This window comes from Polyodon spathula, chromosome 20 (assembly GCF_017654505.1).
Source record: "Polyodon spathula isolate WHYD16114869_AA chromosome 20, ASM1765450v1, whole genome shotgun sequence".
In the NCBI taxonomy this organism is placed as follows: Eukaryota; Metazoa; Chordata; class Actinopteri; order Acipenseriformes; family Polyodontidae; genus Polyodon; species Polyodon spathula.
Window position 1 is genome coordinate 20798129 of NC_054553.1, and position 127416 is coordinate 20925544.

The 127416-nt window shown below is 40.0% G+C and overlaps 4 protein-coding genes across 12 annotated transcripts in view; 3 read left to right on the top strand and 1 right to left on the bottom strand.

Moving 5' to 3' along the window:
• Positions 1-4347, top strand: part of LOC121295558 (uncharacterized protein C16orf96) — a 46737-nt gene extending 42390 nt beyond the window's left edge. For both annotated transcript variants that reach the window (XM_041220338.1, XM_041220339.1), the window contains one exon: positions 1418-4347. In XM_041220338.1, the coding sequence (XP_041076272.1) occupies positions 1418-1620 (203 nt within the window). In that variant the 3' untranslated portion in view covers positions 1621-4347. The remainder of the gene's footprint in view (positions 1-1417) is intronic.
• A 16075-nt stretch (positions 4348-20422) lies between these two features.
• Positions 20423-39774, bottom strand: ubald2 (UBA-like domain containing 2). Of its 2 annotated transcripts, XM_041220066.1 has the most exons (4): positions 39714-39774; positions 39461-39633; positions 31554-31610; positions 20423-22886 (listed from the first exon to the last, which is right to left on the bottom strand). In XM_041220066.1, the coding sequence occupies exons 2-4, from the start codon at positions 39578-39580 to the stop codon at positions 22563-22565; spliced, it is 501 nt and encodes a 166-aa protein (XP_041076000.1). In that variant the 5' UTR covers positions 39581-39633; positions 39714-39774; the 3' UTR covers positions 20423-22562. The 2 variants fall into 2 exon arrangements, with proteins under 2 accessions (XP_041076000.1, XP_041075999.1); XM_041220065.1 differs by having other exon boundaries at positions 39461-39738.
• Positions 39775-43049: 3275 nt separating this feature from the next.
• Positions 43050-89934, top strand: LOC121295570 (E3 ubiquitin ligase RNF157-like). Of its 7 annotated transcripts, XR_005946945.1 has the most exons (20): positions 43050-43599; positions 51842-51960; positions 61446-61534; positions 63800-63946; positions 64328-64445; positions 64871-64937; positions 66226-66269; positions 66887-66934; positions 68434-68505; positions 69564-69723; positions 70478-70590; positions 73294-73508; positions 74604-74715; positions 76101-76212; positions 77570-77754; positions 78021-78086; positions 78596-78644; positions 81819-81958; positions 85191-85231; positions 86166-86211. XR_005946945.1 is itself a non-coding variant. In XM_041220357.1 (19 exons), the coding sequence occupies exons 1-18, from the start codon at positions 43512-43514 to the stop codon at positions 85229-85231; spliced, it is 1845 nt and encodes a 614-aa protein (XP_041076291.1). In that variant the 5' UTR covers positions 43050-43511; the 3' UTR covers positions 86166-86251. The 7 variants fall into 7 exon arrangements, 4 of the variants coding, with proteins under 4 accessions (XP_041076291.1, XP_041076289.1, XP_041076290.1 ...); XR_005946944.1 differs by lacking the exon at positions 85191-85231 and having other exon boundaries at positions 86166-86254; XR_005946946.1 differs by lacking the exons at positions 85191-85231; positions 86166-86211 and adding an exon at positions 82773-82812.
• An 11133-nt stretch (positions 89935-101067) lies between these two features.
• Positions 101068-108588, top strand: foxj1a (forkhead box J1a). Its single transcript, XM_041219644.1, has 3 exons — positions 101068-101185; positions 102764-103369; positions 105247-108588. The coding sequence occupies exons 2-3, from the start codon at positions 102809-102811 to the stop codon at positions 106048-106050; spliced, it is 1365 nt and encodes a 454-aa protein (XP_041075578.1). The 5' UTR covers positions 101068-101185; positions 102764-102808; the 3' UTR covers positions 106051-108588.
• Positions 108589-127416: the final 18828 nt, after the last annotated feature.

Below are 127416 nucleotides of genomic sequence, written 5' to 3' on the forward strand. Positions count from 1 at the left end.
ATCATCTGTCAGCACATTTCTGTAGGAGACTAAGCTGTTTTGTCTTTGTTAGGCTTCATTAAAGGCTCCATCGTGGTGTTGAGGCAGTGCATCACCCTTGCAAACTAAATGTTTAGTCTCAGTGAGTCAACTCCTATATAAAGAATTGAATTAAATAAATGAAGGCAAATTTATTTTGGCAGCCACCTTCCTTTTCCCTGCTCTCTGCTCGGGGTTAGCTAACTGTAGAGAAATGTGCTGATTCTGTGCAATGCTTTTTACCCTCCTTTCTCCAGACAGACAGACTACATAGATAAGCAAGCTTTTCACATGGCTTGTTATTACCATACTGGGATCTTTTGAAATGAAGAGCCATGCAAATAAATGCATCTCCCTTTACCCCTCATTTATTGCACTCCAGCTGAGAATGACACTATTGCTCTTGTCCACATTGATAATGACAGTAGTTACTCCAGCATAGTTAGTATGGAGGAAAACTACTAGGTTATTGCCTCAAATAGCCCATTTTTTTTGCCCATTCAAATTTTTTTTTCTGGACAACTCTAAACTCTGACATCACATACAACTCATGGATATACGAGGAGAGACTGACAGTGAAAAAATGCACAAACCCTTGTTACTGCTGTTCTCTTCTACCTGTTTGAACTATAGCACTGTAGTCACAATTGGGGCTGCTAGTTCTTACTGAAATTAAAGTGGGGGTCCAAGTTTGCCCCAGTGTCTTTAATAGGCATTTAAGGTTTGAACACAAACTGTCTTGTCTTTGAAATGTCTGGAAATTGTGAAATGCAAACAAAGAGCCGAAAAGGTCTAATAAGAGGTAAAAACAGTGGCTTATAAAAATTGTTTAGCACTTGATTGTAGCTAAGAAAATAATCCCATGAATCTTACCCGTTGTGCTCTTCAACTTGTTTCTAGCTCTGAAATATGCGGTTTTGAAAGAAACACATGTTATAGTAAACATGTATTTTTATTTTAAAACAAGATGTATAGTTCTACAGAAATCTCTGTTTATCAGCCGTGCTTTCAGTTAATGATGCACTTGCTTGGTCATTTCATTCACTTGGTGTCATTAATTACTAGCTGCTTCCTCTTATGACTGACATTTTTTCAGCCAGTAGCATGACCCAGAAGACACTGCTGAGGTGAAACAACATAGGAAGTGTAACTGACATCTAAGAATAAGGCATAGAAACTGAGAACTACCTTTAACTTAAAATAGTACCAGATATCATGTTTTAAAATGAAAAATGTGTTTCTTTCAACACTGTACACTTGAGACCTATGTGGCTAGCAGAACTACAAAACCAGTAAGATGTATAGAGTGATGTTGCTATCTACCATCATTTGAGTGTTAACAGCTGGCTCTTAGACAGCCCTCATCATGTTAGTCTGTCTGCTCTCTCCTGTGTCCTAGCCTCAGTTCGCTTATTGAGGGAGCGCCCCGTGTCATCGCTGGGCTGGATGCCTGATGGCCCCCCCCAGGCCACGCCCCCCACGCCCACGCCGCCAACGTCCCCGATGGCGGGTGTCGACGAGCATCCTCGAGGTCTGGAGACCCTGCAGCTTAGGATAGACATGAATCAGTCAGGACAGGAGGAGCCGGTGACAACACTGTGATACTGCACTCCCCACAGCTCACTGTGCACAATCAACACACACTGCAGCACACACACAATTCCAAGTTATAATAAACTCACGCTGCCATGGTAGAAACCTACACTCATTCCTTCATTTCTGAACTCTAGAATGCAGGGATATTGAGAAGGTGAGCCATTGGCCCCCTGTGTTAATACAACAGTTCAGCTTGAAGACCAGCAACATACTGCTTCAGAACAGTAGTGAACTGAAACTTTAAACTCAGACAGGCAAAATGTCTCCATTCCAATCATGTCCTAAATGAGTTATCTGACTCTTGGCGGGACGTGTTTGGAGAAAAGACCTGGACTGGAATGGGTTTCAAGGGCCAGTGTTGTGCACTGCTGTCATATGACATGGTTTCAAGCCAAACAGAGAGCAAAATTGTATAAGCTTATTAGCTGATGAATCTATAGCGGCCATGTCTTATCCAATCTGAAGCCCCTTCTTAATGAATGTACAGGTAGAGTGGGTATCCATAGCAACAAGCACTCACAAATATCTCCCCAAGCAAAAAAGAAATTGGATGTGGGTGCACATGATTTCTCTATTATTATTATTATTATTATTATTATTATTATTATTATTATTAGTTAGTAAGTTCCAGCACAAGAGAAATTTAGGTTGTCTAGTACTTAGAGTGAATGTTAATTTGCTCAATAGTTTCTTAATTTGCCCCACATCTTTACAGGCCTGTATATTTTTAGCCCTTTTCCTTTTAACAGGGCTTGATAAAACACTCAGGAAAGCATTGATGAATGGGAGGTACAGACCTCTACCAGGACGGATGTGAAAGCAGTGTATAGTGAGGGGGTGCGGGAGCTTTTGGAGTCTATGAGGACATGTTGACCGCATTTACTGAAAGCAGTCTGAAATCAGAACAAAATCTCACCCCGGTCCTAACTGACGACGTCAGGATTTAGTCTATTCTGGGAATAATAAACCTGTAATATCTGTATAAGTTCCAGTTGCTGTCCAAAGTCAGTCAGCTTTGTACCTCAGGAGGGGAGTCAGGAGAGTATTAGATCAGGTGCTATTGTACATGTACATTTTCTGGATCTGCAGGACCGCATCACTTTGTGAATTTCATTTCTAGATCATACACAGTAGGGCTTTTGAGAGGACTGAAATGATTGGTCTTACCTCTTATTAACACAAATTCAATCAAATAATACAGCAATGCTTTACGCTTTATTCCCTGCTGCATCTGCCTGGATACAGAAGGACACTCCCTCACACAGCACCGCAATAGCAACAGAGTCAAAACTGTCATTTAAAACATAGAACAATGCTGCCAGAGAAGGGAGAGAAAACGAGTCTATCATGAAAAAAACCAACACAAGGAGGCCCAATGCTAAATGCTGATAAGTGGAAAGACATGCTTTTTAAAACTAAGTAGTACTGCTTTCAAGGGTGGCTGGCAGGTTGCTTATGTTAATAAGAGAGAAGGTAAATTGATTTTAAAGCCTTTTTAGCATTGCTTTTTACATTCACTGGTGTCACTGAAGCTGATTGTTATGATGCTGAAAGTAAGCAAATATATTGCTGTGTGAGGAGGAATTCAGGGGCTCTGTTGACCCACTGGCTCAGAATACACACCCTGTTACAAAGTGAAAGAGGCTGTATTTAGATCTTTAACTGTTTAAAATAAACCCCTAAACTTCCTCTGCATGCTAACTGTGTGGAGCTCTTTTAACACTTAAAATAATTTTCAAACATTAATACTTTGTGTTATGCTTACATTTTCTTTTAAATATCCAAACAGCCCCCTTCGAGTTTCCAAAGTTTATACTGTAACACAATGGCAGCGTGGAGACTCCCCCCGGGTGAGAGCAGTGGGAGACTTTGCTCCACTAATTAAAGGTTTAGGGGGTAGAGCAATTAACATTTTCACAAAACAGACTTCCTTCCTGGGTTAGTCAGTTTGTCTTTGGGCATTTGTACATTCACTCAAAGGAGTGCTAACCATAGTTTTAAGATCAGTTTTGCTAATCTCTTATAGGGCTTGTAATTATTATCACTGCTGTCCCTTTTCTGCTGAATTTTCTGTTGAATTTAGTATTTACAATTTAGTATTTCATACTTCATACTTCAGTTTGCTATATCATGCTGCTGCATGAAATATGAAAACAAGCAGCCGACCAAAAGATCTTAAACACAAGAAAACAGGGATCCTTGATACTGCTGTTGAGAGGTACGAAAAATATATTTAAACACACAGCACTCCTTTAATCTGCAAAGGGGAAGATGGGTAACCTTAAGACCGCAAACTCTTCACACTTCCTTCACATTTATACACTAGCAGCTAGCAGTGAATTTGATACAAAATACAGCAATTACAATTTTATACCATTCTTAGTAAAGCTTGCTTTTTAATGGATCACCATCTGGCTTTCATTGTGAGTAACATACTTTATGAGGATGAAGCCAGGGCTGGTCCACACTTTAGGCTTTGTTTTAAACTGTTCTCTTCACCCCCAGGTACTTTAAACAATTTGAAGGGACAGCGCTGTACACATGATATTGTAAAGTTTCTCCTAATCAGCCATGTCGGTGTGGGTTGTTGTGATATGTGTGTATTACACCCTCTGTCTTGAACACTTGAAACCCTGCCTTAGCATCAGCGAGGGGTGGTGAATTAAAAAAACATTCAAACTCGTGGGAGTAAAACAACAAACATGCTGTAGTTTAGTTTTGTTTGGATTGCACTTTGCTTTCTGACAAAAAAAAAAAAAAGATTTTGCTGCACTTTTATTTAATTGAATTTATTTATTTGCTTAATAAATATTTTACCCAATTATGTCACGTGTGTGTTTTCCTTTAATGTAGAGTCCTGCATACTTTTCAACTCACATTATAAAGCTGTGTGCCAGCTTTCTCTTTTGTTTATACCAGGAGAGGCGCAAGGGTTTCATTTGACTTATTATACCATCATCACCGTGTATCATCACAGCATAATTTCTATACTAACACCTTGCAGTGCAGCTCTGCTGTTTCAAACCCACATTTCAAAATGTCATTTTTGAATGTAAAGCTATGGGAACTCTAAATACACTGAATGTGATAGTTCTACAGAAAAGTCAAGCAGACTGGACAAAGGAGGTGACTCACATGAGACAACCTTCAAACAGTGGTAGTGAGCAATGGTATTCAAGCCAGGCACATTTATACCCACCTCTCTTTGCTGTCTGCACCATGCTATTTATTTACCCCCTCCTCCCCAACCTGCACCTCATTATCAGCCTCGCCCGGGGGGTTGCAATCAGACTGCCTCCCTGCCTGTCTCTCTCAGTGCCAATCAGAATTTAAGACAGCACCGCATGTCTTGAAAAGCATTTACAAGTTCATCCCACAGACCTGCACATTTGTGAAAGTAAAAAGAGTACTTCAGGACAAACAGTTTAAAAAGTGTTGATGGGAGAGAGTGCTGAAGCAGGAAGAATAAACTCCAAGCCACGATGAAAGTTTAATAAATAACAAAACTGAATGAGCGTCCCTCTAATACACCACAGTGTGTGCCAATTCAATGCCATTACACCTGACCGCCACCATTAATATTTATTAAAACAAACTTATTATCCCCAGAGGCACCCTCACAGATATGTTTACATTGCATACAGTAACTGAGCTGCTTGGAGCAACACTCCCTGATACTGACAGCTCTAACTGAGTATTTCAGCCATGGTGGCAGATGTAAATCTGTACTGACAGCTGCAGAGAGGACATGTGGTCACTTTTCAAACCAGCTCACTGTCCTATCGGTAGCTGAAAGAGGAATTAGTAAACAATGGCCTAAGCAAAAGAGAGAATGATAGAAAACACAGTATTAGGATAACAAACAACTAATATATTGCAGCGCTGTGAAGCTGTAAAAGAGTCATGCCTTGAATAAAATGGCTTCTTAAAACACGTAGGCACACTTAGTCTGTCCCAGACTGAGCTGAGTTTTCTAATCTAACAGGGTAGAAGACGTTGCTTTGTATATATGTGCGAGGAGGTTCTGTGGTTGTGTTATTAGAAATATGCTAATCTGGTGTTGAAAAGGCTAGTGTCCCACTGCTATCGCTTCAGTTTAGCCACAGTTTCCTCTTCTACCAAAAACGAAATGTTCTTGTGAGTACCGCAAGCACACATTGTACGAGAAGCTCTGTTATTGCTCCATTTGCTACCGTATTCTTTTTACAATACTAAATACACTTCTCATTCCACAAAAACTGCATATGTAAGCAACCCTGAGAAGTACTACATGCGCAGTGCTTAGAAATGACCAGTCACATCACAAAGCAACTCAATAGTTATTTATGAATCATTCTGTGCATACATTTCTGTAAAAAAAAAAAAAAAAAAACAGGGATAGCAGATGGAAACACACACAGCGTTGATGAATGCGTGGACTTGGTTTTCCGGTGTGCAAGTCAAGGCCAATGCAGAGACCGTCCGTCTAAAGACTTCCAGACAAGCCAAAGATGTTACACCACAGTTGGGTTACCAGATTTCCAGAATGCAAAACTCACTTTTTTTTTGTTCTTCAATTCACTGGCAACCCTGAAGCTGAAAATCCCAGTATAGAATAACACATTCATAATTTAAAAATGAAGCACTGGGTGTATTTTTTACAGATCATCGTTTTGGTTTTATTCTCATCTAAACATGTTAAATGTACAAAAAGCCAGACTAGAAAACATAGATCAGCTATCACTATTTAAACATGCGATATGCACATAATTGTTTTATTAAACAAATAATCTATAAGATTGTTCATTTTATTTTTGAATGGTGCTAATTAATAAATTTGCTGTTAACTTGCTGACCACACTGATACAGTTTTGTTTTGCATACAATAACAAAGCCGAGACGATCTCACGCTTTTACTAAGGGTGAAAGCTGCGACGATCCCAGTTTTCCTGGGATGTCTGGTAACCTTACACCACAGCAAAGTTTCGTGCAGCTGCCAAGTTTGTGAATCATTGTTGATGTGACCATACTGTACTTTCATTAAAACATGTTTAGGACCATTAATCTTTTTTTTTAAAAGACAGAAATACCCTAATTAAAAAAATAACATTTATAGTACCCTGACCCCCAGAGTAAGATAGGAGTTGGTAACACTTTACATTAAGTGTCTAATTACTGTGCATTTACCCCCATAATTACAATGTTATTATGCAGATTAACCCTAACCCTATCCATATCCCTGTTTCTTTTCTGATACAATTGTGTACTTACATATACACGTTAGTATATTGTAACTATGCATAATAACATTACAGTTATGTGTAACTGCACATGTATTTGCTAAGTAACTACTATGGAAATACACAGTAATTAGAGACACAATGTAGAGTTACCTAGGAGTTTTACAACAACAGAAACGTCAATGTATATGTATTTTAAAAGACAGAAATACACCAAAGAGACTCGTGGGGTTCACCGTTTGATTTTCATAATCCTGGTTTACAAAGCCGGACACTAGGCAAGCAGCAGTGGCTTTATTTATTTACTAATATTGCTCTTTCCTGACTCATTCCTTTTGAAGAGTAATAAACAGAAAGCCTCAATGGATATAGTCCCGCCCTGCCTGATTGCAGCTGGCCTGTGATTGGCTCTCGCTGTTGTCATGAAAATGCATGCTGTGTTCTTACTGATACAAGAGAAAACCACAGGCTTTCAACATGACGTGGCTGCCAGGATGTTGGGTAAGAGAGTGGGGTAAACACAAGTGGGTCATCTGTCAAACAGCCCAGTTAAACATTATTCTCAGGATAGCAACAGTGAAGACTTTCTGCTTTCAGTTTGAGGTCAGGATAAATATTTCCACACAGAATGTGAGGAGTTTTTTTTTTTTTTTTTGATTCATTACAAATTTAATGACAAAGCTTTTTCACCAAAATGGTTACCCATTCTGATGTTATTTGCCACCTTTACATTTTTTTACAGTTATAAATATTTAGTTAAGTATCCTACCACAAACTATTTTTCTTGTGAGGAGGAAATATAAGTAGATAAACAATCAGTGATGAAGGCTTTAAACAAGATACAGACTCCCATGGTGCAGCTGAACTCCAGTGTTATCTGCTTAGCCTTTGAGGATCCTGACATAATCATTCAGAGCTGTCTATTGCAAATATTGTTTTTTGGTTTTATTTTTGATAAATCTACAGCATGTTAAGATGCTTTCATCTGAGCTCAGGAGCTGCTCTTCAGTTGTATAGTTTTCTGAGTCATGTCTAATTGAAATGAACAGTATGCATATGCAAAATGAACGTTCTTTTATGTAAAAGTAAATGGGGTTGTATATGAGAAATTTAGAAAAGGGCTAATGAGAAAGACTAGTTTACTATGTGGTCTTTATAAATGTCACCATCACAATGTACCATGCTAGGGTATATTAATGCAGAGTGTCATAAACATCTTTACTCCTGCATCTTGAATTCAAACCTGTCTCAGCTGCGGTGTGCTTATACTGGGAGACAAGCGCCGTAGAAGTAACTAAAAACAGTACCCAAGAATCAGCCCACCCAACTAGTTATGGTACTGTTTTATTTATGACTCTTGACTGATGGAATTACTGTGCAGTATATTGTATCTCCTGATGTAATATTTCAACAGTGTGAGGTAGTGTGTGCTTAGCTTGGTTTGTTTTCACTAGGTCTGTCCTGCAACCCTCTTCAGTGTAACACTGTTTACTACTGTCCTCCATAGTCTTCTCTGCTTACCCCTTGTCAGAAAGCAAGTTGTTTTGTAGGCCAATATGTACATTCCTCAAGGTTGGTTTTAAATGTAGGGACACAAGCCTGCCTAGCGATTTCAGCAGTAGGAGGTTATGAATACCAGCTCTGTTATAGCTAAAGATAATTTTAAAAAGATTTTTCCAAGTGCAGAGTCAGCTTTACTAATTTTTCAAAACCACTGCAAAACATATATTCCAAAAGTCATCCTGTTTGTTTTATAATTGGTGACTTTGTGTAAGTTTCTACAGAACTATAGAATTCTCATTAATTGAGTAACTTGATGTTTACAGAAAGAAGATCAGGATTTTTTGAGGCCTGTGTTCAAATCACAACTGGATTAGTATAACTAATCCAACACACAACGAGGCATTATCGTCAGTCTCTGTTTGAGACAGACCAGGGACTGAATGGTAGGCAAGATTTGATCTATTTCTCTGCACTTTTACAGAATTCTACATGCAGAATTTCTGTTGGGTGTTTGTCCCACTCGCTAAACTTGTGTTGCCCCTTGTACAGAGTCACTACATTGCCAATGAAAATTACCTGGGAAGACAATTGTGGGTACAGAGAACATAACCACATGAAATAACTATCTATGGCACAGCTGGGGCTAAATTATTTGCATACCGAAGTCATATTTACTTTCTGAATTGGTTATGCGAGAGGATCACACTCGTTCATGCCTGACAAGATCAAACTCCTTTTAGGTTTAAGGCAGTTTTGTTTCCTCTTTACAAGAAACAGAAAACAATGCTGTTTCTGAGAACAGCTAGGCAGGAAAGGTGTGTCACTCTACCCATTCAGATAAAAAAAGAGCAAAAAAACCCACAGAACAAAAACTTTACACAATTCCCTTAGCTGTGGTTTTCAGCAGAAATAATTATTATCAAACTGCTGATAATACTCATAAAAATACATTCAGATGGCAGATAAGGCTGCAATCCCATTCAAGGGGATCTCGGTACATAAAACCACAAGAGCAAACCTTTTGAATTATAACCTTCTAGTGCAGTTTGGGTGTATTTTATTGGTTATAATACATTTGGTGCATTCTCTGAGATTTAATAAATGGGTCTTCATAAAATTTATCTGGTTTCACCGGTAAAAACAAAACAAAAAACCCCCCCAAAAACTAAAATATATTGGGCACCAGTACATAAGCTAGTATGCATGTGTGTTCCTGCATTCTGCTGTGTAATTGTGAAGTTAATGGTGTGCTTCACCTCTGGGTGTTGAAGGTTGTAGGAGACTGTAGCAGGGCAGGAGCCATGCACATGAAGAGCGGGTTTTGTGTGTATATTGTAAATAGTATTGCGTTTGTTATAAATGATTAATGAAGTACCTGACGCTCCTGGGAGAGCCTGCCTGCTGTGTGTGATTGCCGGCAGGATAATCAGCAGGAAGGTGTGTTCTAGTACGGCGTCAGGTATAAATAGGTCCTGTTTGTTCACCTCGGAGCTGCTGCAAAGCCAAGGACAATGGGCTGAATATCGTCCACTCTACCCAAACATAGAGACTGAACTCCTCCGATCGGCGTGATGGTGAACCGGGATCAGAGCCAAAAGAAGAAGCCAAAACTGGGTTTGTGTTGATACATTAAGATTAGTTTGGAGATGGTAGCTCTCCATAAAGCAGGGGTGCCCAATCTCCCTCCTAGTTTTTGGGCGTGCCAACTTCAACCTCTGTCTCGATCTCCTGCCTGTCACTTGGCAGCGAATGCACGCACCCACAAGCAAGATACCTTTTACAGAGACATAATATAATGACAGAAACCCCATGCCATCGATCAGTTCTCACATTCAGTTACAGCAGAGATATGAAGTCTGAACACGTCCAAACCAGCCTTACTTTGTGAAGTCACTGTTTGATGTGACAAGGGGAACCAAATGATCTGCAGTGGCAATGCAGACAGACAAGGGCACTGTAATGGCAATCAATACAAACAGACAGTTGCATTTCAGTGGCAATGTAGACAGACAGTAGCACTTCAATGGTAATTCAAACAGACAGTGACACTACAATGGTTATACAGACAGACACTGGCACTACAGTGGTAGTGCAGAGAGCTAGTCAAGTATACACATCAGTGTAATGTTGAAAAAGTTGCAGACTGACTGACATATAGACAGACAGACAAACACTGCACATTGATAATGTACATTGAAGCTACAAAAGGCAGACACATCAACGGCAGAACTGACTGCAGAGAGGGAACTCATAAGGCTGAGAGACACAGTAACCTCTTTTTTACACTAACAGCCTGGGCACCTGTCGCTGTGTAGATCACACAACAAAAGCAGCTCTTCATAGTGCACAGCCTGTCAGTGTTTACAAGTACCCCCACCCCCTCACCCCCAGAACAGAATGATTACACACATGACCCTGGCTAAACACTTTCCTACATGAATCAAACATGGCAGAGTAACTGCTGATAATAACAACTCCAGAACAGTCTCACAGTGAACAAAACATAAATAAAACCCACTCCGGCCTCCCGGCCTACCTCCCCCCCTCCCTGCCTGCCTGCCTGCCTGCCTCTGACTCTCAAAACAACCAAACTGCTTCGCTCTGTAACCACCGAGGTCCATAACATAAAATATAACTAGTGGGGTGGGGGTTTGCTTTGTCAGGAGGCCTTTTATGCGAACACTTTCAGATGGGGGTTCAGTCCTAATAATCTGGGAAGGGAATGATCAGGATTTATTTAACTCACACAGCTGAGCTTTACTTTACACTGAGAAACAAACGACCCTAACTTAATCTAAAGCAGTTTGCTGGGGCACAGCTCTCTATCTCAATGAAAACAAAGTAACAGAATGTAAACAGAGTAGTTTAGAAGGGCCTATTCCTGCACCAGCCAAGCCTGAAAACAAAGTCCACTGGCTCTACAGAGGAAGTGACAGCCAACTGAACCAGGGTCAGTCACCCCCAGATAGTTCATTTCACCCTTTATTTATATTACCTTTATCACCTCTGGAATACAAACTTAAGGCTTTCTTATTTTCTGGTTTGAGTAAGTATAGTTTCATGAAACTGGTCCAGACGAAAAATCCACTCTCAACGTGATTACAGGTAGACACTAAACACTTAGAAACATATTAAAAGTCCCCACAGTGTAAATAAAAAAGAGATGGAAAGTTAATATAACAATGAGGAATTCCTCGGACCTCTTGACATGGTTCAGTCAAGGTCTATATAGTATGCGTTGTGGTTAAAAGGTTTTGTCATTGACATTCTGAGAACAAGACTTACACTCTGCTCAGTTATCAGTGCAATTGGGCGCAGGATTTACAATTATAAGACAGAGATTGTCTGTGCTTGTAACTAATATTGGCATGGACAGACCAAGAGTGAGGTCTGTTTACAAACTTCAAGTGTCAATATAAGCCATATACACACTCCTAAATAACCCCATGCTCCTTTATTGTTGATATACAAGTTAAAAAATCAAACTATATTTCTTCTGTGACAATTTGTCCTCTGCCTGGCCTTCTGTTTGAACCACACTTGCACCTCTAAATGGCTGTGAAATGTAAACCTGCATTACCACAATCACACACAGCTCAGATTGCACCATGGCAACAGGTGACAGGTTCTTAACATGGAACAGAAGAGATATGTAGCAGCTTGTATGAGTTATCAAATATGCTTGATGGGCTTATCCTGTATAATAACTAGAAGCTTCTTGCTAAAGATGAAAGGACGGGCCCCTTTTGAGATCTGCACTACAACACTGCTGGTAAACTTGTATGCAGACTGAAATAACTTACTTTACTGTATCTTATGATGTTTGTAATTGTAAGGAAACACATTTAATTTGGTGTCTGCAAATGAGTGCGCACAATACCAATGGCTATGTTAGTAAGTTTCCATTTATTGATTCCAATAGTCAAAAGTTACACACCCACAGCATAAACATTTATTGTTAGACACAACAAACGTGGCACCTAATTATAAACAGAAATCAGACAATTATCAGTTATCTAATTCTGTGGGAGAGCTCAGGTACAGAGGTGGTCTGTCATCAGGAGAGGGTTCAGGAGAGGATCCAGGCTGGTCCAGTAGAATAATATGCAGGGCAACAGACTCCCACGGTGCAGCTGAGCTCCAGTGTTGTCTGATTAGCCTTTGAAGATCCTTACTGTACGTATTCACTCAGAGTGGTCTCTAGTGCAGATATCTTTTTTTTTATTTATTTTTTTATTTGAGAAGAAAGAGCCACCGTCGGCTAGCGACCTGGCACTTTTTATAACTTTTCCTTTTAGTTTCCTTTGTATCCCTTATACTAAGAAATAACATCACAAGAAATACACAGCATTTACAGAATTCTGCATCATTCAATCAACATGTCATTTACTATTTAGGGGTGGCTGTGCTGTACTGGGGAGCACCATGGCTACAAACAAGCCTGGATTATTGTGGGTGCTGGAGGCAGGGTCCTGGTAGGAGGGAGGGATGCAGTCTGGTGTGATTCCCATAGGCACGTAGCCTAGTGTCCCTCTTAATGGGAATTCCAACCCCAGCAACCATGCAGAGAGTTAAAGTTAAATATGCTGTGTTAAAGAGAGCCAGGTGCCTCCTCATATCCCTGGCTCATGTAATCCCACAATCCCAGGACAAACCACTTCAAAGAATTTAATTACCATAATTTTAACAACAACCATCAGTAGAAATGTCCTGAATTAGTAGAAACAAAATTAAAACAGAACTTTGTGATACATAAAGGGAAAGCCCCTACACCTGGATCCTTTTTCATATGCTGTGCTGGAGGTGCATAGACTCACCCCCCTGGATAGAAGGTTGTCTCTGTCTTTGATGCGCATCCATTCCATTCTCGCTCTGCCTCTGATGAGTGGCAATAGAATTCTGAGTGGCCAGGGTGTCCTCGGCTCACGGTGCACCACCTACCACCGTAGACTGGCTGGGCACTGCGGGCTTGCTTGTAAGCTGCCAAGAGCGTTGTCCTCCAACACTGTAGTTCTGGTCGGCTGTCGGCACACGTTTTGGAGGACAGCGTGTGTTCGTCTTCACCACTCCCGAGTCAGCGCAGGGGTGGTAGCAGTGAGCTGAGCCTAAAAACACAATTGAATATTTGAAATAGGGAGAAAAACAGGGTAAAATTAGTTGGTGACTACTACATTTTTTAAAAAAGAGATTTCCTTAACCTAGTATAGTACCATGTATGGTTAAAAAAAACAAAACAAAACAAAAAAAAAAAACATGCTTAATATAACGTGTTTCTTTCCAAACTGCACGAGACCCATATAACGAAAGATAAAACAGACAAATTCTAAACAAAAAAGACGTTGTAATGAAAACGTCTACAACCATCGTTCAGCAATATCTCCATTTGAAAATGTGGTGTTTTTATTCATTCATGTACTATTTTGACAGAGTTGTGCCGATTGTGGTTGATGAAACCAGACAATAATGTAAAAAAATATCAAAAGCTGCTGAAATACAGCTAACATTTTAAGCCACAAAATCTAAAAAATTAAATATAATATAGAAGATAGCAAACGAGAATACTCCTGTTTTATGTCGAATTGGTTCTGTCAAAGCAAGGCAGGTACTATGCAAGTGTATTATTATAAATTCAAACCTCTTGGCACCCAAGAGGTTTTGATAATCACTTACATTACAGACTAAGGGTGGTTCTGATTTTACTTATCCATTCTCTAATCAATTGGCAAGTCTAATATAGGCACACCTATGAGCTGCACATGGCACATTCCTCCCCAGTGGTAACGTTCTGTTAGATTAGAATCATGGATGTGTGCACTGAAGTTAATGAGCAGATGGAAAGCAGTGGTGACTTGATAGAACTCTCTGACAGCATTGCATTTTATTGTTCAGAGTAGGTGCACACTTCCAGCCATTATTATTCTTTTCTTATTACTGAGCTAATTTAGAGTTCACCTCTCATCTACTTCTACGCCACCTCACTGGCCAGATCAACAGCCTGCAGATCGCAGCAGCTAGGCAGTGTTTACGTTAAGTTGCATGTTTCTTTCTTTATTTTTAAAGCTCTCTATGTTGGTTCTTTATGTTTGCCTGTCTCAAGTGAACTATGTTTATTCTGCCACTACACTGTAGTATAATCATTGTCCTGCACTCACTGTACAATGAAACTGAAACAATTTGACATGCTGCCTGTCACCAAGTATGATCTATGTGCCCTCAGGTTATAGTTATTATGTGTGCTTGTTTTTCAAGATTCTATTGAGTTATATATGAGTCAGTCATTTGGTGTGCTTTCAATGGGAGCCTTTGTGACGTCCCTTTATGTCAAAAGTAGGTCCATCCTAATGCAAATCTACCACAATCTAGTTTACTAAATGAAGACATTGATAAAGACTTCTGATTGAAAGTCTCTTAACATTCTTAATAGTTTTATCTTGGTGCTGGTTCTCAAATAGTCATGCTGGTTGGAAGGATCTATGTATGTATTTTATAATGCATAGAAGTTTTTCCAAAGTTTTTGGCAACTTTAAAGAAACTGAACATGTCAAAAAATGTAATTAAAAAATCATGGAGGGGTTTATACAAGACCTAAGAGGAACTAAGCTATCAATCTGTGTTTGTAACATTGATATGAAAGTGCTCACATAATCACTATCAAGCCGTTTGTGATTAGATTGTTACACAGAGGACCAATTCAGATCAGAGGAAAACTAGTTTACAGTGCTTCTGGAAGAATAAACACAAAGAAATGCAAAATGAACGTTAGAAAAAGTAGTCTGATCGATAAATTATTTGAAGGTCTTGCACTTTTAAAATGGAATTCAGCATATTTCTCTTAAACACAAATAACTTTTTTTGGTCCTCTAACAAAACAGTTATAAGAATGACACACCCTAAATTGATTAATTCCTAAATCTTTCAGTATATTGTTCTCATTATAAAGATATTTCCGGGCCCTTGCTATTGTCTAGGTATAAGAGGCAGACTTGCTACAGATCTGCAGAGGGGAGTCTCCCCAGGCAAGCTGGGGAGTGGTTGATTCATACAGCAGCCAGACCGTTCAACAAAATAACTTGCTCTGGGTCCACCGTGGAACACAAGGTTTCACAACACAAGACACAATTATGAAGCAAGCTGTCTGTGGAAGAGATGAACACTCTTAATATGAACTATGTATGTTTTTGTACCTCGGCTGTTTTGTTTGCTATGATCACATTAACTTTTCAATATTAGCATTTCAATTTGGTCTACCTAACCCTTTACAATGCACCTATGGCATGGAATAGGCTGGAGTTTTGCTAAAATGCAGTCGTTCAGGGGCCAGACCCAGAGCTGTAGGTGTGATGGGTCACAGTGGCACAGGGTCCCTCGTGCCTGACTAAGCAGGTTGCCAGTTGCCAAGGGTGGTCGCACAGTAATTGCGACATGGCCAAAAACCAAGTCCTCCTGGTCCAGAACGAAGCTACTAAGAGCACCCTGGCCTGGTCTCACATGATCTTCTCCAGGCACATTGGTAGCATTGCTATCTTGTGGGCCATGGCGCCTACACCTAGTGGAGCCTCGCTCTCCTGAATGGATTCCAGGGAGGCAAAAAGATCAATCTCTGCTCTCTCGAATCTCCCAAATCATGTTCACCACGTCGGGTTGAAGTCAACATTCTGATCTGCAGAGAACCTTCCTTGAAAGGAGGTCAACTGCCCCATTCATAACTTCCGGCAGATGAACTGCCCTGAGAGAATGTTGTCGTGTGCCCAAAACAGTAGTTTGCTGGCTACTTGACGGAGGCTGGGTGACTGCAGGCCGCCTTAGTGATTTACATACACCACCACTGTAGTGTTGACTGTCCATATCAACACATGCCTGCCTTGAACCTCCCGAAAAAAATGCTGCAAGGCCAGAAGCACTGCTTGCAGTTCAAGGACACTGATGTGCTAGCCCACCCAGATTCACTGCCACACGTCCTACACTCCTCACCCATTCCACACCACGCCCCAGCCTGTGCCAAAGGCGTCGGTGGTGATTACCTCTCTTCTGGAAACAGTACCCAGAGCCACTACCAGGTGCAGATGGGTCAGTTGTTTCCACCAAGATAGGGTTGCCATGCAGTGATGTGTCACTGTAAGTAAGTGGTTGGGGCTCATCGCAGGCTGAAAAACTTTGCGATTGAACCACACTTGGAGGGCGCGCATTCGGAGAAGACCCAGAGGAAGTATCTGGGAAGATGCTGCCATCAGGCCCAGGAGCTGCTGCTGAAAAAGTTCTAGGCAGGACGAGAACCTATGCATTCTTCCATCTGGCAAAGTGGTCATCATATTGCTTGAGTTCAAGTGGATTCCCAGGTAGGTAACAATGTTTACCATAAGACTGAGCTTGCCTAAATGCTCAATAACTAGATTCATGTGAGCTGTTGCCTGTGTTGCAGAGTAGGAGCAAGCAAGCCAGTGATCCAGATAATTTAACATTCTGATTACCTAGCATCTCAGAGGAGCCAGTATAGCATCCATGCACTTAGAAAAAGTGCAAGGCGCTAGTGAGAGTCCAAATGGCAGAACACGAAGCTCGTACGGTTTTCCCGGGGAGGAGCGCAGGTGCTTTCTGTGGCATGGTAGTATGGGGACATGGAAGTAGGCATCTTTCAGGTCCACCAGTCGCCTGTCCTGACTGTGCGCAAGAGTTGCTGTGTGGACAGCATCTTGAACTTTCTGTGCCTCAGGAACAGATTGAGCTGTCTGAGGTCAAAAATGGGTTGGAGACCACCGTTCCGTTTGGACACCGGTCTCCAGTTCGAGGGGGTCTACCACTTGGATAGTCCGCCTCAGTAACAGGGTCATCACCTCTTGGGACACCACCAGGTTGTCATGATGGTTTTGACAACTCCCACAAAGAGGGAGGGCCATGTTTGAACTGGAGCCGGTAGCCGAGCTGAATCGAGCTGAGCACCCAGATGTCGTTGGTGCATGATCGCCAAAGTGCCAGATGGTTCTGAGGCAGCAAACCAGGGCTGCTGAGCTACGGCAGGTTGTGCCTGCACCCTCTGAGCCTGCAAAGGGCGGCGATGCTGGCAGCGATGTCCCCGGTTGGACGGGATGCCTCACTGCACTGGGGCATCCGGCTTGAAAAATCTCCTCAGAGATACAACTCTAGCCAGAGTGAACCATGACACAGCAGAGGGTGAAATAATCCTTGGGGGGCGTGGGGGGTGCAGGCAAGGTCATGTACGGACTCATAAAACACACTCAAAACTTTAAACAAAAAAACCTGTTTGAAATGATGAAGTCTAGTATCTCTCAGGAGGGGCAGACACAATCGTGATAAGGTTGCCGGTCACTGTGTGACAGCTTTGGTAAGTCTCAGAATTTTCAGGTAAACAAAGTTAACCCTTTATGTAATGGATAAATTTCATACAAGAAAGGAAACTAATTTCAACATCGAACTTCAGTAAGACGGCCCTTGGTTTCATCTACAGTCTACAATCAAGACCAACATGTAGCACTTTTTGTATAATTCCCACGTCTACATTTTCCCACCTGCCTCCTGATAATAAATTTCATTAGCATCCCTTTTTTTTTCTAGTCAGGTTTAAGACCCGCCTCTAGCGTCATTCACACGGTTCATGTAGCTCAATAACTGAAGAGACAAGAGTTTTGAGTTCAGTCAAATCCAGTGTACCAGTGCCAAGTGGAAACATGCTGCAAAACAATTTTCTATATAAAACCCATTACTTAAGTTTATTCCCATTAACCCAGATTGAGAAATTAATGATTGAATACACTATTTGGGCTCTATTTTGAAGCAAGTGCAACTGGTACTGCATGCAGCTAATTTGTTTCTTGCTCGTAATTTAGTGTTATTCCTTTAAGAAAATTGCTTTTACCTTTGCATTTGTTCCTAAATACGATCCTTAATCCTGCAGTGCAATCAGAGTCTTATTTCTATCCCCATCTCATATTGTTAACCCCAGAAACAAATAAAATGCAATGATACCAGGACTCGAACTTTAAAAACACTTTAAATGACACTTTAGGATGGTAGCAAATAACACTTTATTTTTTTTTTTAAATATATAAATACAAATTTCAAAACGGGGAAAATAAAACAGGAAAGATGGTACTTTTTTTTTTTTTTTTTTTACATATATACAAAAGAAAATTTTGGCTTTTGATTAAACTTTTATTTTCCTGCAGTTTATAACCATATCATACAACAGAACAGTCACCAAAACGTCAGGCTACTAACTAGGACATGCACAAATTATCTATACACCAGAGGTCCATGGCAAAAGTTGAAAGTCTGTCTATAAATCATGATTGACTGATATAAAGCTCTTTGTTTTAAATGATTTGGAGCCCCCATTAGTAAGGGAAATTACTTGGATGGCAGAATGCCATTCTTCACTGTGGTGTATGTTACCAATACAGCACACATTGAAGGGTCCACTTTGCTATTGTCACAGAGGGGCCCTTCTGAATAGATGAGCAATCCACTGTCACTAGGCAACAAAACTAAGCAACAATAAATAGGTCTATTTCAATGATGTAACCCGCAGTGAATCTCAATACCCCGTAACCCTGCTCTAATGCAGACCTATTTTCACTGTACTGTTAATGACGTTTCGGGCTTGGGAAGGACTGTCCCCTTCACACATCACCTTATCTAATTAAATGTATTAAGATCCCCTTTTGTTTAAATCAATGAAATCAACTCCTATGCCATCAATCTGCAAAGCTTCGTATATCATGGTTTGTGTAGAAAAATAAGTGTTCTTTAAACAGAATATCCACAACGGAGGAGGTCACACCAGAGTTACTGTAAACAGACTATTCCGTAGGTCTCCAACTTAAAAAAGAGAGGATTAATTTGTGCTCTGCATCAGCTGACTTGTTGTGCCAGTATAGGTCACCACCTCTCAGACTGCAGTTTCACTAGACTCCAGGCACTTTGTTATGAGACCAGTGCACATTATACAATGCAGAGGTTGTCATGACAAGCGGATATCCAAGAAAGTATGGACTTCTGGACTATTACTCCTATGTGATTTCATCTCCAGCATAAAAAAAGTACCTTCTCCTCCTGATTTGATCTGTATAAACATATCATACCACAGATCAAATATGAAAAGTCCTAGCGCCTGAACAGTGACGAGTGTACAGCACTGCGCTTTCAAATGTACCTTGATGTGCTCCCAGTGTGTTACATACAACTGCGATTTGTATTGCAATACACAGCAGGGTGTACTACCTACCACAACAGGGGCTTCATTCAATTAAGACTTGCTGCGTAAGCTGCTGCATGACGTATAAACTGCCCATTACGGTGACACAACACAAAAGCTAAAGACACACTAACCATTTTATTCAGCCAATCTGCTGCTGGCTGATTAAAAATCAAAACCATAAAAAAAGAATTAAAATGACAACGTAAAATGCAATCTGCAGCATGGACCTGAATAAAACCGTATTGCTGACACAGCTTCATCATTCTGAATGCAGGTTTGGACAACATGCCCTGTGCATACATATGATTTAGGGGATTTTTTTTTTTCTCTCCTCCTCTCTCGCTGCACGAGTACCATTCAATTCGAGCCAGTAAATCATACCACACAAACACCTGCTGGAAAACATACTAGACAAGTTACTAGAATGCTAAACACCCCCTTTCTAAGCAGCGGTTCCGGCATCAGACTAAAACACTAGAGAAATGTGCTGCATGAAGAAAACCCTTGCAGGACTTGTTTTTGTGATGACAGGTGAAAGTGTGATCAGTCAGTCAGTGTGCCCTGGATTCTTAGCAGAGTATACCCCCATACACATATGGCTGGGCAGTGGATTATGTTCAGGCAATGCTGTAAACTGACCATCTATTTCAAACCACTTAGTAAAATCAAGACGAGTACAAAACCCACAAACACTTTTAAAGCACAATAAACCCCTGTTCCAACATCATTTCTTTTTTTGATGCATCAAAAGTTAAATGGCGAGAAGAGGAAAAACATTTTTCAGTGTCGAAAAATAAAAAAGAAAATAGTAGTAGTAATAATAATAATAATAACAATAAATCCCAGAACATTTTACAGATTTTTATAAAAAAAAAAAAATACTGCCAAAATTCATCGTTTCTATGACACAGTAATTATGTTTACTGAACAGACGCGTACAAAAGTAAAAGGTTCCTATGATGTCTGTATTTAATGGGCCGAGTTCAATAATCCCAAATTGCATGGTGTGCTCCATAAATCGCTGAACTTTAAATAGCCAGGGGCTGCTAAAGCATGCAAATTCAAAGGAGGAAATCCTGAAATCCTCAGAATCCCATCTTGGCGCAGTGTAGCGTTGGGAAGTCCAGTGGGGAGGCTGTGCCCAAAGTCAATCCATCATCTGCAGCCGTTTCAAGCCTCAACCACTCTGACAAACAGAATGGAATTCAAGCAGTTCTGCTGAAGGAGTTTGTTAGACTGTCTGTTCAACCTTGCTCCTTATAGTTTAAAGGTGCTCCACATATGTCTACAACTCTTTCAGTTTAAAAGGGAGTGTGAGTGAATGAACTGAGCCTCTAGCTAGCTCTTTGACCATGCAGGCGAGTTGCAAGATCCCAGTTCTGCATTATTACTACAACAGTTCAGAGAAAGGGCTGCAAAGCCACATAAACTGCAATGGATAACCCAATACTTTACTTTCCAATCCCTCCAATTCATTTGTTCCTCCAAACCCACGTGCATTCATTAACAACATTAGGAAAGTCGCTGGGATTTGTTCCTATGAAATTATGATGGATGTTCATACACATGCTGCCATTATTTTGCAGTCTTTCTAAATGTAATTGTACTGAAGGCAGAGCGGAGCAGCAGACAAGAGGTTACGCTGTTGTAGTGTTCTCTGTAAAACATTACTGAGAGATGCGCTAACCCTGTGTTTTCATTCAGCTGTCATGGTTATAAAACGATAGCTTGCAGACAATCTTGGTATATGACCATCCATGGGCAGTCTTTGATGTACTGAGAGTGAAAAATGTATAAGCTTTTGTCAGGAATATCAAAATGTGTATATATTACAGCTAAAGCCCAACAGTTGGTAGCTGGTAATTATCCAACTAAGCAACCAGTAATCAAAATCTGTAACTTCTTATATAGTCGTGTGTATTACAGATTCAATATAAAAGAGAAGGTGAGAATGTAGTCCCTGAAGAACACAGCCTGCTGTGGTGTGTTTCTAACCACGGTGAATACCTAGCATCAGGAAAGGTGTGCGGTGTAGCTTTGCCCTCCCCACTGCATGGACAGGGGGGCTCATAGGAGCTTAGGAACCCTGCAGTAAGGCAACGCAGTATTGGGGTGTAAATAAACCGTGCCGTTTTCTGCAAGTTAGGACGCTGGATAAGATTGTTGTATTCTGAGGTTTAGGCAAAATTGTCACCTTCCATTCACCCTGCTGTCACATGGTGTGGAAGTGGCAAGAGTTGTTGATGGTTACCTGGATATATCTTTCGTTATTAGGACGATGCACAGCTCAGCTGGAGATGTAGCCAACATATCTGGTGGTGTAGAGCTGAGTCAGACACCAGTTTGACAAAAGAAAGAAAGAAACTGAAGAACTGAGATTTTACTGGCATCAATTAAAAAAAAAAAAAAAAAGAATCTCGAAAGAACCGAGAAATGCTCAGTGTTTGCTGTAGAAATAAGCAGTGCATTATCATGTGAATAACATCTGTCCTGTTTGTAGAGTTAAAAATCTTGTTCTTGAGGCTGGTGTTAAGAATAGTTGTGCAAAGACGATTTGGTAAAAAGTGCTGACTTTTCCTCCCACCTAGTAAGCAGTACCATCCATGATCTAAGTAATTAATGTGATCCTGAACAGTGAATACACTTTTCAATTTGAATGAAGAGTATCTTGTTGATATCATGTTGGAGCGGGGAACAAAAACAAAAAACTAAAAAAAAATCTGTGTCTATGCCAGCCCAGAAGGGGGTGTCACTCTTGCTGCTACACCAACACATTTTCCAGTGCTTTTAAGTCCACGTGATAGAGTAGTTCTCAGAAATAACATTTGTATCCAATTGTGATTAGTGGTTCTCTCCCGTTTTAGTGATGATCATTATACTGCACATGAATATGCACACACACACACACACACACAAATTATTATTAAAAAAAAAAAAAAAAAGGAGGTTATTGCACCCTCTGCCCATCCCTCCGTCCCCACAGCAGGCCAGTCTGCTCTTGGAGTTTGTGAGTCTCATCTCTGGCCGTGGATGGCAGTCACACTTTTCTGCTGTGCACTGCCAGGCTGGGAGACTGGGGGCCACATGGGCTGGTGGAGGTGGTGTTGCAGGTGGAGGTGGTGGCCGGTGGGGGAGGAGGGGGGCAGCCAGGCCGGCTGGTGGCTGGGGGACGAGGAGGCCCAGAAGGGGCTAAAGTTTCCCGGTGGGGAGCAGGCCATAGAGCCTGGGACTGGGCTGTTGTTGCTGTGCATGCTCTCTGATGCACGCAGCTTGGAGAACATGGTGATGGCATCCGGGAAGTTGGGAGGGGTGGCCGGGGTGTTGCGTGGGGTACACATCTAAAAAAGGAAGAAGGAGAAGAAATGCAGGGTTACTGAATCATACTATAAAACAGATGTAACAAGAGACTGTACACAGGGCTATGCAATTCAGCTTTAAAATACATCACATATTAACATTATTACTTGTATCGTGCCCAAGAATCTTGCTTCTTATTTTAAAATAAGGCTATGCAAATACTTCCGATATATTACTACAGACAAATGGTTTATAGGTCTAATCGCAGCTATTGTAGGATACTGAAATCAGCTGATACTGTAGCGCAACCTATGATTAGCAGCAGCAACTTTTCATCAGTAGAGACACTTAAAATATCTGCATCTCTCAAATTAAAGACTAAAAAAAACTAAAATAAAGACTTTCAATGCAGCATAATTAGGTAAGAAAATTGATTTTAAACCTTTAGTTATCTCTTTTAAGACAATAGTCTGCTCACTATGTGCATAATACAAGCACCCTGGAGTGCTGAAGCGCAGGCACTAAGTAAACTATTATACCACCGTTGGGCTTCCATGTTGTACACCAACTGTTTAAACACCGTTATGTTTTTTTTTTATTTTGGGCCAAATCATAATTAAAAACATATTGATCTTCCCATGATTGACTGAAGTCATGACTGCTGTCCAGAACCTAACAAAAAAACAAACTAATAAAAACTGTAAAATATCATCAACCAGCAAAGCCTGCAGCCTGTAGTGCATGTTAATGAAGTTTGCACACAGAGGTTACAAGGAGACCAGTGTATTGCAGCGTGTGAAACAGATACCTAATTCTGATGCAAGGGGGCCAAAAGGGAGAAATAACATGGCAATCAGTCACTTCCTTACTGGAGATTTTACTGAGCAATGTTTGTTTTGTAGAATTTGGTTTCCACTGCCCGTAATTTGGAGCCGTGTGTCCCAGCAGCACCAGCTCAATAACAACACTGTGGGACGGCAGCTGCTCAGGAAGGAAGGGGCTCATTTTTCAAGCAGTATCGGAGGCTTAGCCACGGCCTCCACTATAAATAGCACTGGAACAGCTACAGGATATGGTTTAAAAATGGTTGCTGCTGCCTCAAAGGCTTTGTGGATGAAGTGTATGTGTCTGTGTAGATCTTCAGTATACACCACCTTCTTGTAAGCACTTTACTGTACTGTAGGTGGGCAACAGGAAGAGCTGTGGTCCCAAAACACAACTTTTTTTTGTTGCAAAATGTAGCACAGTAAAGCTATCAATCCAATTTTGATTACATTTATTTCCAGGTTAGTATTGTAGAAAGCATGGTTCTCACATGACACAATCCAGTTACTACTACTGCTACTGATTACAATTACACACTGGCATTCAGGTGCCGTGACTCAGAAGCTACAGCCTGGGGAAACCCTCAGCCCATCTTCAAACAAGCCTGTATGCTGTGAGTGAGGAGGCCGTGCCATTTATGAAAAGGAGGGGCTGCCCTGGAAAATCTGAGCAGGGAAACTACAATTGTGTCAACTGACCAACGTATTCTTTCTACTGACAAACACCGCTAGAATTACAGATGTTCTTTCTCCTCCCACTCCAATCACGAGTTCGTTCAGTAACAGTAACGCAGGGATTCTACCTGGCAGAAATTCAGTGTCCCCAGCCGCCTGCCACTGCAGCTGCTTTCTCTGCGTTATCTAAGCATTCTAGCATAGATTTAAACAAAAGCACCCCTCACTATATCACCAAAACCCCCTTTTTAAAGATAATGCAATCTGTGTGTTACTGATCCTAGTTATTTCTAAGGTTTGATTTATTTGAACAGACCTTCAAATGTTTTTTGCACCTTTCGACGTTTGCAGTACTTGACTCACAATGATTGTAATTCCTTTGGCTTTTTTTGTTCTGGTATCTGTGTTACAAAAATGTAATCAAAAACTTAGTAAACATTTGTAGAATTTCAACAGGGGTCTGATTTTCCGAGAACTGTCTCGATAATTTGATTTCAGATCAGTTTGGTTATTTGCAATACACAAATTACTGAACTGGCAAGTTTCTGAACTGTGACCTATTAAAAGCAGCAGTCTATTTCATCTCGTCCTTTTTAATCTGGTACTGTATCACATACTGTAACCTAGGTTTTACAGAGAAAATGTTTAAACCTTCAGTGCAAACATTTGTATACAATTTAAAGAATCAAACACATTGTCAATGAAACATTAGCCTTGATTTGGTATACTGTAATATTTACATTTTACTTGTGTACATTTTCAATTTTACATGGATTTTCACACAGTTTTCTATTGCAGTAGTTTACAATGCATCAAACACAACACTATGTTAAATTCAATGCAAGACCTACAAGCACCTAGAGCACAACTTTATTGGTTAAATGTTCACTGAAACACAATGCCGTTGAAGATTTGTTTTTCCGTTTACCGTTTAAATGTTCAAACCTTTGCAACCTTTAGCCAATTAAAGTGGCTGGTGATTTTAAAAGGTCACAATTCCTATATAAAATCATTTCCTGCCACTGCTCACTGCTTATTTTCAAAGCCATGTGGCACAAAGTCCCTGTGCTGCCACCTTCCTCAAATTCTCACACCCATATTAGAAAATGCTTTAATTTTTTTGTTTTGGATTAGCTTTATAGTGTGGTCTATCCAGTGCGGGATACATCTGTGCTACCTCACTCAAGTGTGATAAGAGTGAGAACACCAGTTACCGATGTGTTTGTTTACAATCCAATCCAGTGGAGTGCTGCCGAAATCCAGGACAAATCTGTGCTTAGCTGCTTCAACCAATACTGCCACTGATACGTTTTTAATACAACTTTAAAATGTCCGAAATAAATTCTAATTTATGTTGTTGTTTTAATTTGGATTACCTTGAGAACCAGTGAAGTCAAGAAATACCAGTTTCCAATCTGTCTGCATCTGACTTATCTGAACAGCCTGTAGCCCCTTCATTAACACAGTAACAGTAGGAAACAACAGAGAGGCTGCAAATTAACAGGCTGAGCTCAAGGTTCTAGCTAAACAGGGGTCAAATTAATCCGCGTCGAAGGACAGTCTGTTGACAATGAAAGTAAAGATCCACCAAGTAAAATAATTATTTAATTAAACTGATTTAACATAAAAATGTACACACGTAATGCTATTTAATTTAAATATATACCTGTGCAGGTTTAGAAACTAACACAACTGTGGTACTAGTCCTAAGAACATACCGCTTGAAATTTACTATTCCTGATGTGAAGCTACCGAATCGTAATCAACAACAGCTGTTGGGGTCCCTAAAATATTAGGCTCAAATTTTATTTTCCTAAAAAATGAACTAATACATTTAGGATTGTTTTTTATTGTATTAAAAAAGCGCTACAATAGAAATCAATCATCATTCCCTGACACATTGATTGGGTTTCTGCATCTGTCTTCCCTACATTCCGAACCCCAAGAAAGTCTTTGTGGACAACACAGCATTAACAGCACACTTCACGCAGCACATCACTGCCTCAGTAATGGAATTATCTGTAGAACTGTCCGAGACAACACACAAATATTTAGTAGCTGCCATTCTGCTTAAGTGGGCTGGACACTGGGTCCTTGCAAGGGCATGTATACACCCCTGTGGCTGCTTGTAATGTCTAAAGGTTTTCCCCACAATCCTTTTGCCTCGTCCAGGTCACACATCCATTCACAGTCGTGGATGCTTTGCAAGGACGTGAACTGTTCTGAAAAGAATGTTTAACTTTAAAACCACAGAGGTCTTTACAGTGTGCAGTAATTGTTATGCTTTTGATGTGCCTTGTTTGGCTTTGTCTTTGCCTTCATCAGTTTCACAGTTATAATGATTACATGATTTTTCATGTGCTTCAAAATCAACTCTCTTAAACAGGTAGATGACCCAGTCACAAATGTGGGCTTTTGTCATACTGGACACAAGCCTTGCAGTACATCTCATTTTCTGAAGGCATAGACTTACTGCAGTCAGTCACATTGTGGAAGCCAGGTTACTTGAAAAGTGTGCTGCCTCTTTTCTCTGTTATTTTGCTTGTGTTTCTGAATCATCGTCTTTTTTATCTTTTGTGGTGGGGGTTCGCAACCCGGTATAAAAAAAAATACATTTTTTAACACTTACTTCCAAAGATGCAATACGCTAATCACTGTATTCATTGCTGCGGATTAAATGTAAACTTTCGGTATTATAAACTAAATCAATTTTGTCAACACACAAAATAGCTCAAGTAAATAGCCGTTTCCTCACATTACATTTCTTTGAAACGGACCATATGAAATACTGTTCTAATATTTTTACACTAAATCTTGTAATACAAATACGTTAGTAAGAAGTAAGGCTGTGTTGATTAACAGATTAAAATCGGACCGATTAATCAAATAAAGCTTTGGTCACAGAGACACATTATATATATATTTTTTTTTACAATTTAATTGTGCTTTCTGGGTAGAGAGAGAAACGTGTGCTGCTATTTAGCAGGGAAGTGCTGATTTGAAGCATGCTCTCTCTCCCAGGCAGTGGTAGGCCAGTGTGGGTTTTTATAAAAAGAGAATGCATGAATGCTGGAATAGTTATCTGTGTTGATTTGAATGATTGCCAAAAGTTACTCATATGCATTATAATCAGAGCTGTTGCGCGCTGTGCTAAAATCGAGCGTGGCACATTTATCCTGAATAACATAATACACTGTTGATATAGTTTTATACCTCTGCATGTTTTTTGTTTCCGTGTTTTTGCATTACTAATAATTTTTCTGTTACATGGTTACCCCAGAGCGTTTAAACAGTACACTTGTGTGGCTGATACCCCTTCCTCACTGGCACATCCGACCCGTGAGGGCTCAGTACGGTACAGGTAGTTCTCCACCGGCTATTTGTTGAACGAGCGAGAACCAAGACGTGAAACTGTGGCCTCGCAAGATATCTGAATCCGGCTGCGAGCTAAGCCGAGCCGAGCCAGGGGCGGGGTTAAGGATTTTCACCATTATGTTGCCTCGAGGGCCCGGTAGGGACCCTGTGCAGCTCGGCTGTACAGTGGAAAAAAAGGCATGAGTTATCAGGCGCCTAAATCTTTTTATTAGAGTAATAGAACGGAAAGGGAACATTTGTTACATTTACTAAAATTTCAATAATACAAATGGTTTTAAAAAGACCAAATTCCCATTGGGCATATTTTTTTTTTATTATTGTTATTATTATTTTTTTAAATTCTATTGATTGAAGTATTACTATGCAGGATAGCCGCTAAACGATCCTTACCTTTATTAAAAACGTGCATGGATTAATCAACTAATACCCATAAATTAACTGATCAAATTTTCATTGAGTGACAGCACATAGTTAAACAATCATCCCTTAAATCTACATAGTTTTAAATACTTTAACATTTTACATTGATTACAGATCCATCTATCAAAGAAGTGTGTTGCTTAAAAAAAAAAAAAAACAACACGTCAGGTGTAAAATAAACACTGTACTCCATAAAATTCTTAGAGGGAATGACTTCCACACAGAAGAACAGGTCTTCTTTATTTAAGCCACCAGTTAATACATTTGAGATAAAACTTGGTTGCTGGGAATAATAGTGACAAGTACTTATTCATTATTTACTACGGGGATTAATCACAAGGCTTGCACATGCACACCAACACAGTCTCATTCTTGCTAAACCAACTCGCCTGCGCTCGGTGCTTGCATTTGCATTTTCCGCTTAAAGCGTAGTATCTCAATTATTAGGGGCAGATTTTCTAAATAAGATAGTACCCCCTCCATCTATTTTTGTAGGTCTTTCTTAAACTCCCTCCACCAACCCCCTCTGTTTCTATCTCTCACTATCTCTGTCCATCCAGTCTCCAGTTGCAGTGTAACATGACCAATGCTCACAAAATGTGTTTTTAAGTAGCTGACAGCAGACAGTGTTCCTTTGCCCATCCCCCCAAAATACAAGCTCTAGCAGTATGATGTAATGGCTGCTGCCAAAACAAAAACAAGCTGGGTTGCTGCTGCTGATACACCGAGAGGAAGGAACGAACACACACACAAACACACAAAAAGAAGAGATGCAGCACCAAGTGAGAGAGAAACAACAAAACCAACAAAGAAACAAAGGAGAATAAAAATAAATCAACATGCACACACGAAAACACACAGAGCTACAGTAGCAATGGACAGATTGAATGTATGATAACCTACAGGAAGAGCTGCAACAACACAGGACTAGAAAAGCATTGAACATGCACAGTCACAGTTAAACCACGGTATATTCACATAAACTGAGAGGAGAGAGAGAGAGAGAGAGAGAGAGAGAGAGAGAGAGAGAGAGAGAGAGAGAGAGAGAGAGAGAGAGAGAGAGATGAGTGTAGAAACTAAATATGTATGCATTACATATTGAAATTAATTAATAGCGGAGGTAAAAGGCAGAGGATGTGCAGTCTTCTGAAAATTCTTCTCTCAGTTAAAAGACAATTGTTTTGGTTAATAACACTGATGAAGGCATTAGCCAATAGGAGCCTAAATTTGAATTCTCAAAGCTTTTTACCTTAAATGCACCCAAGTTTCATTATTAAAGGGCACATAAGGACCTTTTTATTTTATTGCGTTACATGTTCCCATGTTTTGCTACAACTGTTTACAGAAGGTGTGTGCATTGTTTTAATTTATTTTTCATTTTGACCACTTTTTTAAACTTTAAAATTGCATTCCCATGTACCCGCATGGACCGCTCAGAACTACATTTCCCATCATCTTCCTGCTTACATATGTAACAGATGGCTTTACCAGTGAGCAGGAGGATGATGGGAAATGTAGTTCTGAGCGGTCCATGCAGGTACATGGGAAGCCAAATTTTAATAAATTAAAACAATACACACCTTACAGTTGTAGCAACACATGGGATCATGTAACACAATAAAATAAAAAGGTCCTTATGTGCCCTTTAATAGGTAAATCCACTTAAAAATAAAAATCGCTCCTGCCACAAACTGGTTACCACTTTTTAGACATGAAAAATAACCTGATCTCTCACCACATACAAGATGCTTCCAACCCCACAAGGCTAGTAAAAGCAAGCTTCCATTTACACAAACACACACGCATTCATGAAAGCACTCGTAGAGACACACCCTGCAGAAGGCAAGCACATGCATGCATGCACTCGTGACTCCAACTCCACACAAACGGAACTACATTTCCCCTAAGGCTTGAAAACTACAGAGGAACATAAACAAGTCCACGGAATGCATGCAAAAAACACAAAGTACAGCGCAAGCCGAGTCTGCTCTGCAGTAAGCAGAGGCTGTGTGATGGTTCTATGTGGGTAGCTACGAAAACAAATCAATGTGGGAGTATTCCTTGCGTGTCACCCACAGAGAGCCAGGGATGGAGATAAGACTCTACTGCAAGTTTGATTAGCCACAGTGTACAGGTAACGTGCTCAAATGTACTTTTAATAAACTCATAGTAAAACTAGGAATGGAGCTAACTGCTATGCAATGGGAGTCTTATTTACATCCTTGCAGAGCCATGACATTCTCTTTTTATACTACTTGGAATCAATGAGTTTTTTTTTTTTTTTTTTTTTTTAACTTCAGCAGTTACGCAAAAAACAGTGGTGTAATGTTTTTATTCGATTGTGCATTGAAAGAGGCAAAAGTGGATTGTTAAATATTGTATTTATAAGAAGGTGGAAAATAAAATTGCTTTTGAACACCTGCACACATAGGATTAAAAAAAAAAAAAAAGTAATGAAACCCTAACCATAACAAACCCCTCAGTAAATTCACCACAGGGTAAACTTTTCATTACTGAGGCAATAACCAAGCAATCATTCTCCTACAATTGAATGTACAAAATCTCAAACAGTAAATTGCAACATGGGGACAGATAAAGGGAACCTTGTAATTATGCAACCCTTGTTATGTAAATTAAGTGGCAGTTCACTTCAAAGCAATGTACAATAGTGGCCCCATGCAAGTTACACTTTTCAGGTGTTTCGTTTGGTTGCTAGGTTAGCTTTCAATACAGCGATTCCTCTGCTCTGCCTTACTAGGATCAGGTGCATGCTCAAACCCATTCCCACAGAGTAGCCTGTTATTAAATATAACTGTTTCCATCTTCTACTAATTGTAGCTCTTGCTTTTTAGCACAATCCTGTGCTTGATGGAAACAAGCTGGCTAGATGTTGTACAGGTGCTCATACTGACATCATGAACTGAACTGTACTGTGGGACCACTGGTCTAAGAACTACAATCAAGGCACACATTACTGGGTTCTGGTGAAAGGCTGGCATGTAATGACATTTCTGTTTTGTTTGCTTTTTGCACAGCCTTGACCTTTGATCTAGTAAGGAGTGCCCTTACCAAGTTGCAGAACAATGGGAGACATGGATCTCAAGTCATGGTACAGTAGAACACTGTAAGGAGTGGGAAATCTCAGCTGTGAATAAATTTGACTTTACAGTAAAAACTGGAATGGCTCAGAATACTATCCAATGGAAGTTACCACCTCTGCATATTATTATGATGGGGATATATTTGTTTTGACATACATGTCAAACTTGTATTTGTATTTATTTTTAACTGTGTAAACTACTTGTTCAATTGTGATGCAGCTGTGCTTGGACATTGCTTGACAGTAAGACTTGCGCCTCTGCACTTGTGTCATACAGGCCAACCAGGTGACAGAAAAAAAAAAAACAATCTTACCATTTGATGGTGGTGACTGGGAACATTGGCTTCCTGGAAGAAAGTGCTTAATGCCGTCTGGATTCAAAGAGAAAGAGAGAAGATGTTTTAGAATAAAAACGTTACACATTGCCCTTCACTGTCACCAGAAACTCACTCATGTTCTAGTCTATGGTCTACCCCCCAAATCAATGTTCAATAACCCTTAATGAAAACAGCACAGGTCTGTTCAAAATACTGTTTTCCCATTTTAAAATTCAGGGTCTGACTATATACTGTACTAGTGAAATGAGATTAACATTTTTGGTAGCTAGATCATGTTTTAGAATGTGTTAGTATTCAGATAATGCACATTTTTGCAGGTAATAGGGCAGACTGCTTCAAAGAAATTAAAAGAAAATAAAAAACGTAAATGCATATGTTTGTGAGATGTCGATATTTACCATTACATTAAAATGTTAATTATTTGTCCTGACAACAGTTGATTTCCATCAGCACTTGCTGTTTTTTTCTTAATTTTATACCTTGGTTTAGTCACAGCTGACACTCCAAGCGGCATTTCAAATAGTCTGCTTTCCCATACATTTTCATTACCAGTGCTTCAACATTTAGTCACAGTTTGAGCAGTCACAGCTGCACGTACATCAATACCGGCTGCCCCTTATTTTGTGCTGATAATCTTTGGGGTCACTTATTTATTTATGTTATGTCAGGATGGAAATTAAAAATTCTGTGCCATAGATAAATTTCTGTGCTGTAGACCGCATGGTCTGATTGCAGCTAGATCACTGGAGCTCCCAAATTACAGATTACAAAAAACACAAGCAAAGAAACAGAAGATCTTCAACACAAAAAAAGATGGGACAGCGGTAATGTTGCGCAGAGCAAATACAAGGCAAACAAATGGATTTTAGAAGCTCAGTCATAACTCCTTTAGTGATTGTGTAGAATGTCTTCACAACAACAATTTCTAAATCATCCTTGGCTATGTTAAAATGCAAATCAAGCAGTGCGCTTTTTATTGCTCTTTTACAAAACACGCTGTTGCCAGGTTTCAAGGACATGCAAGTTTCAACAAGCAATTGCCGAGAGATAGTGTATAGACAATTCCACCACTTCCTTCATGATCAACGAGTATGTCATTAATATACAGCAGGTTATAAATAAAACATCCACCAGTGCATGGGAGGCTCTACAGTGTTCCTGTCTGGAGCCAGATATAGCCAACCTCAATTCTACAGGCATGCCATTCCTAAAGGCTAACCACAAATCGAATGTAGCTCCTGTATTAAAACAAATAAAAGGTAAAATCCACAATTGTGAAATTAAGGTAGGTTTTGTTTAGTGGGACAAATGTAAATCAAAAACCTTGCACACTTACTAGAAAGAAAAAAACAAAACAAACAAAAAAAAAACCCCACCAGCTGGCTTTACATTTCAAACTCATACAAGGCCTGTCTTTGTTTCAGTGGGTGGGTGTAGCGTAACATATAGAGCAGTTTAACTGGTATCTGCCAATGCATGTTGTGTTCATTTAAAAATAAACATGTGTGCGTGCAGTCCTGGAAACAATGCCCCTCTGAGGAGTTGAATATTTTTGAATATACAGGGATGTTTTTTGAAGGAGTCTTGAACTGTGTTGCATTGTAAAGCACAGAGGCCAGTCTTCCTTTGTTATTGTTTTTGTCAGTAATACAGGAAAGGAAAGGTGTGGCCTGTAGAGTTGGGGGAGGGGGGAGAGAGCGACAGGGAGGCGATTAAAGTTGCATTGGATGTTTACTGTTGTCACTTTACCATACATTAGGATTAACACTTTATGCACATACACATGTGTATTACACTCCAGTAAAGCAGGTAACTACTTGTCCATTTGACCAAATGTAATTTCAATGAGCATGCAGTCTATCATTCACTACCAGCCTTGGCAGTCATTGCAGAAATCAATTTGTTGGGCTGAATGAAATTAAAAACAAATGACCTCCCCACCCAGTCACGCTGAATTTAAATTAAAATTTTGCTGTAAGAAAGAATGCTCTTGAAAATAAATTATGTATTAAAGAATACTACTGTAGATATTTACTGTAGTAAATTAATAAATGTCCCACAGCCAGTCGTTCTGCATATATTCATCAGTCCTAATACTTGGAGGGTCTACAGGACAACAAACTGAAGCACTAGCTCACTGTAAAAACACGAGGCACACAATACCATTTTGAAATGAAGGGCCATTTTACACTGACAGTCAGAAATACAGTCTAAACAGAGCAGAGACCATCACATCCTGAGCTACACAAAACAAAACCTCGTTTCCATTCCAAACTCCTCTAGAGTTTTATTTAGCCTGCCAACATTTTCTGATTTTCAAATATATGCTTGTATTTTACAGTTTAAATACTCAAGTCTTTTTGACCTTTTCTCTGCTATATATTTTCTTAATAGTGTAAACAGCATTAAAACTAGAAATACAGGGTCAATTGCACCACAAAAAACTGAGTCGACTTAATTAATCTAACTAGTGGATTAAGCAGGTTTAGTCTGCTTGATTGGACTAAAGTTAGTACACCTCCTAAGCCCGATTGTAGCGTACCAGAAGGAAGATAATCTGTTAAATCAGACTAAACAAGATCCCGATTGATTTGTGATGATCCTGTTCAAGTTGATTAATTTAGTCCTGTGAAGTATAAGATTAACTTAGTTAGCTTCCTCGTCCTAAACTTTTCTGTGCCTATGCAGCAATGTCAGCACTTAAATGCAAGTATGATCTGCCAGTTTGAAATGTGCAGGAAAATGACATCACGGTTATTTTTTACTTAAAAATGTTTGATGTAATACAAATGTGTTTGTTTTTGTACAAGGATGCCTTTATATATTAACCTGACACTGAATTTTATCAGATTAGTAAAGAAGGGTTTATACAGCTTATATAATGCTTACAGCTTATAATGTTTTGCATCACCTAGAACAAAATAAATACATAAATAAATAAAACTATGTAAACACAATTTAGATCTTTTATTTAACATCACTTAAGCAAAGAAACTACAAAATGATATTGCAAGTGTCTACAGGAAGCAATATTAGTAGTACAGTGTTTCATGTTAGATTTTGAAATGTCACATTTTTCAATTCGTCATTTTTTTGTTAAGTATATCGAAAACTACAAAGCGGTAATGTAATATATTGACGTAACATTACTTAAAAGGTTTCGTTCGACTTGATGCAAAATATGTTAATTCTATAGGGTGATGCATTACGCTTGGCAATCACTGTTGGTTAGTCCCCATTATTGGTCTAATTTGTTCCGATCCATGAAACCATTTACCAGGATCACTTTCTTGGTATGTTGAAATCAGGATTAAGTTATAAAAAATGTGCAGGATTTTCTAGTCCGCATTTTAGTCCACTTGATGCGGACTAAAAGAACTGGTACGCTGCAATTGACCTGGAGAGTTTTTACGAACAAAACAAAAACAAAGCATGCCCATGAGCATAATGTAAGGGGAATGGCATGTAAAATGGAAATGAAAAAAAGATCTGCGTCACTATGACAGAAAGACGATGATTCTTGGTAGTAAATCTCCCTCCTGACCTGTGACGGCGCTAAGTAACGGGAACAGAGTACTCTAGACTACTTGGCCTGACACTTCGTTCCGAGGGTTAAAAGCAAGTCGGTCATGTAGAAAAGAGACAGAGCTTTGGTATACTAACTCACTGACCCGGAAGGGAAATAATGTGGCAGCCGCGGATTGGATAAACGGCTGCAATCGTTTACAAGGGGTCATGAGTGATGGCATAAATAAAAGTTGAAGCGATATTATCTGTTCCTTCGTTTTTGGTTATTAATAAGTGACCCAGAAGAACCTGTGTTTTTGTGAATAATCGTGTTTGTTTTGTTCTGTCTATTTGTTTGCTTGTATTCACCAGACAGCTAACACGTTCCGGAGCTGTCGCCAGAGGCCAGCACAAACCAGGAACAGCACTGCACTGTATCACTATAAACTGTATTTGTCCCCCAATCACTAATTCACTACTGCAGTGAAGCCTACTGCAGGAGGCTCTGTGGTCCACTGGTTAAAGAAAAGGCTGGTAACCAGAAGCTCCTCTATTCAAATCCCGGCTCACTCACTGACTGACTCACTGTGTGACCTTGAGCAAGTCATTGAACCTCCTTCTGCTCTGTCTTTCGGGTGAGATGTTTTTGCAAGTGACTCTGAAACGGATGCATAGTTCACACACCCTAGTCTCCAAGTTCCCTTGGATAAAGGCATCTGACTAATAATAATAATAATAATAATAATAATAAACACCCCCTGCACACTGAGAGAATCTAGAATACAGAAACTACCAGACTGTAAAGACACAATCAGTGTGTGGTCCGCATCATTAATATAAAATTGCAATTTTTCCCTGGAACGATCAACAGAAATCACAGGGCATACAAAACATGAAGCTAAAATAATTAAGTTTTGATCATCTAGAAATCAAAGTCACATGGCCTCAACATGGCAGCCATCTTAGGTCACAAGGTGAGGATATTTCCACTGTGGAGTTTCTATAATGCTGAAAATATGAAGTCGGGATCTGAAACGGTTTAAGAGAAATTTGCAGTTGAAGGACATGTGGATAAACAAAAACATATCTGCAAGTTCCACTCATGGGGATGTTTTACTACTTGATTCATAAACTGAAATTCCATTTTAGACCAGCCAGCTCTCATGCAGACCACAGCACTCAGAAAATACATGTTACTGGGTCACTGTATCCCACTATCTGTTGTTAATCTGTTTACAGCCTGAACCATAGAAATAGGCATATTAACCAGCCAATGAGAAAATGGGTTGTCACTGTGAGAGAAATCCAATGTGTACAGCTCCTGCCTCTCACATCCATTTTAAGAAGCTTTCTCTGAGTGCAACAGACTTCCTCTTGTTTTGGTTGGTATAATCTCACCTGTCACGAGAGTCAGGAAACACTAGGCACATCTTCCTTCTCAACTGGCATAATAAGACACTCATGTCTATAAAGCTGAATCGTCACCATGCTGTTACATACTGGATCAACAACAGCAGCCAGTAATTACAACTACGCTGCATCCCTGGAGGACATAACATTCAACCTATTGCTACATTTCTCAATGAAAGATTAACAGGAGGATAATTCCCTTGATACCAAACTACAATTTTTTATCCATATGACCTGGGTTATTATTCAATTGATGCAGCTGCTTGATACTAATTCAATTTAGTCTTCTGTGTCTAGTAGTATTCAGCATTTCAGCAAACTGTGAAATCTGCAGAATGACTAAATGTTGCTGGGCAGCTTAGCGAGTATAATTATTAGTTAGTTTATTATTCACTGGTTTGTATAACACACAAACCCAAACTAAATTGATTTTTTTTTTTTTTTTGTTAATAAATAATTATTAGTACCAGAATATTAAATTGATAGAAATGAGAAACAGTGCCAGCCCTGCATGAACCTGCTTTAGCATCTCATTTTGCTTTTTAAAGATTGATCACTTGTGGAAATGGAAATAGATGTCCAAACTGATTTATGACGAAGGGCATGTATATTTAAAGAAATCACAAACAGAATAATGCTGAAAAGGATACAGGGGGGGAACTCGCCCCACACACCAGACAGCAATGTTAACAAACGTGTTGTGTTGTAAATATCCTACATCCTGTTCTGTTTAACAGAATGTTTCTGGATTCTTTGTAAATGCACCATACTTTGTTGCAATAACAAACACTCTGACACAGCCCTTTATTCTATGAGACCAGAGAAGCCTACAGCATTCCAGACAGAGAAGCTGGGGGAGAATCTGGATGGCTTGTGCAGTTCTCTGGCTTGCAGAGTTCTAAATATAGGATCTTGCATTCCATGTTCCGTAGGCAACACCAAAGGTATCTCATTAAGTTACAGATGATTATGTAACAGTAATAGTGAAATAACGACAAACCCAAGATCAAAATGCCACACAGTAGGAGCTAGGGAGGAAGTCAACATCCTTTGTTACGGTTTGTGCAACTGGTTCATTATAACACGGTTACAGTTAGGTGCACAATACAACATTTAATTTTTAAGAAGCGCAGAAGATAATGGATTCAAGAAGTGGACCACCCGTGCAACCTCACTGTAAATTGCCAGCATGTCTTCACTGTTCAAAAGGGTTCTGTATTAATAAGACACACATCTGCATTCATTATTCATTTTAATACCCAAATGCCTGCATCAATAGATATAATCTCCTTTACAGGAAGGGAGAGAGATTACAGTAGGGGGTGGGACATGGCAAGTTTACCATCGAAATACGATGCTTTCCGTTAAACCCATTCAAAATAAAAAAAAAAACAAGACAAAGAGAACCTACCAGTTCTACCTGTGCAGATGTTCAATTTAGGGAGAGTGTACATTTGCACAAACAGAAACCCATTTCCAAACACCACAGAGGAGGGAAGCCATGCACAACTACAAATCTGAACATGCTGGAATGTGTAGGATTGAGCCTCAGAGGAAGCTGTTTTGGAGTGTCTGTCTACAAGCTACAAAAATACAGCCACAGAGACTCTGGCATTCCTGCTGGTTTCACACCTTTGCATACTCAGGATATTTTCATGTTATAAGTATTTAGACCTACTGCTGTTTAGTGAAATGAAAAATGTCCCTTGTAGATAGGCTACATTTATTACAGAAATATCTTGTTCTACCTTCATGCAACACAGATGACAAGCTCATTTTCACATTTTTTTAAAGATTCTGCATTGTGGATCATACTGGGTGTCACAGCACTTGCGGGAGAGACTGTTCGCTTAAATACTACCAGGATATTTAGTAAGGGGTCTGAATGATGAAAAATGGTAAATAAAATCCCCATCCTTAGACTGTAAAGAATCTGTCTCCAAACTTTTGAACACTACTGTGTATATACATACACATAAATAGCCTATGCCTACAAACAAAAACACAAAAAAAAAAAAAAAAAAATATATATATATATATATATATATATATACACACACATACACACACACACACACACACACATATATATATATATATATATATATATACACATATATATATATATATACACACACACACATATATATATATATATATATATATATATATATATATATATATATATATAATAAGTATCTACGCACATTGTATCTTAATAGAACTGCTGTTATGTACAGTGTCATTTTTTTGTTTTACTGGTGGCAACTTGCATTACGTTTTTCTATGTATCTTTTAATCTGTTTTCGTCCAGATTCGAAATTAGAAAAGTGAAACAGTATGGTTGCTTAACCTTCAAAAATGTAAAACGTGTACTGTAAACGTGTAAAATCCGTGTACTGTAGAGAGAATTGTAGCTACTGTAAACAAAGAACAATGTCGTTCAACGTATGAATACAAAAAGGGAATCTGTATATATACGTTTCATGTATTTGTTTTTTGTCCAGTGACCACATTACAGTACGCACTTAATAAGACCAATAGGTTAAACGAATCCTACGCAGATTTCACCAACTTTCCCAGATATTAGATTTTTAGGACGCGTCAGTAACTGATGATGTTAGCAATTTATACAAGTATTTCACGTTCCCTGTTTTTTATTTTCCAATAGCTTACATGCACAAGAAATCTCATAATATATTAAAATAAACCGACAGGCAACTTACAGAACTAAACGTGTATTACAACTCCAATACATATTAAATTACACAAATTCAAACTCGGTATCCCAGCAGTCCTGCGTCCAACCCGGACAACCTGCCCCTACCCCCCACCCCTCGGCTCAAATTATTATTATAAAAAGACTTCAAATAATATCAGGCATTTTCCAGCACTTGTACCAGTGCACCTCTCATCTGTACCTCGGTACCTCTGTCCCCCGTCCCCCATCCCGCACTCATACACACCTCGAACTGCCAGTGCGCCGCTTGCAGTAGCTGTTTCGCTTGGTCCGCCGCACAGCCAGCAGTCAAAACGAACTGGTTTATCATCACTTGGTGCCGGAGCTCGTCCATATTCACCGACATGGCTATTTTTTGTATTTAGGTGACTAAACAAAGACGCAGCTGGGACGGGTCTTCTGTGTGGAACAAACAAATAAATGAAAATGTGTAAATAAACAAACAAATAACCTTTCGACTAGACCCTAGCGCTACCTACCCTCCGTCCTGTTCTCTAGCACCAACAAAAATATTTTCATGCGTCACCACCAATAACACAGCCAATCGATCCCACTGATTGGCTGACAGGAAATGTAAAACGTTCTCTCTAGTCGATTCAGGCGATCCTATTGGCCGTTCACGGAGATCCGAGGGTACTGAAGTGATGTAATATTTGGGGAAATACCAAACCTGGTTGGACAACAGTTTTGTTTGAGTTGATGTCATTGGATAGTGGCCATTCGAAGTTCCATATTTGTCAAATCATTTACTGAGCCGTCATCACCACCACTGACTGCATAGTATTTCTCTTGTTGTGTTAAATGAATGTTGGGATTGGATAAAAATGAAAAAGGTTTGCGTTTTTATTGGTCGAGAGGCACTCATTAAAGTCTGCTAGCCGTACAGAGGGGTTTGATTGGGTGCTGCAGTGTTTTGTTTTGCTCGGGCGGCGTCGAGTGAGTTCATTGATTGGCGATGCTTTGTTGTACTGTCTGTAGAAGCCCGCAGAGTGTTTTGTTCTTGCCAATAGTTTGAGGAGCGGGCGTGCTCTGCTGGTATATTTGTGATGTTATGTTTGGCCTCGAATATTTAGAAGGCGGATAACAAAGAATATTTAATTAAGCACATTTAGTAATCGTTTTTACAATGCAATACTAATACGACTACGACTACAAAAAAGCCCACATATTTACCGGTATTAAACCAAACACACACATAATGCAGTTTTATCAATTGCTGTTTGAGCAATATTATTGTAAACTTCCTTAGCATCCATATATATATATATATATATATATATATATATATATATATATATATATATATATATATATATAATGTTATTTAGACTCGGCTCACCCCTGCGCTCTCAGGAGCGAAGCAAAACGTTAGCCGCCTGCTTCTTACACACTGCTGCTGCTCCCCGTGCAGAAACCTCAGAGCTACAGCGTCGGAGGACAACGCCGCTCTGGGCAGCTTACAGACAAGCTCGCAGGCGCCCGGACACACCAGTGGGCGGTGAGCCGAGTACACTCTTGCCGACTAAATACCCTCTCCTACCGGTCGGTGCTCGGCTAATTGTGCACCGCCCCTTGGGAGCTCCCGTCCACCGTCGGCAATGGGACTCGAACCGGCGACGTCCAGGCTATAGGCTGCATCCTGCACTCCGGGGGGAGCGCCTTAACCGGATGCCGCTCGGGGCGGCGGGAGGGCTTAGGGCTAGCCCCCTATAACAATATATTTTTAGAATCTTTAAATCTTTTTTTTTTTTTTTTTTATTTCATTATATTTTTAAGGTGTTATAACATTCTGGATGGGGGGGGGGGCAGCATTACAAAAGTTCAATGTTACAGCAAATACACAAACATGCTGTCTTACTGGCTACAGCGAAATAAATACATACTCTCATAGCGCCATCTGTCGTGCAAAAAAGATATTACAGCCACAGAGAAGTCACATGACCGATGTAATGGCGTGTACAGTCACTGTACTGCGGTGTGTGTTCCTAGGTGGTGCGTGCTGTCAAGGTACAATAGAAGCAGAGTGAGTGGGTTTGTTTAAATTGAATCTGGCCAAAACATTTCACTAATAGTCAAAAAGCACTACAGGTAAAAATGAATTTAAATATTTTATATCTACAAAGACGTTACGTTACAAAAATGAACAGCTGTGTAGCATATTTTGGTAAGAAGAGCTGTGCGACATCAAAATGATGTACATTGTCTAGGAATGGGGTATTGAATGCACTGTCAGACGACATCTTGTATTCTCAATATCTTGCCATTCCTCAAAACCAGTGTTGGGTAGCATTGCTCTTAGGAGAGGGGTTGCTACATTAAAATCAACTGCATATATTTGAAGAGGAAGATAGAAGTTAGAAGTTGTTTAAGATGTCTCATTTTTAGTTTACTGGCGGAAAATGGAAATTCTCACGCCCAGAGGTTTTCATGCAGGTAGGTATAAAGGTCTTTAGAAATGACCATCTTTTCCAAAGCATAATTAGTGTTGTACAATCTGAAAACTTTTTTTTTTTTTTTTTTAGAAACTAGTTTTTAAAAATATGTTTACCATCCCTCTGTTGACCCAACATTTTATTGTCACCAAGTTTCAACACTACATGGTTTCTGCAATCATTCCGTTCTGTTGCTCCAAACTGTATTTGATCTGCCTTGACCTTGTCTAGAGACTCCTACGTGCTGGCACGTAACAGCCTTCCTCATCCCTTTCAAACGCTGTGACAATGAAGGCTGCTGAGTCCCGGCAGTTATGATTCTCTAGACAAGACCAAAGCCAGATAAAGGCGGATTTAGAGAAACATTATAATAGCTCAATACTGGAGCAGCATAGCTCAGCACCTGTCCAAATGATAGCAAACACCACGCCACAGTAAGGAGGATGTAAAGAAAAGCCAGCAATTAATTTCTCCAGTGTAGTTCCAGATGTCATGTTTTACAATGAAAATGTATATTATCTTTTGAAACTGTCCATTTGAGACCTATATTGTGAATGAGGTGCACAATAGCTAAGTCATGAACAGGTTTTGTTAGCTACAGTCACACACAAAGAGGCAGGATTTTCTACAAAAGTAGTTTAGCTAATGTAGCAGCTCATTTTACTCTGAAGAATGAGTCAGAAACTTAGTCCAAACCTTAACATCAAGGAATACAGTAGCAACAAGACGAAACGTGCTGATAACGTCATTACTGTTTATTTGCTTGATTTCCTAGATGTTGTAATTTGTGTTAGTAAGTTTTTAAAGAATGTACACTAAATAGCAGTTGGTATATACAAGTGCTCTGGAACTAGGTGTGCTGGGAGGGGCAGCGGCAGCACCCCCTTATCTTTGCATGGCTTCCATTATATATAGGGGTTACAGTTTTGTGCAATGGCTTTCAGCACCCCCACTTGTTCCAGTGCCACTGGGCACATACTGTAAATACGGGTACTGTTAAAATCCAGACAGGTTTAAACATTATAAGGGTAGATAGTTGATTCCCAATGTAAAAATTTCTCTGCACTGGAAAACACACGCTGCACAGCACCTGAATGAATCTATGCATTATATCAAGTAAGGTAAACCATCGTTACGACTTATATAGCTTATAATATGGCTTTAGTATAAAACTATAATACATTGTATTTCTTTTTTATTATGAAATCGTGGAAAAGCTTGATTTCTAATTTTAATTCTACTGGGCTTGGTGTTTTGTTTAATGAATTTCACCTGCGCCGGTTTTGGCAAACGTGGAACTGGATCTTGGTAGGAGCCCGGAGCTGTGCCAAGGAATCTGGCTGCAAGGTCGAGGTTCGCTGAAGCGATGCCTGACGTCAGAGGTAGCCATTTGCCCTCTCTCATCTCCTGCACCGTTTGTAAATAGAGCGGAGAGATCCCAGCTCTGTAAACTCGGCTGCTGCATTTGCTTCCAATTACAAAGTAGCGTTCTGTTGCTTTCAATTGATGGATGGCCTTACTGCAACAAACGGCATATGTACATCACATTCCAAAGACCTTCGGGAGATCAACACTTTAGAGCATCGGCTTTATTTTACGCAGTGAGGAATTTTGCATGTCTTATAACTGATTAGTTGTAACCTGTACCGTATTTGGCTGTTCAGGTTTGTAGCAACTAAAGAAAACGCTCTTATTCAATAGCTGTAATTAGGAAATAACAAGACACACAACCACAACCAAACCGGACTGTGCAATGATGACGGTGGGGCTTTTTTTATATTAGTGAAAATATCTTGGCGGTTGCAGTACACGGTTGGATTACTATACTTTTTGTTTTGCCTTGAAATGGGAGCATTAACAAGCAGGCAGAATGCTGGAGTCGAGGAGCTCGACATTCCTTCTAATTCGGTCTACAGATATCCTCCAAAATCCGGTAAGTCCTTGATGCAGACAGGACATCAACTCGCATGGAGCAGAGTGTGACCATGCAATACCGTTTCAAACGCATTTTTAAAAAAAGTGATGTTTTAGTTGTACCAATGTCATTTTGCAGAAAATCTAGCCTTCTGTCCAACATTTAGTTTTTAATTTCTTAAAAACAGAGCAACTGCTAATATCGCTGTTTTACTTCTATTTGTTATAATAATTATGTCCTTATTTCCAAGGAAAAACGGAGGAATTATGTTAATTTTCGTGGTTTTACTATATAACCAGGCCAAATATCTACTATATAAAATTAGTAATACAAAAACACAAGTGCTAATACGTTGCTTCGTTTTAAATTAAAACGTAAAAAAGAACATCACACAAATCCAGACGTGTATTTCAAAATACAGTAAATTTTAATGTAACAATTTACACCGTGTGCATAATACATTGTTATAATGTAACCACGACTGCCATACAGAATATAATTTCTAACCTACAATATTATAGTAGCTCTAGAATTCTGCATTGTTTTAATATTTGTTTGCAAGCACGGGTACGCTGCGAGTTGTACACCCACTCAAATTAATTTGGAAGGTCACATATTGAATTTGATTAAACGTGACCTTGTCAAAGTAGTCCGACCTTTGTTATATAAAAAAAGCCCAGCACAGTATTCTGTCTGAGGCTGAAAAAAGCTTATTCGTTCACCGCTAATCCTGCCATCCACACTTGGTGTAAAAGTCGAGGTCCAGGCATGGGACGTCATTGGGGTACGCTGTAATGAATAGAGGAAAGGGGATACAGTTAATGTACATTCTTTGTAGGCCTTGGGGGACAAGTTGGGAAAGGGGTTTAATCCATAAACCTCTTATGTTTTCACCTCTGGAGGCCTGGGTTCAAATCCAGCTACTCAGGTCACAAGTAAAATTAGTTTGGTGTCTTAACCTGCCTACTATGGATGTTGGTGTGTTACATATAAGTGTCACCTTATAAACTCCTTCTGATGAGAATAAAGATAATTACCTTTGTGGTCTTAAAAAACTAGTGTGTTTATTTAAAAAAAAAAATATATATATATATATATATATATATATATATATATATATATATATTATATATATATATATATATATATATATATATATATATATATATATATTGCCTAAAAACCAGGTTTACAAATATTTTTACATTTTATCGTTGCCACCCAGTTGTAATGCCAGCTGTTAGCTCACCTCCATGATGGTGCCACTGCAGTCGTGCACTCCCTTTTCACAGAGCAGCATTCTGCGGGCTGTGTCTCAGTATACTGCAAGTGCTAGTGCTGAGCAACAGCAACTCCCCTCTGCAGAGTGGAGAGAATTGCTTGCCTTGCACCAAGTAAAGAGCCATTTTAAGAGTCACAACTACACTAAGCCCAGGGCTTAAAGGAATGAGCTGCAATCTATGAAGGAACTGAATTTACTCAGAATTAGGGGAGCTTGATTTAAAATTGTAAAAGGAGTTGACAGAGTAGAGAGACTTGGGTCAGAGGGAAGGAGACCTTCAGACAGAGAGGGGTGAGGGGATGGAATGGGTTACCTAGTCCTGATGATGATCAATCAACAGCCTTTAAGGACTTGAGGAATGCTCTTTTTCCACTGGCACGTCCGAGCCATGAGGGCTTCAGTGAAGGTGGTTTTCCACTCTCACATCCGAGCAATGAGGGCTCCAGTGCAGGTGGTTTTCCACTCTCACATCCGAGCAATGAGGGGCCTAGTGCAGGTGGTTTTCCCCTGGCTATTCCGAACCATGAGGGCTCTAGTGCAGGTGGTTTTCCTCTGGCTATTCCGAACCATGAGGGCTCCAGTGCAGGTGGTTTTCCACTCTCACATCCGAGCAATGAGGGCCCCAGTGCAGGTGGTTTTCCACTGTCACATCCGAGCAATGAGGGCTCCAGTGCAGGTGGTTTTCCACTCTCACATCCGAGCAATGAGGGCCCCAGTGCAGGTGGTTTTCCACTGTCACATCCGAGCAATGAGGGCTCCAGTGCAGGTGGTTTTCCACTGTCACATCCGAGCAATGAGGGCTCCAGTGCAGGTGGTTTTCCACTCTCACATCCGAGCAATGAGGGCTCCAGTGCAGGTGGTTTTCCACTGGCATATCCGAGCCGTGAGGGGCCCAGTGCAGGTGGTTTTCCACTGGCTATTTGTTGAGTGAGAAACAAACTACGAAACTCCCAAAGCCGAGTATGGCCAGGGGTGGTTTAATGATTTTTGTAATTATGTTGTGCAGTGGAAAAGAGTTTTGTCATCAATCTGCTATCAGCTGCCTTCTGTTTTAAGGCATTAATATTCACTGTAGAAGCCCCAGTAAAATTGCCACTAGTCTTGTAAACTTTATGCTGATGTTTTCGGTAATACTCTTGTAGGATTTATCTACTCTTTCTTTAAAAAAAAAAAAAAAAAAACTCATTACTCTTCCAGGTACTGTATAACTTCCTGTGTTGCGCTCAAATGGTCTGCTAGTGTAAGGCTCTTTGACTGTGGAAGTTGACCTTTACCACAGGCAGTGGTATGGAATTGAATCTGTTAGAATATAGATATTTGTCCCAGCACTCTATTATACATAAGCAGAATCAATCACCAGTGTCTGAGAACTTCACTGTTTATTACCTTTTATATGGTAAAAAGGTGGTGTGCAGAGTGTCTCCTATTGTTATGAGTGATGTCATTTTGTGCAGTTTTGGCCGCCTTTTAAAATTTGGAATCGCCAATGAGCAGTACGGTGGTTAGCGTTGCTGCCTCACAGCTCCAGGGTCCTGTGTGGAGTTTGCATGTTCTCCCTGTGTTCGCGTGGGTTTCCTCCCTAACCCTAACCCTAAAGACATGCTGGCTAGGTGGATTGGCCTCTCTAAATTGCCCCTTAGTTGCCCTGCAATGGACAGGCATCCTGTCCAGGGTGCAGTCCCATCTTGTGCCCTATGTCTTCCGGGTTAGGCACTGGCTTACCGCGACCCTCCTATAGGATTAAGCAGTTACAAATAATGGATGGATGGAATCGGCAATTATTGTAATTGTTATTAATTTGGTAAGTCCAATTTTTTTTTATTTCAACTTGGCTCACTGTGCCACCCCGCGCTGCCTCGGGGCAGACAAAGACAGACACACATGTCCTCTGAAATGTGTGCCGTCAGCCACCCACTTCTTTTCACTCTGCAGGCCCGCCATGCAGTCACCTCAGAGCTACAGCATCGGAGGACCACACAGCTCTGGGCAATTTTACAGGTAGGGCCACAGGTACCCAGCTAGTCTACAGGGGTCGAGATTCGCAGTGAGCCAAGGATACCCTAGCCGACCTATATTAACCTGTGTTAATTAACTATAACTGACAAAAAATATACTACTATTAAACATAAATGGCTAGTTTCACAGACCTCGATTTAGCACTAATCTTGGACTACCACCAGATGAGTCACTTCCAATAAATGGGAACACTTTCGCAGCAGCCTCTGTGCCAGGTCACTGTTTCTGAGTCTTGTGTAGCAGCCTCTGTCTCTCTCTCTCACTCTCCTCTCCCCTTTCTATGTCTCTCACTCCTGAATGTGGCTGTACTCAATCTCTTTCCTTACAGAAGGACAAAATGCCAGTCCCTGTGTTTCGCTGCTTTCCCCTGCCACCATCCCTGTTCTGAACACTATTGAAACAGACTTCTTCTAGTCTAAACCTTTGTCATTGAATTTAAGTGTCTTTGTCAGTGAATTTAAGTATTATTTCACTATTATGGTATACTGTTCTGTGCTGTTGATGTATGTCATGCTGATAGATCTAATTTTGAATTTGTACCCATGGTGGGGGTGTATTACTGACATGCTTATTTATATTTAGATTTTTTTTTAAATGTATGTTATGGTACTGATTCTATGTATGTTAAGGTAATAATCGTGATTGTGAACAGGTGTAGAGGTGATGCAGTGCAGAAGAAATCACAAACAATTGTAATCCGGTAGGAAAAGGGTTTTTTAATTATAATCCGGGTCTGGTGACCAAAAAAAGAAAAATGCTCTGGGAATACACAGCAATGTGTAATGCGCGGAGCCAAACAAATGGGTTTACAGTCCAAAACAATAAACGTTATCCGCCCCACAATACTAAAACACGGTCACCAGTCCCGGGTGCATGTAGTAGTGCTCGTGGTGGGTGATAACAGGTTATTTGGTGACAGTTCGTGCAGTGCAGTTCTGGCTTGTGCTGGCCCAAAAGCGACAGCTCCAGAACGTGTTCAGCTGTCTAGTGATACAATAAACAAGAGAATTACTAACAATCAAAACAAGCAGACACTCATGAATATTCCTCGGCAGTTTCTACTGCAGCTCTCAGTCCTTCCAGGTTTACGTATACAACCCAAGCGAAGGAAAAGATTAGCGTTTCTCTGGCCCCTTGTATGCTACCCTGCATGATCCCTTGGTAAACTATTACAGCTGTGTCTATAGCTTGCAACTGCTACCTTCTTTACCTTCCGGGTTAATACGTTCCTGCAACAGAGTCTCGCTTCTGTCCAGGCTGACCGTCTTCCCGACCTCGGAAACGAACTGTCAGGCCAGCCCGTCCAGATACTTTTCCTTTCACTATTTAGCACCTTCACAGGTCGAGAAGGAGATTTACAACCAGAACTCATTGTGTTTCTGTCATAGTGACCCATCAGCTTCACATGTAACTCCCAGTACTAGTTTCTAATAAATTAACACGTTTGAGTCTTGCTGTCAGTGGTAACGATTACGAATCGCAAGAACCCAGCAATGATCAACTAGAATGCATCTCAGCGTGCACCTGAGAGAGTCAACATTGGGAAGTGAAAAAGAAGCTCTGTATGGCTCGCAGGCCAGGGTTTTGGCTCTGTAATATTACTTACTGCCTCTTAATTATCCAAAACCTGATTGCCTAAATGTCATGCCTCCCTCGCATAAGCCAGAGCTTAAACACTGGTAGGCCAATGCTTGCTGGTACACCATGATCCAGTCAAGGTTTTTAATTGGTTGTATGCTGTAATGATACTTGGTATTAACATTGTTTGACATCTTATTGAGAGGATCAGATTCTAGGGATATATGGGGCTGCCTGTCTGTCAGTATGTTTGTCCATCTGTATGTAACACTTATATTTCTGTATATATCTGGAAAAGTGCTTTATGCTATAAACGTACTTGCATTGAGCCTGCCTTGTTCCCCTGCACCAGGAGAGCTCTGTTTCTGATGCTGCTCTAGAGAACAGATTCAGGCTCCCATTGTTGGTGCTTGTTTCTGCGCAGTCCACTACTTCAGAAATGACAGGAGGTGGGGCCTCTGTAAAAGCATCTTGTTCTTTCCGCTTGTTGCTGTTTTATACGTTTATATTGCTGTAATGGAAATTATGGAATAGCTGCTCAAAGTGTGGTCATTATGTTAAGTACATTTTATTATTTTAATATCCCTGCTGTAGATGCATATCTACCAGGGATACAGTGTAGGAGGTTGTATGTATGTCACACTTTACATTTTTTCTTGTCTAATTGCGAAGCAACTTGCTAAGGACCTTCTTTAGCACAGCTTATGCAGTGCATCATAATCTCATTATATAGAAACTGTTATCCCGTCTGCCTGAATGTCTGTCTGCATGACACGTTTTTTGTATTTATCTAGAAAAGACGTTCTTTAGTATAAGCTATTCAGTAGTGGTGGGTATTGGGACTGAGAATCTGTATTACAATCTGTATTACAATATATTAAGGTATATATTGGAATTCAACGCTGAATGATGCTGATGTTGATTTTTTGTTACCAAAATCTCTCTTTCTTTATCTCTCTCCCTCTTTCTCTCTCATTCATATATATATATATAAACTTGTTGTTTTTGTCATGTTTATGGAATTAAGTATTAGAATGTAATGTGACAAATTAAACTCTCATATGTAATGCCCAGTAACCTAATTTTTGCTGGATCCTCAGAAGTTTGTGCATGTGCTCCCAATATGAAAAATAGAAAAACAGTGCTGGTTTGAAAGCAATTTAAAATTCTCAAAAAACAGATTTCAAATGTAATTTTAATTATAAATAATATCTTTATTTAAATTTTATATTGATCTTGTTTTTCAAAAGTGCGTCCTATGATTGTGGCTATAAACACGGGTTTAAAGCTGCTTTATAGATCTGTCAGTGCAGAGACCCGGGTTTGGAATAAACGACTGACCATGCTTTTAAGACTTAATATATACACAAAAGCATAAATAAGTGCTAGACATTTATTTATAATAAAAATAAAGCACTGCTAAGTAATGTTATAAGTGATTTATTTTTATATCTGCCTTGCTTGCTTTTTTCTCACAAATTACAGTAGCAGAACCTCTGTCTTTTTTTTTTTGTCTGATGAGATCAAATGCGGGAGGTCCAGAACTACAATGATACAATTCTTAAATTGGTGAGGAATAAAATAACTGAGCGTTTGTGTAATTCATAATTTTATTGGGTAGAGGTGATTGAAGTCTGTGCTGGAGATGACTTCATAATCGAAAGGAATAGAAGAAAACATGGATGATTGAAATGGTAGCACTGATCAAGGGGGAGTAGCCTACGAGTCGCACGCATTATCTATTAAACATTACCTCAAGTTCAATGTACAAGTAAAATGTGAATTTGTATAATTCGTTTTAGAAAAGTCAATATTGTAATTAGCGTTCCGGTACTTTAAGATGTAGGACTACACCGCTGTATGTAAGGTTGTTGATACCGTCAGCATATTTGACTTCGACGATGCATAAACAATATATCGCAATGCTTGATGCTGTACAGCCATCCTTTTTAGATTTTTTTTTTTTATTGGGAAATGATTCCACACATGTGACTTTGCTTTGCAGAGTTTAATCAGCTCAAAATCTCTGTGTGCTTCTGCCGTATTTTCTTTTGTGTTGGCACAGCTTGCATTACGAGTTCTCGCAGGAAGTGATTATCTCGCGAGATAATAGCCGACATTTTCCAGTAGATGTTTCCCTGAATACCGGTATTGTTGTTCAAATACTGGTTATTGTATTGCCCGATGAATATCGCAATATACCCATATATTGGTATTATCACACACCCCTACTATTCACTATACCAGAATCTATATAGTGGCACCCTATAGTGCTTCTTTAATTGTGATGAAATTTGATCTGGAAATGTTTGTGGCAACAGTTTTCACTTTCTCCAGTAGTATTAAACTGTGGCTGTGAGGGGGGTCATCTTTGGAAAGAGCACTTTCTGAATTATTCAGAGAAGCAACAGTCTGTGACAGGCATCAATTATAGATCACAAAGCTAGACACAGTGACTGTGAAATGTGTTGTCCCCTATGGGGTGCAGAGGGAAGTATTGCATGTTATATCCAGGTAAACAATGGGAAACCCTACCTGTGGATGGAAAACATATCCATCAGCTTTCAAATCTAACCCTGGTGTATTCTTCAATGTCATTATTCTTTTAAAGTCTTTTCATATAGAAAGTGAATCACTTCAGTATTACAAATACAGCACAGATGTTCTTCTGTGTTTGTCCTTCTTGACAGATTTTTCCAGCGCGTCTTTCTGATTCGCTGTGAGAATGACGAGGTGGGTGTTAGGCATGATTGACACCCAGCTTGCCTTGTGTTCGTTTTCTCCGTTCCTGCTACAGTCAAGCCAGGCTGTTCAGAAACGACAGAGAGATTCAACACGTAAAGTGTCAAAGCCTTTACTTCCAACCTGTTGCACAATTCAAAGGTTTTCATGATGTGTTGGTGGTGAACCAGAATAGTCTCAAAATAAATATTTTGTACACTCCTCAAAAATGAAGTTGAGTAAAAATTCAGAACAGTAGTTGATTATTGAGTCTGGAGCTGTTTGGCACTTCAAGCTGCCTACTTTTGCAATTATCGGTTCACAGTATGGATAAATCATGATACTTTACGTGATATATTGTATCATAATAGAGCTCTGTGCCGCTTGTATTGTGATAGATGACGAAAAGCACAGCATAGCTCTGTAGTATACCAAATGGTTCTTAGATGAAGTATTTTACAGTTGTTATGAATACATACTCTCCTTATCATAAATGATCGTTGGATTTTAGTAAACATCATCCAAGTAGCCCATCAAGACCATGGCATGTGTTCTGAAAGATATTGTATTGTGACATTAATGGATTGCTGTACCCCTGACTGAGGTAGTGCTGACCCTTGAACTGCTGCTGCTGTCCTGACTCTGAACTCTGTCTTTCTGCAGGCAGCTACTTCGCCAGCCACTTCATCATGGGCGGGGAGAAGTTTGACTCCACCAATCCGGAAGGCTACCTCTTTGGAGAGAACACAGACCTCAACTTCCTGGGACACAGGCCTGTAGCAGTATGTACTGAACCCTGCTGCCTTTCCATCTCACCTGGGGCTGCCGTCTGCCAGTTCAGCCTTTAGTCTTAAAGTGATTGCAGCTAACAAAACAATCCAGAAACCTGCTTTCATTTTAAAAGTGACATCCGGTGCTTCACAAAATTCTCAGTTTGCTTACCCTGCCTTTCAGGAAGTCTGTTACTGCTTTACTTTCACCCCAGCAGTGTCTTCTGGGTTAACGCATGTTATTGTTACTGTCCGTCAATAGAGACGCAGCTGGTTATTGGGATGGAGGGGTGGGGACTATTGCACTCTCCGGGTGAAATTACCCAGGAAGTGCAAGGCAGTCTAAAAGCAGGGCTTGCAAACAGATATTTCTTTAACCTAGTGTAGTATCGGATACAATGTTTGTTAACAATAGAATGCCCGCGTTTCTACGCATACCTAGAACTACCATGAGTGATCAATTTGACCAGCATATTAAAAACTACATAAATATTGTAATGAAAGGACAAACAATTGAAGTTATAGTTTTATTCCGGTACATCATATAAAGCATTTACACAACCGAAACATTGTAAGTAAATGGACATTTGTGTTTATATACAGATATGTCTGTAAATGTTATATACAGACACTGCCAAATGACATTGCAGGAAGGGATGCATGGGTGCATAGAGTACAGTGGCAATGGGGTGAATCAATAGGTGAAAAGGTAAGGCTATGGCTGTAATAAATATCTACAATTTTGGCTAGAACTTAAGGCGACGAGATTGTGAAAACCACACGACATGTTTTCCCTTTGTTGTAAATAAAAACATGATTTGGTATAGTTTAATTATAATGCTATTAATAATAAACAAATCATTTAGCATGTTCCTAATATCAGTTGTTAAGTATTCTGTAAACATTTCATCTAATAGTTCAAAAGTACAATATGGGGCTCGCTTTCAAGAGATATCGCCACGGATATGAATGGAATACCCAACGTGATCAAGATCATTGTCATGGATTTTGTAATGTAACATATTTGTAATATTGCCAGACCCCCCTCCCCACACTGTATGTACAGTGTACACTGTCACATGTTTGTATGCACATATTATGACATCTTCTTATAATGCTGTAAGTGTTCGGTGGCTACTTCTATTCATGTTGAGTTTATTTATCATGGAGGAGAGCAAACAGTACCAGAGAAAGTGCATGATTAGAGGAATTAGCCAGACAATTAATTATAAACAAATTGTGTATTGGGTTGAGGAGTTCTATTGTAATTTTAAAAGCCTAGTAAATGTATAATGATGTGTTACATACATGGTGTACATGTATAATAACTAACAACTACAAACACCAATGACACTTCAAACATGTATATCCTACAATCGTACATACTAAAATACGGACAAAAGTAGATGTCAACATAAGAAAAAAATTCCAACCAATATAGATAGATGGCTTACCCCAGGTGGGGTAGGGTATATATATATATATATATGTATATATATATATATATATATATATATATATATATATATATATATATATATATATTTTTTAATCTGTGCCGTCCAATTTTTACCCACAGGCCAGATAATCGTAAATCAGCATTGTTTATGTGAAGTTATCCAAATAAATGTATATTCTGCATGACAAGAGGCACAATTTTAAATTGTTTACAAATTATGCACAACATAGATATTCAACATAGACATTTTTTTATTTCCATTTGGCTGCTGCTCACAGGTGAGAGACACCTCCCTGTACGCTAGCAGTTGTTGAGACAGGAAGTGACGTATATGACCTGCAACAATTAAGCTTTTTATTAAGAAATGCGTTCATTAACGGAAATCACTTGCTATTAAAGCTCTCGTTACTATACCATGAATTCCATCCAATAACACTGTTTTTTTAAAACACTGCCCATAGTTTTCCAAATGCCATCATTACCAGCCTCTTGAGTGCCAGGTGTTGCTGGCTCTACTGTTGGAGAAGTGTCTGCCTCGGATGCAGGGGCTGATGCAGGTGAAATGGCCGGCATCCTTGCAAGGGGTACCATAGGATTGCTTCTTCTCTTTCTCTTTTCATGCACTTGGTCCTGGCACTCCGCTGGTATCATCCTCACTGTCACTGCTGCTGGAAGATTCATCTTTGCAAAGCGTCTGCTTCAGAGCCAGATTCTTTATTGGCCGTCTCTGCTGCATCAGAATCGTTGTTTGGTAAACCTTGCAGTAATTCCAAACACTGCTTTGCTGTCCTGCATCTTCAGTGATCCATTTTCAATGTGTATTGGGGGAACAATTCATTTCTTAGAAAAACGAGTGATTTATAGTAACCAGAGTGCAGACAGACAACCTGGCGTCATGAGCTGTCAAGGCAGATTGATGGTGTATCAGTAGGCTCATTGAAACAATAGAAATGTCAGAAGACCGCTCACGTGAGGAATTAGACTGATATAATCAGGCACGTCCCGACTGATAGTACCGCAACATTTGATTGTTTTATATGTAGAGGTCAATTTGACCGCTCCTGGTCGGAATAGGTATGACATTATTTTATCTCCCTAATTTTTGCAGTTATATGATTTTTTCTTTATCAGGGTAATTGGTACATATATTTAGGACACGTCAGGACAGCACAGCTCCGTATCTTAAACACACACACCCAATTTAAATTCCAAAAAGGTCAGAATGACCGCCTTAGTCGTTCTGGTGTTGAAACGTGTTTCTTTCAAAACCTCATATAATGAATGGATATGCTACAATTCCTTGGAGGTTTTCGTATAGAATTCAACAGCCATCTTCCTGTAAACTAAAAGACAGAAGCCTGAGCAGGGCTGACTAGCAGGCTTGGGTTATTGTTGACAGATGAGAGAAACGCCCTGTTGGATACTACAGTTTGCACTCTTGTGGTCTTCAATGCGGCAGGGAGCTTTTCAGTTCCTTTCCAATTCAATATCCCCAGTGTCTAATACAGCTGGCACACAAATAGACTCTCTCTCTCACCCTCTCTCACATACACACAGACACACTGTCTGCTGTTTTGCCTCCAGTAAAGTGTTATAAGAGGGTTGAGTAACATTAAGATACAAGCCTGGCTTTCATTCACAGTTATAGAAACACATTTTTGGGGGGGTAAGCAAATATAAAATTAATTTTTTGATTTTGGGTGATGGATTACATATAGCAGGGCTTGAAGTCTCTATTATAGCTGCATGGACAACACCTAATAGTAAACCTACTGCCTCAGGTTATTCATGCTGTGATGAAAATCAGTTAATTCAGAGCAGATTTCATTTCAATACTATAACAAAACAAGGGAAGTGCTGACACCCAGGACTGGGTGCAGGGCTGGTATGCGTTTAAAGCCTTGATACAGCGTGTCCTTGTGTCTCTGAAAAGCAGCTACAGAAAAGGTCCAAATCCCTTTGAATTAGCTGGGCTGCTGAATTCAGAGTCCACTGCTCCCCAAGTTTGGTTTCATCTGCAAATTTAACAGCTTGTAATGTGTATCTTGGTTCAGGTCATTTATATAAATGAAGAACAGTAAGGGTCCAAGTGCAAACCCTTCTGGTACCCCTCTATCCCCCCCCCCCCCTTTCCAATTACTCTGCTTTCTGTTTCAAAACAAAGATCTTAAATAGGTTTCCGTGGCAACACAGTTACATGCTAATTGGTACCATCTGATGTTCAGAAGAGTACCAAAGCAAAGTTATACAATGGTCAGTTTTAAATAGGGTACCCCTGACTGCAAAATAAAAACATACTATAAGGACTCAAAACATCAAAACATAATGTGCATCCTGTCCATAACTGATAAACACACAATAGAAGCTTAGTAAGTTCACTACCAAACATTTGTCAAGAAACTGTTTTTTTTGTTTGTAAAAACAAGAATACAAACAAATGTAGCTTTTCATACACAGCTCCCTAGTCTACTGTGAAGAAACTGTACTCAACATTTTCAAACAAAATAGTTGAATGTAATCTAATCAATCTGAATCGGATTTATTTGTGTAATATTGTTTTTTTTTTTTTTAATCCAAATTAACAATCGCTCAGTGAAGAATATTTTAGATGTGACCGGTTTGCCCTTGAAGTCCTTGAGCCAAGGTACCCGAGGCCAGAGGAAATGAGACCAGAGCCTCGGAATCCCAGGGCCCCTTCCCTTAAGGTTTCGCTGCCTCTCACACAACTGGGTTACAGGAAGGGAGTGGAGTGGGTTTGCGCTTGTGGAGCCAGTATAACTAGAGCAATCGGATCGATTCTGTAAGCATGCTGAGCAGCGGCAGCTTTGACTTAATGGCTTTTCTCGTAATACGTGATCCTTTTGTCTACAGTGTGGCAGAGCTGGAGGAGTGGGACTATCGATTTAATGCTGAGATTAATACTGTATCTTACCTGCAGAGAGAGACATGACTTCATTAGATGAGAAGCTGCGGTTCAGTGAAGCATTGAGAAGCGTCTCTATCTGTCTGGGACAGGAGGCCCATGGATAGCTCTTCCTTGTGCAACAACACCACACCAGAGCAGAATCCCGTCAATGCCTGTCCGATTTGTAGAAACATATTGAAATGAAGTTGGGTTAGAAAGGATGTTAGGGTTGATCTATTGTATTGTGAAACAGGACAATGACAAACTGTTTTATTCCCTAATCTGGGGATACATACAGTATCTCTGGTGCTAAAGTACCGGTGGACTTGCATTTTCGATGTACCTAGAGAACTGCAATTGAGATGAAACTTTGAATCCTCTTAAAGGAAAGTCATATAATATTTATAAAGCACATCTAAACACAGTCCCATCTTAATGCTGCCACCAGTGAAAATAATCCAAAACTGTAATAACCACTGTAGCATAAAAAAAATGACTTGAAAGACTTGTACTCATATGAACACTATTGCAAGAGAAAAACGCCACGTTACTGTTACAGTAACTGGAGGGTGCTACAAATACCCCTCTTTGTAAAGTAAAAGGTTTGACTGTCAGGTAGCAGTGTGCATGCTGGCAGTCTTTGTAAGGATTGTCTGCTTTGTGCTTGGAAGCATTTATCTGAGCAAGTTGAGCTGTGTTCTATTGATTGAGGCGATCACTTTATTTACGTTGTGAGGCAGACACTGCAGTTGTGACAGTCTTCTAACTACTGTAGCTCTTTTCAGGAATTGTCTACCCTCCGTGTGAAATTACAGCAAGGATGGGACAACTGTAAAAATATTACTATACATTTGTACTAAAATAATTTTGAACATAAAACAACCCCTAATGTGCACTCTATTCATAACTATAAAACAACAACTGAGTTTTTTTAGTATTTCTGAATGGCATATATACATACATACATACACTGAGTGTATGAAACATTAGGAACACCTTCCTAATATTGAGTTGCATCCCCTTTTGCCCTCAGAACAGCCTCAATTCCTCGGGGCATGGATTCTACAAGATGTCGAAAGCATTCCACAAGAATGCTGGCCCATGTTGACTCCAATGCTTCCCACAGTTGTGTCAAGTTGGCTGGTAGTGGATCTCTACTCTGAATGGCTCATTCTATCTCATCCCACAGATGCTCAGTTAGATTGAGATCTGGTGACTGGGAAGGCCACTGCAGTAAGCTGAATTCGCTGTCATGTTTGTAGAACCATTCCTGGACAATCCTAGCCTTGTGACATGGAGCATTATCCTGCTGAAAAAATCCATTAGCAGATGGATACAATGATGTTCAGATTTCCTGTGGCAGTCAAACGTTGCTCCACTTTTATCAAGGGGCCCAATGTGTGCCATGAAACACACACCCCACACCATCACACCACCACCACCACCAGCACCAGCCTGCAATGTATTTCCAGTCCTCCAGTGTCCAAGGTTTTTGTTCCTTAGCCCACTGCAACCGCAGTTTCTTGTATTTTGCTGAAAGAAGTGGGACTCTGTTAGGTCGTTACTGCCATAACTCATTCGTGTCAAGGTATGACGAGTTGTGCGTTCTTTTATGGCACCAGTGTTGTACTGGACTAACATTAGCACATCTTTTGCTCTGCACAATTCGTGTCAGCCTCCTTTGGCCTCTATTATCAATGAGCCGTTTTTGACCACTTGCCTGCCGTTGGCTGGATGTCCTTTGGGTGGTGGACCATCCTTGATACACACAGGAAACTGTTGAGCGTGAAAAACCCAGCAGTGTTACAGTTCCTGACACACTCAAACCAGCGTGTCTGGCACCTACTACCATACCCCATTGAAAGGCACTTAAATCTTTTGTCTTGCCCATTTACCCTCTGAATGGCACACATACACAATCCATGTCTCAATTGTGTCAAGACTTAAAAATCCTTCTTTAACCTGTCTCCCCTTCATCTACACTGATTGAAGTGGATTTAACAGGTTACATCAATAAGGGATCACAGCTTTCACCTGGATTCACCTCGTCAGTCTATTTCATGGAAAAAGCAGGTGTTTCTAATGTTTTGTACACTCAGTGTCTATATACAGTGCCTATAGAAAGTCTACACACCCTTTCAAATTTTTCACCTTTTGTTGCCTTATAGCCTGGAATTAAAATGTCTTATTTTTTTTCATTTATCTACACATCCTACCCCACAACTTCCAAGTGAAAAAACTATTCTAGAAATTTGTAGAAAATTAATTAAAAATAAAATCTGAAATAGCTTGGTTGGATAAGTGTCCACCCCCATTGTAATAGCAATTGTAAGTTAGCTCAGGTGTAACCAAAAAAAACTTTTTTCACCTTAACACATCTAACTAAAATACAAACTAAAATAATTCTTTATCTATAAAGCACATATAGTGAAGTAAAATGTAACTTTCTGTGAATTAACCATCCATAAAGCACCTTGTAATCAAAGCTATGAGCCCCCCCCCCCCCCCCAAAAAAAAAAAAGTAACAGGTAACATTTCCGCTCATGGAATATTTTAATTAGCAGTTTTTTTAAAACTATAAATAACCTGGCTAAACTGCGGTCGGGAGTTCTTTGTCTCTAATGGAAGTGCAACATTATTTGAATATATTTCTATGTCATCCACCACTATGGCTGTCCTCCTCAGCCTCCCTAAGATGCATTGTTAATGTTTCCATGTCCTCAAACAGAATTGCAGGGCTGAAGAATATGCAAAAAAACTGGGCAATGTATTGCTGATTAATTGCTACGAATAAATAACATTTAAAAAAAAAAAATCTAATACACTATTACCATAATGTGTGCATCTTCCATATTGGAAGATGTGAGAAATATGACTTTAATTCACAGTAGTAAAATGCACCGCAATTATTGCATTAGCACTGTAAAACCACTGGACCAGTGCTTGCATCCCTACATCAGTAATGCAGGCGATCCATGATATGGTTTCAGGCCAGGAGGGCACCTCTCTCCTCTGGTCATCAGATGCTGTGTTTGAACCTTTTATTGGCAGTCTGCATTCAGGGAGCGGTGGGTGGGGGAGCAGGGAAACTGATTGACTGCACATTCCGTAGCAAACAACTCAGGCTGACATTCTCACTCATTAATCAGAGGGGGTTGTTTTAAATTGACTGGTACACTTTGCAAAGAAGAGGTGGAGACTACACAAGCACTGGAAATGCCAGCGTCATAAAATAAAATGGGAGTTCTAGTACTTCAGCTCAGTTTATCACACACACACAGGAAATATTCAATTGAACAAAAGCAGAGAGAGAGAGAGAATGGAAGAAAGTTATCTGCATTTCAAGTGATTCAGGTTTCATCACGAAACCCATCATTGAGAGGGATAACCACCTTCCAACTGAGGCTAATTATTCAAAAGAAGACAAACTGTTGCAACATCAATAATGTTTCTAGGCACGTCCTGTAGAATGAACAGCCAGTAGAGAGCCCTGATGACACTCCCTCAGACAGCCTTCCAAGCTCTGCACGATCAAGCTGGATGACAAGGCCAGCAGAGCGCCTCCCCCAGCTCTCCCCAGCCTCTGTAAGCTGCTTGAGCAGGACTTGTCGTAAATCTTGATCTAATTCTTATTATAGATTCTTCCGCCCCTGATGCATGTGCTACTGCTGCACTTTAAAGAACAGCATTATCCACAATAGCAGTATTTATATTGACCGAATCGCCTGACCATTACACGGTATATTCAAAACTGCTCCCAATTTCTAACACTTTGATATCTTGACTTCATAACATTACACACAGCTTTATTCTGTGAATTTATATAGAAAACTATATGGCCACAGAGATGTCAACTTAAACTCCCTGGATGCAAGAGTATGCAAGGCCCCTCCTACTCACTCACTAAACTCAGTTGAGCTTGTTTATTTATTTCAAGTTATTAATGTACGTTTGTACTTATGTCTCGCAACAAGAAACACAGCTCCTTTGAAATCAAATTGGTGAACCACATAATGAAGTTCTGAAATGATCAGGCTCTTAAAAATTGTTTGAGTTTCCACTTACACAGAGAGAGCAGACACACACACACACAGATTATACTTGCGCACGCACACACACACACAGGTCCTACGCATACACAGTTCATACACACACTTGTACACAGATAGTTATTGACTCTGCTGAGGATGTGAGGTGTAGTGCAGATTGACTTGGCGGGGTTTGGTTGAGCTGTGGTTTGCTTTACTGTCCTATTTGCTGCACAGGCCTGCTGCAGTGCTTGAATCATGTCTCTGTTCTATGCACAGGGTGACAAAAAAGCTTAAAGTAACTCCCATTTTTATTTCTAGAAAATGTTGCACACATTCGCTTCTTCCTTTGTGAAAAACAAATGTACCGACTTCAATTAGAATCATTGGTCTCAAATGTAAGCTGTTAGACACGGAAGAACCAGGTCCACCAGCCGTGTCACTCCAGTAAATGGAAACACCTTCAGCAGCAGCCTTTGTGACAGGACTCTGTTTCTGAGACAGAGACTTGTGTAGCAGTCTCCTCTCCTCTCTCTCTCTCTCTCTCTCTCTCTCTCTCTCTCTCTCTCTCTCTCTCTCTCTCTCTCTCTCTCTCTCTCTCTCCTCTCTCTCTCTCTCTCTCTCTCTCTCTCTCTCTTCATCGATTTCACTCTGTCAAATTCAAATGTTCTTTATCAATATGACAAGTCAAACAGGCATTGCCAAAGTTAACGTAATAAATGTACAGAAATATTTAACAGTTTAATAAATAACAGTAATGCAGCACTGCTGATGAAATGCCTCTACTCTGTACTTTGAATGAGGTGTCAGGCTGCAGTATAGCTTTCATTTTTGAAAATAGCTAGTGACTACATTCTTCCACAGTTTACCTGACTTTATCTGAAACCGTGTCTATCCAGTTTGTTTACATGCTCTTAAAAGTATGATGTCTTTTCTGCCTTTTTCCTTAAAGCCACCTTGTCTCCATTCCCCAGTGCACTAAACAGACATGCTCCAAGTTCTGCTGCAGCTAAACTGGACTGTAATAGTGTGTGCAGTTTTCACAGCATGGCGTAGTCTTGCAAGGAGCTCACAATGATCTGTCTGTCTCTGTCCTGCTTTGCAGTTCCCGTACGCTGCCCCACCCCCTCAAGAACCAGTGAAGACACTCCGCAGCCTGATCAACATTCGTAAAGACACGCTGCGCCTCGTCAGGTAGGTCGCATAGCATTGACCACACCCACCTCTGTGTGAGACCCCTGGAGTCCAGGTCTAGCGATAAGAACCATTTCAATTAGCAATTATTGACTAAACATGTTTGAGCACAGAATGTAGTCTTATTTTTTTTGTGTTCCCAGTGTTTCAGATCCTACTACTTCACCTGGTAGGCTATTCCAGCATTTATAACTCTTTGGTAATTATTTTTTTTATAACTCACTTATGCCCTCTCATTCTTCTCTCTGCTAAATTTTGAAGTCTTGTCTTTGGTTAACTTTATCTGTACCATTTATGATTTTAAAGACTTCAGTCAAGTCCCCTCTCCCTTCTTTTTTCTAGACGAAAGATATTTAATTATTTTTACCTGTCCTCGTTGCTCGTGTCATTCAGTCCAGGGATCACCCTAGTTATCTGCTTCTGTACCATCTCCAGTGCAAGGATGTCTCTTTTGTAGTGAGGCGGTTTTGTCTTTTTTGTAGCATCATGTCTAACTCGCATTAATTGTGACTTCCTCCATAGTTAGGAAGTCTTTCTTGCTTGCACTCTATTTCAACCACACATGGTAATTTCTCTCTTCCACAGCTGTAATTTCAGCCCCCTATGCAGCTTCAGATAAGGTTTTGGCATGGAGAGAGTAAAATGTATTTTCAGGGGCTAAAATGCAGCATTACCTTGTGAGTAGTCTTGACAAGTAGTCTTGAAGTCGTGAGTAGTCTTGACAAGTACTGTACAATCTTTAATGGTAATGGGTAGGCATTAAAAAGAGCCTTCCATTTTAACTGCAGTGTTACTTTGAATTCCTGTACAACCACACGTGTGTTCTACAAGGTTCTTTATTTGCTCAGCGCTTTTTGTTCGAGGTATCACAGTGCTGCAAATTAATTACATTACATATATTTTAACGTTCAATTCTTATACTCAGTGATAATGTGCAAACTTCAATATAAAACCATACAGAAAAATAAAATTAGAGTTACAAAACAGTCTGTTTAATATTGTAGGGACCTTTTTTAAGCGGTTGCCTGTGACGATGGTTCCAGTTGGATTTGTAGCTGGACTGGAGTGTTTACGCTTCAACCTGTGTAGCTTTGAATTTTTCTTATTCTTACTGTGGTTGGCTGCAAAGACAACAGGGCTAATCAGAGATTGAATAATATCTGTTGGATTGTTTTTTTGTTTTGTTTACAGTCTCCTAGTAACTGAAGACATTGTATTCTGGGAGATGTAGTTGTTAGTGGAAGTTTTAGGGGAGGCAGACAAGCTGTGCAGCAGAATTGCTTTGTATTTTTTTTACGCATTCAGTTTAAATGTAGCACATATTTAAGATTTTTTAATACTAAGAACTGCAGGTATACGTAGCTTATCTGGACCGCTGCCCCTATAAATCTGATTCTGAATTTTTATAAACTCACAGTTGCCACAGCTTCAGAGAGGGTCAAGAAATGACAATTAAGCCAAGATATTTAAAACCTCCTCACATCTTTTCAGAAACAGACCCCTTTATTGAAAAATAAATTACTTTGTAAGCCTGGTAAATAACGATCTTTAAGAAACAGCAGCAGAGAATAAAATAAAATAAAATGCATATAAAAGGTATTTGTACAAGTAAGACCGTTATTTAAGTTCCCCATAGTAAACGCGTAGCAAAGTGTCATATCATAAGGCATAGTGAAAGCATGGTAAAGCATAGGTAATAATTGTGAAGCCCCGAGATGTATAGTAAAGCATTAAAAAAAAAACAAAAAAAAAACTGTCAAACCTTTTTAACTATAGTAAACGCTAGTACAACCATGGGAAAAGCGGGGGCAAAATGTGAGTTTACTGTGGGATTCCATAATTACTTCAATGTATGTGATGTAAAGTATCCCTTCAGTGTGTGCAGTGACAGCCCATTCACACAAGTGGTTGTACAGCAGTGTGTTCTTGGCTCCTCCCTCCTGTGTGCTGTTGTTCCAGTAGTACAGCAGTGTATTCATGGCTCCTCCCTCCTGTGTAATGGTGTTCCAGTAGTACAGCAGTGTATTCATGGCTCCTCCCTCCTGTGTGCTGGTGTTCCAGTAGTACAACAGTGTGTCCCTGGCTCCTCCCTCTTGTGTGCTGGTGTTCCAGTAGTACAGCAGTGTGTTCATGGCTCCTCACTCCTGTGTGCTGGTGTTCAAGTAGTACAGCAGTGTGTTCATGGCTCCTCCCTCCTGTGTGCTGGTGTTCCAGTAGTACAGCAGTGTGTTCATGGCTCCTCCCTCCTGTGTGCTGGTGTTCCAGGTGCAGTGAGGATGTGAAGGCTCCCCGGGAGGAGGTGGGGAAGGGGCGGCTCTGCTACAACGTGGAGTTCACCTTCGATGCTGATGCACAGGTGGCCATTACCATCTACTACCAGGCCATCGAAGAGCTCCAGAACGGAGTCCCAACGTAAGTAACTGGCCGAGGAGAAGCATTATCCTGGGGCCGCAGCCCGCAGAGTGCAGTAATTTCAGCTAGATAAGTGACAAGCTGAACAGAAGGTTCATTATTTAGCTGAAATGACCGCTGTGGAGGATGCTGTTTATATTTGATCAGGAGACTCTTCAAACATTCTGCCACTGCAAGAGACCAGTCAGGTTATCAGTGTTACTGCTTTTAGTTGCTTTAACCAAGCACTTTCGGAGTGAACCTGAATACTGCATTTTAGAATCTATCTTAGATTAATTCAAATCCAACGACAGAATGACCGGCACATTCCAGTGCACTGCGCAGCTAAGCTGTTTATTGTAATATTGTTTCAGGCCCGTGTTCTCGCTTGCTCTGTTGTAGGTACATCCCTCAGGACAATGCCGTTCAGTCAGAGACGGTGCACTTCAAACGAGGCGTGTGTCAGCAGTTCTGTCTGCCCTCTCACACTCTGAACCTGTCGGAGTGGAGCGAGGAGGAGGTGAAGGGGCTGGCAAGGGGACTAATACGGTTTAAGTATTTGGAGATAACAAAACACTTTGACACAGTTTCCACAGTGTACATCATTTTGTATGTCTCAAATGTTACCTACAATTACTTGAAGTAGGCTTTAAATGTATTTTGAATTTTGTCACCATTCCCTTACCTATTTTATAATGTATGTTACTACTACCCAGTTTGTAACAGACAAAATGTGTCTAACTTTATATGTACGCTATTTACAGTTCTAGACAAAATTTGTCTGTCGTAAAAAGTAGAACCTTTGAAAACATCTGTTTAAATCTTGTGCTGTAAAAAAACTTTCTTCAGTGTGCAGTACTGACTAAGAATTGCTAGTGGTAAGTTCTACTGTATAGAACCTGGTGTGCGATACTGTGTGTGAACCCTCTTTCTGTCTGTCTGCAGCTGATGTTCGACATGGACAAGGATGTGTACCCCATGGTAGTGCAGGCCGTGGTGGATGAGGGTGAAGGTAAGGGAGCGCTCGTCTGTCCTGGGTTCCTGCAGGCACACATGTAGTGGAGGCTATGCCTGGGTTACATACAGGCTGGCTTCATGGTGCAAATGGGCACTGGAATGAAACTAAGCCATGTTAGCATCACTGAAAAGGAATGGATGGCTAAGGTAAGTAACCTGTGCAGGGTGGGGTGGTGGAGGGGAGTGGTGTTGGGACACCAACACCATTGTCGAGTTTTCCTGAGGTGTCAATAGGAAAGTACACGTTACCTGGCAGTGGAAAAGCGCTGAAGGCTCTTCTATTGCACTGAAGCTAACATTTTTTATCGCATGCTAAATCAGTCTGTATTGATTGCAGATACATAGCGCTTCCTCCAGTTTCACCTGACGAAAATGCAGCAAAAACCAAGCTAACAAGACAAGCTATGGCAATGTAAAAGTGAATCATTAAACAGTTTTAGATACTTTTTTAAAATCTGTGATCTTTATTTGCTTTTATGCATTTTCATTTGCAAGTGAACTGTGACATTAGGGCCTTATCGAGCACTATATTCAGCAATTTCGAATACTGATTTTGGATACTGTTTTAATTCTGGAAACAGGTGTTGTTTTTTTAATTTCTTGGTAATTGCAGTTGCATTTTACACAGTTTTGTGCATGGGTAACATTTCATGACTTATTTACAGAGTACTCCCATCCCCTTCCCCAGTTCATAATCAGGTCCAGTCCCACATTGTGTTGCAAATCAGCTGCCCCCCGCTACAGTGTGTACTGTATTACTGTCCACGTGTCATCTCTTTTGGCAAGTGATATTTTCAGAATAATATCGTTCTGAATTAAAATACTACTTCTGTTGAAAATATAGTACTGTACCAACAAAACCAACTACAGTACATCTAAATGGAAGCCTACTTATTTCAAAACAAAGTCCTTTCAGCTATGCATTTTTGACATTGTATCTTTTTTGTTTTCCTGAAAAAACTAAATGGGCCAAAATGATATAATCACATATGCGTCACACTTGTTTAACTGTCACTGAAGTCAAAATGTTATATGGTTGGATATGTGAGTGTTGACTGTATATTAATCCTTCTGTTCTTGCCATTTTTGTAAATATCCCTAGTGTTATATATTACAATTCAGTTGTGTTAAAAACTAATATCCCAGTAAAGCAAAGTACCCACAAAATAAATGATAAAATAATGTAATACTCCTTACACAAGGTTTTGGCAATACTATTAACAGTCATTAATCTAAGGAGAGTCATTTGAATAGTCGCATGCTTTATCTTTTCTGTGTTGCAGAGCACGTAGGTCATTCCCATGTGTTGCTGGCCACGTTTGAGAAGGTAGGCTGAAGTTCCTGTGCTTTTAAGACTCAATGTATTCACTGAGGTTTTGTTGACTTTTGTGAAGCTCTCTGAATCCTGTCCAAACTAAGTACAACAGATGCACAAGTAACCAGCTCCGTGCAACACCTCAGTGGATGTAAGAAGTAGCACGTTTGTTCTGTGTGATATTTGCACTGTTGTTTATTGTCCAACAACCTCTTATATACCTTCTGTTTGATCTACCCAAATTGGGGTATGGCGTTTTATGCTGTGTCCCCCCATTTAACAGACAAATACAATGTAGTACATGTTGGATTTGCTGTATATAGGCCTAGCGGGTCAGTCTGAAAAATTTAAGAAAATGTCATTTGAGTCTGCTTAATATTTTAATGAAGTAAGTTCATACATAAAAAAACAGTATTTGAAATAAAAAATAACCATTAAATGAAAAACTAGTGAGCAAGGGAGAGAAACAGGCCCAAAGCCTCACAGTAGAGTGGGGTGGCTGCTTCTGTTGAGGCAAGCAGGTGGGTGAGGGAGAGACCGGCTAAACCATGACAGACTGAATGTATGGATGTGTCAGTAGAAAGCCTACTTTGTTAACTTACTTTGTTGAGTGTCGTGTGTCTTTGCAGCACATGGACGGGAGCTTCTGTGTGAAGCCATTGAAACAGAAGCAAGCGGTGAGTGTGCTCTTCTTCAAAGGGATGGCAGCCAATGAAATATCAGTCAATCTTACCTGTGTTCGCTATATAGGTCTAAATGTGCAGTTTGTAAAGAAGCACATGATATAGCAGTCCCTCGCTAATACAGACACTGTTATGCTATACATTCAGATATGCCAGACACAACGCATGTCCCCCAATAATAGTAAGTGTGACGCTCAGTCACTGAATTGCATGATCCAAAGAGACACCCTGGGGGGGGAAAAATGGCTATTATACTGACACCAAACACAGGATGATGATAAACAGAAGAACAGATACAAGCAGCCCAATCAATCAGTACAATTAAGAACATGATTAAAAGAGGGCTTACAAACATACTCGACAGAGTTTGAGCTGCGATCGATCGGTGGAAAAGGGTAGAAGCTTTCAGAAATACTGACAACTCCAGTGGATTGAAAAGCGAGATGTCGACTGCAATAAAGTTCTGAATTGCTTTTGCAAAGAAAGTCTGCCGTACCAACAGAAAGTATAAGGTAGGTGTGTTTAACATGCAGCCGCACATGCACTGTAAAATGTTCTATGTACATTTAAAAATGATTTGTTTCAGTAAAGTATGTGCCATGTATGTTAGGTACTGTATAGTATCATAATGTGTCAATGTGGCATCATGATCTGTTTGTGTTAATTGTGTACGAAGTAGGCCAAAATGCGCAAAAATCATTTAGTTTCAATTTAAAATAAACTTTAATTATTTTTGCTTTGTAATGTGTACACTGCAGCAGCATGGTTTATTTTATACCTAGGAAGTGCAAAGCAGTCTAAAAGCACGGCTTGCAAACAGATCTTTTTACCCTAATCTAGTAGCAGATGTTATGTTTGACAATTAAAATACATGTTTGCTAAAATATGTGTTTCTTTCAATACTTCAAATTTGGGACCTATATAATGAAAAAATGTGCATGGCAGAGAAAATTATTTATTTTGCTGCAGTACCTTGAAAGGTTTATTATACACTTTAATAGCCATCTTCCTGTTAACCAAAAGACAGAAGCCTGAGCAGGACTGACTCTAGGCCTCAGTTTGCACTCTTGTGGTCTTCAGTGCTGCAGGGAGTTTTTCACACTGTCTCTGGTTTTAAAGCAAGCCTAAAACATGGCTTGCATACAGAGACTTATTTAACCTAGAGTAGTACCAGAGTTCATGTAAAATAGATACAAAATACAGGTTTACTTTAACATGTGTTTCTTTCAAAACTGCACATTTGAGAGCTTTACAGTAAATTGACATTTATAGCTGGGAAAATGTCTATGGAGCTGTTTTGTTGCTACAGGGTTCATCATATGTGCCTTCTATTGACCTTTTCAGATGGTTAAAATGAGCTTTCTCCTATATACCTGTAGACTGTAAAAGTGGCTCTGACAGCACAGATCCCACTTTGTCTAGAGCTTTGCAGCGCCTGGTTGAAGTGCGATGGCAGTTCTGATCCCTGTCTCTCTGGCTCTGAATTCCCCCAGGTGGATGGAGTCAGCTACCTCCTTCAAGAGATCTACGGCATTGAGAACAAGTACAACACTCAGGAATCCAAGGTGTGGACAGGGAGGCGAGCAGGGAGGGAGGGGGAAGGAGGAGGCGAGGAGGGGTGGAGGAGGCAAGCAGGGAGGAGGGGTGGAGGAGGCGAGCAGGGAGGAGGGGTGGAGGAGGCGAGCAGGGAGGAGGGGTGGAGGAGGCGAGCAGGGAGGAGGAGGGGGTGGAGGAGGAGGAGGCGAGCAGGGAGGGGAAGAGGAGGAGAGCAGAAAGGGGGGAGGATGAGGGGAGGAGGAGAGCAGGAAGGGGGGAAGATGAGCCGAGCGGGGAGTAGAAGAGCAGCAGGGAGGAGGAGAGCAAGGAGGGGGAGGAGGATAGCAGGGAGGAAGGAGGAAGCGAGCAGGGCGGGAGAGGAGGAGGCGGAGCTTCGCTCGTCCCGCCCTCTCCTCCTCCGCTCGGGACTCTCCTCCTCCCTCCCCCCTCTCCGCTCGTCCTCTTCTCCTCCTCCCTCTCCTCCTACGTCCCCCGGCGTCCCTCCCTCCTCCTCCCCCATCCTCCCCACTCCCCCCCCCTCCGTCCCCCCTCCTACTCCACTTGTCCCTCCCCCCCACTCCTCTCCCCCGTCGTCCTCGTCCCCTCCCACCTCCCTCCTCCGCTCGTCCTTCCCATTCCACCTAAGTTCGTCCTCCCCCCTCTCTCTCCGTCCTCCGCTCGTATAAGGTGGATTCAAAGCAGGAGGGGGAGGAGAGGAGAGGCGAGCAGGGAGGGAGGGGGGAGGAGGTGAGCAGTGATTGAGGAGGAGGGGGCAAGCAGGAAGGGGGTAGGCGAGTGGGGTAGGAGGAGGCAAGCAGGGAGTGGGGGAGGAGGGGGCGAGCAGGGAGGTCTAGTGCATAGGTGCGATTATGGGGGGTCATTAGCGTTTAGAGCCGAGGGACTGGGAGGGAAGCGCTGTGGACTAGTTTTAAGAGCGGAGAGGTTTAACTTCATAATACGTAGGTATATAACTGACATTGCTTGTATTGTCAATAAGTGTTATGCAATGGGCTGAGCCCTGTCAAGCCCCTCTCAAACAGCAGCAGTAAAGGGCAGTAAAAGACCATGTTGCTGTGTCTCTCTCCAGGTGGCGGACGATGAGATCAGTGATAACAGTGCCGAGTGTGTAGTGTGCCTGTCGGACGTGCGGGACACACTCATCCTGCCCTGCCGACACCTCTGCCTCTGCAACACCTGCGCGGACACTCTGCGCTACCAGGCAAACTGCTGCCCCATCTGCCGACTGCGTAAGAAACGCTGCATTCCAGCAGCGCACTACCCACCTCCACAGCGCCACGCTCTTTCACTGCCTGATTCAACCATGATCGAGGATTTAACTAGATGCTTCATTCCAGCTGTGATATTTTTATTCCAATAAACTGCAAACTATTTCAAAATGATTGAGAAGAGCATTGCCGGCAGCTGCGGGACTCAATTTGTGTTGACACAGTTTAACTTCAAACAAGCTAAAAACCATGCTTGTTTGAGGGAACTGTCAGAAGACAACAAAAACAACAATCAGAGTGATTGCAAAAATGAGTGGATAATGGCATTGCTGTGGCATGGTACTAGGTAATAATGGAACTCCCAAGTCAATAACATATTACTGAAAGTGAGTTTCCTATTAATAAGGATCACGTACAGCAATGCCATTATCACTGTTATACTACACTTTTACAAGTTTATTTATTTATTTGCCTCTGCTTGTCTGAAATAGTCATTAGTCACCGAGTTATATTTTTGAGCGCAGGGCTTGAGCATCCTTGTGAAGTGTTTCATCAGTAAGCAGTGGATTTAGTTAGTGTCATATTTTCCGAGAGAATTAGAATCTGATGCACACGTCAGACTTGCATTTGCGCATCAAGTGCTTTTAGGTCATAGTTCTGTGCTTTTTCTAGTGTCTCCACATTTGAATGTATCGCCCTGGCGCTGTAAGTAGCTCCCACTGTTTTAATAGTTGAAGGCAGTGCGTTTAAAGAGGTGTGCCTCGTCTGTCCCCAGCATTCCGTGCCCTGCTGCAGATCCGTGCCATGCGGAAGAAGACGAGCCCACTGTCTCCATCGGGGTTTAACCCCATCATCGCCTCGCACAACTCCGACTCGGAGGAGCACTCGGTAAGCAGGGCCTCCACAGAACCACGGCCTGACTCCTCAATCTACCTTCTGTACAGATTAACCATACAGTTTAAAAGTGACATCATCTATGTGTTCTTAGTATTTCACCTACTACCTAATTGTGTGATTTATTTACATACCTTGTATAATATTATAGGAACAATTCAATAATTGATCATTTAATGTTTATGTGGGTTGATTAGTTCTCTTACTAACAATATTTAATTGACGTGTTACAAAGATCGAGGATTTACTGTGATCACACATTCACGCACAGACACAGGGAATGGGTAATCAATAGTAGTATTTTATTAAGTACATAAATAATAAACACAAATCAGAAAAGACATAAAGTAAATCTCTTAGTCTCTAAGCACAAAAATAGTTCCAAAGATCTCACTACAGTCATGCTTGACTAGCAGGCAATTCAAATATGACACCGCCTGTCTCCTCACACAACAGCAGCAGCAAGCAAGCAAGCAAGCAAGCAAGCAGGCTGTGATGTAGTAGCTTGCTTACACACACACGCACACGCCCACATCCAAGCACACAGCCTCAACTTAAATGATGCAGACAATTTTAGAATATATCGCATTAAGCTTATTAATGGTATGTAGATAAAGTATATGGCAAGTTTACTTTTAAATAAATTATTCATACAACAATATGGGGTAGATTATATATAGTTACTTGATCAAGTTTCACTAAAAGTTATTTCACATGCAAAGTGTGCAAACTTAATAATTGACAGTTCAGTTCTATGTTAATGTGTTACGATTTAATTAATTTAGTTCCATAAAAGGAAAATGCAACTTGAATTATATTCAACGGTTCCTTGAAGCTTAGACTTTTGGTCTGCTGGTTTAGAAACTCAATCTGTTGAAGTGTCCAGTACAAAACTCTCCTCTCCGCAATCAAGTCTTCAATCCCACTTTGGATCAGACTCGGCAACAAAGCTTTCAATTCTCGCTAGAATCAACAAACAACAAAGTCTTCAGTCCACGGTAGATCCACAACAGTGCCCGTCTGCTCTGTCCTCTTCTCTGAATCTTTAGCTACGCCGGTAGCTGGGCACAGTTTCTTCTGGATACTGTGGTTTTAGATGTACAGCAGACCCCGACTGGTTTGCCTGATAACAGTCGCTGTAAGTTTTATGGCAGTCTTCTAGCCGGGCCTTAGTCTTGTTGCTTGTGGTACTTGACTCACTTGCAGCTTGCTTCCTCGTCTTGGGTCCATTTTCAGGCAGAGTCCCGGAGTTGCAGCTTTGCTTCGCAGAGTGACAGCACCTTGTTTAGCATTTGATGTGGAGCGCTAAATGTTGAATTTCACTTGGATGTTTATAGTCTTTTTCACTCTGCTGCGTAGCTACTTTTATGAGATCATTTGTGTATATTACCTCTTCAACTCCAAGTCCTTTGATGTATTATTGTCCTTTTCCACTGGGACATCACTAGTTTGTCTTCCTTGCGTCAAAACGATTGATGTGTGAATATCTATACATAATTCAACTGTGCACTCAGCCTAATCCAAGCTATAGGGCACCTTTACCAGATGCGCCGCTCAGGAGCCCACTCTAAACACGGTTCATAACTGAGTTCAACAACCGAGTTTGAAACCTACACGGAGGTAGTCTCGGCTGTCAACATAACTGTGTTAGATCAACTGGTTTAACTGCAGTGTGGATGTGACCCGTCTTCGAGTCTGGTTACACAGTATCCTCCGATATCCCCTAGTGCTTTGCGGTAGTACATTGCCATAATCCCCTGATTACATGAGACGAGAATAAAGAAAAGACTAGCCCGAATTAAAGTACTGCAGGATGTATTTATGTCACATTCCATTGGTACAGTCAGATATGCTAATCACTTTCTCATAGCTCCTCCGTTCTACTCTTGTGTTCAATGAAAATCAACAACAACATTTACGGGGTGGGGGGGGGGTTGGAAGAAATAAGAACATGTATACATTAATACATTAAAGTGGTTTCTAGGGTACAGTCATCCAGCAAAGTGTTTTTTCAGCAGCTGGGTTAAACTAACTGTTTCATTACGGCAATCTGGGCGCTCTAACACTGTTGGGCTAGGTTCAGGTAAAAAATCTGAACGATTTTTTTTTTTTTTTGCTCTAATGTGGACAGGGCCTTAGAAGACTGCCTCAGCGACTGCTGCTTTTTAAACTTGAACATAATTCTGACAGCTTTCGTCCCTTTAAGATTTCTCCAATAATATGTACAGTTTGTCCTTAAGTGAAATTGACGATCGTTTAGCGCTGGGCATGATAATACTGCAGAAATTACAGTAATTAAGGGCAAGGTCAAGTTCAAACAGCAAGAAGTTGGCCTAGGAGTACGCAACATGCGCAGCACAGACCACTGTGTGCCATCCCTCTGCGTGCGTAATAACAGGAAGTATGCACTATTAGAGTATGTACTAAAAGGAGAATTTAAACGGGATTTAATACGATTTTGTTCGGTTCCATGATACTGGTTATATCCCAGGTACGTTGTAAATGGGTTTGACTGTACTTTTTTTTTTTTTTAATTAGTTTTCATTTGCTAAATCACTGTTGCACATTGCTAGTGTTCATATCTGAAATTCCAGAAGCAGCCCCCAGAAAAGGACATTCCTTACTAAAGCCTGGTAAATAACATTGCAGTAGTTGCCAAGGTCATGGAAAAGTCAAGTGTTCCTCTGTGTGTTTCAGGCCTCAGAGCACATCCCTCCTGGGTACGAGGCAGTGTCCTTGCTGGAGGCTCTGAATGGCCCCCTGTCCCCCTCTCTCTCCGCCCCTCCTCTGCACAGCCTGGCGGACGGGCACGTCTCAGGGGCCCTGCCCTCCTACACTAGCGAGGGCCACGGCCTGCCAGCCCATTCCCTCTCCCCCCATGACAGCCAGGACCTCAAGATGAAGAAGGGCAAGTGAGTCTCTCCTCTCCCTCACCTTTTGGCAGGACAACTTCTCGAACTCTGTAGAGTTCACACAAATTGGTTTAAAAATTTAAGGTTTGTGAAAGAAGGGGATATTTTAAAATCTTTGTTAATATTTATTTCCATTTCTATAGCGCCTTTAGCCAAGGCACTTTACAAGTTTAAACAAAACAAAAATGGATGAAAAAAGAATAAGTTTTTTGGGCTAGGGTGGGGAGACAGATTAGATGCTTAAGAAAGCAGAGGGCCAGAAGCTAGGACAGGGTCATAACAGGAGGTCAGAGGCCACAAGTATCAGTAGGATGGGCTAGGGAGAAGGGATGCATTTTGAGGGAGGAGCAGAAACTACGCAATGTGGGTGATTTGATACGTGGGAGTCTATTCCAATGAAGGGGAGCAAGAAGGGAAAAGGAACAGAAACAGGATTGGGCACAGGGCAACGGTGGGAGAGAGGAACAATAGTGATTGGGCGCGTAAGGGACGTGGAGGAACATAGTACGTGATCAGTGCAGCCAGATAAGGTGGGGCAAGACCATGGAGAGATTTATACACAAGGGTAAGGAATTTGAACAGGCAACGATAATAGACAGGGAGCCAGTGTAGCTGGAGGAAGAGAGGGGAGGTGTGGAAGGAGAGGGAGAGGTTGAATATCATACGGGCAGAGGCGTTTTTAATTTGTTGCAGTGGTGTAAAAGCATAAGAGGGAAGGCCAAGGAGGAGGGAGTTACAATAGTCGAGGCGGGTGAAAATGAGAGAGTGGACTAGGAGTTTGGTGCAGAGAAGGAGATGGAGGGGTAAGGAGGGATTGATGAGGAGGTATTGGCTCGCTATCGAAATTGCATAGCAACCAAGCAAGCTGATATATGGGCGGCAAGGTCAGGGGTAAAGGAGGGGAATGAAAAGAAAATCTGGGTGTCATCAGCAAAGAAATATATTCCTCATCTATGAGCCTGGCGTAATTGCAGTTAAAGGGATGGGGGTCAGGACTTGATTGAGAATAGGATTGACTGTTCATGAACCCAGATTAGCCAGTTGTTATGGGAACACAACAGTTTTACTGGGGAGACCAACTGCTGTGGAATTCAGCAGGTCCATATCCCAGAATTCCTCAGTCCCGCCTGAAGATGACGACGAGAAGTCCTGCAGTGAATCAGAGATGAGGGCATGTCGCAGGAAGATCCTAGATGACCAACCAGAGGTAAGAACCAGGATCCCAGCCCTAACTTTACATTCTAACAGTACATCTAACATTTACATATTTCATGAACCTTGGTTAGGACATTCTTTAAGTTGTTGTGAGTATCAGAAGCTGTGGATGTTTGAGGGAGCCTGTTCAGCGGCCGTACTGATGTAAATAAGTACCTTCCTGAGCAGAGTTTGTATCAGTTTGCAAATCTCTTTGCAAACCCGCTGTGATTTTTGGTCGGGTCCCTTTTGGGTTACTGGATGATGAAGACCTAATCCTTTTGAGATATTTGTTTCATACACTGTACATAGCTGCATTCTGTGATTCCTTAGTTTACAGGGCAATACAATGTACCGCTATAGCCAAAAGTTTTGCATTACTTTTTTAGAATTTTAGGATTGAGACATTAATTTAAAAAATATGAACATAATTTAGATATTTTGTTAGCAACATGTAATCTAATAAACTACTAAATAACATTGCAAAACTCTACCTGAAGCCATAAGAGTAGTACCGTATTTCATGTTACATGTCACAGTTTTCAATTTGTCAGTTTTTCGTGAAGTATATGGAAAACTACAGAGCGGTATGTAATTCAGTATGTTAACATTATTTAACAGGTTTCAACTTTATGAAGCAAAATGTATTAATTCTACAGGGTGATGTTAAATGTGGCCATAGCTGCACATGTCCCATTCCTGACTGGTTTAGGCAGTGCTTACCAGCATGTGTGCTGCCGGATGCTGTCCAGCTCAGACTGTGTAGGGCCAATGGGTGTTGTTTCCAGGAAACCCAGTGGATATGCTCACTGTTTGCAATGGAACAGAGAGGGGAACAGGGTTAGGGCACAAACATTTATTTAATTGAAAACAGGATCGAACCTCATTGATTTTTTGTGTTGGTTACAAACTCCTCGGGCCAGCAGGGAGGTTGAGAGAGCTCAGTCCCTGTAGGATTCTTATAATCCTGGATACAAAAAACTCTACTCAGTCCTGAAAACTGCTGGAAAAACATGATCAAACTGCAAAAGTAGACTTTTCAGATCAGAAGTTTGACATTAGAAGCATATCACTGTATAACAGAAAGTTGAGTTGAGTTTTTAAAAATGTGTATGATTTGGAGGACAAGCCCTGCAGGTGTCCTTTTGAACTCCCCAGGCACCTGGCCAGTAGGGTCTGCGGTAGCGTGGTGAGGAGAAACAGCCCCTGCCTCCCTGACCCACCCATGGCTCTCCATGCACACCAAGCGGCCGTGCCTTTACCAGCGAAGTCAGAATTGACTATTGAGATGGTACAGTGTCTGCACAATGCAACAAAGCAGGTCCTGACTGGTGGTGTTGATTCGAGGAAGGACCTGCTGTGACTCGGTGCTGACATGAAGCTGTTCTGTGTTGTCAGGATTGTGGAGTCACTCCTGAGAGTGAGAACCTCACCCTGTCCTCCTCGGGAGCCATCGACCAATCCTGTTGCACTGGCACCCCTCTCTCCTCCACCATCACCTCCCCGGAAGGTAAGGGGCTGTTTGAGTTCATTACTGCTGCTAATGAAAGACGTTAGTCCGGTGGATGTGTTTTATTAATATACTAGAAAGCCCATTAGGTTATCTTTACTTTGTTTATTATATTACATCTCACAGAATGGAATTAGTTTAGTTGTAGCTTTAGTCCCCCACTCTCTCTCCTTGGTCAGACTGCTTGGTCAGTGTTGGTCTTCAAGAGTAGGTTGTAGTTATGGATGTGGCTATGAGTCTTGGTGAACCTGAACATTTAAAAAATGGTGTAATAATAGAACCAGGCCAGAATTGGCAGCTAAATAACAGCAGTAGCTTAGATTATTAATTACCACTCATATTAAATATTCCAGCTAAAAACTCTTTCAGCTCCTTCCAAAAGTTGAATTTCTGAAGTGAGGTGGTTTTAGGAATGACCACTAGTGGTGTGCAGCTGTAGTTTCTGACTCCTCTGCAGCAATGACAACTGTGAGTTAGTAAATGGAAAACCTCTTTACAAAATTAGTTTTACAATAGAAAATGCTGGATACCACAGAGCAAAATATTACAGTAATTATAGCTCACAGAAATAACATACATCGTCTCCGCTATGCAAATCCACTTATTTTACAGGTCTCAAATGTACAGTTTTGTAAGAAACATGCTTTTGTGAAATTTCTTCTTGAAACGTGGCATCTGATTGTACACTAGGCTTAAATCTCATTTTGCAAGTCGTGCTTTTAGATTGCTTTACACTTCTTGGGTGAAAGTGTCAGAACCCTTTCACTGGCTTCATTCCTGTCAATAACCAATCAACTGCTTCCCTTATTGATTGCCATGCTTTCAGTCAGTAACATACTTTGACCCAGAAGACACAGCTCCAAGGAAGTAAAGCAGTAACAGACTTCCTGGGAAGTGAGACAAGCACATTGAGAACTATCTTTTACCTAGTGTAGATGTTAAAATGAAAATACATGTGTGTATAACCTATTGTAGCTAATGTAAGTGCAAAATGGGAAAGATTTATAGAATTATCTTGTTATCTACAATTCATTTAAAGAGTTAATAAATTTAATGTTATGGAAATAAGCTGTGGTGAAATGACCTAGGAGGTGCATGTAACAGATATCTTGTGAAAACAGACATGGAAACTTCCACTAACCTAATATAGTACTAGACATGCTTTAAAGTGAAAATACATATGACACCTATGTAGGTAATGCACATGCAGAATAGGATTTCTGGAATTCTTTTTGTTAGTTACAACCACTTTAACACAGCTTCTGGGGATGAGGTCTCTGGCAGGTTATCAGATGAAAACTAGTGTTGAGTTATGTGGCTGGATGCTGAGGCAGTCCCTGTCATTCCCCTCCCTCAGAGCCTGTGAGCAGCAGCCTGGCTCAGTCCGTGATGTCCATGGCCTCCTCTCGGAGCCGGCAGTCTCAGCTCAGCACCGACACCATCTCCTCCATGTCAGGATCCTACATGGCTGGGGGGGCTGATGGGGAGGGGGAACCCCCTGACACCCCCGTGGAGAGCCAGGGCCCCTCGCAGGAGGGAACGGTGAGCGGGGAGGGAAGGGTGGTGGGTGGGCTGTGTTTGATTTATAATAGAATTACTATCCTCCGCAGAGGTCATTACCTGTGGACAAATGACCTTTTTGTGCCCTGTTCTTCAGCTCAGGACACCTAGCTGTCCCCATGTTCAGTTATCTAGCAGGGGATGACCGCTGCTTTGAAGATTAACGTTGATTTGTTGTTGCTCTGTAAGAGTGTACTTGTCATTGTTTCTGATATCTCTCTGAAAGCCCGGTCTTGTTTCTGTGGTAGGAAACTCCTTTGGAGACTCAGGAAACCAACTTCATAGCAATCGATGCTGAGGAACAGGACTCTGAGGTAACCGCACCTGGAGCACAGGCTCAAAGCCCTTCCTTGCACACTCAACGGACCCTCTGGTCTGCTTTCTTCCTTTCTTTTCCCTGTGCTGGTGATGCATATCCCTGGCAGGGGGATATAGTGGAGGTGGGCATAGGGATGTAAATCTTTAGAGTTTTATGTATGTTTAGAGAACTGCTAAACCAAGTAAGATGATATTTGAACATTAGAGAGAGACCAGGAGAGAGACTGGAACTCCCTCTGCTTGCCATTCCATCCTGGGCCTCTCTACAGCAGAGACTGACTGTTGTGTTGCATTGTGTTTGTGACAGGCTAATAAATGAGGTTTTCAGTGGGTAAGCTGCAGTAGTTGCTTGCAACCCAATATTTGTGTGTAGTTCAGGTAAGACAAAGGGGTGGGGCTAGTCTCCATGGCAATGCGGAAAGGCAGGGGCACTCTAGAGGTGCACCTGCAGTAAAGGAAGCAGGACACTGAAACTCACGGACACCATGTTTTTGTTTGTTTCTAGGGAAATGATGTCACTGAAGAGGAGTGTCCATCGCCCACTCAGGAGGAGGGTAACTAAGAATTTAAATTTGTGTTTACAACAGCGAGCAAAGCAGCAGGCTGTACTGCAACACACATAATACAATACAGGGCAGGCTGTACTGCAACACACACAATACAATACAGGGCAGGTTGTACTGTACACAAGCAATACAATACAGGGCAGTACAATTTCAAGAGTGCTTCAGGCTTGCTCTGTACAGTAAACGGCTGCAACAATGGGCTGGCTAGCAGACCAAACACACCCTGGGGTTAATCTGTTAATATGTTATTTTAGGTAAAAAGACTGCTTGTTTTGTTAGAATTGCATTGAGGCAGGTGTAGGGCCTAACTACGTATAAAGTTCTACCACTATTCAGAATTAGAACCCTCCTGTGCCTAGCACTCCGTTTCTTTATGTGCTGCACAGGAAGAGACTTTATTGTGTGGTGGTGGGAATGTGAAAATAAAGTAGTCTGTAAAACAGTTAATGAGAGGGAATCTCAATTAATACATCTTTAAACGGGGAAACTTCACAAGCTGATCATCTTATAATAACCTCCCATGTGTGAGTAAAATCTCTCTTGAATAATTAGCAGTTGCATTTTTGGCTCTGTCTGTGTATCCTCATGCTTCGTTTCCACCTCTGTCAGGTGCAATAGAGTCGATTGCCCACAATGCAAGTCCAATGCATTCCCTGCGTGTAGCTGAGGCTAGTCCAACAGCTAAAGTATTGGTTGCTTTTGGATTTTCTCCTCCAGGTTCATACAGTATATGTATAGGTGAATGATGTCATTTCTAATTCTGGCTTCACTAGAACGAGTCTGAACAGGACCGGCGCCTCTCATACACAATGTGATTTAGCATCTCTCTCCACACTCCCAATCAATGCAGTAATGCAGTAATAGTATTATTGTCACTGCAGTAAGAGAGAGTGAAGCAGGAACATGAGCTCTCTGAGCTTGGCAACACAAAACATCAGCACAAAATTCATTTTTTGTTTGACTCTACCAAGAGGTGCAAACCGTGGACTGGATTTCCTGTTACGGGTTGGACTGCACTTTCATTTTAAGTTAACTATCCCAATTTAATGAAAATAAATCTAATTAAAGCCAAAGGAAAATATGAACTGGGTGTAAATTAGGAAGTGTGACTATAGCATCAGTGTTTAACTTTACTAAGTGAAATCTGTCCTCATTACAGCATAGTGAAAAGTTTACCATTAAAAGAAATTCAGTGTAATGACACTAAGTGTGCCAGAAATGCTTCAGTAGAGTTCTCATACATTTCTGTGGTGTTGGTGTCCACAGTAAATTCAATGCCAAACATTTCCACTTGGAGTTTGAAGATGTTTGTTATTTAATTTATTAAGCATCTTTTCGTGTCATACAATTCGGCTCTGTTGAGTGTGTTGTTCTCGGTGTTACTATAAATACTCACTGTAATGTGGTTGAAAGTGTTTGTGAATTCACTCTTTACTGTCAAGATATCCTTGACATTAAGATACTTCTGTCCTTGCTTGTCTTTGTGACGCTAGTCAAGGACAGCAGATTTCACAAGAGGAGATGCAGAGGTTATTAAATACTGTTACTGTGTGACAGGAAACATAGTAACACAGGTCTTCAGTTTCATCAACTGGAATGCTGGTCCAGACTATTTTCTGTGGAACATTTCTGGACAGTGATTAATAAAATTTATGAATTGCGTTTCGAATCAATAAAAGAAAAATAAATCAACAACATTGGTTAATTTTAAAATGCTGTAATTTGCAACTTGAATTAAGAACTCACCAATGAATGGAGTAAACATCCAATCATATGTTAGTAATGGTAGTTTTTTACATTACCCAAACTGGTATCTTGCGTATAAATTTTATTTTGCGGGTTGTACCATGACAGTCGCAAGGTAGTACGATACCAATCGGGAATACTGTTGCGTGCTCTGAATGGTACGATTCAGGCTTCTCAAAACAAAGACACAAGTTCTACATGTTTAGATGGAAATTGTTTTGTGGATACTGATTCATTGCAGCCTGCAGACACCATCCACAAACCCAAGCGAGGAAACCAGTGCACAGGAAAGCATTAGTCTCCTCAGCCAAGGGGGTACTGCAGCTTGCTGAGCTATTCAACTTTATCAAATGATTCATTTAATGTGGATTTTTAAATTCTGTATTTTTTTCTGTTTGCTTTCTGTCGTTTTTTTCTTTATTGTAAGTCACGTTTTTTTTTTTAAATCCTAAATTGCATGTTAAGTGGAAAAAGTTTAATCAACAACCCTATAATTAATGATTTCAACAACAAACAAAAAAAACTACAACTTTGCAGTCTTCCAGACTTTATTTTCCTTTGGACTTGGATGAAGCCTATTTTTACTATAATAAGCACTTCTGTGTCCTGTGCTTGTTCTTTACTTCCTTCCTGCGCACCAGGTATTAGGACCCCCTTGACTCTCACACTTGCGTTCCTTGCTTCACGGTCATGATCAGTGGCCCTCATTTAAATCAAATTGTAAAAAACTACAGCCTAATAATGTGAGGCTTGTGAGAATGAAGATGAGCCACTGTATTCAGATTGTAATAACTGGAAAGCAGGCATGTTTATATATTTAAAAAAAAAAACCACAAAAAAACCCCATAATCATTGGAAAACTACAGAAAAAACTTTGTTTAGCATCTTGTATGAAATGCCTGATGCACTCATTCTAAGCAGTTTAAGACTATTCTAGAGTTTGATTCAGGAAAACTTTTTCTATGTTTTCATAAAAAAACAAATCTCTACTCATCTGTGCTTTATGAATGAGCACCGTGCAGTCATCAGTGAGGGTACAAATTAAAATAAGAAAAATAAATAAATTCAGATATTTACCAAAAAAAGCACAGTGTATTCTTAAAGATAGATTGGTAGAGAAACTGCTTTCAACTGCAGCACACTCCTCCGAACGGGGCTCCTTTGCCAGATATTAGAAGTCCTATTGGCTCCCACAAAACAAGGCTATTTGATGACAGGCCTTAAAAAGGCCTCAAAGACATGGAACTGAAGAGATGATACTGACAGTCCTATCCAGACTGTTCGGACAGTGGTGTCCAACTGCCCCCCCCCCCCCCCCCCCCCCCCCCCCCCCCCCCCCCCCCCCCCCGCCTCCCCCCCCCCCCCCCCCCCCCCCCCCCCACCCCCCCCCCCCCCCCCCCGCCGCCTCGCTTGCAGGTAGGAGGAGGAGGAGGAGGAGGAGGAGGAGGAGGAGGAGGAGGATGCACCCTGTCTTGAATTTGAAAATAACAATCAGGGCCTGAGTCGCAGCTTGCCAGGGCTGGACAATGAGCCCTGCCCTGAGGCCTGCAACGCTGGTGAGTGGCAATCTGTTGAACATGGACTTTCTATAAACCTTCGAGAGCGGATGGATGTACTGGGGGCCACACACATGAAATATTTCCACATGGCCAAAAACATTGGCTATACTACAGGCTATATATGTACTGGGGGCGGCAGGGTTTGGCGGAGCATTCATATATAGTCCAAACATTTAATATTCTATATTATACGTCTATATATCTATACGAGTACCAATACTTGTTTGTTTTCAGACAAGTACGCTCAACGAAAATACTTCTACAGATTTTTCATTTCCGCAACAAAAATTGCATTATTTTAGAGTGATTTTAGAATCAGTATAAACTAGCGGGCACAGAGATTGTTTATTGACTTAGCCGAGGAACAGTTTGGGGTCTGTGGGAATAGGTTGATTCGAAAACTTGAAACATTGACATACTTCAATAGATGTTCTGAATTGATTTATTATTATAAAATTGTAATTTCCTGATGGATCAGTTTGGCCATTATGCAGTACAGTCAGCATTCGGATATACAACACACAGATACATGTCATTCACATTTTACCGTTCTTGTATTAAGAAACAAATCAATTTCCCATTATTTATATATATATATATATATATATATATATATATATATATATATATATATATATATATATATATATAACAAATTAGTGCACTTAACCATCACACGCGATTTCCGATTCCATCACCAGTTTTCAGACACAAATCCCATCGTTTCAATTTTACAATTTATTTGATTATACATCACAGCTTGCGTTTTGTTTTTCTTGCATGTGTAAATCGGTCTGTCTTTATTGTGCAGTTACACACCTGACGGGAATGGAATGCAGCAACAACAAAGCAAACGAGACCAGCTGCTGTAATGTAAAACAGTTAATCATTAAACAGTTCTCGATACTGTGATGTGTTTCTTTTAATTTTTTTTTTAATTTTTTTTTTTTCTTAAATCTGTGATCTTTAGTTGCTTTTGTGCATTTTCAATTGCAAGTGACATTAAGGCCTTATCGAGCACTATGTTCTGCAATTTTGAATACTGACTTTGGATTCTGTTTTAATTCTGGAAACAGGTGGTATTATTTTTTAATTTTTTGCTAAATTGCAATTGCCTTTTACGTTTTTACGCAGTTCTGTGTATGGATAACATTTTGATTTCATTTGGCGTTAATGGGGAATTTTACGTACTGCTACAATAAGTACCGGATTTAAAAGTATGTACCGTATTACAGTTTATATGTCCTCAGTAGTTTAATGTTATTGAAGCTGACACCCTGGGATCCTTCAAGAAGCTGCTTGATGAGATTCTGGGATCAATAAGCTACTAACAACCAAACGAGCAAGATGGGCCGAATGGCCTCCTCTCGTTTGTAAACTTTCTTATGTTCTTATGTCTCTTTTTGGCAAGTGCTATTTTCAGAATCCTATCGTTCTGAATTAAAATACTACTTCTGTTGAATATATAGTACTGTATCAACAAAACCAACTACAGTACATCTAAATGGAAGTCTACTTACTTTAAAACAGTCCTTTCAGCTATGTATTTTTTGTGTTCCCTGAAAAACGGACAAGGATCAGAACGGACCAAAATGACATAATCAGATATGTGTCACACTCTTCTAACCATTACTGAAGTCAAAATTTGATAGGGTCGGATAAGTGAGTGCTGACCGTATAAAAGTTCTTATGTGATCGCCGATATTTTTTGTAAAGTTAAGGTTTCGTTTTAATAATTGTATTTGCCATTTTATTTTTTTAGGAGTGTGACCACATTGAGCCCAATTACTCTTTGATACGTTTTTTTTAAAAAGTAAGGTTTTTAACCCTAAAACAAGTACAAAAATAAAATCACAAAACCCAAACCTTAATCAGATAATATTCAGTGGCACTTTAAAATAAACTTTTCTATAAGATTTACCCGAGACTCTGTCAATGTCCCTTGGGTTATAATGCAATATGATCTAACACTTGATTCTTACACTGAGTGGGATTTGTGATACTGTGGTTCATTTAAATCGTCAACAGATACACAGCAGTAGACTAGGAGCTTGTCTATAAAAAATCCCATAGGGGGCAACACTAGCCTCTCACATGGTCAACAGGTCTATTTTTTGATGATCTGAAAAGTTTAAAATTTTGTAGGGCAATGCAATATATACCGTTTTTAAAAGTTGGCTACTAAACAACATCTTTTAAGATAGTTGGACTTCAAATATGTAAATGATTAAACCAGACAATTAACCATCATGTGGGAGTTGGGCGAAAGTCCAATTTTTCTAGAACACTGTTTGATTCATACCTTATTTACATTATACTTTTTTGTCTAGTCCCTGAAAACAGCAGCATGTATAAATTTCAAATCTGTGTCTCCATCCAAGTGTGAAGTTCATGTTCAGTGTCTGCCAGCTCCTGTCTGCTTCGCTAAGCCTTCACTTTTCATTCCTGCCACTCTTACCTGTGCCTGTGTCTCTGCTTCCCGGGTGGGGGAGTTTTAGCCCCGGAGAGCTTCATAAACACCACTCTGAACACAGAAAGGAATAAGTAGGCTTCTGCGAAGAAACCTGCAATGATGGATGGGCTAGACAGTGCAGTGAATCCCTGGCCTGTTGTTTCTTTTTAGGGTCTAGGTTAAAATGGTGCTGCTTAGGTGACAAGTATAATGAATGGTCTCAAAATGTCTTTAAAAAGCAACACACAATTTGGTGCAGTTACTGTTGGAGTCCCAGGCTGAATAGAAGTGCTGAGGTGCTCTCCAGCTTGCAGTGCTGGGAGGGGAAGCTATCTTGGGGCCTGGCTGTAGTCCATGCCATTTGCCCCTTACCTTTCAAGAGCGCCAAAAACAAAATGCTGAGAAGTACCACAAGAATCCTCTCCAAATGTTGATATTTAATAAAACTTGTACTTCACCCACCAGTAACCGCAACCAAGCGGACGTGTCTTTTAGAAGGCACGCTGGCCTTTGAGTTGCTCTTTAAGACGGTGTACCCAGACATCTAGCTCTGGGGTCTAAGGTTTCCATGATAGACATACCCCCTGTCTCTCACCCCGGGAGACTCTCACTTCATATCCATCATCAAAGTTCTATTTCTTGCCAGTCTGTTTGTCATGGTTTTGTCCAGCAGGTTATTCCTGTGCACTATAAATGTGTCTTTTGTTCTCTCTCTCTCTCTCTCTCTCTTTCCCTCCCTCCCTCCCTCTCTCTTCTGCTATCCATTGTTGCGGACAGCTTTGGCATCTGACTCTTGCCCAGTCAACATTGAGGAATAGGTATGGTACCATAGGCATTAAGAATCACTGTACCAAAAAGAGTGTTTGGAAGTTATTAATACTATATATGACTACTGCTGCTTCTACTATACCACGGAATCATAGAAAGGCTTGGTATGATTTTTTTATTGTCACCACTAAAGGGACTAATGATTTGGCCTAATGGAAGATCTTCAGATCCACAATCCTACATATCTGAATTTCTCTACCTGGTCAATGGTCTCTTGCCACTATACTAAATTCCAGTGCAAATTAGTCTAATTTTACTTTTGCTAAATCTTGAGCCTAGTCAAGTGGAATGCACATTAATTTATCAGCCAGTATATATTTATTTATAGCACTCCTATGGCTACATTTACATGAGTTTTTTATGCTTTGTCCGAATTGTTTTTTTCATTGAGACTCACTGCACTGCTAATACATTCTATTGCGCTAAGCATACTGCGTATCATTTAAAAAAAACTTTTGAGAAGCTGATATTCACAAAATATTTTAAGATGGAAGTAAACTTTGATCTAAATGTCTACTCGGATGAGTATACTAGAGGAATTTCAAAAGACAAATTAACAAAACAGCATCGTCTGAAGAATGCACTGCTCTGCACCCAGCTTGCCTGTCGGAAGGTATAAGCTCTCTACTGGCTCCCATCTGACTTACCATTCAGTAGCTTGATCTACTGTGTGCGATGGAAGGATAACAAACTCGTCCAAAGGCTTGTTTGTTGTCTCTGCATCCACTGGTGACATAGACATTGTATGTTTTTCAAGAGTTACTCTGATATAAAAAAAAAAAAAAAGGGGTGTTGTGAATTTGGCAGCCCTGTGCCTCTCTCAAATAGAGACAGCCAGCTGTGGTGCTGCAGAATTTTATGCTAGTGTTTATGTGATGTTGTCTTGGTGAGCAGTAACTTTCACAGCACTGTCTCCCTGTGTAGAGCCCGGGTCCTGGGAGGAATACAGGTCTGGAGAAGGGTGCCTGCAGGCTTGCATCTCCGCGAACAATATCGACCTGGAGGAGGAGAGGGAGGGCCACCCACAGCCCCGACACTGCGGACCCCTGGCTGTCTGACACCAGCACCTAGAAACCCACCCGCTTCGCTGCACTCGCAAGATCCCAAGATATCACACCTTTCTAAATGCTGCTGACCCATGCAGGGTGGAACTTTCAGTTGTCCAGGCCTGGAAACTCCTGTTCAAGTCTTTGCTGTAATATTGGATATCTGGGTCTAAAATTTGGAGTGGGTTTGGACATTGTCTTTGTTGTCTTCTTTTTCCGCAACATGCTTTCCCCCCCTTTTTCTTTTTTTCCTCTACCCTTATAAAAACAATCCTGGCTGATATTCAAGACATCTACAGCTGTGTTTGTGGGGCTGCTCCCTGGAACCACTGTTTTGATGCAAGATAAATGCTAAAGGATTGAAAACCAGGGATGCTAGGTAGGGCGACCATATGCCTCCAGTTTCACTTTATGCTTTCAAACTCACATTGCCATGCATTCTGGCAAGTGCTTCCCTTAAAGAATAGAGAGGTACAGGATACCAGAATGCATCGAGATGGAGGTTAAAAAAACCTGAGTTGTCCCAAACTGTCCTGGTGAACATGGAGCCCCATCTGGTTACCATTTTGCCAGGTTTCCTTTTAAAATTTCTGATAAAAACTAAAAAATCAATTTGAAATCTGCAGTTAACTGGATATCTAAAAAATTAAATAGTGAAAACGCAATTTCTGGCTCATTCTGTAGCGTTTAATAATACGCAGAGGCCTAGACTGAAAGCTTTTTTTTTTCCTCTTCAGTTGCATCGTTTATTCTGAACTAAAAAAAAAAAAAACAGTTGTTTTAGAATTGCAATTTATTGTTTTGTTTTTCACAAAAGAAAATAGTTTTAATAATAAAAAGCAAAAGGCTTTGAGAATTTGCTTACAGTTTTCTTTCAGACTTCAAGCTAGTTTTGAAAGCAGCTGACAGACTAGCAGTTTGCCCTGCTTAGCGGATTCTGAGCATCCCTGGGAACGTTTTTCAAATCCTGCACCAGGATTATTATCACTGCCAAGTTTGGTGTGCTCTACCCTAGTTTTATAACCTTGATGAAGAGTATTGGCTCCTTTCCTTTTTTTTAATACCCCTTTTTCTGATGTTTTCAGTTCTTCTGAGGGGTTCTTATTACAATTGCACACATACTGTAAGGTGCTTTCACTTGAGCTCAGGAGCTGCTCTTCAGTTCTAGTTGTCATAGATGCATGTAATATTGGCTGGATTAAATGTCTATAGAAGAGCTATCACCATTTCATGATGTGTAACCTTTAAACTCTGGCAATGTGCTGTTTTGCACTGGTTACTAATATAAACACTTTGGCTTAAAAACGAAGAAACATTTATTGGAAACATCATAAAAAGGTAAGGGAACAGTAAAAAAAAAAAAAAAAAAAAAGTGATTTAAGTTATTGCCTCCAAGTACTCCTTTAATGGACTGCCTATGTTGAAGTAGTGACCATGTGGTTAGCAGCAGTGTATCCAACAGGCTTAAGCAGTGTTTATAAAGTTAATGGATTCAACAATGTAAAGGCACAGGACTGCAATGCAAGTCTTGATCTCATTGCCTCAACACAGCAATGTGACCTGGCAGTGCTGCTTGTCTTTCAACAGACAGCCTACGGAGCCCATTCATCTCTCTGGATAGTAGTCCACCCGACACACCACTCTCTCGTAACCCTTTAAGCTCTGTGTAGACCATACAAGACTGTCGGTACTGTGGGAGGTGTTTCCAGTAGAACACATTGAGTGTTACACTTGTCTTTGCTGCAATCCTGCCGACTTCAGTTACTTTGTAAAGTGTCCAGCGCCCTGAAATCCCGTTTTCACACATACTATAACTTACTCCTTATTGCAGTCCTTCCACACTACCCGGTGCTTTTTCTGGTTCTACTTTCTGTCTGTTAAATTTTGTTTTTTAAATCAGTAGTGAGTTGGTTCAGCTTCACTTTGCTAAAGCAATAAGTCTCCTATGATATTTAAGTGTATGTGCTTACCTGTCTAATGACAGTGCCTCCAACCAAGACTGAGAACACAAATATTTATCACCCAATTTTCTATAGTCATGCATGTGGGATTACCAGAATTGCTGATCAATCAGAAGCCTGTCACAGAGATTATGCATGATGAAACCTTATAGGAATTCCATACTCTATAGTCTCAGTCACTTGAGTAAAGCAACTCCACAATTGAAATAGTATATCAGAAAGTTGCATGTTGTGTTTTTTTTTTTTTTATGCATTCACATTTTGAAGCTGGAAAAGGCTCTGTATGCAAGGAGGAGAAGGTATGACCATACGGTTAGAGCTCGTGGTTGGAGTTTTGGACTCTAGTTGGTCTTAATTGTGACAGCTACATTCTTTAACACAGTCAGAAAGCAGTTAGAGTAGCCCCTTGTTGCACCTACACCTTTCATCCAGCTGGTGTTCCATTTAAAGTGAGGCAACTACTTCCTGTAAAAAGCATATATAGGAATGGGCAAAAGATGGTGTCCTTCTTTACTCCATTTTAGAAGGAATAATAAACAGGGATTTCAAATCTATTTTTCTTTTTCTATTTGAGTATGCAATCATTCTGTTATTTGCTTGTATTTTTTTTTTGTATGAATCAAATAATATCCTTCCTGGAACATAATCTGTTCTGTGCTGCCAGTCCATGTTCATGGTGCAAAAAAATGTTAAGAATGAGCCAGACAATAAATTTTATCCAGGAGCTAGGATTGAAGATCTGAATCATGGACTCATTTTAGAATTGTCACATAAACGTGAAAGAAACGTGTTTTTTGTTTTTTTTAAACATTGGTTATTAGTCTTTAAATATTAGATTTCTGGGTCCTACTCATAAAACTATGGACTGTTTGAGGAATGTTCTGCCAAGGACTGTTTTTAAGGTCTATTTTTTCAACTGTTAGAGTTAATTCTCATTTTTTGTTTAACCTAAAATCTCTTAAACATTCCTTAAAACAGCATTTAAAGGTTTACAAATTGAGCCATCTGTGTAAGCCAGCAAGAAACTGTGCTGGTTCCATATACCAGCTAGGAGAGTGTTCAGTAAGAAACCAGCTGGGATTCAGCAATACAGCCTCCTAGCTCCTGGTCTTGAACTCTAACCACTAGGCTCCAAAGTATAATTCCAGTAAAAACTTTTCCATTTTGTGGCCAAACAGTTCATCTCTGATCTAAAGATGTAGCAAATCTGCTTGAGTTATAATAATTTAAAACAGTTTATCTGTCTCCTCTGAGCAATGAAATGCTGGTGTTTCACCCCGTCTGTCTAAGAGCTTCTCATACCTGGTGGCATTACTCTTCTCATTAGCTACCTGCCGTGATTATCTGCAAAACCATTAGGTAAGATACATCTGTGGGCATTGGTGATCTGTGTGTGTGGCATCAATGTTTTAATCTTTATTGTTTGGTAATATAAACATATGAAACTATAAACAAACAAACAAAAAAAAAAGGTTGATGCACTACTAGTTAGTCTCACAAAAACACAGGGTGCATGTGTGAGGTCTTTAATAAAGTAGGGAGCACCGTAGTATAGCTGAGACCCGGTCCTGTCAATACCTCTGTAATGTTCTTGTGTACATTTGCACTAAGTTGTATCTCTTTTAAGGACAACTTTTATGGAATTCCGGTATATGAAATCAATAAATACAAACTTTTTAAAACTCATATCTGTTTCTCATTTCATTCAATGTGGTGGGCAACCTAATTACATCAAATCAACAGCACACTGAAATAACAGGTGAACTCAATATTCCTCTCAAGACCTTTCAAATGGCAGGATATGTGATTAGTGTTAGCAGTCTATTACAGGTAGATCAACACCCAGACAATCTACTATAAAGTATTCTATACAACACAAGCTTTGTTATACACTGCCTGACCACTTTATTAGGACCTGTACCTAATATTGGGTTTTGACACCATCAGGCATCATCTCTACAGGGTGTCTCAGCTAATAATATTTCATACAATGTGTGCAGGGGATTATGATGATATATGAATGCATTGTTCAGTTTCATCCCAAACATGCTCAAATGGATTACAGTGGCTGTGGATGATGCCTGTAGGAATGTTGGATTGGTTCATTATTGTCTTGACAGCCATCGTCATCAGGGTACAGCAGTGTTGGTTGAACTTGATCTGCGATAATGCTTAAGTAAGTTTTAAGTACAGCAGCTTTCTAGTGCTACAGGTATCAGAAAGGACCCTCAGATGTTTAATATACATGTTCGAAATGACTTCTCCTGGGATGTGTGTGTACTGCTGTAGAGCAGGTCCACCCCTATTGTGCTACCCTATGTATCCCATTAGGCTTATTAGCTGAAGCCTGCATTGCATCCTATAATATTGTTGCTTAGAAATAGGAAGTGATAGTCACGTGTTACCATACATGACCACCAGGGGTGTTCTACAGTACCTCTCTGAGTTTGTGAGATCCAAGATTTGGGAGTTCCTATTTAGATAACCAATGAAGCATCACAGCTAGGTATGCTTTTATGAGTTTGCAAATCCACCACTACTAATAAACATTTCAGCTTACTATTTTAGTGAGCTGCATTTCAGAAGTGAGGAGGGGAAGCATGTTAGCAATGCACTGTGCACCTGAAGCCCATAGGTGCAGCATTGTGTACTTACGCCTGTGCAACACTGATCTGCTTCCCCTCCTCACTTCTGAAATGCAGCCTTCAATTAATAACGAGGATGCTGTCCCACTAGGGCACAGGGACCTTGAAAAGTTACCTACTTTCTCTAAATGCAGACTGGATGGAGAATTTTAACCTAGTATTCCTGAAAAGATAAATATCCCACAAATACAGTAAATGTTTCCATATATATTTATAATACTAAGTGCTTTGAATAGCCCATTCTCTGGAATATTTTGACGGATATTTATTTAATTTTAATAGGTTGATTTTATATATATATATGTAATACAGTGCCTTGCAAAAGTATTCAGACCCCTGACCAATTCTCTCATATTACTGAATTACAAATGGTACATTGAAATTTTGTTCTGTTTGATATTTTATTTTTAAACACTGAAACTCAGAATCAATTATTGTAAGGTGACATTGGTTTTATGTTGGGAAATATTTTTAAGAAAAATAAAAAACTGAAATATGTTGCTTGCATAAGTATTCTGCTGAAGCTCCCAGTTTGCACCAATGAAAGAAATTGCCCTAACGAGGACACAATTACCTTACCATTGGCCCCCACCTGTGAACCATTAAAGTTGCTGTCACATTTTCTGGATAAAAACCCCACTGTTAAAGGCTCATTGGTAAGGCTGTGAATCTGAAGGAAAATTAAGACCAAAGAGCATTCTACAGAAGTTAGAGATAAAGGAATACAAATGCATAGATTAGGGAAAGGGTACAAAATAATACCCAAGTGTTTGGATATCCCAGTGAGCACAGCTGGATCAATAATCGGGAAGTGGAAGCTGCACCACACCACCCAGACACTGCCAAGAAAAGGCCGTCCCTCAAAACTCAATGCTCAAAGAAGGAGACTTGTGAGTGAAGCCACAGAGAGGGAAACTGTCACTTTGAAGGAGCTACAGAGTTCAGTGGCTGGGAGTGGAGTAATGGTGCACCGGTCAACCATATCAAGAGCTCTGCATAACGCTGGCCTGTATGGGAGGGTGGCAAGAAAGAAGCCGTTACTCAAAAAGTACCACCTGAAAGCACGTCTGGAGTTTGCCAGAAAGCATGAGAGTGACCCAGCTGCGATGTGGGAAATGGTTTTGTGGTCAGATGAGACCAAGATAGAGCTTTTTGGTCAAAACTCAAATCGCTATGTGTGGCACAAACTTAACATTGCCCATGCCTCAAGACACACCATCCCTACAGTGAAGTATGGTGGTGGCAGCATCATGCTGTGGGGATGCTTCTCATCAGCAGGGACTGGGCATCTTGTTACAATTGAAGGAAGAATGGATGGAGCAAAATACAGGAAAATACTGCAAGAGAATCTGCTTCAGTCCGCTAAAAAACTGAAGTTTGGGAGGAAATTCACCTTTCAGCAGGACAATGATCCCAAGCACAAGGCCAAAGCAACATTGGAGTTGCTCAAGAACAAAACGGTGAATGTCCTACAGTGGCCCAGTCAAAGTCCTGATCTCAATCCCATTGAGAATCTGTGGCACTATTTGAAAATTGAGGTCCACAAGCGTCATCCAACCAACCTGAACAACCTGGAGCAAATCTGCCAAGAAGAATGGGCCAAAATCACTCCGACACTGTGTGCAAAGCTGGTACATACTTACCCCAAAAGACTTAAAGCTGTTATTGCAGTGAAAGGTGGCTCTACCAAATATTAATGTGTGGGGGTTGAATACTTATGCAAGCAAGATATTTCAGTTTTTTATTTTTCTTAAAAATATTTCCCAACATAAAACCAATGTCACCTTACAATAATTGATTTTGAGTTTAAGTGTTTTAAAATAAAATATCGAACAGAACGAAATTTCAATGTACCATTTGTAATTCAGTAATATGAGAGAATTGGTCAGGGGTCTGAATACTTTTGCAAGGCACTGCATGTATGTGTGTGTATATATATATATATATATATATATATATATATATATATATATATATATATATATATCTTTTAATATCCATGTATTGCAAAGGACTGGGTCCGGTAATTTTTTTCAACACAACTGAACCTACAGTAATTCTATAGAACAATATTTACTTTTACAATAGGCTTAACTGTCTCAATTTTGGTACCCTTGTACAAATGTGCCTTTATATATAGTACTAACAGGAAGATACATATTGATACAGTACAGCCTTCTGCTAGTGTACTTAAAACCCATTGAATTGAATAATGCTTCTAAATATTAGCCAAAATAGTGTGGGTTTCCTTTCTGTTTCAGAACAAAAGATTCATTCACGAACACTTTAATCAACACAGACAGTCCGCTAATGTACAGATCTCGTTGTTCATGGGTTATTATTGTGAATGTATATTTTACCGCTTCATTTAATGTTGCCTACTGCACATCTGTGATTTCTGAAAAAAGCACTGTATTTTCAAGCCTTTCCATTTTCATTTTTAATCAAGCTGCTACTTACTGGATGCCCAGTTTGTAGAGTGAGTTTTGAACTAAAACAATGATATAGAAGATTTTTCAGCCTGTAGGCTTATTTAGAGAAAATAACCCAACATATCCAGGTACATTTATGAATTAAGGCCTAGTCCTTTTACTAAACTATGAAATATACAGTCCATATGTACACTAAAGGCGTGTATGTACCCTGGCAACGGTCTCCAAGACTGCTCTATACTGGCTAATGGACTGTAAGTGCGTTCCTGGGACACTGCCAGATTATTTTGTAACCCTACAGCAACTCACTTGGGTCAATATACAAGAAATCTTTGCAAATGGAATGAAGCGTTTGCTTTTAAAGTTCTTTGTTGTCAGAACATTTTAATCCGTGCCATTAAGGCACCACAGTTATTGATCCTTCTGGCTCTGTGGCTGCTTAAAACTTTATTGAAAGGGTTTTTTTTCAGTCATTTGGCTTAATATTTTCAAATCCAGATGTTTTACAATATTTAGTACAAACGTTGACTATTTAGTTACAACTGTATGAGATATATATATATATATATATATATATATATTTATATATATATATATATATAGCCGCATGAAATACTTTACGGGATGCATAGGGAGGAGGAAAAATCCCTGAACAAGAGGCCGTTTAAACGATAGGACTTGAGAGAACGGCAGGGTTAATTTGCTCTCCGTCAACTCTCTTGCAATCAGGGTAAAAAAAACTAAAGAAGTACTTTTATTACTTGCGATTTATTCAGTAAATTTTATGCTAGTCTTAGGGCTTATCCGCCGCCGTCGCTGACACACATGTGTGTGTGTGTGTGTGTGTACGTCAACATCAGTTTCAAAGGGATACTTATAAATCTAGAAATTCTCAAACAAACTTTAGTTTAGGAAAAATCTTTTGTAGCACACCTTTGCCTGCTGCTTTTGTGGATGAGGAAAAAAGTTACAAGAAATACATGTCTACAATTAATTAAAGCAAATTTTTTGCAAAACTCAAAAAATGCTAGTTCAAAAGTTTCTCTCTCTCTCTCTAGCCTCTCATGCCTTAAATTTAACTATTAAATTTAACTATGTAATTGCTAAGAGATTTTGTCAATTCCTTTAGACAATATAAAAAGCAAGTATATATATATATATATATATATATATATATATATATATATATATATATATATATATATATATATATTTTTAAATAATTTTTTTTTTTTTTTTTTTAAATCAAAGTTATTTTCCAGGCCTTTATCTTTTTTAGCTGAGTATTTGTGCTACTCCAGAAAAGAAAAAAAAAAAAAAAAAAAAAAAAAAAAAGATCCCAATTTTATAAAAATGTCTGCAAAATACACCCAGTCTGATTTTTTTTTATGGAATCTTTTAAGGTCACACTTCAGACTGTTTAGAAGCATCTTTATATTCAGAATAAGGTTAGCGTTAGTTTTGGAATTATTGTTTCTACACAGAAAATAAAACATTTTTGAAAAATGCAAAACTAGGCCATCACAAAATTAGCAAATTTAAAAAAAAAAAAAACATTAATGTACTTAAATCAGTGTGTTGGCCTCTGCAGGCTTGTACAAATCAAGAGACGAGGAAAAAAAAAAACGTTAGGTTACTTACCGTAACCCTGGTTCCCTGAAAGAGAAGACGACCACCACTACATTACGTATGGGATATTCCTGCCCTTTGGGTAGGTATTGCTTAGCTCTCTATAACAAAGCTGCCGACAGACCCCTTCCTAGGATGACGCACTCGGTCCCGCCCACTGAGGGAATAAAACCACCACCACCACCCCCCCCCAAAAGGAAGAGCCTCGTCTTTTTCCATTGAACCAATGAGGGCGAACGAAGCGACCTCGTCTTCTCTTTCAGGGAACCAGGGTTACGGTAAGTAAACTAACATTCCCTTTCAATTCGAAGATGACCAGCACTACATTAGTTATGGGATAATGTATACCAGTGCCGTCACGAGGGAGAAGGAATGGCAGCATATGAGGGACGCACAACACTGTCTAGTCCAGAGGTTAGCGGGGTGAACTTACACCCTCAAGGACCCTTGTGCCTACAGAAGGCAAGGCAGGGTCTACCACATTAATAGGATAGAACCTGGAGAAAGTATGCGGTGTAGCCCATCTAGCCGCAGTACAAATATCGGACATCGAGGCATCTTTGAAAAGGACCCAAGATGTAGCCAAACCTCTAGTGGAGTGTGTGGCTACCCTATCAGGTGGGGGCAAGCCAGCACCATCATACGCAGTCGAGACTGTGTCCACAATCCAGTGCGACAGACGCTGCTTAGAGAGGGGCTGGCCTAGGGTCCGTGTCCCATGACAGACGAAGAGCTGGTCAGACTGACACAGAGCTCTTGTCCTATGCACGTAGCATCTCAATGCCTGCACTGGGCAGAGGAAATTAAATCTCTCATCCTCTGTTGAATCAAAGTGGATGGAAGGACTCCAGTTTCACAGACTGATTAATGTGAAGGGTTTGATCATTTTGGGGATGAAAGCAGGGTTGGTGGCAGAAACACCCTGCTGTCATCCTTCCAACTACGCATGCAGGAGCTGTGCACAGACAGCGCCTGCAGCTCACTGATCTGCTTAGTGGAGGTGATAGCCAAGAGGAAGGCTGTCTTCATAAACAGGTACTTCAGCTCTATGGAATGTAAGAGCTCAAAAGAGGCCTTCGTGAGAGCCTCTAGTACAATATTAAGGCTCCATTTGGGGAGAACAGTCCTCCTAGGAGGGCGAAATCGCTGAACGCCTTTAAGAAAATGGGTAGCCAAAAAATGCACACCAGGAGACATTGAATCTACAAGGGCATAGCAAGCAGAGATAGCCGCTAAATACGCCTTCAAGGTGGAAGGTGGCCTACAGCATCAAGCAGTTCTCACAGAAACTGCAAGATGACTGACATAGAGCAAGATATGGAGTCATGGCTTCTAGCCAGACACCAAGCCTGAAAATACTTCCACTTACAGGTATACAAAGACCTAGTGGAGTATGCCCTAGGACACTAAGTGAGGTAGAATACAGTACTGGTGCAGCGAAGCATTGAGGGCACAGAGTGCAGGTGTTATTGAACACTGAGGGCGCTGAAGCACTGAGAGGAGTCCAGCCTTAACAGCGTGAAGTCAACACGGGGTGTGCATAGCATACACCAGGGTGGATTCACAGGCGAGAGTAACTGCGGTAGGCAATCAAGAGAGCAGTACAGGGGGGTGCATGGTGCTGCATCATGGTGCAGAGCGGCGATAACCTGGTCCTGGACCGCGTTCAGTCACACACCGTGGCAGTGTATAGCGTATACCAGAGTGGCGCACAGACTCAAGGAGCTGCGGCATGTTAAGCAGGAATAAAAGTGTACTGCTTTTTTTTTTTCAACTGCAAAGCCAGTAATAGGAAAACATAAAGGTTTATACACACAGTCATTCAGCTATGGGAGAAACACATTCACCATGTCAGGTGGGAGACCAAGAGCACCAAGTAGGCGGGCTGAAACAAGCCTGCTGATTCAACTCAACAGCGAGACACAGCAGAGCTGGGTCCCGGTAGAGGAATCATGCTGATATTACTTTTTATCTTTAAATTGCAAGGCAGTAAAGAAAAACAAATATGCGCACACACACACACAACAGCAATTGTGAGGGTAAAATAGCAGTCACCACGGCAGCACGTGTAACTGTTTTTTTTTGGGGGTGGGGTTGACGGTTTTATTCCCTCGGTGAGCGGGTCCGAGTGTGCCATCCTAGCAAGGGGCCTGTCGGCAGCTCTGGTACAGAGAGCTCAGAAATACCTACCCGAAGGGCAGGAATATCCCATACCTTCGAATTGAAAGTGAACATGACAGCTCACAAAATGGACAAACTTATCAAAGCCATGTTCAGATGTATAAAATGTGAAATTTAAGAGCTAGGTAGCAGTCTGTTAAGATGTACATCAACTATAAAATCCACTACTTCTAGAGAGATGCTATATATGTCTCTCATGCCGCTTGCAAGAATAGGAGAGGCATTTCCAGTCAACTCAACAAGCACACCTACGAGAGGACAGAAACACATCTCTTGTACCTTTCCTGTGCTGAAAGGTAGGATGTGGGCCATGGGGGTGTAGACATTTCACTTTCAGGTCTTGATGTCTGACATCTACCATGATGACTTTAGCTAAACACCAGTGATTGTCATCCATTTCTGTATTATTTACAATGGGATTTTGTTAAAAACACACATGCTGTTTCATTTTACAGCTTTTTCTCATACTCGCTGATAAGTTTTTCCCTGGTGTGTCACCATTTTGGTGGGTTTAACTGGTACACTTTCTGGTGTCATTTCCTTAATTATGTCCCACTATTTCCATGTCACTTGTGTTATGTCACATTCTGGGTCTAAAATCGTCTCTGTTTAAGCATGATTGACAGGTTTGAAGATAGCATGCACAAGAGCAACGTACTAAATGAAAGCTGTCTATGAGTCTCATTGATTGCACAGGTGCAGCGGATTTCAGATTCTCTAACATTAAAGCTGCATTTTCATGGTACTGACACATTGTTTGGTGGTCTGTCATTTTGGGTGCGGTTACATAAAAGGCTTTAGAGCCCAAAACGAATAATAACTGAGTTTTACAAATGGGTTTCCTATAAGGAAAAGAGTTTGCTGTTGATCTGTGTTCAAAATGAGTGTTTGTCTTATAGGTATTCACCTGAATTCAGGCGATTTCAGTTTAGAAAAGCGTCCTTATTTTGAAAACTCAATGTTGACAGGTGCTTAACCACTCGATTTTACAGCACACTTGCCAGCTTTGCCATGTTTTACCACAGTGATAATTGAGGGCTTTGTAGTTTAGACCGAATCATAATGTAAAGGGGTTGTTGATGCTGTATTTATTTCTACCAGTTTTTGAAGGCGAGTTTGGAGTTTCCAGCTGTCTTGCAGCATTTATTACCATACATAAAACCATGTATGGTACCATACCACACAGCATTCATAGCAATCAATAGCGAATCTGTTATTTGTTTCACAGTTCCATCACGGTCCATTGTCTCAGTTGCTTCACACTCCAGTAGCTTTCCGATTACCTATTAACGCGACTGCGTGAATTCCAGAAAATGATGTCACCCGTTTTGTCAGCTAAGACTCCTTTAACAGAGGATTAGATGAAGAGCCCTCGTAAAAATGCATAATATATTACCCCGGGATTTTATCAGCTCAGACAACTCCCACTGTGGCTTGGTGCGTTAGCATGAACTCATAAATAAATGGAAGACCATGTGGGTCAAAAACGTGTGCTGTTTGTACACGTTTCAAATACATTACTACGTGTAGCATTGCGATACCTATACTATACTATTTTGTATACCGATACTATTTTGTTAACTACGTGTACTGTTTTTAATACACGTACACATTTGGGCCAATCAGTTCGTTAGAAATGAAATAAGAGCCAATGAATTTAAAGAAAATAGTACCTGTACTACATGATCCAATGAAAAGTCGTCTCACATTTTGCACGCTCGTCCAAAAGTGGTCAGTGAATCGGAGCCTAGAATACTTTTAAAAGCCGACTCAAAACGTGCATTTTTTTTTTTTTTTTAAACTTGCCTTTCCAATTGTTTATCTTCTGTTTGTACAATGTTTTTTTTATGTACCTTTACTTTTCTTGTAGTAGTTTTTTTTTTTGGTTACCTTAAAACTTACAATAATCGCCGGGTCTTTTGTAAACGGTGAATTGTGAATAATACTACAATGTGCGTTACACTGGATGTGGTCTTTTTAGATTTTATTTTATTATTAACAGTGGTAGATGCAAATCGTTTTTCATTGCAGATTCGTTCTTCTGCTTGTTCATTTTTTTAATGTTTTGAAATACTTTGGGGGTGTACAATACTGTGACATTAAAACTGTTATTTAATACCCACTGGCACAACCTTTTAACGATGTTGCTGGAATGTTGCAATTTAATTATGCTAATACTATAAGGTTGTGTGTTAGTGGCTTCTGTGTGATTGCATCTGAAGTGTTTGAAGATGTTAAACGCTGGGTCTCATAGTCGGCGGGGCTTCTGGCAAATATTGTAAAGAAACACCCCCAGCGCTATATAAAATAAAATAGTATGTATAATAATAATAATAATAATAATAATAATAATAATAATAATAATAATAATAATAATAAACAAATGTATTATAATTGATAATAAACGGTCCCTGTCTGGGCCAGAACCACACCACGTAAAATAACAAATTCCAAACCTAAGTGAGAGGCTGTACTCAGCAAATGTATGCTTGCAGTGCAGAAGAAAATCTCTTGTCGTCATAGTTGCAATATTCCTTATTTTAAATGGATGTCTTCTTGTCTAAATGATACACAAAAGGTTATTGTGCCAATTACTTTGTTAATACGTTGTCATGACAAGCCACTAATGTGAAATGACTACCACCAATGTAGGAAATACGTAGCTCGTGTTATTTTATTTATTTATTTATTTAATTTATTTTTGCAATGATTAAAAATGGTACACGTAGTCATTTCTGTGATTTGACTGAAATATTTGAAACGTGTACTACACGTTGCGTTTTTGACCCAGATGGCCTTCCATATAAATATGATGATACAACCGCAGGACATTCTAGTATCAATTCTCAAGATGTGGCTGAGAGAAAAGTGAGGGAAAAGTTTACACTGGCGAAAAAAAAAAATAAAACACAAAACTGTAAATAGACTACCTGCATTTACTTCCATCTTCAAAAGCATAGCTAATTTTTCAATTTTTCCTTTATTTTATTATATATTAAAACAAAGTCATAATTTTATGCGAGTCAAAATGATTTGACTTAAGTGTGACAAGTGGCCGATACAAAAGGTCTCGTTTTATTTGGTGTCGGTAAAGCTGATCTTGACTGCTGGCTGTTTTAAGTTATGTTGCAATAATTACTAGTTTACCACATACCTAACTACAACGCCAAGGTGGACATTTATCATTACATTTTATATAATTCCGTGGTGTCTTTATTTTCTAATATGTTAAAAAGTCTGTTGGGGGCGTGAAGTACGCAATGTTTTCCTTTAAAAACTAAAGGTTAACCAACGTGTCATATACTTAAAATCGAATTATAATTGTTGCCTAATTTTGTAAGTAACACTGTATTACTGCCCCCCCCCCCCAAACAATTACACACAAAAAAAACAAACAAACAAAAAAGAAAACCTTCAAACAATACAAAATAAATCAATTTACTGCATTTTTCAAAAGCAGATTTATTTTGCTGCTTTAACTAGCGTGAACCCCTGGGCAGTAATGTGTGCCTCCCCAACAAACACAGCTCATTAGCCCTACCAGTAAACCTTTCAGCGGGTCTGATGGATGTGTATGACGGGATATCAGCCTCCCTTAGCCGATACACACTGTCTAGCTAACCCTACCATGGCATGGGGCTCCCTGGTCCATTACACGTTCCCATGTACTCTGCCTCGGGGAATTTCCTACTGATTTGCATGAAAACAAGTAAAAGTTCAACAGTTTTTTTTTTCTCTCTTCCTTTTTTTTCCAGAAAGTCCGAGCGGAGTGGTAAAGTGATTAAAGTCCCACTGTGGAAACGGCTCAGCCAATGGCAGAGCCTGAAGCTGTTTATAACTGGGAGGGCCGTTTCTATGGTGTTAATACAAGCCTCCTGGTTCAGGTATATAAACCCCCAGAGACTTTTTTGCACTGCAGTGAATAGCTTACAAGTGCAGCCACAGGAACTCGATTTCCAAAGAGGGGAATTTATTGGATTTTGAATCAGACCAGCTGGTTGAAGAAGGAAGTCGTCTAGAAGTTTATTTGCCAGAAAAAAAGAACAACGAGTTGAGTGCATGCATTTTGATGTCTGTTATCGTTATCATTGCTAATAATGTCGTTGTTTTCGTGTTAGTACTGTAGTATGTCGTTATTCCTAAGGTTTTAGCTACATCTGTAAACTTAGATTATTGTAATTTTATTTGTGCGAGCAAGTCGTTTATTCTGTCATGATATTTATTACATATTAATGAAAGTTGAACACAGAAACGTTTATTTGTAGACATTTTATGATACTTTCTAAAAAATAAAATAATCACTGTTTTGTTAAGCATAATTTACCCCAAGTTATCGGTTGATAGTTGACAACTTTTGTATCATCTGATAAATTAAAAAAAAATAGCAGACTATTATGGAACCAACATAGACCTGTGCAATGCATGGGTAGCAAACTTTATTTAAGTTTTTCACAGCTACAATATTATAATTTAATACAGCCTACCTTTGCCAAATATAAAATCCTTAAATGCATGATTCGACACAGCAAGGATTAATGTGACATTATCTGTTATCACAGTTACAAAATACTAAGTTGTCAGGAACATTATGAATTGCATCCATTAAAAAAAAATCAACTTGACCACAATTAAGCAGCAAGCAACCACTGGGCTCTGGCTAAGCAGTCGTTTTACAGAGGTTCTCTTGAGACATTTAACATCTGAAGGCATTTACATTTAGGTTGATGAAGCTTCTGGTGAAAAAAAATCACAGGATTGTCTTCTGACACCCTAAAACATTTCTATATGTTTGTTCTTTGTATAACAATCCATAGGATGGGAATACATGGTTAGTTAGTCTAGCAATAATCCTTGAGGTAAAATTTCTAAAAAACTTAAGGCAAGTCGAAAGTTGTGCCTACTGCTTTTATTAGTGTAATTACATTGGCTCATAGGATTTGAAGCAGATGGGTGGGTTTAATTGTAATTCACTTTTTAAAAGCTCCTCTTATTGGCTCACAAAAATGATGACATAGATTACCGTTTCCATTCTCAACTCATTGGAAATTACTGAAAGGGGTTGGACGGTCCCTGATTGGTCCAGCAAGCCCCACATCCTACACAGGTTATTAATGATTTGTAGCTTTTTGTATTTTTTAATAGGGGAGGGAACACTGTCCTAAAGAATATTCAAATAATTTAGTATATTGAAGTTATTAGCTGTGTTTTAACTCCCTATCTGGGTCAAACGAAATGCTACTGCTGAGCTTTTATTTTAGTTTCTAAAGCTAAATCAATGTAATGCTTCCTCACAACACTACACAAATTGAAACAACAGGGACCTATTAAAAAATCTTAGAGCTAATACATAAGATAAAGTACAGTTTTCTTGAAACTGTTTAGACTGCAGTTGTGTTCTCCAAAAAAAAAAAAAAAGGAAAAAAAAGAAGTTTCTTGAATACAAAACATTTAACGTCTCTAAAGAGACATCAAAAAACAAACCCGTCTTTATATAAAGACGATGATGGTCAGTAAAGTGAGCTTTCACGGTACAGAATTATTAACACTCTGATTCCATAGCCATACAATAGGAAAGCAGGACACTGGTGCCAATATCTCTTGTGATAAAGTATTTTTTGATTTCTGCAGGTGTGCAACTGAAGGAATCGCCAAACAGAATTGAGAGGCGGAGCCATGTCAATCCTGACCTGTGCAGAAATGGCTGAGAACTGGCCTCTGAGCTTCCTGGAAGAGGAGGCAATAGCAGCAGCTTCAGCGGCCGTGACTGCTGTGGACGAAAGCAACAGTAGCAACAGCTCAGTCAACCTGGATGACAGTCTAACCAGCCTGCAATGGCTCCAGGAGTTTTCCATTGTCAACTCTGATGGCAACCAGCACGTCAGAACAGCTCAGCCCAGTCATGACCTATATGGGTGCCTGGAGGGCTCAGAGGGGCCTTCCTCACCCCTCGCTGCCGACCCAGCCTCCATGGGCATGCCTCACACCCCCGGCAAGCCCTCCTCCTCTGCCTCCATCTGCCGAACCGCCCAACACCCCGGCCTGGGACCCCAGGGGGAACCCCTGGATGAGGTGGACTACCGGACCAACCCTCACGTCAAGCCCCCCTACTCCTACGCCACTCTCATCTGCATGGCCATGCAGGCCAGCAAGAAGAGCAAGATCATGCTATCTGCCATCTACAAGTGGATCACAGACAACTACTGCTACTTCAAACACGCCGACCCAACCTGGCAGGTGAGAAGGTGTAGCATTATAGCTTCTATAAGTCAGTGAAAATATAAACAGATGAACCGTTTTGCAATGTCATAAAGCAATAAAGTAATGTGGTCTATTCATTTGATCTGTGTTGAATCTTAATACCATCACTAGTCAAATCAATTGTTGTTTCTGAAAGTATCTCTCTGAATAATATTATAACTATAGTCCAAATTACAACGACAACAGGTGCTGTGTGAGTGTTTTTACTGTAAATCTCCAGAGATAGCATTAAATACACTGCATTCAACAAGGGGCTTATTTTCTTCAATGTCTCCTCCCGAGTACAATCTAGTACAATTTGTGCTTAGTTGCTATGGCTACTCCCATGAAGTCTTCTTTGGTGAGTGCACATGATTGTCAGTTTGACACACCAGAGAAGTTTTGCCTTTGGTTTTCTCATGTACAGCGGTTCAGACTTCTCTTAAGTGTGTGCATTAAAAATACTGCTTGACATTCACTTCACAGAAGGCAAAATAATTACAGTTCCAAGCGCTGTCTCTTTTTCATTACCGGGAAAGATGTACTGTCCACTTACAAGAAGTTATTCCACTTAAAAGGACTCTCAGACTATAAAACTTCCCAATTATCTTCCTAATCTTTCCATGGAGGAATGCGTGACTGACAGAAAGGTCCTTGATAATAGAATGTGTGAATTAACTAGACCTAGACCCCCTTTCTCGTAAATAATTTTGTGTATATTGTAACCTCAGAGCCAGGCTGCTGCTTTTATTTTAAAAGTATTTCTTTGTGCGTGAAGCAGCAATCTGTCTCTGGGGATGGAATATCTAGTAGTAGTCTTGCAAAAGGGTGTCATATAAATGTGTCATCCTGGCTATGGGGGATGCAATGCAAAACATCTTTTTAATCTGGTCTTTATCTCTGACCACTTGACCAAGCTGCCTCTTATCCAGATTAAACATTAATGGGTTTATTAATGATTCATATACCTTTAACTGACTGACTACTTATAAAGGAAATGGTGATTCAGGAAGACTATTTAATGTGCTGCAGCACACATTGATTATTTTTTTTTAAGTCCTTTCCCAGTCCATCAGACAGGCAGGGGTGCACAGAGGATGTGATGATGTGAAATTCTTCTAGAATCCGAGGCTGGTTATATTATGCATTGCCAGCCAGAGGTAGCCTTTAATGAGGGCCAGTGTGTGTTTTGGAAAGGACCAGCATGCAGGCAGGACCCCAGGGGTGGGTCTCTGGGAGGCTTGATATTATAGGAGGGCTGGGCAGACTGCCAAGGCTGTGCTGCATTGAGACAAGGGGCTGTAGGTGATCTGGCATAGTGGTATCAGAGCAACAGAGAAGCTTTGCACGCTATCCCCTACTGGCTTTGTCCTCACACAGGGTGAATCTTCACTGCAAACTTGTAGGGTTTTTTTCATCTTCTAATTTGAGGATATTTATACACTGGAGCCCTTTGAATGTGGAAGCTTGTTTCTAAAGGACTCTTGCTGGGATAAAGAAGTGTAACCAGTGGCAGCTCCTTTTAAAAGAAACAGACTGAGTAACGTGAAAGCATTTGCCCAGCATACTAGGATTACTGAATAACTGGACATTGAAAAAGACACTTGTTGACCTGTTTGTCTGCTAGACTAAAGAGTTTATTTAATGAATATTTAAGGCATAAAATGGCAAAAACTTCTTGAACTACTCCAGGCAGAAATCTATAAATACACATCAACTGGTATGACAACATGATTTTATAGGTAAAAAACAAATGTGTTTGCTTAATTATTATGGTTAGAATGGCAGGAAATGAATGAATATCTGTATAGCAGCTTCAAGAGTTTCAACTGAATTCCAGTCTTAGTTAACCGTTCATTTCTCTTGTGTTGCAGAATTCCATCCGTCACAACCTGTCCCTTAATAAGTGCTTCATCAAAGTCCCGCGGGAGAAGGACGAGCCCGGCAAAGGTGGCTTCTGGAAGATCGACCCCCAGTATGCAGACAGGCTTCTCAGCGGGGCCTTCAAGAAGAGGAGAATGCCCCCAGTTCATATCAATCCCGCCTTCCAAGCCAGGATGCGTCCAGAGCCCAGCTTAGCCAGCATTGCTGATGTGATGAACAGCCAGCTGTGTGTGAGCCAGGAATCCCAGCAGCTCTTGAAGGAGTTTGAAGAAGTCACCAACGACCAGAACTGGGATCCATCAGAGATGGGGAAAGTTGGCCACAAGAGGAAGCAGCCCCTACCCAAGAGGATGATGGTCAAGGCCCCACGTCGCTCCAGCTCACCACTTCTCACCACAGAGGAGCAGAAGGAACTGGGCTCCCTGAAGGGCGATTTCGACTGGGATGCCATTCTAGACTCTGCGCTCTCCGGCGACCTCAGTGAAGAACTTGAACATGTGCCTCCACTGAGCCCCATTCCTGGAGAGGTGAACCTGACCGTCCGGGGCACACACATTGACCGACCTGAGCAGTGGAGCCCCCTAGAGCCCAGAGGCCACACAGACCACATCCTGACCCAAACCAACCAGAGCAACCTAGACTTTGATGAGGAGACCTTCCTGGCCACTGCTTTCCTGCAGAACCCTTGGGAGGAAGGCAGGAATGACTTTCTATCCAACTCGGCAGTCAGCCTGGACCAGCTGTTTGACCTGGGTGACTCCTTCTCATGCAGTAGGATAGAGGCATTTCTATGAAGCATGCTTTCAACTAGGTAGACAGTTTACCAATTGTAGGGGACCTGTCTAATCGACAGGAAAACAGACAAGAAACAAACATTTCACTTGGATACAAGTGGCTCTCAGAACTGGAAAGCTTAAGCTATGAAACAGTAGATACTCAATAGACTTGACCCCTAGTCAAAGACAGGACTCAAAAAACCCTGTGGGGTGAGTGGCCCAATAGTGCATCGTTATTGAATTTATGTAAAATATGTATAAAAAGACTTAAATTTTAGCTTTGCATGCAAAAAAATGAATTAAAATCATGAAAATATACCTAACCTAAATCATAATTGGGTTATACTCTCTTTTGATATGATCTATCTTTTGTGAATACATGCAGTATGATAATATAAGATGTATTACATAATATATTGGCTTAGTTGAGTATCTGGTCTAGAGTCTAGACACTGTTAATGTTAGCTACATGGACCAACTGTGTTTCAGATCCACAATGACTCTCCACAAGCAATTGCTACTTTGAGAACACAAAAAGACTATTTTGTACTGTGTATTGTATGATGTATGTTTCATATATGTCAGCAATGTATCTTGGGTTCTTGTAGATGCAATTTCTATTATTATAGGGGATCAAAAAATACAATAGAAATGGCATTCTTATGATTTTGTTTTGAACCGTCTCCATTGTATTTAAACAGCACAGACTGTTCAGTATGTAGACCATCATTATTGGCTCCCAGCATACACATTGACAGTCACAGAAACTGCCTGTGTGTCACATAACAGGAAAGGATGACAGCGCTTTCATTTATAATGCATGAGCAGTTTAACACTCCCATGCTGCCTTTCTCCAGTCCCTTTGGACTCGCAGACACCTTAGACGTCAAATCGACAGCTTCACAACATTTGTGAGAATTTGCCAAGTCTACAGATCAACATCTACAAAAAACATGCTGCAGTTTACATAAAGAGGTAAATGTACAATGCTTTAAAGACAGTTTCTCCTCATTCTCTGAAGTACACAGTTTGTTTTTTGCTGTGGATTTTGTTGTTTTCTAGCCTATAAATTCACTTCTTTCCTGTTTTACCAGTAATAGGACACCACCTGAGCCAAAGGTGTTATATTGCCTGTAAGCCAGAAAGTGAATGTGTAGCCATCAAACTTACAGTGTTGTGTTTATTGTTCTATCACAATACATGGGCTTTACCTGAGGCCGATTAAGACAACGTTTATTAAAGTCTGGGTAATTACTCCCTTAAGAGAAGATTGGATTTTATCATGATTTCATCTTTGGAATATAAGAGTAAAGCATATATATTAAAAAAATCATCATAGTAGCTAAAACCATTGTGACAATTCCACAAAGAATGGATTCCACAGCTATTCCATCAGGAGTAGAATGGCATTATAATCTACGGCATTTAACAAGTGGTATACTTCACGGGGGTGGACTGTTGTTTCCCTCTCGAATGCAACTCGCAATCAGTCTGTGTTGTATACAGTATGCAGATATTATTTTCAATTTCTCTTTTATATTTGCACTTTTCTTTTTGGATAATACATGTCTTACTGGCACTGAAAACTGCAATTAACATGTGCAATTAAAAATACTGTGTTTTTTTCCCCTAACTCAAAGTTGCATTAAAAAAATGTTAAAATTAGGTACCGGTAGTTCTTTGAGTTAATGTGTGTCTTGGGTGTCTGGGGCGGGCTGTCCCATTAAACAAGATATACAATAGAAGCCTGTTTTATCCGAATCGCCTTATTAACTGCATTGCAAGCCTGACCCCGACAAATTCAGAATGGCTGGCAAACGAAAAAGGACAGTACTTACTCTAGCTGAAATATTATTGAATGGTCGGAAAAGGCTGAACACACTGTTCAACTTGCTAAAGGGTATGGTTTGGGAAAGTCAACAAATACTGACATATAAACTGCAAAACAAAACTTGAGAAATTCTCAAGTACAGTGCAATCAAGCACTGCCACAGCACTGTGAAGAACTATGTGACACTGTGAAGACAACGCGAGAGAAAGAGCTTGCACATGTGGTTCATGCACGAAAGAGAAACGGGCGCTCTCTATTTTATACTCAACTACATCCAGAGGACAGGGTTTAAAGTTAGTGATGGCTGAACAGTTTTAAAGAAGACACAGCAGCTTTGCTTAGCAGGAGAAAAACTCAGCACGGATACAACAGAGTTAGAACCGTTTCATCAGAAAATACTTCAGCGTAACACTAAGGAAACACAGTGTTTGGACCTGTGAGAAGAATGCTAATGTTTAAATAAACCGTTAGAGTACAATAGATGTACATGTATTGCTGGGCTTTTTGTAAACTTGTGGTTATCCGAATGTTCATTAATACAAACTATCTATGTCCCCCAATCTGTTCAGATGACAGGGCTTCTACTGCATTTTAGTTTTCAATACTTTTATACAGTCTCTGGAATCCATGAAATTTCAAAAGAAAACATGTATACAGTATATTTATACCACTCATGTGGCTACATTTTTTTGAGTTCTTTTTTTGATATGTCATAATAAATTAATGAGCAGATCTTTTATTTTACTTATTGTGGCACGCTGCATTGCAAATGCATACTCCTAAGCATACTGTGTATCGTTTAAAACCAACACTGTTTACAAAATGCTGATAACCACAAAATAAGAAATATTTTGAGATTATCAGTTTATCAATTACTTTTCTTCTTCACTGTAAGAACATCACAAAATCATGTATCACATGATCTCAAGAAAACCATTCCGTTACCTTGTGCTCTTGAGATCATGTGATAAATGATCTTGTGATCACAAGATAATGGAATGGTTACATTATGTAACACAATTTTTGTTCCTGGGTAGTAAGTGTTATTTCCTAATTGCTTATGCCTCAAAAGTATAGAAAATGGCTATTATTCCCCACAAACTTTGCATTTGTGACCAGGACAGTGATATTTCAAAATATCACTATTTCCAATGGGAAAACGGGCAAATGTGTGTCATTTCGTTCACATAAAGTCAGAAAGAAACAACATATGAATCCAAATTAACATGTATTTATACTAAAGTAATACAAAAATGACTACAAAAGATTTAGAAGTAAGTAGTGAGTAGTACTGTAAATACAGTATAATCGTAAATCTCGAAAAACTACTCACTTCTAAATCTTTTGTAGCCATTTTTGTATTACTTTAGTATAAATACATGTTAATTTGGATTCATATGTTGTTTTTTTCTGACTTTATGTAAACGAAAAGACACACATTTGCCCGTTTTCCCATTGGAAATAGTGATATTTTGAAATATCACTGTCCTGGTCACAAAAGCAAAGTTTGTGGGGAATAATAGCCATTTTCTATACTTTTGAGGAATAAGCAATTAGGAAATAACACTTACTACCCAGGAACAAAAAAAAAAAAAAAAAAAATTGTTACAATTTGTTCATATGTTGTTTTTTTCTGACTTTATGTAAACGAAAAGACATTACCAATATAACTCTACAAGACTCTATTTAATAGAACACTAGAGATGTATTGTTAAACAAAAATCTTGGAGTTTTCGGCGACATAACAATGTGTATATATAGCGTCGATCAAAAGCCGGTATCGGTTCGAGAGATATATCATTTCAGCTAGTTTAAAAGAAAAGAATCTAAAGTAAAGTCTAAATAATCCGATGAACATTTAGGTACAAATCTGTTCCTCTGTTTAAATTTATCCAGTTTTTTTTTTAGCATGGGCCACAGTGTAAGCTACTACCTACTACCCATGACTTACGATATTATGTCATGGGGGATAAGATAGCAAAGTTCTCCGTTATTTCTGTGTCCACCCATGACATATATATTGTCATAAATACGTCTTGTACATCTTAAAAGTTCAGTTTCACTTAATTACAAACATTTTTCACTTCCATCCTTCCAATCATGTTTTTTCTTTTCCCTCCAAGTTACTAAACGACACAACTGCACAGCTTTCATAGTTGAGTCTTGCAGGACCACAGTGCTGATGATGCGGTCCACTCAAATCCCCAGCACACACGCATAGACAAATTTATTATTTGATCTTGAGAAAGCACTCAACCGGACTCTACCAGCTGTGACCATGCTGCTTCAGATCTAAGTAGTTTTGGCTGCGAGGTTAAGCCTAGTGAAAATATGAGCCCAGCGTGTAGTGGGAGGAGAACAAACGTTGCCTGAAACAGTATTTTACCGCCGTTGCTCGACAACGCCTTTGGCATGCAAGGATGAGAGGATCTGAGCCAGTCCAGGCTGCTGCTGCTGGTGGTCTGACTGGTTTGTGAGCAGAGCCCGTCTCCCAGTCTGAGGAAAAAGAAAAATCCATCTTGTTTATACCACTGCTCCTGAAAGGCTATGTTGCCAGGGCAACGCCACCGTTTCCCACAGCAGAGCGAAAAGAAGGAGGAGAGGAGAGAAACACTTGAGATTAATTAGGGTGACATGGCGTTCTTTGTGAAAGTGCAAGGGGCTACCGGGGTGAACTTTTAATAACCTCGCCAGCGGGGGACTACGAGTAATGAAAGATGTTGTGCTGAGGGGTGAGATGGGGGATTTTTATTTAGCTTTTATTGCCCCCAGTTTTTGTTACCCAAACAGCTCCTCCAGTTTACTGTTAACTGTTAAAGTGAAAGCACCTTATACTAATTCACAAAAATACAAAGCTTTCCATTTCTGTGGCCCATGGCTTGCTATATAAAAAAATAAATAAAATAAAAATCAGGAATCATTTTTTTACATTAATTGATAGTTGACCAAATTAAAAGAACATAAGCAATTTATGTTTGTATACAGTTCTTTTTCTGTATTACTAGGCTACCTGGCTTTAACATTGGCTAACACTGGAAAAACTTTCAGATGACATTTCAGCAGGTCTTTGATGGGCAACATGGATGATGTTTCTTGGTCATGTTTTCTATGTTTTATATCTTGCTCTACCAGGCACTTCTATGCAAAAAAACAAAAAAAAAAAACAGCTGAAAACACACACTGTAAATTTTTTGTTCAGTCAGGAAACTCATGTGATAGATTATTCATTAAAACACACTAGACAATACTACTGCATTGTACATATTTTACATTCTTTGACTTTGGCCTCGCCTTTCAGGGTATCCCTGTCCAAAAATTAGCTTACAGATAAGTGGAGAAGCTGACTGTAAGGAAGCTTTGGGCAGGAGGGCTGCCCTCCTCGTTAGATGAAGCCAAAAAGCAGGCGGAGGCCAGGGAGAAGGAGATGAACTGTGACGCACAGTGGGGAAGTAGTGGATTGAGGTGAGCTATAAATACTTTCCTTGACAATCGCTGGAAGTATTAAAAGACAAATAAGAAACTAGCTATTTGATTAGCGATTGAATCTGGTATTGGAAGCGCAGATAACATGCTTGATGTTTACGTGATTTGATCTAGGGTTAAAGTAAGTTCCATGCCAGAACTGCTGCTTTGCTTTATTTTTTCATGGAAGACATCCTCAAGTTCCAGTTCAAAGCTAGGCCATGTTTCCTATATAACTAATGTTAGAGCCAGGTTATCTTAATGTATTTTTCAAGGAAGGGTAAAAAAAAGGCTGTTTTGTACCAAGCGGCTCACCTGGGAGAAGCATAGCCTTGTGGTATGCGAGGTGAATCATACAGTCAGAGGAGCGTGGGTTCACATCCTGTCTGTGGAAGATGCCGGTCTTGATGGGGAATTCTGGAGGGAGCGTCGCATTGGCTCTGGCACTCCCGTGTGTTAGGGAGGCAAAAACGGAAGGGACTGTTTTTCCTCATCATACTATAACGGACCCTACTGGCAGGGAACCTGGTGAGTTCATGCAGACACCTGCAGGGCTGGCCTTTGTCCTTCAGAGTCCAGTAGCTCTCAAGTTCCTGGGTGTACAGGAAGATATTGGCTTGATCATCAAATCAGAGGATGCTCACTGAAGAAAAAGGCTGTGTTTAAATAAACTGGCCATTGGATTGCCAGTATTTAACTTTTTACTTTGGTCACAAAGACAAGTGCCTGACCCAAAAGCAAAGCCCAGATCCACTGTTAGAGCTGAGGAGGGCTCTTCAACAGTCTGTGACAGTCAAGTAGTACCTCTCATAGCCTGCCCTCTGTACCTCTGTATGTCCTGAATGTCGAACATAGAGTTCTGCTTCTAGAGAAACACTTACCCAATTGTGATAAAACTTGCCATGTAACTAGTTTAGCACAATGCTGAGTGTACAAATCTGGGGATTTATGGAAGGTTTTTACGAGCATCTTTCTGTATGTCTTTGACAGGGTACACCCCAACCCTGTTTTTATTCTTTGTATTTATAACGATGAAAAAGCTGTGTTTTGTTGTTTGTTTTTAAATAAAACCTGTGAGAATGTGGCTGGAGGCTCAACAAGGTAATTGTTTTATTGATAATCAATTAAGGCTCCAGCCACAGCTTAAAAGAACCCGCTCCAGACTGATCGAGACATTTTTTGAGCTATAGACGGGAGTACTGTGTTGAGCTGAAGAATATAAGAGAAGCAACTTCTAGATCTGTACCACACTGTATTTGTTTATTGGTTTGTTTTGGCCACCGAGCCCTTTTGTTTGGTGTAATATTTTATACATTATTAAAAGCCGAGCGCAATCGTGTCTTGTTCCCCGTACTACCTTTTCTGCCTTGCCTTTATTTACTTTATGGCCTGCCTGACGTCACACCACTCGCCAGCTGCCACAATTTCACACATATAAATATCTAGTGAACCGCTTATCTAGTTATTTGTGATGAAACTTTAAGGTCGTTCTTTGGCACAGGTTAGGGGATATGGGGATTAGTAGAGCAAGTCTGTTTATCCTAGTGTCTGTGTTACATTTGTACATATATCTAAAGAACTGCTAGTCAGATTGTGACGAAACTTGCTAAGGGCTCCCACCCAACTCCCTATTTGTCGTTAAGATTGGTTCTATCAGGGATGAAGCTCCCAACTGTGCACAGGAAGTAGTTAGGTACTGTCTGTTCATTGTCATACACATTAAGTGAAAAAGGAAAGAAAGTGTACAAGGATGTTGATAGTTTAAAGTCCTTGATATCTTTTTAGTACTTCCATTATTTAGAGGTAAAAAGCTATCTGCAACAAGCTGTGCCTCATCACGGCACAAGAGAGAGAGAGCAAACAAACACAATGCCTGCCAGCCTGTGTGTGATAACAAGGAAGCTGTTCTGTTCGACGCACAGCCCTTTATTGATCATCACCATCGTCTTGATGAATTATCTGTATGTGAGGAGTTAGGCCAGTGATGCATCCCCACTCCGAGGCAGGCCCTTGGAGAATGTTATCTGTATTTGCTGGTGCCAGCCTTTCTCTACCTGGCCCCAGAGTGACGGGATACTGTTAACAGACTTCACTAGGCAGCTCTGTATTCCTATTGGAATTACTCATGCCTTTCTCATCCATTGCAAAATCAAACTTAAGTTCAGTGGGAGTTTTGTTGTCTTTTTTTTTTGCTAAATTATTTTATGTAACTATTATCTTCCACAAGGTGTCCTGTTGAAGGTTAAAGACGAAAAACTTAATACAAAAGTTTTTACTGAACTATAGTTAAGGTTAACATTAGTTTCTATTGATAATAAGTTAACTATGTATAATAACTGACATTTTGTCTCAGTTAACCCTGTTATAGAAGATTTTAGTAAATGTGAACAAAATTCTTGAATGTTTTCATTTCTAGTTTTTGGAACTGTCACTAGAACTGTAGTTAACAGAAACAGTGGCTTGGGTTACATGCAAAAATAAAAATAAGTCTCACCTTTTTGGCATACTATTTTGGTAGGTCCTTTCCGTCATTTTCTTTAAGGGAGAAAAATTGTCAAATTCTCTTGTGCAGCTTTCTAAACTGGGTTTACAAGAAGTTTTTTAGGTTGTGTTGAAGAACTACAAATGCAGACTTACTTATTTGGCCACCAAACAAATAAAATACTCTATCCATGTATTATAGATGTATGCACTAAGCACATGCAGTTGTATGCAGGAGTAAAAAGAAACATAATTTCTTTACTATAGTTTCTTCTTGCTTAGTTAACTTTGTTTCAGTCATCCTGCTGACTTGTTTTCAGATATTTTCAGCTGGGAGCAAAGAGTTTGGTATGCACTGCGACACTCAACCGCTAGCTCACCACAGTACATTCATAACCCAGACTAAAACTGAGAGAACAAGAAACTTGGAACTTGGTTTCAGGAGACTAGGTTTCAGGCCACTGCATGGCACACCAGGGGAACCTTGGAGTTTGATACAGCAACGTTGCCTCAAACTAGGTCTCCCAGTCTCCTGGAACAAAGTTTCAAGCCACTGTTCCTGAAAGTGACTTTGTGTTCCTCAGCGTAAGACATCTGAAACTTGCCAGCTTCAGTGCATTCCATGTCAGATTAAGCTACACCTGTATGACAGGCACTGATCTGTAAAGAAGCCTTTACTTAATGCTGAATGTTTTGGATGCCAAACTTTGAATCTGCTTCTGGTGGGGTAGTTGGTTTCAAATGTTTTTATAAATGATGTTTCAATAAAATATTCAAGAAAAATAATATAGTACTAATATGATGTAAGAAGCATATGATTTACTATTAAAAAATGTACTATTCAAAGAAACAAAACCATAATTAGCCCTACACTAACATTAAACAATAATTCATTCATATTAAAATGAGTATTTCATTCATTATATTTGAACTACTTACACTTACACTGTCAATATGGACCACCATGGACAGTTAGAATGACCCTGATTCGTGGTGGTGGTGAGTAGGGGTAAAAGTGACAGTCTAGACAGATTAGAAAGTGACAGAAACCGGTAGTCGACTAATCAAGCACTTCAATTACAAAGCAGCTCTCCCAGAAGCAGCAGAGGAGTTTTTTTACTGCCAGCAAAACTCCAAACTAATATAGTCCTGTTTCTATGTGTTTAAAGTGTACACTAGCAGCGAACCAGCAATGCCAATACAGTATTTGTATTGCATTCAGCTGTTTGAATTGAAATGAAACGTAATTGGAGATTCCATGCATAAAACACAGTGCACAAATAGCAACTTGTTATAAACGGTATGCTCACAAACAGAGCCCTAGACATTTGATTACAATTAGTCGACTATTTGTACCTTGACTATGCAAAACATTAGCAGTTGTTCTGCATCTAGCAGTGAGTTTGGAAGATGTTTAAATTGTCCTGGAGGGATACCATCAACCCTGTGTCAAAGCCAGTCAGTATTACAAAATACATGACAGGGATTCCATTTGCTTGACAAACGAATCAGTTAGGTGAGGATAGACTATTTGCACAAAAGTACGTGCTTAAAGTTATGGAAGACAGACAGACAGACAGACATTAGAACCCCAAAGCTACGAACACACCATTAATGGAGGGAGTTCATGTAGTTCTGAATTGTGTGTTATTTTCAATGATTTAATGTATGTGTACTGTATTTAAATGTTTACATCGTTAATCTGAGAAATAATAAAAATAAGGAAAAAAAGAAATAACCCAGGAGCCCAGCTGTGCTTAACTGTTGAAATGCAGTTTCTGATCTTCGTGTCTTTTACACAGGCCAGGAGCCCTGTTTCAGGGTTAGTCTGGTTGACCGGTCAGTTCAGAAGTGCAGGGCCTGTAACTTTGAAGTTCTACTGTAGATATATTGATACTGCACTGGCACACACAGACATACAGCACTGTGCACATTTATTACAACACCCCCATTGCATCTGTGAAATCAAACCACTGCAACTGAAAATTATGGAAAATTGACAAAATAGGCAAATTAGTGGTTGTCTAATTTAATTGATGACTTTAATAGGCCACACATGCAATTAATTAAAAAAGTAAGAATAAAGGAACACATCTCCACAAATTGTAAAATGCAATGAGACTTTTTAGAAGTCGTTTAAGATGCCTATTTAAAGCACAAAGGGGTCTAACATTTTCAAACATTTCCATTGATTACTGATAGAAAATTTCAGGTAGGTATATAAAGGATATTCATGACAAATCTTGAGGTGTTCCAATACATTTGCACACTACTGTACATACATGACAATCATGCTATAGCCATAAATATTTGATATACTGTACTAAAAAAACTCAGTGTACAGATATGTATAGTCAAATACCTATTTAAAGTATTTGCGCTGGTAATGTACAGTATAGAAATGCCGGAGAGCCAAACTTTTCTAATATTAAAACAAGTGCAGTGAACCAGATAGCAACAATCACTAAGGTAAACTAATTGCATTCCCCAAACATCATTCTAAGTATTATGTTAAATAGAGGGCAATTCACTAAGTACCACAATCAACCTTGTGATAAAGTGATTGTGTTCTGTGTCTCTGTGGAAGTGCAATTAACAGATTGCATTGCAGTTTAATGAAAACAAAGTATCACACCACTAGAATGAATTCTTTGAGGGTTTCCAAAAGTGCTGCAGGGGATCCAGGGAAGACTGAGTGTGTTGTTCTGTGTGATTTGCTAATGTGAATAGCTGGTTTATTGATTGAAGTTCAGTGAAGTTCAACAATCAGGCTGTGAAGGTCAGGCTTCAGCAGCAGACAAGCCCAGACAGGACTGCCTGGCTATCTGAGCTAACAGTGCACTCCCAGCAGCAGCAGCATTGCCCCACGTAAACAACTCCTTGGGTTATAAGAGATTGCAGGCTTGCTACAACATTTTAGACAATGATTAATTTGATCTAAATGATTAAAATTACATTTTGAATCAATAAAAGTAAAATAAAACAGCAACTTTTAATTTTAAATGCTGTCATTTGCAACTTGAATTAAGAACCAATCAATGACTGGAGTCTACATACAATCATATGTTGATAATGACAAACTTCATTTTTTTATATCACCCAAACTGTGATCTTACATACAAGCTTTATTTTGCGGGTTTTAATGTAAATTTGTGGGTCTGACCCACGAAATGCCTGTTACTTGGGTGGTCTGCAAAGAAGTGATACTCACAGGTGTTCTTCTGACTCTTGATGTCCGGTTTTAGATTGGATTGTAGACTGCAGATGGAACTGGTATTAGAACCAGATGAGACTGAGTTTCACAGACTCAGACAAACTTCATGACGAAGACATACATTTTCCCTAATGTAACGACAAGATGTTTTTGTGCAGTTTTCTGTCATTTATGACTGACTTTCAACTTAGCTTACCTTCATGTGCCCTTTGAAATGTCTCCTGAAAACACGGTAAAACCCAGAGATGAATGGTACAGCATGTGAAGGAACATGGCAAACCATGGTAAACTATGGTAAATGCATTATATAACCATGGACAAAGCTAGAGAGAAAGGCAAAATTACCATGAAAATTAGGTGTAAAAAGGGTAGGTGGAGTGGAATCAGTTGTTAGTATTATTAGACTAAATCTACATCAAATCAATATTTGGTGTGACCACCCTTTGCCTTCAAAACAGCATCAATTCTTCTAGGTACACTTGCACACAGTTTTTGAAGGAACTTGGCAGGTAGGATGGCCCAAACATCTTGGAGAACTAACCACAGTTCTTCTGTGGATTTAGGCAGCCTCAGTTGCTTCTCTCTCTTCATATAATCCCAGACAGACTCGACGATGTTGAGATCAGGGCTCCGTGGGGGCCATACCATCACTTCCAGGATTCCTTGTTCTTTTTATGCTGAAGATAGTTCTTAATGACTTTCGCTGTATGTTTGGGGTCATTGTCATGCTGCAGAATAAATTTGGGGCCAATCAGATGCCTCCCTGATGGTATTGCATGATGGATAAGCATCTGCCTGTATTTCTCAGCATTGAGGAGACCATTAATTCTGACCAAATCCCCAACTCCATTTGTAGAAATGCAGCCCCAAACTTGCAAGAAACCTCCACCATGCTTCACTGTTGCCTGCAGACATTCATTCATGTACCGCTCTCCAGCCCTTCGGCCAACAAACTGCCTTCTGCTACAGCCAAATAATTCAAATTTTGACTCATTGGTCCAGAGCACCTGCTGCCATTTTTCTGCACCCCAGTTCCTGTGTTTTCGTGCATAGTTGAGTCGCTTGGCCTTGTTTCCATGTCGGAGGTATGGCTTTTTGGCCACAAGTCTTCCATGAAGGCCACTTCTGACCAGACTTCTCCGGACAGTAGATGGGTGTACTAGGGTCCCACTATTTTCTGCCAATTCTGAGCTGATGGCACTGCTGGAAATCTTCCGATTGTGAAGGGAAGTAAGCATGATGTGTCTTTCATCTGCTGCAGTAAGTTTCCTTGGCTGACCACTGCGTCTATGGTCCTCAATGTTGCCCGTTTCTTTGTGCTTATTCAAAAGAGCTTGGACAGCACATCTGGAAACCCCTGTCTGCCTTGAAATTTCTGCTTGGGAGAAACCTCGCTGATGCAGTATAACTACCTTGTGTCTTGTTGCTGTGCTCAGTCTTGCCATGGTGTATGACTTTTGACAGTAAACTGTCTTCAGCAACCTCACCTTGTTAGCTGAGTTTGGCTGTTCCTCACCCAGTTTTATTCCTCCTACAAAGCTGTTTCTGTTTCAGTTAATGATTGTGTTTCAACCTACATGTTGAATTGATGATCATTAGCACCTGTTTGGGATAATTGTTTAATCAAACACCTGACTGTACCTAGAAGAATTGATGCTGTTTTGAAGCAAAGGGTGGTCACACCAAATATTGATTTGATGTAGATTTTTCTTCTGTTCACTCATTTTGCATTTTGTTAATTGATAAATATAATCTATTAACATGTCTATTTTTGAAAGCATTCTTACTTTACAGCATTTTTTCACACCTGCCTACACACCTGTCTACTGGACCAGACAATGTAGGCAGGTTGAATTGCATTCCAATCAAACAGGAACATTCAATTTCTCCAATTTCAAAGAGCTGGTTTTATTTTGGCCTAGTGGCTGTCGCATCCAATAACCCATTGTGACATGTAATGGGACAGGGAGCAGCTGGCTGTCAGTCAGGGGTTAAAAATGACTTCCAGTCAGGCAATGCGCCTACTTTGTGACCTCCGGCAATGCAAGCTGTCCATTTCCATGGACGTCATAACAACCCTAGGGAAGCAACACAGAGTAAACAAACATAAACAGCATCCATAGCATCAGGAAGCTGTTACTGTGCGCATTCCAATGCAGCACGGAGCCTGCGGGCAGCATTGTGTTGAAGGAGCAAGCCTGGGCCTGCCTGTGAATGGTGGGTGTGATCAGTACAGGAATACAAACCTAGCAGCAGCGAGCCTGTCAGAGCTCATTGTGAAAGTTTCAAAGAAACTGCAACACACTCTTTGTTTGCTGGCTCTCAGCATCTCTGGCTCAGAGACTCACTTTCTCATGTTTTGTTATTTTATTCAGATGAAGCTTTACAGCGCTGAGCAGTGCATCATGGGAATGCCAAGTCAATTCTCCATTCAAGCAAGCTTATACAACTTTCTATAAGACTAAAAGTGACTGCCAAAAATTAAACACTTACTATGATGTTGTTTCTGTTTTTATAAATTTAGTTGTCACCAATGGTTTTTACCATGGTTTTCTCTGCAGTTTGGCATGCACAATTATGTTTTTGTTTTATTCTGGTTCACCACTGCAATCCCCCAACAACTCAGAAACAGAGGCTGAACATGCATCCTCTGAAATATGTTCCTGCCAATCTGTCATTTTTTGCACTGCGGATCCACAGCAAAGCCACCAGACCTATGGTGCCGGAGGACAACACAGATCTGAATGGCTCCACTGCAGAGTCGCAGATGCCCTATCAGCCACAGGGATCACTGGTGCGTGGTGAAGTGTGGATTCCCCTGCTGACCTTATCCCTCCCTACTTAGGTGTTACGGTCGGTAATGACATTTCAACCTGTGATCCCCAGGCTATAGGACGCATCCTGCACTCCATGTGGCGTGCCTTTGCTCAATGTGCAACTCGAGAGCCCCTGATGTTGTTTCTTCTTTAATGGAATGACCATGGGGAATATTTTCAGGAATCAACATGCATATTTATTCCTATGTAGACCCACTAATTTAAAGTAATTTTTGTTGCTTTGCATCAATTTTTAAATGAGATGGGCCAACTATAAACAAAATCATCTATTAATATTAATCAGATCTCATCTTTAAACAGTATCATCTTTTAATATTAATCAGATCTCATAATTCTACACAACATACTGAAGGCTGTTGTTTAAAGGTTGCGCTCACATTGCACTTTGATAAAAAAAAAAGTAGGAAAAATAACCTTAACTTGAGCAAAATTGCACAAGTTGGCCCACTGTACATACTGTCCGATTCATTACACATGTGACAGCAGAAAAGGTCATTTCTGTTTCATTTTCGCCCGTCACTCTTAGGCAAAATTCCCATCTTATAGACCCTTGTCTTTTGTGTCGGATGGGAATTATATCACATTAAGATTAGTTACATGAACTTTTTATTTAACTGTATATTGCACACAGTATAGGGTGCTGTAAGATACAAACAGATTTCCACTCAAGGACAGAGCAGCCAGTAAGACTATTGGTGGTTCTGACGAACTTATATTGTACAGTGCCCTTTACCATAGCCTATATTGTTCAATATATTGCAATACACATTTTTTAAGAATTTGATTTTTTTTCTGGTATTATAAAAAGTTTTCTGTAGTAAATTTGCACAGTAACTTTACCACGCTTTTCCCACTGTTATTTTATGTATTTTCCACAATTTTCCAAATTATTCAAGTTCACTACACATAGGGAGAAACAAACAACTTGAGAGTCCTTAAGAGAATATATTACTCAGGTTGTAACTTTTTAAAATGAACAGGAGTTTTATCCACTTTTAAAAACTGTGACCAAAGGGGTATACAATATTACAAAGGAAACTACATTTTTGTAATAAAGTACCTTGCTGAGAGCCAAAATCGAAATTCTAACATAAACTGCTGCTACCTACAGTGGGAGACAACAATCCCTTAAATCTCCTTATTGTTTCATTCAAGTATAATATATTCCACTTGCATGAAATGAAGGTGAAATGGTTTAAAAGGTTAAAGATTGGAAACAGGGGTTTGAGAGGCAGGGAGCTGTGAGGGGAATTGGACTAAGATTTCAACCACCTATGGTTGTACCGTACATTTACCATAGCTTACCTTGGTTTGCCGTGTTTATTAATATGCTTTACCGTACCTTTCTATTCTTTACAATGCTTGCCTCTGCTTTACCATGCTTTCAATTTGCTTTATTACACTATGCTATGCTTAATGTTTGTAAGGGAAGGCATGGAGAAAGTGGATAGAAACCACTTATCAAACCCACCCTGAACCCACAGATGGAGTGGGATTAAGAGGAAAATCCTCCTTAAAATATGCATAGAAAATAAGAGGGGAAACCCCTTTACTTTTCCATTAAAATTAGTATAAAGGTCAACTGGAAAAAGAGAAAATGAAATTAAATTGAAGGAAAGCTTTGTAGGGATTTGATTTCTTAGAGTGTGAATAGAACATAATAGAGAAAGACTAATGGGAAACTGAAACAGACAGAGATAGGGACAATGAGGCCGTATTACTCCAGATAACAAGAGGCACGTAACAAAGGCCACAGTTTAAAATCCATTTTATTACCTCTAATTAGCATTGGCAACATTCTCACTGCCCTCCTCGCCGCTGCTGAAGATCTTATGATTCTATTCATGATGACAGATTTTTCAAATTAAAAACAGTAGACAAAGTGCATCTCCTCCCAGAACCTTCTTCCTGTGCTCTAGGGCAGTGTGTATCATTACACAACAAACAGGGGGGAGTGTAAGGAGAACATTTCTGTGAATTCATTGTGTGAGGGGTCCTTCATGGCTTAGGGGGCCAAGAAACTTTAGGAACCACTACTGTATGGTTAATGGTCTAGTGAAGTAAACATGACCTACATCACAGGAAATGATTAGAAAGATACCTGGAAACAGCAGTTTCATCTCTTAAAACAATAGCACAAGAGCAATTGTGCCAGCTATGCGAGGGCTAAACATGAATTGTAAATTGTGGTCACCATTAAAAATGCCAGTTAATGCACTTGTAAGAACTTTCTTGTAGAGAGGTGCCCTGGTTCTGTAAATATGGAACCACACAACTTTGCTTCACAGTATAAATGTACAGCTAGTGAAAACAATATGCCCTTTGCATGACACAGCAAGCTGTAACGGCAACTATTGACAACCTAAATATCAAACCCCATTTATTACCTTCTCTTGCATACATCAGGTGACACACACAGCTCTAGAAGCCTCACATTAAACCGAATCAGCTGATAATATTAAACAGGGAGGGATATCTTGTTTTGCTGCCTCATACATTTGAATAATGAATCCTTCAAACTGCCAATAAAACCCAACAAAAACACACAATACATCTAAGACAAATGTTTTGGCTGATTCCTTCATCTGTGTTTAAGTGTGTCTGACTCAATATATAGACAGTTCGTTTTTATTATATTATTACTGTCATAAAACACCCCGGAAGCTACTGTTTCAGATTCATCCACAGATAAAAAAATGTTTAATGGTAATGAACTATTAAATACTGAAACCAAAGATACTAATAGAACAACGTACTGTAAATGATCTTTCTGCATAGTGTCAGGGAAAGGGTTACAGCACACACTGGCAGCTTTATTGGCACAGACTCAACACTAGGGGTTAAGCACCTAACAACGTGCAATCTGTTTAAATGTTGTTTTTGCATGTGGTAATCTTTAGCTTCTGCCAGGTTTATACAAACACATATTAACAGGAAAGAATGCAAATAGGCAAAGGTCAGCCCTCGTTGTTCTTCAGCAGAGGGATTATAGCTTTGAGCTCTGTTTCAGCTCCAAGCCCAGGGTAGAAATGACTGCAGAGCCTCTGTCTTTATTAGGGGCCACAGGATGCATGGCACAATTCAGAGGCCTTTAAGAATACTGACGATATCACTGCCTTTGTGTATATAGGGACTTATTATCAAAGGGTTTGCTGCACTCTTTAAAACACCCAGTTTCCAAATGTAGAAAAATCAACGAATGAGAAATAAAACAACTTGAAATTACTCATGAGCAATTGTATCACTTGAAATTACTCACAAGCAGTTGCATTACTTGGCTGTTTGGATCTAGCTGTTTTTTTCCCATTTCAGAAAAATAGCACAGATTTTTCAGTTTTACTGTCAATGTAATAAAATAATTTAAAAAAAGTAAATGTAACCTGAAATGTATGGAGTTAGGTGAAACAATTTAGAGAAAATGTGCTACTTCTATTTTTTTCTAGAAAATTCCAGAGAGTTGTGTCTTTTCTCACATCTGTGATAAAGGCCTGAGGCTGGACGTCAGGTTGCTCGCTTGCAGACCTGTGAGGAGAAGCTCTCATGGCATATGGTTATAGGCAGTGCCATTGTCATTAAAAAAAGAAATAAGCACCAAATTAAAAACAAAATGAATGTGATACTCTTTCAATACTCTCTCAACGGACAGGGGTTTCTGTGCCATGTTGAGGTTGAGGCATTGCAAGTATCCTCAGGCTTGGTGCCCAGTGCTACACACTGTCTACCTGATTGGCTTTGGCATCGCCCTGGTGTGGGGCATGGTCACCTGGTGTCCCTTGATTACTTTGGATAACAGATCAAGCCTAACAATGCTGTACTTGTACCCTGATGACAACTATGGCTACTTTCACGAGAAAAATGCACCCATCCACCAATCAAATCGAACATGTTTGGGATAAACTTGAACAACGCTTTCATCATCACAATGCTTTTCCTTCCTATCTGCACCAACTCCGTGAAACATGAATAATCGAAAAGATTAACATCCCTCAAAAGTGTTTCCAGCACTCTATGGCTGTGATCAGGGCAGATGGTGGCACAACCCCATACTAGGTACGGATCCTAATAAGATGGCCAGGCTGAGTAGGCTGCCACAGGCCCACAGTGCTGTAAATCAACTATAGCAGGATTATCTGGGCACAGTGAACCTTACAGAAACACAGACTGTTGTGCTAATTGAACTTTGCATGTCTACAGGAGTCTACTCAGACTAACTACAGGTTTTTTACAAGAAGATCCATTTAGCGTCTTTTAAAAACTACTAAGAAATATCAATTCAGTGTGCAATTAATCATAAAGAACTGCATAAAATAATGATCAGTTATCTTTATCACAGTAGCTGTTGGTTTTTAGGTACTGAAGTAATATATGGAAAGCAGCACCATTATAGTAATAATTACAGTATAATTTACTATAAACACGCCGTTACCAGTGCCTCAGTGATTTTTTCATGGCTGGCAAAGGCACTGCTTATCATACCTCTCTGGGATTTGCTATGCTTTCCTTTACCATGCATCTTTCACTGTGCTTTATTACACTTTGCTGTGCTTGTACTGTGGAAAGATTAATGCTGCCACAGATATGAGTTGCAGTTCAAGGGACAGGGGCACAGGACTTCAGATCAATTCTAGTGTTAAACTAGATTTTTCTTGGTTGAGATCAAGAGGATCTTAGATAAAATCAATATAAGTTATCTTTGAATTGTGACAATTTCAGTCCTTTACTTTTGTCTTGTCGGGGTCTACTGTAATTTAAGCGTTAATCATTGTCAATATTAATTCAGATGGGATGCTTTATTGAGCCACTTATTAAAACATAAGAACATTTACAAAAGGGAGATGGCCATTTGACGTATCTAAGCTTGTCTGTTTTCATCTAAAAACTTTGTCAAGTCAGGTCTTAAAGGATCCCAATGATTCATCATCAACAACATAACTTGATATAACCCATTCCATCCCCTCACCACTCTCTGTATGAACAGTTGTCTCCTTCCCTCTGTCCTAACTCTATCTCCACTTAATTTCCATCTGTGGCTTCTGGTCCTCGCTTCTGTACTTCCTCTGAAATATAGTTTTGTGCTAATTATGTCAACTCTTTTTAAGATTTTAAAGACCCTCTTAACTCTTCTTTGTTCTAGGCTAAATACATTAAATTCTTTCAGACTCACTAATTAACATTAGTTCTGTACAAATAATAATAATAACTAGTACTGCCAGGCAGTTTTACGGCTTCCAAGCTCAGTACCAGTTGAAATTTTTGGCAAGCTGTAGTACTGTAACAGAAGTGTCAGCAACAGATCAGTTTTAAAAAGCAGTTTCAAAATACTGCATTAGTTCATTATCTCATGATGATTTAAAACTTTAAACACTATATTAATCACGACCCTATCTACACACTGTAAAGAGTTTTAAGCTAATTTTACATTTAACCTAAAGGGGAGGTCAAAGGTCATGATCAAGGTAATTGCTGAAAAGAGCATATATGTTCCTAAATGTGCTGTATAGTAACCATATGTGCACTGTAAGGAGTTATATGCTAGTTTTACATTTTAACTCAAGGAGAGGTCAACGGTCACAGGCAAGGTGATTTTTGGTTAGAGCATATATGGGTTCCTATCTGTGTTCTATAGTAACCATTAACCTATATACACTTTGTAAGGATTTATAAGCTAGTTTTACATTTGATAAAAAAAAATTTAAAGGTTTTTAAAGACATGCGTTGGGCGGCCATATGTGTTTACGCACAAACACCATTTTACAACTGAAGTGGTTTTAAATTTAAGAAGAAAATGTAGGTCTGGTGGTCATCTTGTTTTACAAAAGAACACCATTTTGCCATATTTGAATTCCATTGTCCCCGGGATGATGCCTACCAAGTTCAGAGTTAGTTGGTTAAACGGTTTGCAAACAGAAGCAGTTTGATGCGCATTTTGGCAAATTTGATGGCAGGAATTTTAATAGTAAAATTTATTGCAGCAACTACTGCTTCCCAAGCTTGAAGCCGCTTTGGTTTTTAATGACATATGCAAACTTTTGACACAAGAGTGCAATTTTGCATCTGAACTGTGATCTACATGGGATGATACCTGACAAGTTTCATGTTGATTGATTACACCGCATGTGAACAGCAGCAGTTTAAAGTTTTGGGAGGAAAAACAACAATAATAAACAAAATTTAAAAAATCTTTACAATAACAATAGGCTTCCCAAGCCAGCTTGGAAGCCTAATAATAATAGTAACAAGATTTTAGTGAAAAAACTGTTTTATAAATGTTTGTGTGGCAGAGCTATATATTTTTAGTGCTATATATGCAGCAGGTTTTTATCTATTATAATATACTATATAAAACTATAGCTAATGAAGTGTAGCGCTACTGTCTGAATCAGTTTGATATGCAGTTTACTTATTGTGATAAAATCAGGAGAGCTTAAGGTAACAGCATTGCGAAGCTTCCTGGAATTCCACATTGCCAAGCCTGTTCAATTGATTGTATTGAAGCCTGCGTTACTCCAACGTTCCTGTGTGGATTCCCTGAGGGAAGTGTTGGTTTCGATCAGTGGGTACTTTGTAAAGAAACAGACAATATAACAAAACATTCAGGATCTGGTCGTTTGAAATGATCAACTGTCATTATGAATAGTTAACACAAGATTAGCAAGTCAATAGCCTGGGCTGTTTAGGGGGTCACGGTCCAGTCAAAGGCTTTCCCTTGTGTGTAGGAACTAACAGGAATATAATAAATCACCACAACACCCCAAACCAGGCAACATGCTCGATTCTAGAACATTCCTTTGCACCTTCTGCATTTATTTATTCTTCACTTTTTTCTGATAATTAGTGACCCATAAAATATATTCAGACATTGCAATATTGTCATTGAATTTTAGTTCATTTTAGTATTTCTAAATTCATCACTGTGTAGTTATGGATGACAGTATTCAAAATTCCTGTAAAATGTCAATTCCTAAAAAAAATATTCAACGAAATAGTTAATTACAATTTAAACATGACTTGGAGGAATTATACGTTATAACAAGTATTTTTTTACAGTTATACAAGGAATACAAAAACAGACACATTGAATAATGAAAGTAAGCTGCGTAATAATTTGTATAACTGTTAAATTATTCTATTTCATTTCCCTCGGATTTGAGTGACTGATTAAAGCTGACTTCTCTGATCAATATATTGCAGTGTCAGCAGGGTATTGGGTACCATATCAGAACCAGACAATAAGCTATCAAGACTAGCTCCATTATGTTCCCATTGTTGGTAATGCTGTGCTCTGCTAATGGTTCTTCTAGGAATTCTTCAGACAGATGCACCGGAATTATTACTGGGATTTCTTACTTTCAATGGGGTATTTTTTAATTCTCCTTGTCGATTTTTTTTGACTCATTCTTCTGTGATGTGAGAACAGGAAGCCACTTTCCAGTGCAGACGGGAGCCTTGTTGCCTCCCTGAGAAAGTGTATCTGCAGGGAGATTTCCTCAAGGCAAAGAAAACAGCCACTAAGGGTGAGTGGGAGTGGCATAATCCAGGGATCTGAAATGCACCAAAAG

Bases quoted from the DNA above. Each gene is read 5' to 3' on its own strand.
- foxj1a (XM_041219644.1), top strand. From the start codon at position 102,809: ATGTCAATCCTGACCTGTGCAGAAATGGCTGAGAACTGGCCTCTGAGC. The intron at 103,370-105,246 runs GTGAGAAGGTGT...CTTGTGTTGCAG, and splicing joins ACGCCGACCCAACCTGGCAG to AATTCCATCCGTCACAACCT.
- ubald2 (XM_041220066.1), bottom strand. From the start codon at position 39,580: ATGTCGGTGAATATGGACGAGCTCCGGCACCAAGTGATGATAAACCAG. The intron at 31,611-39,460 runs GTGTGTATGAGT...CTTTGAATCCAG, and splicing joins CGGCGCACTGGCAGTTCGAG to ACGGCATTAAGCACTTTCTT. The intron at 22,887-31,553 runs GTAAGATTGTTT...TTCCTTTTTTAG, and splicing joins CCAGTCACCACCATCAAATG to ATGTGTACCCCACGCAACAC.
- LOC121295570 (XM_041220355.1), top strand. From the start codon at position 43,512: ATGGGAGCATTAACAAGCAGGCAGAATGCTGGAGTCGAGGAGCTCGAC. The intron at 63,947-64,327 runs GTAAGTAACTGG...GCTCTGTTGTAG, and splicing joins CTCCAGAACGGAGTCCCAAC to GTACATCCCTCAGGACAATG. The intron at 78,087-78,595 runs GTAACCGCACCT...GTTTGTTTCTAG, and splicing joins CTGAGGAACAGGACTCTGAG to GGAAATGATGTCACTGAAGA.